Raw genomic sequence first — 110,763 nt, 5'->3', positions numbered from 1 at the left:
TCTCAATATACTGTTTATAAGAGCCCAGAAGCAATCTACTTTTTGTAACATGTGTGGAACATTTTCCAGGCAGTTCAATATTTGGAGAAGGGTAACTGTATGGTAGTACACACCTGTAATCCCAGTACTCAGTAGACTGAGCCAAGAGGATTGCAAGCCTAAGACCAGCCTGGGCTACATAGTGAGTTAGAGGCCAGTCTGGGCTTCATAGTGAGATCCTTTCTCAAAATGTATGTGTATGTGTGTTGAAGGGAAAACAGGGCCTAGGTACATGAGTGTCATCTAGTTCATTGTGGGATGATGGATAGACCAGACAATTGGAGTTAAGAATCTGAACTGAACCACTAGTCCTGCCTATTTTCAGTTGGTGCTCTTAAGCATACATTTAACTTCTGGCAATACCAGGTTCCTCAGCATTAGGGCAAAGATAACATGATCTCTACCAGATGAGTTTAGTGGAGCCATCAGTTGACCTAACTGTGAAAGTACATGATTACGTGTTCTGTAACTCAGTGCTCTAGGTACATGGGATAGGAGATTGTTCTTATTGCAACATACAGCAGGGACTTTCAGTTTTTTTAGAATAAAAATTCTAAAGGTTTGTTATTCTTGTAATTAATGAAATGTTCAACGAGCAAGACCAGAGAAAGGAAACACTAAAATTTGATTCAGGAAAGGAATAATAATTCCCTGTTTGTTTGTATAGTGGAACTTTGGATTTAAAGTGTACTTTCTGTGAGTGAACTCCAAAGGGCTTCAGAATGTTTATTACTTATTTCAGTAATATTTTGATGTTGGTTAGGTTAAAGTCATCATCATCCATCCTCTGAAAGGGGAATAAATACATGGGAAACTTAACATAAATGGCCTGAGGTTACAGTCACTGACAAAGTCAAAACTAGAACTATGGGCTAGTGGTGTGGCTCAAGTAGTAGAGGCCTGCCTAGCAAGCACAAGGCCCTGAGTTCAAACCCCAGTACCACCAAAACAGCAAAACAACAACAACAAAAAAAGAGTATGAATTTTAGACTCTTAGACAGGAAGGGAAACATAAAAAAAAAGAAAAATTAAAAAAAAACTAGAACTAATGTTTCCAACTTTATCACGTGGTACTTGGACTAGAGAGTGCACTATGCCTCACAATAAGCATTTTTTGCGGGGGTGGGGGGGTTGGGGGGAGCGGTGGGCTGGAATCATGTAAGGTTTGTTTTTATCAAAGATACTTGCTGGAGGAAGGGAATATAGAAAACTTGTCATGAAATGACCCTTAGCAATTCATCACCAGCAACCTCTAAGACAAACATTGGCTTACATTTAATAAAGCTAAGAACCTGCAATCTCCCCTAAGGTATCAGAGCTACCATTCTGATCCATTCTGAGTTACCTTTTCTGGTTTTCATCTAAAGAACCAATGTCTTTCTCCTTTCTCTCCTCCCCAAAAATGTCAGTCAATTCCTGCATCTCCCAGGACTAAATCTAAAAGACCTACCTTGGCTTACAGAGTCTGCATCTTTTTACTCAAAAACACCTTCCAGCTTTCCTCTGCTTCCAACTGCCTTTATACTTCATTGAGTTTCTCACGATTCAGACACATTTAAGCCTCACCATTAATTCCGCCTAAAATAGCAATAAGAAGATGTTGAGGAAAGAAAGGGAAGGCTACATTTGTGGAATACTTATTGAGTATTCTACATGCATCTAATCCCATGAAGTTGGTAATCCCTGTTTTGTGGATGGATAAGGGTAGTCATATTAGTAGGTCTAAGTAACCCGTCCAAGGTCACACAGCTGGTAAGAGTTGGCAGAACTTGCCATGGAACCAAAGTCCAGCTCAAAATGCATGTTCTGGGCTCCTCCATATGCTGACTTTCATACCCACTGTCTTCATCTGGCATATTTGTCAGATTCTACTTATAGCTTCCTTTCTTTTCTTTTCTTTTCTTTTTTTTTTTTGGCAGTGCTGGAGTTTGAACTCAGGGTCTCACACTTGCTAGGCAGGCAGTCTACCACTTAAGCCACTCCATAAGCCCTACTTATCATTTTCTTCCCTCAGCTTTCATGGCCTCTTCCAGATGAAGTTAGGTGTTCTGTCTCCTAGCTATTCAGGAGACAGGGATCAGGTGGGGTTCAAAGACAGCCTAGACAAATAGTTTGCAAGACCTTATCTTGAAAATACTCTATACAAAACAGGGCTGGCATAGTGGCTCAAGTGACAGAGGGCTTGCCTAGCAAGTGTGAGGCTCTGGGTTCAAATGTCAGTATCATAAAAAAAAAGGTATTATTCATATAACATAATATCCACCTATTTAAAGTATAATTCAGTACATATATGTTAGTGTATACCCAATTTCAGAACATTTCTGTCACCCCAAAAGTAACTGCATTCCCAATTCTACTTTCTTTGCTGCTCCTGGTAACCACAAATCTGCCTTCTGCCTCTAGATTTGCCTATTCTGGGCATTTAAAATAAATAGAACCATATAATATGTTGTCTCTCTCTTTTACTTAATATCTTCAAGGATTATGCACAGTGTAATATGTTTCAGCATTTCATTCATTTTTACAGCTGAATCCATTTCATTGATATTCCACCTATTGTTAGTCCATTCATCATTTGATGGACATTGGGTTTTTCCTTTTTATTTAATATGATTAATGCTCCTATGAACAGTTGTTACAACTTTTTGTATGGGTATTTTTTAATTTTCTTGAGTATTGTTATGTTTGAATGTGTCCCTAAAAGTTCATGGTAGAAACTTTATCCTCAAATTCATATGTTTGTGGAATTTAGAGGCGGGGCCTTTGGAAGGTAATTAGAATTAGATGATGTTATGGGGATAAGACTCTCATGATGACCTTACCAAGTCAGAAGAGGAAGAGTGAGATCTAAGCTAGCATTCTTTCTCTCTCATCATGTGATGCCCTCCACCATGTTATGCTGCAGCAAGAAGACAGACCCTCACTAGATTCCACCACCATGCTCTTAGACTGCCCAATTTACAAAACCATGGACCAATAAATCTATAAATTACCTGGATTCAGCTATTTTGTTATAGCAACAGAAAATGGATTGAGACAGGTATATACCCACTAGTGGAATTGCTGGGTCATACAGCAACTCTGTATTTAATATATTGAGGAACAGTCAAACTGTGTTCTAAAGTAGCTACACTTTATACTCCCATCAATAATGTATGTGAGCTGGAAGCCAGTGGCTCATGCCTGTAATCCTAGTTACTCAGGAGACAGAGATCAGGAGGATCACGGTTTGAAGCCAGCTGGAAGAAATAGTTTACGAGACCTATCTTGAAAAAACCTATTGCAAAAAGGGCTGGTGGAGTGGCTCAAGGTGAAGACCCTGAGTTCAAGCCCCAGTACTGAAAAAAAAAAAAAAGTTTCCAAGAATGGGGCTGATGGAGTAGTTCAAGTGGTAGAGTGCCTGTGTAGCAAGTGCGCAGGCCCTGATTTCAAACCCCAGTAATGCAAAAAAAGAAAAAAAGAAAAAGTTTCTAAGGGGGCCTGGGTTTTCACATCCCTAGACTGGAATGGGTCTTGGAGCTCATCCACACCCTGTCATTTTCCAGTGAGGAAAAGCAGACCTTGAAAGGGTAACAGCAATCCTCATGTAAAATGAGGATCCTAGCTGTCTTTGAAATTACATTCTATTCCAAGTTAACAAAAGATTTTTTCATTTGGTTCTTGATAAGATTTTTTTTCAGTTAGCCCTGGTGAAAGTCCTTTCTAGATGAAAGGCAACTGCTTCTGTTTCATACCACCCTTATCTTCTGAGATAACTGTTATCAGAGATTTAAGGGAAAAAAAATCCCCTAACCTAGCTGTACATAATTACTCCTTTCTCTAAATTTCTACAGATCTTACTTGGTCTTCCACAAACTTACCAATTTGTTTGGTATTGCTCTATTGCTTTAAATTGTTACATAATCTTAACCGTTATTTGATTTGTCTGTTTTATGCGGGAACATCCCCAAGTACACTGCTCCAACTAGACTTATGAGAAGAAATTAAAGTTTAATATTTGAAATATAGAGTTTTGCATCCAGTTGACATGCAGCAGATATTTCTTAATATTATTTTGAATTTGAATAATTCATTTTTAGGCCATGAAGCTCAAATGAAATATAGATCAGTGATAGAGCTTTCGCCTAGCATCCTGAGGCCCTGTGTTCCATCCAGCACCACACATAAGTAAATACTTACTAGCTTGACACTTTATTCTCTTTCCCACCATCCCATAGAGAAATCTGGCAGTTTAGTCTGGAGTTATATCACCTTGACCATGACTGTTTCCTGATCTCAGAAGCTAAGCAGGATCGGACCTGGTTAGTTGCAGGATCTGGTTAGTTTAGGGATGGGGAGAGAGGCAGTTTAGATTACTCAGGTGAAGAGGATCTAAGGGAGAAGCACTTTCTTTGGAAATTTTCTACTGATTCACTCTTGTTTTTCTAGAAGAATGGAGAAAACAGTGGCCTAATATGAGTATATATTAAGTATTTTTAATATTACTATTCAAAAGTTTTAAAAAATTTATTAAAAGGATAAAAAAGATTGGCCAAATCAAACCCTCTCCACCCCCTCCCGACAAGAACCCAAAGATTAAACTAATTCTCAAGAGACCCCTGAGTTGTAGTTTTATACTCATTTTTTTCTTTTTTAGAGGAAGACGTTCTATGTTTCTCTTCTCATCTCAAGTTTGCTTTCTTGTGAGATGGAGGAAGGAGCTGGAACAGTGCCTTATTGAACATAATCAGAATCTTTGGAATTGTTTAATTGGGTTTTTTTTTTTTTTTTTGTGGTACTGGGGCTTGAACTCAAGGCCTACATCTCGAGCCACTCTACCAGCCCTTTTTTTGTGATAGTTTTTTTCCACAATCTTCCTGATCTCTGTCTCCTGAGTAGCTAGGATTACAGGTGTGAGCCACCAGGACGCGGCCTGAGTTAAAATATTAAGACTAAAAAAAAGGTAACTGAATGAGAAAGAATGGTATATTGTGACATGATACTTGGTACACTGACATACATCTGTGGAAATAGTAAGCCTATTGATTGTGACAAGGACAAATGGTTGTGGGCTAAAGTGATCCTCTAATCACAGCAAATTCTGCACATGATGTTAGCATGTGGTTCCATATCCAGAAAGCAAAAAAAAAAAAAAACACAAAACCAAAATAAGAATTTTGAAGTTATACAATTCTTTCTCATCTACCAGAAATCGGTCCCTATTTCAAATTCATACTATTTTAAAATATGGGTAAAGAATGAATAAACCTTAAAACAATTGTAAAACCACTATGTCATTTTGTTTATTTGGGCCTCATTTTTTTGTTTGTTTGTTTGGTTTGCGGGACTGGGGTTTGAACTCATAGCTTTACACTTACAAAGCAGGAACCCTACCATTTGAACCATACCTCTAGTTTATTTTGCTGTGGTTATTTTGGAGATGGGGTTTCACAAACTATTTGCCCTAGCTGGCCTCATATGGAGATCCTCTTGATCTCAACCTCCCATGTAGCTAAGATTATAGCTGTGGCCACTGGCACTGGTACCGTACTAGACCTCATTTGTAAAATGAGGGACTTAGCCTAGCTTTTTTTTTTAATGCCTCCAATTGTAATTGACTGGCCAGCATCATGAGCGTCATGTGAAAACTGGTTTGAAACATAGAATCTTAGCCCCAATTCTTGATCTTCTAAATCAAAATGCATTTTAACAAAATCCCCACCTAATCTATATGCATTGTTAAAGTCTGAGAAGACTGACCTTCTCAATGATACCAAGTAACTTCCAGCTAGTAATTCTACCATCTCACAATTTCTGGTTAAACAATTCCAAGTTAGGTGAAATGAGAGATAAAACTCTTCCCTAAGAATGGTGATTGCCTGGAGTAAAAAGACTGCTTTTCAAGCTGTGGTTTTAAATTAACAAGGGAAGCAGAAAATAAGGACTTCTCTGCTTATTTGGTACTGTCAGCTTCCTTCCTATCATGCCAAGGATAGTTTTAGTATTTAAGTGAACATTAACCATGGCCTGATTTAGTATTTGTTGGATATCTACAATTTTCTAAGTGTCCAAAAAACTTAAAAAGTAAAAATCCTGCTCTGTGAAGCGCCTAATGAAGATGGTAGCTTTGCTTTTAAATGCTCAGTGTTTGGAGCCCTGGGTGGGTTTAATTACAGGCTGCTTCATAATTTGTTATTACCTAAAGTAGGAAGCCATACTGATTCAGGAAAATATCTCATGCTTAAGTCCCAGGGTGATAAGCACTGGATGTATGTGAACTAACAGGAAATTTTAGCTTTGGATTGCCATTCCCATTGATATTGTGTGTGTGAAAGGCAGACAAAAGTCATTACAGACTATGAGCTCTACTTTTCCCACTGATTTATCTGTGGCTCAAACTAGGATATGACTTAGCTTCATGTAAAGTCACCAGAAATTCAGTATGAAAGTACTTGAGTCCATTAAGAAATAAGCAGAGGTGATAGAGAAATGAGCCAGTGTTCAATAACAGGGGGAGAAATTGGCAGTTTCGTGGGGGAGAGGAGTTTACACCAGAGGCTGAGGAAGAGAACTGGATTACTGAAGGAGGCCAAGGCTGGGTAAGTGAGCCACTGGATCAGGGAGACTTCATTTTGAGGTTAATTGTTGTTAATGATGGATGATGTACTTGGAGTGCTAGGGCTGGGGGGTAGTTTGTTGATCAAGTGTGGGCTTAGCATGTGTGAGGCCCTAAATGCAATCCCCAGCACTGCAAAAACAAAAACAAAAACTAAAGTTCAGACAATGGTGGCTCACACCTGTAATCCTAGCTACTCAGGAGGCAGAGATCAGGAGGATAGCAGTTCAGAGCCAGCCCAGGCAAATAGTTCACAAAATCCTATCTTGAAAATATCCATCACAAAAAAGGCTGGTGGAGTGGCTCAAGGTAAAGGACCTGAGTTCAAGCCCAAGTACCACAAAAAAAACAAAACAAAATAAAAAAAAAACAAGGAAAAAGAAGATATATCTTAGATGAAGTTTCTGTATTTTGATGGAGAAACATGGCATTTTAAAAGTGGGCTTTGTGCCTTTCATTCTAACCAGACACAAGACACAAATGTGTTCTTTGGGTTGTCAAAAAAGATGAGGTCCTATTGCAATTATTCTTAATTGCTTACTACCATATAGTAGGCTTTTTTTCTTTTTTGTAGTATGAGGGTTTGAACTCAGGGCTTTGAACTCACTAGTTCAGGTGCCCTTACCATTTGAGCCATGCTACCAGCCCACACTTTTTTTCTCTTGTATGCGCTGATATCACATGCAGACTATAACTTTCTCAAAAGAAAGGAGAGTACATAGTGCCTGGAACAAATTAGCTCTAAAAAGTAAATTATGTTAAGCTTCCTTAGACTTCTTTGAGTATTTGGTGGCTTACTAAAGCAGCACAATCTGAAGGAAGAAACCCATATTTCCTGAAGATATGACTAAAGTTATACCATGTCCCTTTTAAACCTTTTTAATTTTTGTTTTTTGTTTGTTTGTTTTTAATTAAAGATATGCCTTGATCAGGCACAGTGGCTCAAGTCTGTAATCCTAGCCACTCGGAAGGCAGAGATCAGGAGAATCATCTATTGTGGCCAGTTGGGGCAAAAAGTTTGCCAGACGTCCATCACCATCAATAAAGGCTTGGTAGAGATAGATGCACCTGTTGTCCCAGCTATGCAGGAAGTCTAAATAGGAGGCTCCCTGTCTAAGTTTGATCCTATCTCAAAAAATAAACAAAGCAAAAAGGGTTGGGGGCATGGTTCAAGCGGTAGAGTACTTGCCTAGCAAGCACGACTGGACTGTGGGGAAACTTCTGCCCCAAGACGTTGCCAAAAACACTACAGCAAAACTAGGAGTGTAGAAAACTCTGCTTAACAGCTGAATATACATTCTTCTCAAGTGCACATAGAACAATCTCCAACATAGACCACATACTAACCATAAAACACAGTTTAATAAAGCAAAAAGGATTGAGATAATAAAAAGTACATCCTCTGACCACAACAGAATGAAATTAGACATCAGCAACAGGAAGAAATCTGGGACACTCACAAATACGTGAATATTAAACAACACATGCCTAAAGAAGAAGAAATCATAACGAAAACTGGGAAGTACTGTCAAATGGATGAAAATGAAAACACAACATACCAAAATGTATGGAGTGCAAGTAAAGAAGTATTCAGAGCATTTCCTTTGATAGCTGCAAGCATTCATATTAAAAAACAAAGGGGCTGGAGGAGTGGATCAAGTGGTAGAGTGCCTGCCCAGCTAGCATGAGGCCCTGAGTTCAAATCCCAGTACCACAAAGAAAAAGCAAGAAAGATCTCAAATTGGTAACCTAAATTTCCACCTTAGTAAGCTGGAAAAGAACAGTAAACTATTCCCAAACATTATAAGAATAGGTAATATATTCCAATTAATTGTATAAGGACAGTTTTACCCTGATAACTAAAACCAAAGACATAGTAAGAAAACTATATACCAATAATCAGTAATTGTTGACTATCAGTGTAAAATTTCCAAACAAAATATTAGGAAATTGAATTGAGTAACATATAAAAAGGTTATACACCATACTCAAGTGAGATTTGTCCCAGGAATGCAAGGTTTGTTTACTTACAGAAATCAATTAATATGGAGCTGTGGTATGGCTCAAGTGACAGAGTACCTGACCAGCAAGCAGAAAGCCCTGAGTTCAAACTCAGTGCCTCAAAAAAAATTATATTAATAGAATAAGGGACAAAACTGGCTGATTATCTCAATAGACACAGGAAAAGCACTTAACAAATTCAATTTCCTTTTATGGAATACAACTAGTTAACAATCTAGAATCCAAGAATGGAATTTCCTCAATCTGATAAAGAAAACTCAAGGGCAAAAACCCGAGGGTAATCTTCACACTTTAATGATGAAAGAGTGAAAGCTATCCACCTAAGATGGGAAACAAGACAAGGATGTCTCTTCTATTTTGCTTAGTACTGGAGAGTCTATGATTAGAAAAAGAAATAAAAGGTATCTAGATTGGGAAGTAAGATATAATCTATATTGTTAAATGACATAATCTTATACATATGAAATACTAAAGAATCTAACAAATAAATAAGTTATACAAGCTTGCAAGGAGCCAGAGCTGGTAGCTCAAGTCTGTAATCCTAGCTACTCAGGAGGCAGAGATCAGGAGGATCGCAGTTCAAAGCCAGCCCAGGCAAATAGTTCACAAGACCCTGTCTCAAAAAAAGTCCTTCACAAAAAAGGGCTGGTGGAGTGGCTCAAGGTGTAGGCCCTGAGTTCAGGCCCCAATACTGAAAAAAAAAAAAAAAAAGAAAGAAAAGAAAAAAAAATCTTGCAGGATACAAAACCAATGAATAATCCAAAAATGAAATTATGTAAACAATTACACTTACAACAGCATTTAAAGAATAAGGTATTTAGAATTGTGCATGATGACTTTCTCCTGAGTCCCAGTTACTCTGGTGGTTCAAGGTCAGCCTCTGCAAAAAAGTTAGTGAGAGCCCATCTCAACCAATGAAAGTTGGGTGTGGTGGTGTGTGCCTTTCATCCCAGCTAGGTGGGAAATGCAAATAGGAGGATCTCAGTCTAGCCTGGGTATAAAACAGAGACCCTATTAAAAAATAAAAATTAAGGCAAAAAAGGGTCAGGGATGTGACTCAAGAGATAGAGTGCCTACCTAGCAAGTACAAGATCCTGAGTTGAAACTCCAGTACCACCCCCCTAAAAAAGAATAAAATATTTAGGAATTAATTTATCAAAAGATGCAAAATATGTATTCTGAAAACTACAGAGCATTGAAGCAAATCAAAGAAGACAAATGGAAAGTCATACCATGTTCATGAGTTGGAAGAGTCAGCATTCTTTACATGACATAAACTGCAATCTCTATCAAAATCCCAGTTGCTTTTTTTTTTCTCTTTTGTTTTTAAGAAATCGGAGTTGGGCACTGGTGGCTCACATCTGCAATCCTCCTGATCTCTGCCTCCTGAGATCAAGAGGATCAAGGTTTAAAGCCAGCCCCAGGCAAATAGTTCAAGGAGACCCTATCTTGAAAACACACACACACACACACACACACACACACACAAGGGCTGGCAGAGTGGCTCAAGTGGTAAGAGTGCCTGCCTAGCAAATGTGAGGCTCTGAGTTCAAACCCTAGTGCTGCCAAAAAAAGAAAAAATTGACAAGTTAATCCTAAAATTCATATGGAAATATAAGGGACCTGGAATAGCCAAAACAGTCTTGAAAAAGACCAAAGTTATAAGACTCACCTTTCCCTATTTTAAAATTACCACAAAACTACTGGGTGGGGCATGACTCAAGTGGTAGAGCAACAGCCTGGCAAGTACCAGACCCTGAATTCAAACCCCACACCACCAAAAAAAAAAGTTATCACAAAACCACAATGATGTAGACGGTGAGGTTCTTTTATCAGGATAGATATACTGATCAATAGAATAGAATTGAAAGTCCAGAATTAAGCCCTTATGCATTGGTCAATTGATTTTTGACAAGGTTTCAAGACAATTAGTAGGAGAAGGAATGGCCTTTTCAACAAATGGTTATGGGACAACTGGATATTGACAGGTGAAGAAATGAATTGGATTACTGTCTCATATTATACACAAAAATTTACCTAAAATGGGTTATAGGTCTAATATAAAAGTTTAAACTATAAAACTCTTTGAAGGAAACATAAACCTTTTGGACATGGGTGAGGCAAAGTCCTCTTCAATGCCAAAAACATAAGCAACAATAACAACCCATGTAGGTAAATATGACTTCATCAATATTAAAATTTTTGTGTTGCAAATGATACCACCAATAAAATGTAGCCAGGCACTGGTGGCTCACATCTATAATCCTAGCTATTTGGGAGGCTGAGTTGGGGGAATTATGGTTTGAGACAAGCCCACAAAAATAGTTTAAGATACCCTCCCCATCTCCAAAATAACCAGAGCAAAATGGACTGGAGGTATGACTCAAGCGGTAGAGCACCTGCTTTGGAAGTGCAAAGCCGAGTTCAAACACCAGTCTCACCAAAAAAAAAAAGAAAGAAAAGAAAATGGATAGAATGAGAGAATTCTACAAATAACAGATCAACTATAAGGGGAATGTTTCTAGAATATAGAGGGAATTCTTACAACTCAATGAAAAGTGACAAATAAATCCAATTTTGAAGTGGCTAAAGGATCTGAATGAACATCTTTCCAAGAAGATACACTAATAGTCAATAAAAACATGAAAAGAGGCCAGGCACATTGGCTCATGCCTATAATCCCAGGTAATAGAAAGGAACATGGAGTTGATGGCAGCCCAGGCAAAAAGTTAGTGAGACCCCATCTCAACAAATAAACTGGGCATGTTTGTTCACACCTGTCACCCCAACTATACAGGAGGTTGTAGGTAAGAGGATCACCTTCTGAGACCAACTGTGGGGCTTTACCTGAAAAATATCTAAAAGCAAAAAAGGGCTGGGGTATAACTCAAGTGATAGAGTGCCATCTATCTACTATTCTCAATGCCCTGAGTTCAAACCACAGTTCTGCAAAATATAAAACACAAAACAAGAACAGAAAATGAAAAGATTCTCAACATCTAGGGAAATGCTTATCAAAACTACAATGAGATGCCACTTCATAACCACTAGGAACCACTAGGTTATAAAATAAAGGAGGAGGAAAGAAGAAGTGTGGGCGTGGATGTAAGAAATTGGAACCCTCAGTCTGAGCTTGCGGGGTTGTAAAATAGTGCAGCCAGTTTGGAACAGGTTTAGCATTCCCTCAAGATGTTAAATACAGTTACTATATGACCTGGCAACTCTACACTTAGGTAGATGCCCAAGGTAATTAAAAAAATATGTCCTATTTCCTGTATGTGGAGCTGGAAATGTTCCTTCCTTTTCTTCCCATTTCTCTCCACTTTCATCCTGTTATATTAGATTCCTTTCCTAATAAACTTTACTATTACGTTTACTGCAAAAAAACTTGACAGCATCAAGTTTCACAGCATCATTAATATAATGAATCCATATAGTTGAATATTATTTAACCATATAAAGAAGAAAGTACTGGTGTATGCTATAACATGGATGAACCTTAAAAATATTAAACTAATTGAAAGAAGCCAGAGATAAAGAGCTACGTACTGTATGATTCTGTTTGTATGAAATGTACAGAATAGGAAAGTCCATAGCATCACAAGAGATATTTATTCATGGTTTGGAGAGGCTGAGGAGAATGGAAAGTAATTGTTAATGGTTATGTAGTTTCTTCAGAGGCAATGAAAATACTTTGGATTTAGATAGTGGTGATGGTTGCACAATTTTGTGAATATACTAAGAACTATTGAGTTAAACCCTTTAAAAGGGTGTCTTGTATGGTATGATAAGTATAGCTCAATGTGACTATTGGGTTGGAAGTGTGAGACAAGCAATAGAGCATCTGCTTAGCAAATGAAGTCCTGAGTTCACACTCCAGTACGGCCAAAAAAGAAAAACAGTTAAAAATTTAATGTCCTGCTTTCCCTGGTTATCACAACTGAGAGCTCTCACCTCTCTCTCTCTGACACACGGTCTCATTATGTTCCCAGGTTGGTCTTGAACTTGTGGGTTCAAGCAATTCTCCCACCTCAGCCTCCCCAGTATCTCGGATTATAGGCATGTATCACACTGCTCTTAAAAGCGCTCATCTTTAAGGAAAAAAAAGCATATTTATATGGGGTAGTATTGATGCAAGTTATAAATATTTACAGATTCTTGTAGGTCACAAAATAAGCAGTAAATTTCCTCTGGTAACAGTCACCTTTAAAGCATGCTAGAAAGCCAATGATGAAGGGTTTTCCAAAAGTGCTAAGGAACAAGAATTTAAAACAAAGTCTTTCATGCCTTACATTTCATTTCTTTATAAATTTTCACTCTGTATATGAAGTAAGTTTATTTTCTTTCAGCATTACATAATCTCAAATTTGTCACAAGCATATCAAATTTTCCAATAATCCATTTAAAAATTGACTGCCTCACTTTAGATGGAAGTTATATACCATAGCTAATTAATCCATATGTAACATGCTCATGTAGGTCCCCATTGTCAAAAAATCCGGTACCAACTTATTCCATGGGAGTTTTCATTAAGAGCATACACTCCAAGTTTGTGGCAGTTGGAGAAGGTCATACAAGCTCAATGTCACACATAACTGATGAGTCAGGCCCCCAAATCTTAGTTATTATTATGAAGGAAGTTATTTCTTTTATTATTCCAATTCTTGTAGTACGTGTTGGTACCAGGATATACGGTGCCTGGATTCATGCTATCTGTAAGTTTAGTGTAAGTCATGAGATAGAGCAAAGATCCGAGGAAAGTCAGAGAGTAGTTTACCAGGACAGGTTCTTTGTGATCCTTGGTTAGCCAGGGTGAGTAGAACAAATGCTGATGGATGACTGACTGATTGGCTGGTTAAGTATTCATTGCGCACCTGTTGTATGCCATGACAGTACACAGAGGCCTACATATGGCAGCGGTGAAGGAAGAAAAGTCTGTCTTCTATCGTATTTTCTAATCGAGTTTCTTCCTTTATTACATTCACGAATACATTTGTTGTGTATATTATTAAGTTCTTTCCATAAAAGAGACTATGCTGAGCAGGTAATCAAATCTCGTTCCCACAAAAAGGAACTGTATAATTTAGATGATTTACGCAATTGGCATGGAGAATTCGTCAGAGAACAAAGTCTAGATCGTGACGAAGCCCAGTGATTTACAGTGCCCTCAGATACCCATGCTGTGTTCAGGATTTCCACGCCCAAGGTTCCTACAGAACACGCTACAGTCAGACTATCAGCAGGAGCCGCTCAGCATACGTACGATCCCAGAATCCCACCGGGACTCCAAATCCCAGAAACCCGCTGGGCAAACCAATCCCGGATGCCAAGTAGGCAGATAGCGGACGCGACCAAGATGGGAAATTGGGGTGAGAGGCCGTAGAAATTGTCTCCTGCCATTTTTACCGAATGTAAAGGGCTTTTTACAGAATACAGTTGGAAGTTTCCTACCACTATTCCCACGGAAAGCCCATCTCGGTGTGTTTTGTGTTACTACCAGCGGTTCTCATTCTCTCTCCTGCCTTTCTTTCCCCCCCTTGAGGATGGTTCAGTTCGGCATCCAGGCTCCTTGAGCTGGATCGATGGTTGTGCCCGCCCTGCGCCGGAATGTGGGCCTTGAGAGCGTACGAAGTGGGAGGGACCGCGGCGGGGAGGCGGGCAGGGCCCGGGCGGCGGTAGTGGCGGCGGCGGCCGCAGGCAGTGGGAGGAGCTGCGCGGTTCCGGCTGTCCCGGCAAGGCGACCCTTGGGTCGGCGCCGCGGGCGAGGCGGGCAGGTAGACGAGCTAGCGAGCGGCTGCGGCTCTCCGTCGGGCTCGGGCGGCGCTCTCCGCCGCGGCACCCTCGGCCTCCCTCGTCGAGGCGGGGGAGTGAGGAGATGCCGACCCAGAGGGACAGCAGCACCATGTCCCACACGGTTGCAGGCGGCGGCAGCGGGGACCATTCTCACCAGGTCCGAGTGAAAGCCTACTACCGAGGGTGAGTGTCTTCGGGAGGGGAGTGGGAGCGGAGGAGGAAGGGCGAAGGGCTGGAGGCGCTGCGGCCGGCTCGGGGTCAGGGGTGCTGGTGACCGGGTGATCGCCGGCGGAGCAAGGGGGCGCGGGCTTGAAGGTATCCCGGGCGTGGCGCCCGGCGCTGGGGATTCGGAGGTTGAGGGATACTGTGGAGTCCTTGAAGGACTCTTGGAGCAGAGTTAGGTGCACCTGGTGGGGAGGAGACACTCGTCTACTGAGAGGCTTGCAGATGTTTTACGTCACTCGCCTGGGTGTATTTGGGATTGAGTTGAGGATCCCAAGGGCTGCCTCAGTTAACTCCGCTTGCTATGGGTGTAGAAGACTGGCCTGCTTCAGTTAGCTGGATTTTGCCATGACCACCAGGCCCGAAGCCTCCGGTTTTTCTAAGTCAGGTTTACATCTTCGCTGTGGAAGCAAGAACTCATGACATGTATCTGGACTGTTGTCAGGCTGCCAGTGTAGTAGACTTAGGTGCTATACTCAAGAACAAAGTTGATGCGTTTTCAAGGATTGTTTTAGGTCCTTTGTATCGCCAGGATTAGATGTCAAATGTGTGCATAAACACTTTGTGAACCCTTTGTCAGTGTTTCAAAAGCCATTCAATAGGGTAAGAGATATTGCAAGGTCAGAAGAGGAAGAGACATAGCTTTAAATTCTGTGATCTTTACTCGTGTGATTACCTAAACTGTAACTCCTGTGCTTATCAGAAATAATCTACTCCTGAAATCATCCCCAGTCATATCCCATCACCAGTGACGCAGAGTACTCCCGTTCTTTGAAATCAGTTGTGGTTGAAATTTTTTTTTTGAGATAATTATAGGTGAGCCTAATGTGAGCATAAATGATTGAGGCTAAGGATTAGCAGAAAACCCGGTTGCTTTGGCTTGTCTTACTGCTTGTCTAGGCAGAAGTAAATTGTTTAAAAAAAAAATTCATGAACTACAAGGTTGAAACTGCAATGCATACTTTCACATTCCTGAGAGGATCAGTGAAGATAGCAAACTTTCAAATCACCTCTCTTGTTTGATTTCAAAGAAAACATAAACCCTACATGTTTTATTGATTAGATGTAAGGACTTACTCGTTTGTGATCCGGAAGCCGCTGGCCTCTGTTAACCTTGTCTGCATTCAGGAGTAATTTATAGGAGTTATATTGGGCAGTATTATGTAATTTTTTTACTTAAAACATAGGTAAAAGTGGTTTCGATTTTAAAACAATTCCAAGAAATGTATTTTTCTTTTTTAAAATTTGTAGTTGTCACAAGAGCTGTTTTGACCATTTTGGTTCATAGTCAGCCATGAACTTAGCAAGATGAAAAAGAAGAAAAAAAAAACAAAAACAAAAACCTTTGCTTTTTTTGTTTTTTAACCCTTACCAATAATTTTGATAGATGAGATATTTCACTTACGAGTATATTCTCTTTTTGGGGGGTGGACGGGGGTGGTACTGGAGTTGGCACTCAGGGCCTTGCGCTTGCTAGGTAGGCACTCTACCACTTGAGCCACAGCCCTCAGCCCCTTTCATGCTAGGTATATTTTGAATACTGTGTTGTGTTTATACCTGGCATGCCTGGACTCGAACCATAATCCACCCAATCTCTACTTCCCAAGTGAGTGTGTTCTGTTTTATAAAGTCAACAGCCCATGAGTGATTAGATGCAAAGAATGAAATCTAGTGAATTTTTTAAAAAGGTGTCTGATTGTTGACAGTTTGACGAACTAGATTTAAAAATGACTACATACAAATGGTAGGAAAGTATAAAAAGTGTCCCATTTCATTCTCCAAAATTCCACAGGTCACTACTGTTGTCAGTTCATTTCTGATTCTTCTGAAGGTTGCATGTATTAGTTTAAAAGTTGTCCATAGGCCGGACACTGGTGGTTTACATCTATAATCCTGGCTACTCAGGAGGCAGAGATTAGGCGGATCGCTGTTGGAAGCCAGTCAGGGCAAATAGTTTGTGAGATCCTATCTCGGAAAAAACCCATCATAAAAAAAGGACTGGTAGAGTGGCTCAAGGTATAGGCCCTGAGTTTGCATCCCAGTTTTGCAAAAAAAGAAAGAAAGAAAAAAAAAGGTTGAATTTACATTTCTTAATGTATCAACTTTAGTGATTTCTTCCTCTGAAACGTGAAAAATTCATTGCATACTACCTTTTGCCTCCTGTCCTCCTAACTTTTTTTTTTTTTTGGCAGTACTGTGGTTTGAACTCAGGGCCACACACTTACTAGGCAGGCACTCTACCACTTGAGCAACTCTGCTGTCCCTTTTTTGTGTTATATATTTTTAAGAGTGTTTCCAGAACTATTTGCCTGGGCTGGCTTCAAACTGTGATCCTCCTGATCTCAGTCTCCTAAATAGCTAGGATTATAGGCATGAGCCACCAGTACTGGGGCTTTTAAACTAGAGCTTTTAATTCTCTGTGTTATCTTTATGGCTTTCCATAATGTAAATTCTTGGCCTGTTACGTTTAAGTAGCCTCAACTGTCTGAAAGGTGAAGAAATTAGTGCTGGTTCATTTTTCTCATTTTTACTAGTTTGACAGGTGTAAATAGGCACATCATTGAAGATCATTGGAAATTTCTCCTTTGGAAAGAAATCAAAGTCCACTGTGCTTTAGGAACACACATATTTAATAGGTGTTTTCTTGACTTACTGCTCTCATTATAGGAAGAGAATAGGGACCTACATCTTTTTAGAGTTTGGGGACATTTCTCCAAGACATTGTAGTTAACATTGTCTTTTAAAACTTGGAAAATTTTGCTAAGGAAAGATACAAGTAACCCCCTGCCCTTTAGTGTTTTCATTTAATGAAAGCTTCCTATTAACACCTTCATTTAAAGCCTCATTTAAAGACAACATCAACACTCTAAACTGCACCAATTTCGGTCCTTGAAAATAGATCCGTTAAGATTATATGTTTATGGTGGGGTGCTGGGGGCTCACATCTGTAATCCTAGCTACTTGGAATCTAGGTACTGAGATTGGGAGGATCCAGGTTCGAGACCAGCCTGGCAAATAGTTCTCAAGATCCCATCTTCAAAATAACCAGACAAAATGGATTGGAGGTGTGGCTCAAATGGTAGAGTACTTGCTTTGCAAGGACAGAGTCCTGAGTTCAAGCTCCAGTCCAACCAAAAAACTATGTTTATTAACAATAGTCTAAACTGATAGTTGTGATATGTGATATTATAGTCAGCTGCTTATTCATACAGATGAAACTAAAATGAGTCACTGACAAGGATAGTTAATAAACAGGTTGGCTAACTAAAACACCTACCTGATTTTAAAATAGAAATCTTTCCTTTTGTGCTAAGAGATATGAGGACAGTTTGCATTTGACAATATCTTTCCCATCAGATCTTCTGAATGATTACTATCACATAAATTTCCCCTATTCCCTCCTAACACTGCTTCTTTCTAGTGAATGTTGAATCTGGAAATAGCTCAGTCTTTTCAGTGAATAAATTGTCCTCTCCTTTCAAATATGTATGTAGTATTCTCATTCTGCTAAATTTGATCTTAATGACAGTGTGATGTCTTCCTAGATAAAATAGACATTTAATTTGATTTTTTCCTAGTTTTCAAGCAGGAGATTAATAGCACTGAATATGATTTTACTGGAAACCAACCTAAGAGTGTCTGTCTCTTGGCCTGTGCCCTTCTTTCCCCAACATGGGAACTATTCAGAGAGTGGCCTTCTTCAATCATTACCTAGTGAAGGTGTTAGTTTGGGGGAAGGAAAACAGGTTTTGTTGGTTAGTAATAGATTGCCATTGTATGTGCTTATCCTTATATAAAGTTACTTGATATTATGGGATAGACTTTAACCAGGTCATGTCTGGACTTCTGTGTGTGTTATTGTGAACTGCTAGGCAAGCACACTATCACTTGCCCCTAGCTTTTTTGATTCCTTTTTTGTTTGTTTGTTTGTTTGTTTGAGATAGAGTCTAAGTTTGCCCTCACTGGCTTTGAACTTTCCAGCCTCCTGCCTCTCATGTAGCTGGGATTAAAGACATGTAACAACATGCCTAGCTAGACTACTCACTTTCTTTTTTTTTGGCATCACTAGGGTTGTTTGAACTCAGGGCCTCACACTTCCTAGGCAGGCACTCTTACCACTTAAGCCACTCTGCCAGTACTTTTTTTGTGATGGGTTTTTTCAAGTAGGGTCTCATGGACTATTTGCCCAGGGCTGGCTTTGAACCTGGATCCTCCTGATCTCTACCTCCCAAGTAGCTAGGATCACAAGTGCGAGCCATCGGCACCAGTGACCTCATTTCTTTACAGTGTATACAGTGTATGGGAAGTTTCACAAAAAGCTTGTAAAATGCTTTTAAGGCCATGGTTGTTGAGCAGTGATAACAATCTGTACACATCTAGAAATAAGATTTTTTTTGTGGGGGAGTGGGGGTCTGTGCTGGGGATCAAACACAAGACTTCACTCATGTAGCTGTTCTACCACTGAGCTACATCCCTAACCCAAGATTGTTAACTGTATATTTGGAATGTATAGATCAGTAAAGAAGTATGTATGTAGAAGTATTTTCCTCACTGTGAACAAGTCTTGGCAAGGCTTATTTTTAAAAGTATGCTGGACACTGGGCTCATGCCTGTAATCCTAGCTATGCAGGAGGCAGAGATCAGGAGGATCACGATTCGAAGCCAGCCCAGGCAAATTGTTATACAAGACCCTATCTCGAAAAACCCACCACAAAAATAGGGCTGGTGGAGTGGCTCAAGGTGAAGGCCCTGAGTTCAAGCTCCAGTACCTCAAAAAAAAAAAATTGAAAAATTATTTTAGCAGTGTGCTCTAGAAATGGTTTAAGGAAATAAAAATAGAGCGTTGAGTTAAGGGTTGGGGGAGTGGTAACTAATTAGTCCCAGAGCTTCTGAAATAGTACTCAAGAAAAGCAATGGATCCATAGTTTGGCCACAGAGAGAAAAATAGGGCATGGTAGCCTAGTGTCAAATGAAAGGAAAAAAAAAAAAAACCTCCTCAGAAATTTGAATTAGGTAATAAGATAAATTGCATGTCAGTGCTGGGGCCTGAAGTGGAAGAGTTGGAGAGACACTGGTGAGACCAGACTGACCATGTGCAAACTATAGGTTTGAAGAAGCTGAAACAGAAGCAGAGAAGAAAGAAAATTCTCCCTAGAGGTACTTAGTTGACCGTAGCTTTCTAATAGAACTTCCATGCCCTCCTTTTTTCTTTAATTGTAATTATTAATGCATGTTAATTGTATATTAATGCTTCCACTGTGCCACTTTAAGGTAACTTGACCCCCCCCCCCCAAAAAAAAAAACATCTTTTTTCTGTTTTTCTTGGCAACACTGAGGTTTGAATTCAGGGCCTCACACTCGATAGTCAAGTGCTCTTACCACTTGAGCCACCCTGCCTTCGCCTTTTCTGTGATTCCCACCCCCCCCCATAAAGTCCCATGAATAATTTGCCCAGGGCTGGCTTTGAACAGCGATCATCCTGATCTCTGCCTCCAGCTAGGATCACAGGTGTGAGTAACCGACGCCCAGCAAAAAAAAAAAAAAAAAAAAGTTTTTTGATGGTTGAAAGTTGAAATGATCCTGAAGTAAACAAAATTTTCAAATTCTAGTCTTGGTTAGAATTTCAAATATCAGAGATATTTAAACTGGGTTTAGTAAAAATCATTGAACACCTGCTATAATCTAGGCCCATGGTGCTCTCCTGGGCACAGAGGATGTGGAAGTAGTTCATATAAGGCTCTGCTTTTGAGGAACGAAGAGACTTGTGGAGGGAAAGATGTATGAGTTACAATAGAAAGGATTATATTTGATGTGTGTGGGTAAGGTACTTGCAGAGTGGGTATTGGGAAGGAGTTTTGGGTGAGGGAAGCCTCCCTAGAAGATGAAATGTCTGAGGTTTGGTTTTTTTTTTTTTTTGCTGTACTGGGGTTTGAACTCAGGACCTACACTTTGAGCCACTTCACCAACCCTTATTTTATGAAGGGTTTTTTTGAGACAGAGTCTCATGAACAATTTGCCTGGGCTGGCTTTGAACCGCAGTCTTTACCTCTTGAGTAGCAGCTAGAATTACAAGCGTGAGGCACTGGTGCTTGGCAAAATGTCTGCAACTTTTAAAGGATCAATAGAGGGAGTAGATCAGTGGTAAAGATACTCCTACCAAGTGTCAGTCCTCCGTTCGGTCTTCACACTTTACTCACCTCCACCCTCCCAAAAAAAGATAAATGGGAGTTTGTCTGGTGAATGATGATGTCATTCTAGGTATTGAACAGCTAGGTGATAAGGTTGGAGAGTTGAGGTCAGTTTGGTTGTTAGTCTTGTTTTCATTCCTTATTAGGATATAAAGAGGGCACCGAAGGCAAGTAAGACTAAAAATTCACAGGGGCTAGATCGTGAGGATCCTTGAATGTCATACAGCAGAGTTCAGACTTTTTCTCATTGCTGAGATTTTAAGTAAGAGAGATACATGCATTTTAGAAAGATCACTCTTAGAACCAGTAAGGGAGAAGGAACAGTGAAGAATAAGACTAATTTGGAGGCCATGAAGTAGTCCAAGAAGATGGAAAAGAGGGTAGATTCAGTGGAGATTTTAGGTGGTAGAATTGGCATGGATTAAAGATGTATTGCCTGTCTGGGAGAGGAATCTGAAAACATAAAAGTTTCTTGTTTGAGAGACACTAAGATGGAAGTCAGTAATGGGGAAAATACAGAAGAAAGAGATTTGTGGGGGAAGGTAATCCATTACCTGAAACAATTAATTTTGAATTTTGGGTACTTATGAGACATCCAGATGAAATGTCCAGAATTAACCAAGAATATTCATTTATTCTGTGCCTGCTCTGTGTTGTAAGCATTGTGCATGACTGCTAACACTGTAGGAATGTGGCCAAAGATGATGATAGAAATAAAAAATGCCATCTGTGGCCAACTACAGATAGCTCACAAAGGCAAGGCACTAAAGCTAATATTTTTTGAGGTTTTAGCAAGGATTTAGTTTAACAGGATAAAGTATGGGGGGAGGGGAGGGAGAGAAAGAAAGAAATGTTTCCTGTTCTCCATGCAGGAAATGAGAGAAAGACTCCTAAAGCCAAGTTGTTTTTTTGTTTTTTTTTAAATATAGAAATGCATACAGTTGTTTCTCTGTTTTTGGGGGCTCGGGTTTGAACTCAAGGCTTCATGTTTGCAAAGAAGGCACTCTACCACTTGAGCCACACCTCCAGTCCCAGAACTATTGAATATTTCCCCTGTAGCCTCACACTCCCTCTTTCTAGGGGCAGCTGTTAACAGTTTAGGATATTCTGTATCATATCAACAGATCTATGTTTTCACATTCACATGCATAGACACAGCCTTTTACTTTTCCAATAAATGGGTCCATATTTCTATACATGCTTCTGTAACTTGATTTTTTCCATTCATGATCATTGTTTTATGCTAGGATGGACAGATAAGTAGATCACTTTTTGTGGGTATGTATTATTCCACAGTATTGTTATACTATAATTTCCTTTTTTTTTTTTTTTGTGGTGCTGGGGATTGAACCTAGGGCCTTGCACATGCTAGGCAAGTGCTCTGCCAATAAGCTGTATCCCCAGTCTTTATTTTCAGATTGATGAACACTTGAAGTTATTGTCATTAAATCACAATTTCAAATAATATTGAAGGAACATCCTTGTATTTAATATATAGTCTTACAAACATGGTTCCAAGATATTCTCCTTTTAAAATTTGATATTTTCCACTCCATACTTATTAATTTACATTCTCAACCACAGTGTGTTCAGTGAAGTTTTTTTTAATGCTTCCATATATAAGTTTTTGACTATTGGATTGACAAAAAAATGGTACTTTTTTTTAATCAAATTGTATATATATTATTGTGCATTTAGATTTCCTTTGTTTTGTCTTCCTATATTTGCCCATTTTTCCTTTATTTTATTTCAGTTTCTTGAGTCAGGGTCTCACTATTTAGCCCAGGCTATCCTTTGCACTCACTGTGTAGCCCAAGTTGTCTTCAACTCCTAACACAGTACTGCCTCAGCCTCCTGAGTGCTGGGAATTTCAGGAGTGCTTTACCATGTTGGCCCCATTTTTCTAATGTATTATTTTTCTTATTAGTGTTACGACAGGACTTGACATTTTGTTTGTTAAAATTGTCAGTATTTCCCAATCTGTTGCTTGTCTGGAGTTTTTCCTTTTTCTGTAATCAAATCTGTCCTTTGTTTTTACTTGGTGGTTCTTGGTTTGCTGCCTTAGGTAAGATGTGTTTCTCATCTAAAACTATTCTACTGTTTTCTGTTATGCAGCTTTTTAAGAATTACCTTCTCAATAAATCTGGTATTTTGGGATTTAGTCATTTGTAGTATTCTGATACAACTTAAAAAACATATTTTAATACCATTTTTGAAGAGGTCCTCCTTTCACCACTGATTTGAAATAACAACTTTGTCATATGCTATATTTTTTCATAATATTCATATCTACTTTGTGTTCTGTTTCATTGATTTGGGGGGAGAAATCTGTTTTTGCACATACCATGATTTTTCTGATTATTATAATATAGCTAATTTTGATACGTTAAGGAAGGACTCATTTCATTAATTTTCTTTTCTTTTTTTTTTTGCAGTATTGGGGCTTGAACTTAGGGCCTTCACCTTGAGCCACTCCACCTGTCCTTTCTGTGATGGGTATTCTTGAGATAGGGTCTTGCCAACTATTTGCCCGGACTGGCTTTGAACTGCGATCCTCCTGATCTCTGCCTCTTGAGTAGCTAAGATTTATAGGTGTGAGCCACCAGCGCCCAGCTCATTTCATTAATTTTCTATTCCCATTTTTTTTGGCTATTCTTATGCATTTTCTTGCCCAGATGAATTTCAGAAGATTTTTGTAGGTTCCTCCCTTCCACACACATAAAATCTTACTGGCATTTTGATTTTGAATTGTGTTGCATTTATAGATTAATTTGAGGGATGATAGCTTTATAATATTGAGCCCTGCCTTATAAGTATGTAGTATATACCTGTTTGTTCATTTTGTTACGTTTTTCAAAAAGAGTTGATAGTTCCTATTCCATAGGCCTTGCATACTTCCTGTTATGTTTATTCATATCTTTAAAATTTTGTTGCTTTTGCAAATGGGATCTTTTATTCTCATAGGCTTATTATATACTTTGTTTTTAGTTGTTTGGGTGCCTTGATTGGTCTCAAACTCCTGGTCTCAAGTGAGCCTCCTGCATCAGCCTTCTGAGTAGCTGGAATTACAGGGCATATCTCCATGTCCAGTTTTATATTATCTGTTTTTGTTTGTTTAAATATTTTTGTATGTTTAAATTATCTCTAAGAAACAGTCTTTTATTTTTAAAAATTAAAAAAAAAATTATTAGCATCTAATAGTTGTTCAGGGGGATATATTGTGATAGTTACACATGTGCTTACATTTTCCCCCTCCAGTGTTCTCCCTCTTCCCCTTCCCTCCTTCTTAGAACAATTTCAAGAGGTTTCATTCTTCTATTTTCATATATGGATACAAAATACATCCACCTTCTGCACCTCATTCCCCCTTTCCTTGTGTTCATCCTCCCACTGGTACCCACCACTGGAAAAGACCTATTTTTCTAAGAAACAGTCTTGCTTCATCTTTTCTGTATCTTACTTATTTTTCTTATCTTAAACATTTGGTTTGTTTTCCAGGAAATTATCATTATATCTCCTTTTTACAGATGATAAGACTGAGATATACAAAGACAGTACAAAGCTGGGTCATAACTTATGAAGAAACTTCTTTTCCCTTTGTATTAATGGGCTTTATAACATTGCTTTTTTTCCTTTATTGTCCAATTCATGGTTATTCTTTAATCCCTCTTCTGTCTTGTTGATATTAAAAAATGGAGATTGCTTTGTGACTTTTTTAATAATTATTAATTTGAGAGGTGCTAATTTGAGATTGTGTGGCATTCTGTTCCCCTAAAACCAGTGGTTTTACCATCCATGAATAATCCTACGTAAATCAATTAATTACATTGATGATTATGAATGAATTTTTTCTAAATCGTCTAGGAGAAAAACTTACGTTTAAATAGCAGAAGAACTGAATGTGATTCCCCCTCCCCCTTGGGCTTATTTTTAATCGTGTGTGTGTGTGTGTGTGTGTGTGTGTGTGTGTGTGTGTGTGAGAGTGCTGCTGGGAATTGAACTCAGGGCCTCGAGCATGCCAGGTAGGTGCTCTACATCTTGAGCCACACCCACTGCTCTGTTGGGTTTATTTTTTATTTTATGTATTTGTATATTTTTGCAGTACTTGGGTTTGAACTCAAGGCCTTTACTTTGAGCCATACTAGCCCTATTTTTGTGATGGGTCCTTTTTTGAGATAAGGTCTCACAAATTGTTTGCCTGGGCTGGCTTCAAACCATGATTTTCCTGATCTCTGCCTCCTGAGTAGCTAGAATTACAGGAGTGAGCCACCGGCACCAGGATAATTTTTAAAACAATAAGGTGTAAGGAAAAACTTTAGATTTTATATTTAAGAATATAAAGGGGTTTGCCCAGCAGCAAAATTAAAAATGTTTTTTTCTTTTAATTTTTTAAAATTAAGTAAAACTGTATCTAAATTTGCCATGTGGGGAATCTTTGTAAAGCAGACTAATCTGTTGATTAGTGGTAAGATAATTTACGTAATTTGTTTTACGCCTTTGGAATGTAACATCTTCATTTTGTAGTTCATTTTTAGCATTGCTGCTAAAATAAGGATCTGGTGATTGTGGAGTGTTAGGAAGGTGGTGCTTTCCCAGTTACTTAGAGAAGTGTTTTTACAAAACTCCCTTAAATGTTTTAGTTCCTGGAACCTAAGGAATGGTAGTTGATAACATCTAACTCCTTTGAGTCTCTTAAGGATATATGTACTTATACTTTTAAAATATTAACACAAGTATTTTTTACATGTTTGAGCCAGGCATGGTGCACATACCTGTAATTCCAGAATTTGTGAGGTTGAGGCAGGAGAATCAAGAGTCGGAGGCCAGCCTCAGCTATATAGCATGACCCTGTCTCAAACAACAACAAATTTATATGCTGATAAATATTTCTTAGCTCTTGAAAATTAAGTTTCTTAAAATCCTTATTTGCACATATGCTTATATATGTGTTGGTTTTAATTTCATGGAAAGTTTAATAAGGAAGTCATATATATAGATAGATAAAATCTTCCTATCCTCCGTTTTTAAAAAAAGACACTTTTGCTTAAGATATTTATATAGGGAGTTTCATTATGACATTTCCATGTTTTTACTTTTTGGGAACTTTGAGGGTATTTTCCATAGTTGATGTACCATATTGTAGTCCCTTCAACAGTGTACCAGAATTCCTGTATCTCCCTCTCCTGACCAACTCTTATTTTCTGTTTTTTTGGTGGTACTGGAGATTGAACTCAGGATTTTGTTCTTCCTGGCAGGTGTTCACATTTTTTTTATGTCCTGACCATAATCCTCCTATTTCTTCCACGCAACTGGGATTAGGTGCATACCACCATGCCCAGCAAATTTGTTAAGATAGGGTCTCACTAACTTTGTGCCTAGACTGGCCTTGAACTGTGATCCTCCTGATCTCCATCTCCCAGAGTAGGTGAGATTACAGTCACAAGACTCCATGCCGTGCTCTGTGTATTACTTTTAGAAGGTAGAATTATTTTTGTCTCTAATGAGGTTTCACTTTTATTTAAAGTACTATATGAATATATAATTTTAAAAACTATTAGCAAGGCACCAGTGACACACACCTGAAATCCTAGCTGATTGGGAGGCTGAGATTGGGAGGATCACAGTTTGAGGTCACCATGTGCAAATAGTTCATGAGACCCCCCTTCTCCATAATAACCAGAGCAAAATGGACTGGAGGTGTGGCTCAAGCAGTAAAGCACCTGCTTTGCAAGTACAAAATCCTGAGTTCAAACCCCAGTCCCATCAAAAAATCCCCAAACAAACACATAGAGTGTGCTATATGCTAGGCTGCTCTAAGCATTAACATTGATTAGCTCAACCCATTAAATCCTTATGGCATCCTCTGAAATATTATTATAAAGCATAGATTCAAATATCCTGGTTTGAGATCCCAAGGTCTGAATCATTATTATGCTGGGGCTATTAATTCTTTCTGGGATGCTATTTTTTTTTTTTTGGAATGCTTTTTATTTCTCTATGATTTCCTTGATATGTACTAATTGAACAACCTCTCTGAGCCAGACACTACTTCAGGTATCAGTGATAATGGCATTGAGGAAAACAGATGCCTGTTCTCATGGATATTATATTTAGTCATAGTCTATAAATGTATAATTTATATGTGTTTGTACAGTATTTTCTCTGAAGAATAAAGAAATTAACTAGCTTCATGTATTAAGGTAGACTAATCTCTAAAACAAGGATTACATTTTTAACTAGTTAGTCTCTCTTTTGGGGGAGGGTGGTAATGAGAATTGAACCCAGGGTCTCACACTTGACAGGCAAACACTCTACCACTTGAGCCACACATTCCAGTCCAGTTAGCTTGTCTCTTAAAAGTCAAGTTGACTGTATCCATTATGTGTTGATGGGCAATATCATACAATAATAATTATGCTGCTATCATCTGAATATTTGTGTTCCCTCCAACATTTGTATGTTGAAACCAAAGCCACTAGGTGATGGTTTTGGAAGGTGAGACCTTTAAGAAGTGATTTGGCCTTCAGGAATGGGGTTAGTACCTTTCTAAAGAGAACCCTAGAGAGCTAGCTAGCCTCTTTTACAATATGAGGACACATAAAAGGCACCATTCTGTGAACTAGAAATTGGGCCCTGACCAGACACCAATCTGCCTGTGCCTTGATTTTGGACTTTTCAGTTTCTAGGACTATGAGAAATAAATCTCAGTTGTTTATGAGCTACCCTGTCTGTGGTATTTTGTTATATCATTGCAAATAAACTAAGACTTACACATTGCTTGGCTTCTGCTGTAGAAAGCCATAGCTTGGGAGATTACCAGTGGGAAGTTTATTTAGGTGTGCTCTTGGGATTGATGAATATGGAAGACAAAAGAGGGAAGAAAGATGTGTGAGTCTGTATTGCTTCAACAAAATACCACAGATTGAATAATTTATGAAGAACAAAAATTTGTTTCTCACAGTTCAGAGGCTGTGAAATCCAAGAGCAAGGTGTTGGCAGATTTGATGTCTTGTCAAGGGCCTGATTTTTCTTTCCAAGATGGTACTTTGTTGTTGCATCCTCCACTGAGAATGAAGTCTGCATTCTCACATGGTGGTGGAAGGCATGAAAGGGCATAAACAGGCCCATGCCTGTTCCCTCCAGCCCTTTTAAAAGGCACTAATCCATTCATAAGGAAAAACCCCTCATGACTTAATCACTTCTCCAGAGGCTCTATTTCTTAATACCACCACAGTGGGGCTTAAGTTTCACCATGAATTTGGAGGAGACTCATACTCAAGTCACAACACAGGGCTTATGCAGAAAAGTCAAGCTCCCCAAAGTCTTTTTTTTTTTTTCATTTTTCTTTTATTATTCATATGTGCATACAAGGCTTGGTTCATTTCTCCCCCCTGCCCCCACCCCCTCCCTTACCACCCACTCCACCCCCTCCCGCTCCCCCCCCTCAATACCCAGCAGAAACTATTTTGCCCTTATCTCTAATTTTGTTGTAGAGAGAGTATAAGCAATAATAGGAAGGAACAAGGGGTTTTGCTGGTTGAGATAAGGATAGCTATACAGGGCATTGACTCACATTGATTTCCTGTGCATGGGTGTTACCTTCTAGGTTAATTCTTTTTGATCTAACCTTTTCTCTATTTCCTGGTCCCCTTTTCCTATTGGCCTCAGTTGCTTTAAGGTATCTGCTTTAGTTTCTCTGCATTAAGGGCAACAAATGCTAGCTAGTTTTTTAGGTGTCTTACCTATCCTCACCCCTCCCTTGTGTGCTCTCGCTTTTATCATGTGCTCATAGTCCAATCCCCTTGTGTTTGCCCTTGATCTAATGTCCACATATGAGGGAGAACATACGATTTTTGGTCTTTTGGGCCAGGCTAACCTCACTCAGAATGATGTTCTCCAATTCCATCCATTTACCAGCGAATGATAACATTTCGTTCTTCTTCATGGCTGCATAAAATTCCATTGTGTATAGATACCACATTTTCTTAATCCATTCGTCAGTGCTGGGGCATCTTGGCTGTTTCCATAACTTGGCTATTGTGAATAGTGCCGCAATAAACATGGATGTGCAGGTGCCTCTGGAGTAACAGTCTTTTGGGTATATCCCCAAGAGTGGTATTGCTGGATCAAATGGTAGATCGATGTCCAGCTTTTTAAGTAGCCTCCAAATTTTTTTCCAGAGTGGTTGTACTAGTTTACAATCCCACCAACAGTGTAAGAGGGTTCCTTTTTCCCCGCATCCTCGCCAACACCTGTTGTTGGTGGTGTTGCTGATGATGGCTATTCTAACAGGGGTGAGGTGGAATCTTAGTGTGGTTTTAATTTGCATTTCCTTTATTGCTAGAGATGGTGAGCATTTTTTCATGTGTTTTCTGGCCATTTGAATTTCTTCTTTTGAGAAAGTTCTGTTTAGTTCACTTGCCCATTTCTTTATTGGTTCATTAGTTTTGGGAGAATTTAGTTTTTTAAGTTCCCTGTATATTCTGGTTATCAGTCCTTTGTCTGATGTATAATTGGCAAATATTTTCTCCCACTCTGTGGGTGTTCTCTTTAGTTTAGAGACCATTTCTTTTGATGAACAGAAGCTTTTTAGTTTTATGAGGTCCCATTTATCTATGCTATCTCTTAGTTGCTGTGCTGCTGAGGTTTCATTGAGAAAGTTCTTACCTATACCTACTAACTCCAGAGTATTTCCTATTCTTCTTGTATCAACTTAAGAGTTTGGGGTCTGATATTAAGATCCTTGATCCATTTTGAGTTAATCTTGGTATAGGGTGATATACATGGATCTAGTTTCAGTTTTTTGCAGACTGCTAACCAGTTTTCCCAGCAGTTTTTGTTGAAGAGGCTGCTATTTCTCCATCGTATATTTTTAGCTCCTTTGTCAAAGATAAGTTGCTCATAGTTGTGTGGCTTCATATCTGGATCCTCTATTCTGTTCCACTGGTCTTCATGTCTGTTTTTGTGCCAGTACCATGCTGTTTTTATTGTTATTGCTTTGTAATATAGTTTGAAGTCAGGTATTGTGATACCTCCTGCATTGTTCTTTTGACTGAGTATTGCCTTGGCTATTCGTGGCCTCTTGTGTTTCCATATAAATTTAACAGTAGATTTTTCAATCTCTTTAATGAATGTCATTGGAATTTTGATGGGAATTGCATTAAACATGTAGATTACTTTGGGGAGTATCGACATTTTTACTAAGGCTCCCCAAAGTCTTGACAGAAATCTCAGGGGGTCCTCCAGGAAGTTCTGAGGATGAGTTGATACTTAAGAGGTTTCTTGAGTTGAGGCTAGGACCATCATGTCCACACACAGTCCGTTGTTTTGGGTTGCTCCAGTAAGTGATGTTACTGCAGGCTAGGAGTTAAAGCTGTCATGGGGGCTCATGATAGGATTGTCTAAGGCAGCACTCTTAGCCACAGAGATAATACATCCTCTACCACCACCACCATGGAGGTTCTGGTGACTTAGGAGAGGGGCGATGTTCAGATTGCAGCATCCATCTCAAGTGTCCTTGGGAGATTTGCATTTGAATTCATGTTCACTTCCTACTGTGAAACTGGCGAGTATGCTTCTATGTTTTGCCTTTTAAATCTGTAAGATGGGATTTTAGTATGTCTAATTTGACAGTTATTGTAAAGGTTGAAGATAGGACTTATTTAACACCTGAAACATAGTAAGTATTCTATGAATGTTTATAGGAAAGAAATTATAAACAACAGTTCTTTGTCAAAAGTGCATTTGCTGGTAGATAGGTTTCTCATAGAAAGTAGTTCTTCTGTATTCAGTCAAGAGATATTTGAGTCTTTATTGTGTTAATAGTAATGTGAACATATTTTAAAAGTTCATGAATTTTTGTCTTCTAGTTGCTTATGATTGAGTTAAGGATGTGTTCTCAGTATATGATGAGTTGGACAGGTTTAGAGTTATAGACTGTTGTGTGGTTTGGAAAGTTAAGTAGAAGGCAATGTTGAAAAATACCCATTACAGTAGTTTCTCCCGTTCTGTGTAAACTGAGCCTTAAGCTGAGGGACTATCAGGATTAGACTTGTGTAATGAAGATCTTTTTGTGTGGGGTTGGGAGTGGTAGGAACAAATTGGAAAAAAAAAGTTAGAACTAGAATATCAAGACTCTTAAACAGTACACAGAGTTGAAATTACAGATTTAGGAGATATCTCTGTGAGGTTATAGTTAATGTATTGTATGTGAATTAGGTTTCAGAGAGAGAATATGAATGTGAGAGGTTATAGAGAATGTTTTGTGACTGAAGACAAAAGGAGACTTCAGTGTTCAGTAGATGGAGAGCCAAGAAAGAAAACTATTGTGAAGCCAAAGCAAGAGAGTTCTAAGCATAGGGGCAGAAAAATACCAGATACTTAAAAAATAATAGAAATCCAGAAAAGGTCATTTGATTTCTATGTCTGCTTGGTTCTCTGCTTACCTTCTAGAGCTCTTAAAGACTGCAGCTGTAACTTTTTTTTGAAGATGACTAAAGCTTTTAGTCATCTGCAAAATCATTTTTATTTCCTATTCTGCATTCTAACAGAACAAGTCTGTTCACAGTTCCTAACACATTGTCATTTCCTTGCTTTCTTTCATCAACAAATATGGAGTATTCATTCTGTTCTAGGCATAATGAATAACAGTATAATGTAATAACAGTATAATGAAGAAAAAGCCTCTGCTTTCACCTTTACCAAGCTTAGATTCTAGCTAGGATAGATGGTAGACTAAAAACATTTGTTCATCTGTCCAGTGTTCCGAGAAGTAGGTCAGGGACATAGCCAGAGCCAGTTCACACAGGGCCTTGTAGACCCTGCTCTGTATGATAGGAGAGGCATTTGAAGAGTTTACAACAGAGGAAAGACATGAACTGCATTAATTTTGTAAAACCCTCAGGACTGTCTAACACATAGGGATCACTATATAAGTGTTAAGAGTCATTCAGTCTATCTGACTTGACTTTGAAATGACCATTGTGGCTGCTCTGTGGAGATAAGATCTTAGGGAGCCTTCTCCTGGCTTTGTGGAGGTAATACCAGGCCTCTACTTTAAAGTATTTTATTTCAGTTTTTAAGAGTTATAGTTATTAAATGCTCAGTGAATTTATTCACTCATCTAGTGCTAATCTAAAGAAAATACATATTTATGTTTGTATATTCCTATGGCTTTTGGGGTTCCTACCTTAAAATGAATCACTTTAAAACCAGTTTGGTAAACTGTAATTCTTTGAGCGTTAGAAAAGCTGAAAGTGAAGGTGGGAGATATAGAAATCATGTTATGCAAAGAATGATTTGCAGATTTGTGGGTGGTTAATTGTGGAAATCAAGACTAAAGTAGTTGAGGTGACAGAGGCCCATCTCTTGGATGAAGGGTGGACTTGGAGAGGTCTGGGACTGGAGAGTGAAACAGGTATCAGTTAAATGTAAGGAAAATGGGCTGGGGTCATGTCTCAAGTGGTAAAGTGCCTGCCTAGCAAGTGTGAGGTCCTGAGTTCAAATCCCAGCATCTCAAAAAATACATATATATGTATATGTCAGAAGCTTATATAGAGAGCTCTTTATCTGTAGAGTCAAAAACCTCTAAAGGAATAAGCTTCTGATCAGTAACATAAAAGCAAAAGTAGGCCTATCATCTGTTCAGATAGCTAGGGTGGGCTTCCTCAACGAGGGGCGATTGAATTACAGCTTCTCATAAATCCAGTATTTTTATTTTTAGTTCATTCGATATTGGTATTTTAATCTTCAATACATGTTTATGCACACATAACTGAAGGCTACCAAGTTGTCAGGCATTCAGTAATCTGTAGAGTGTTATATTTGAATCATTTTCGAACTTAAAACTCCTTTTCTTTTTCAGGGATATCATGATAACACATTTTGAGCCTTCCATCTCCTTTGAGGGCCTTTGCAGTGAGGTTCGAGACATGTGTTCTTTTGACAATGAGCAGCTTTTCACCATGAAGTGGATAGATGAGGAAGGTAAGTGATAAAGAGAGGCTGCTTATGTAAACATTTGATTTAAGATACTATTCTATCATTTGTTTTAAAAATATAATAAGCTAGGGGCCACTGGCTGAAGCCTGTAATCCTAGCTACTCAAGAGGCAGAGATCAGGAGGATTGTGATTGAAAGCCAGCCCAGGCAAATAGTTGTATCTCAAAAACCCTTCATAAAAATAGGGCTGGTGGAGTGGCTCAAGGTGAAGGACCTGAGTTCAAGCCCCAGTACCACAAAAAAAAAAAAAAAAGTTAATTAAAATATATATGTATATTAAGAGTCCTGACAAATTTAAGGAGGAAAACTATATTAGATATTCAGTGCCATTCTTATTTTTTCTTTCATTGTATAAATTAAGAGTACCAAAGAGTAAATGTTTGTTTTGTGTCTTTTATCCTAAAATAATGTAAAATTAATGATTTTTTTCAGCAGTAAGGTAAATATTTCATCAGAGTATGACATTTTACATAAAATTTTTAATATAAGTGTCTTATATTTTAAGAAATTACTATTTTTGATTGAATATTATCTTAAAGAAAATATTATAGACTTAAAATGATTGTGACAACTGTTACTTCAGAGTGGTGTCAAAAACAAGTCAGTAAGGAGTGACTTGTATCCAGAAGGCATTTATGGAATATCTTTGTGCTGAGGCTAGACGTTTCCTATCCTTAAACTCAGAGTCTGATAGGAAGATAGATATGGGAATACAAAAGAAGCATATCCACGATTAGTGTTTGAACTAAACCTATTAACAAAGAATAAGTTTTTGAGATGGAGGGAGAGGAGAACTGTACAGTCTGAAGAAGAACAAAGTATAAATAGACACGAGGTATGAAGACAGAGGGGTGGGGAAGAGCAGAAATTCACCAAGGGTAGAGTGGTGAGGTATGAAAGTGTGATTGTGGAGCTTTTTAGAAATGGGGACTCTCAGTCCCAATCACAGCCTACTGAATCATAGCCAATATTTTAATAGGATCCACTGCTGAGTTGTAAGAATATTAGAGTTGGAAAAGCATAGGACTAGATCTGAAAGACATTATAAACTACATTGGACTTTATTTTATGTGTCGGAATGCCATGAGAGTGTAATTAAAAGTTACCCTAAATACATTACTTTGTGTGTGTGTGGGGGGATACTGGGTTTGAACTCAAGGGCTCATACTTCTTAGGCAACATTCTACCACTTGAGCCACAATTCCAGCCCAATACATTACTTTTGTATAATGGTTTTCTGTTAATTGTAATAAAATAGAATTTTATTTTGAACAGTATTACTATAATACTTAGGTCAATATTTGGGGCCATTTATTTTCTTTTTTGGGGTGGGGGGGGCGATACTGGGGTTTGAAATCAAGGCTTCAGTGCTTTCTAGGCAGGCGCTCTACAACTTGAGCCACTCTGCCCACCGTTTTTTGTTTCAGGTATTTTCAAGACATGGTCTTCCAAGATAATTTGCCTGGGCTGGCCTTAAACTGCAATCCTCCTGATTTCTACCTTCCAAGTAGCTAGGATTATGAGTGTGAGCCACCAGTGTCCAGCTGGGGCCATTTCTATGTTCTCTGTTACAAAGAACTCTGGAAAGACATGGTCCCAGTTCTAAACTATAGGTAAACTCAAATGCATTTTCATTTTTTAAAAAGTTTTTCTAAAGTAATCTGTGTTCCCTGTTTGTGGAAAGTAGTACATCTATTTATGAAGAGTTAACCAGTGGTAACAGCTCAGTGTATATGCTTTTAGATTTTTTTTCTGTGCATATACAAACACATATATTTCTATAAGTCATTTATTGTGTTAATTAACACAAAAGTAAATATAAGCTTATGCAGTATTTCACTTTTACAGTCACTACCTTTGTCAGCACTGCATGGTACTGCATATTGATTGCTTCTTGAGTGACAGCCTTATTGATGACATTTGGACTGTTCCCAGTTTTCCACTACTGTACGCAGTACAGTGAACACTTCTAAATGTAATCTGTGTCATGGTATGGGACTCTAGCAAATTTACAGACTATCTACATCATGAGAATTTGTCACAAAAAAGTTAGATCAAAGGAGAAGTGTGTGAGATAATGCATATGCTAATGAGCTTGGTTATGTATGCACGCATTAGATTATTGTGTGGTGCATCATAATATATACAACTTTAAAATGCATTTAAAGTTGCATTAATATTTAAAATGCATTAATAAAAAAGTTAACCAGTTTGATAGTACAGAAAATAAGATCCATTCACTCTTGCCCACCCACCTCAGATATTATGAGTTGTTAACACTTTTGCAAATCTAATAAATGAAATGCTAGCTTGATATTTTAAAGTTTGTACTATTTGAGAGGAAGACAGTATCTTCATCTATTCAATCACTCTTTTACCTACTCTACTTAAGGTTCATTTTAATATAGTTAATTATAAATGTCATAGATATCTCACAGTATGTCTTGAGACTATAATTTAGCACCTCTCATAGATATGCTTATCTTTCAATAAAATGCCTCTTCTTATGAATCAGTGTTATTCTCATTTTAATTCTATTCTGATCATTTCATACCATTTATTTACCTTAAAAGACCTTTTTTTAAAAAAAAATCAGTGGTGTTTAAACTGTAGCTCACATAGGAATTACTGAATAGCGGGGTTTTTTTAAGTAATTGGTTTAGAGATAATCCATTAAATATTTTTATAGTATCTTTGTACTTTGTATAGTACATACTCGGAGAGTTCTGTTCCCAGATTGTCGCATAGCTGTTTATCATTTATGGGTCTTAAGTAATATGTTATTTCTTCCAAGGAGAGTTCTTAGTCCCATTCTTTTTGTATCTTCTTTGTTTCCTGTTTTGTTCTTTTGGTGGTGGAGGCTTTGTTTCTTATCTCTCACTAGGGTTTGAGCTCAGGGTCTCATGCTTGCTAGTGAGGCTCTCTGCCACTTGAGCCATGCCCTGGCCCATGTTGTTTTGTTCTTAATTGTGTAGTTGAGGTCTCTGGAGTGGAGCGGAGCTCTTCCTTGTTCTGCTCCCCGAGTGCCTAGAGCAGCACTCAATTATAGGATACTTAATAGAATTGTATAAAAGGTCAGTAGCGAACCTTTCCACGATTTAGTGTTCCTTAAGTTATTTTAGACTTAAGCATTGGGAGTTGCTGTTTATCCTTTCTTTTTTCTTTTTAAGTTTTTGGTGCTACTGAGATTTGAACTCAGGACCTTGTACTTTCTAGGCAGGCACTCTACCACTTGAACCACATCCCTAGTCTTTTTTTTGCTTTAGTGTTTTTTTTTTGTTTTGTTTTGGATAGGGTCTCATGTTTTTCTCATGGTAGATCTTGGACCTTCTACATGTGTCTCTAGAGTAGCTGTGTACTCTACGGAGTACAGACAATGCACCACCATACCTGTTTATTTGTTGAGATAGGGTTTTGCTAACATTTTGCCCTGGCTGGGCTCTAACTGGGATCCTTCTGATCTCTGCCTCCTGAGTAGCTGGGATTACAGGCATTCTACCACCATGCTGGGTCTATTTTGGTTTTTCTTAAAGTAATTAGTTGTTTGTTTGTTTTTTTTTGTAGGGTAGGTGATTGAACCTCAGGGCCTTGCTCTTAGTAGACAAATGCTCTACCACTACCACTTGATTCACATCCCAGTCCTTAAACTAATATTTTAATTAACAGATTCATGTAGTAAATTAAATTAATTTTTTGGTGAAAGTCTTCTCTTATAGTGCAGGTCGTAGTTCTTTCTCATTGAGTAGCTATTAAGTGTTCTAATTTTCTAGGGAAAACTTTTAAGCTACAGCCTTTGTCTTATTTAAGTAAGAAGTTAGATTTTCCCTATGTGGTCCTTCTTATCTTGCTTAAATTTTGATACCAGTCTTTTCTTAATTTTAGGCACATAGAGCCAAAATAATAATTATTTTTAAGTTGGTTATACTTATTTTCCAGCTGCAGTTTTGTCACCTATATTTTAATCATGTAGGCATTGTGGCATGCTGATCTGAAGAAAAATTCTTTCAGATCAAAGACAGGACTATAATTTGATTTCTCTGACATCTGAGAAATGCCATTCAAGAATCTAAACATTTAATTGAGATATTTTAAGTGGAGCAAATAAAAATTGTAAGCTTACATCATCTCTTTCAACAGATTTATGATAATCATATTTTTCCTTGTAGTTGAAAACAGTTTTACTAATTTGTTTTGATGTGAAAAAACTGATTTGTTTAATGTAGCTGGACATTTTAAAGTGAATAGCAATTTTGTAACCATCATTCCCCTACCCTGTTCACTTCCCATTATACTCTTGTATAGCAGAGAATGACAAATATGACTTTTTTTTTAAACAAATGGAACTGTTTATATGTGTGTGTGTGTATACAAATTGTTATACTTTTTTGACTGGCAATATATAATTATGGGGTGTAATATGATGTTTTGATACACATGTGTATTGTGGAATGATGAGCCAATAAGGTTAATTAGTGTATCCTTCACTTCAAATAGTTATCATTTCTTTTTGGTGATGGCATTTAGCATCTATTCTTCTCTATCTTGAAATATACATTATTATTAACTATAATCACCATGCTATACAATAGATTACTAGCACTTGTTCCTCTTAACTGAAACTTTGTACCCTTTGACTGCTTCCCCTTTCTCTCTCTAGTGCCTTGTCCCTAGCCTCTGATAACCATCATTCTACTCTCTGTTTTTTCTCTCTCTCTCTCTCTTTTTCTCTCTCTCTCTCTTTTCTTGGCAGTACTGGGGTTTGAACTCAGAGCGTCATGCGCTACCACTTGAGTCATACCTTCAGCCCTACTCCCCAATTTCAAGAGCTTGACTTTTTTAGATCTCACATACAAGTGAAATCATGTGATATTTGTCTTTTTGGGCCTGGCTTATTTCACTTATTGTAGTGTCTGTTAGATTCATACATGTTGTTGCAAATGGCAGAATTCCCCACTTTTTAAAGGCTTAGTAGGATTCCATGGGGGGGGGGGGGTGTGTGTGTGTGTGTGTGTGTGTGTGTGTGTGTGTGTGTGTGTGTGTATTTATCCATCTGCTGATGAGAATTTGGTTTGTTTCCATATCTTCACTATTGTAGTTCACCATTTTTAAATTGTGAATGTTGTTTTTCCTTAAAGACGTACTTTTTATACTTAACCACCCATACTCTGTAAATTTCTAATTTATGAGCTTCTATTCTATTACTTCTTTTGAGAAACTGCTCTTCAGATATTTGGTTTCTTGTTAAAGTTTCTATTAAGAATAATACATACTTTTAAACAAAAAATGCTGATTTATTTGAAGAAAAAATATCTGCTGAAAATGAATTCATGTCTTTCTATGAATATGTAACTAGAGGTGATAACAATTTTTTTCTTTCTTACCATAGACTAACACAATATATGCTGTTAATTTTTTTAGTTTTAATTTTTTATAAGCTGTTATTTAACTTGCTTTTTTCACTTAACATCTTGTGGCTATCTTTCCAATATCTTTTCATCTCAGTGAATACAGATTTATCATATTCAAGGACTGAGATATATAGTTTTGTATAATGTGGTTGTAAGATAACTAATTTAGACAAGTCTCTTCTGATAGATCTTGGGCTCTTTGCAGTTTAACTGTTATAAATGTTGGTACAAAAGAACATCTTTGCGTAGATGTTTTTGGGTACTTTTACTGATTATCCCTGATCTGGATTGTGTCCTTGATGACAGCTGGTAACAAACTGACCTCCAAAAATGTTGTTCCCTTCATTATAATTTGTTTTGGATGGGACTGAGGTTTGAACTCAGGCTCGTGCTTGCTAGTCATGCTCATTACATTGCTACCAATAGCATGTGTAAAGGAAGTTGAAAATATAAATGATTTGCAGGGGTAGGGAACTATATTATTTTGATGTGTTTTATTTATGCTCTGATAGCTTCAGTAGGTAATATTCATGGAAATTTTAAATGGGTGTAAGCATTCTTTGACATAGAGTATAGAGTGTTTGAGCTCTGTAAGGTTAAACTTTTTGACCTGCACTACAAAATCTGATGTGTTCATGGGGGTGGAAATTGAGTGCCAAAATGTAACAAAACCATAGTTAGGGTGAAATGTGATTTTTTTTCCTTATCATCCCACACTATATACTAACAGTAGTAGTCATGTCAGAAGAAGTGGGAGATAAAATTTTGACTGATAATGTTCTGTGCTACTTCACTTATTTAGATTAACAGTAGGGTATGGGGGATAAAGGAGAATGATGGAGGAAGTGATTTCAACTATGATATAGTTTAAGAACTTTAATAAATGTCACAGTGTACCCCAGTATAACAGTAGTAATAAAAACAAAAACCTTAGAAACATACACACACACACAATAAGGTAACAGTAATATCCACACCTGAAAATTTAAAAAGTAAAAATTGTGTTATTGTCCTATCACTGTGACAAAATAACTGGGACAAACAACTTATGAAGCAGAAAGATTTATTTTGCCTCATGGCTTCAACCTATGGTCACTTGGCCCTGCTGCTCTGGACCTGTGGCTCTACACAGTCCATCATGATGCAAGCATGCTGTAGAAGAACTTTATTCACCTCATGGCATCTGGGAAACAGAGAGAGGAAAGAGGCCTCGTTCTAGCATCCTCTTCAAGGGCACATCCAACTCCCAATAGCTTCATAGACTGCTAGCCAAGCTGTTAGGTTTTAAATATGAAGCATGCCCTACAGACTCAAGTTTTGAATGCTTACTCCCCAGCTACTGAAACTGTTTTGGAGGTTCTGGAAACTGTAGGAGGTGGGACCTAGCTGGGGCGGGTACTTGGTGGTGTCTTGTACCTGGCCCCTTGTCTGTCTGTCTGTCTATCTCTGTTTCCTGTCTGCCAAGAAATGACAGTCTTTGCCATACGCTCCTGCCATCATTGAGTGAACCCTCTGAGGCTACGAACCAAAATAAATCCTTCTTTAAGTTGTTTCTGTCAGGTATTTTGGTCACAGCTATGAAAAGCTAACTGATAACACAAGTATTTAGCATATAAGGTTTGGGGAAACATTTAAGATGTAAATCATAAGAAAAAAATCAACAGTAACTTAAAAAACAAAAATCTGAGTACCTCTGAGCAGACCTAGTTTTGTAACTGACATAATTTTACTTTTACTTGAAGAACTTCTGTTAACATTTCTTATAGTAGAGGTCTGCTGGTGATGAGTTATTTCAGCTTTTCTGTATCTTTTTAAAAACCTAGATTTATTGACATAGTTAACCCAACAAACGATACATATTAAAAAATTAGTAATTTGTTGAATTTTACTACATCATAATAAGTAAAAAAGATAATATTACCATTTGCTCCAAATATTTCTTGTGCTGTGCAATTCCTTACTTCTGTTCCTCCAACCTCCAGAAACTTCTAGTTTGCATTTTGTTGCTATCGGGGAATTTGCATTTTCTAGAGTTTTGTAGGAATAAAATTATACAGTGTGTGCCCACTGCGGGGTGGAGTCTGGGTTCTTTCTCTTGGCAGTTATTTGATTTGTGTGTTGAGTCCATGTAGCTGTACTTCATTTCTTTCTATGGCTGAGTGGTAGTACAGCCTTTGGATGTATTGCAGTTTGTTTATTCATTAATCTGTTGATGGTCATTGGGATTATTTTCTGCTTTGGGCTATTGTAAATAAAAGTTCTGTGGACAATGATGTACAAGTCTTTGTATGGATATTTGTTTCTTTTTTGGAATTCTATAAGTTGAATGGTTTTATCATATGGTAAACTTGTATATTTGTCTTTTATAAAATGTGAAAGGAAAAATATGAAAAGGAAATGAGATGGCACACTGTACCTCAGGCACATTCTTAGGCAAATGGTTTTTAGTAAGGAGTTCAGGTTGAAGATCAGGATATAGCCCAGTGGTGAGTGCATGCTGTGAATACATGAGACTCTAGGGTCAATACCAAGCCAAAAAAAGAAGAGAAAAGAAGTTGAGTTTCTGGAAATTGGTACCTTTTAAAAACTCTGGGTCTGCTAGTTCCTGAAAAGTTTTCCTGCACTCTGGGGGTATAGAACCCCAGTTAGAAGATTGGCTAATGTAGTGATGGCCCCAAGCACAGAAGTTAGTTTTAACCTTGACGTCCAACATTGTTTCCTTGAGTTTTGTGAGCAAATGATTGACCTTGAGAAGGGGGTTGGGAAAACCCCTAATTTGTAGCCAAGTCAGACAGAAGTGTGCAAATTTGGTGTGAGAAGTATTGTGAATAGAGGAACAGTTTTCCTGAATGGGCACCAGGGTCTCAAACTCCAACTTCCCTGACACCCAGGGAGGCCTGCCCTTCTCTTGGGCCTCCATCTTCAGTTGCATTGTCCCCCGCCTCTCCCAGAAGCACCTGCTAATGTGGGCTAAGTTGATAATGTGCATTGGTTTCTCACTCACCTCTGCATCCCCAGGCAGCCACTGGTCTGCTTTCTGTCACTGTTCCATATATACAAATGACAAACTACAGTGTTTTTAAATACACATAAACAGTATTATTCATCATATTCTGAAATCATATTTGATAGGTAAATAATTCTGGGTTGGCAGTTGCTTTTCTTTCTGTGTCTTGTCTTGTTTGCATTGTTTCTGATGCAAAGTCTGCTGTCAACCTTTTTGTTCTTCTGTGTCTCTCCTCTTGCTGTCTTTAAGATTTTTCTCTTCTCTTAAGCAGCTTGATAATGATGAACTTTACTGCACTTTCTCCTTCCTTCCTCCCTTCCTCCCCCTCCCTTCCTCCCTCCCTCCCTCCTTCCCTCCTTTTTTTGTGGTGCTGGGATTTGAACACAGGGCCTATATTTTGAGCCATTTCACCAGCCCTTTTTTTGTGATGGGTATTTTTGATATAGGGTCTCAAGAACTATTTGCCCAGGTTGGCTTTGAACCTTAATCTTCCTGATCTCTGCCTTTTGAGTAGCTAGGATTACAGACGTGAGCCACCAGGACCTGGCTTTTCTGTAGCTTTGTTGAGCGTCTTGAATCTGTGGACTTATAGTTTTCATCAAATTGGGAAAATTTTTGGCCATTATCTCTTCCTAAAAAGTTTTTTTTTTTTTTTTAAAATCACTGTCCCTTTCCTTTAAGGACTCCAATGCTATGAATATTGGGCCTCTTGAAATTGTACTAAAACTCACTAGTGCTCTGTTTTTTGTTTTGGATCTTTACATCCTGGATAGTTTTATTGTCATGTCTTCAAGTATAGTAGCCTTTCCTCAGTATCTAATCTGCTATTAAATCCCACCTAGTGTATTTTTTATTTCAGACATTATAGCTTTTGTTTCAACTTGGGTCTTTTAAAGTATCTTCCATGTTTACTTACTTAATTTAGTACTAATATGTTCTCAAACATACTATGTGTAATTAAAGTATGGGTTTAGTTTTTTTGGCAATACCAGGGCTTTGAACTCAGGACTTCATGCCTCTAGTCATTTTTGCTGTGGTTATTTTTTATGGTTTCTTCATTTATTCATATGTGTATACATTGTTTGGGTCATTTCTCCTCTCTGTCCCCCACCTCCCTCCCTCTCCCGCTCTGGTTATTTTGGAGATAGGGTCTTGCTTTTTGCCTGCGTTGTCCTGGACTGCAGTCTTCCTATTTTGCTGGAATAGGAAGGCATGTTGCCTCCATGCCCAGTTTTTTTTCCATTGCAGTGGCATCTCACAAACTTTTTTTGACAGGGCTTGCCTAGGATCACAATCCTCAGGATCTCAATCTCCCGCATACACTGTGCCCAGCTATTGGTTGAGATCGTATATTGCTAAGTTTTTACTTGGCCTGGCCTCAAAATAGCCTGCTGATCTCAGGATCCTGCCAAGTAGCTAGGATTCCAGGCATGAGCCACTGGTGCCCGGCTAATATTGAGTATCTTAATTGTTTCACTTATTTTATTCAGCATTTTTTGCTTGTTTTCTTTGGGTGGAGGGTCAAGTCTAGTTACTGTTACTCCATCTCTCCTGAAGTGGAAGTTGAAGATTCGCACTTTCATAGGATGGTATTTACTTTTGTAACTATTCACTTTTGCCTGCCAGAAGGAAGCAATAAGCCAAAAAATTCCCCACAGTTGTGATTGAACCTACTATTGAAAGGATGACCATCTAGGCATAATGACATTCTTGGAAAAATTTTGCAAATCTATGTTTTAAGTAATGTAAACCTTTAAAATAGGAAATGCAGTGACTTTTACAAGTAGTATATAGTGTTCTGAACCCAGTATCCAGAGGCAGGATGATAGTAGGAGGGCCATGATTGGATCAGCCAGTGAGTCTGTGAACCTATGGCACACTCAAATATCTAAGAGAAAAATGTGACGGTCCTGCCTCAGGGTTTACCAGTTTTGCCTTTAGGTTTTGTTGATTCTTTCAAATTTGGGACTGAATTAAGTCATGTGCTAAAATAATTAAATATAATGAGACATATAAATTTCATGCCCTGCATCTTGTCTGGTTACTTGGATCTTGCATATTTATCAACCTTTCTGAAGTCTTAGTCTAATGCTCTAATTTGCTTATTTCTTTTTTATAGGTATATTAGAAAAAGAAAAACAACCTGCTGGTTAATATACAGATTACCTCAAAATTCACTGCACTGAGCAGTTCTTACTCTGGGGTATTTGTGTTTTAGGATATGGATTTAGACATTAGTAATAAATAGAGTGTGCTTTGAAAAAATCTCTTTCAGTAATCTTTTCATGATGATTTGGATGGAATAAATGTTTTACTTCTGAGTTACGCACCCACCTTTTTCAGGCATTAAGCAGTTGGTCAAAAAAGTTAATACTTGAAGCAAAAGTATTTAGTCCAAGAAAAACAAAATAGATTTGTGTATATATAGTGTCTGTGATTAGCTTACTTTCATGTTTTCTTGTGATCACTCAAAAGTGTCACTCTTGCCAGGTGCCAGTGGCTCACACCTGTAGTCCTAGTTACTTGGGAGGCTGAGGGAGGGAGAATTGCAATTTGAGGTTCAAAGCCAGCCAAGGCAAAAGTTCATGAGACCCCAGTCTCCAAAAAAATAACCAGAGCAAAATGAACTGGAGGTGTGGCTCAAGTAGTAGAGCACTTGTCTTATGAGTGCCTGCTTTCCAAGTGTAAAGCCCTGAGTTCAAACTCCAGTCCTACCAGAAAAAAAGAAAAAAAAAATATCAGTCTCTAGGTATGTATTTAAAGTGGTTCCTAGGCAGTAAGTGCCTAGGCAGCTGCTTGATCTAGCCTGTACTTCAACAGATAGCAAGCAAGTACTGGCCTGATAAGGAGATAACATGTAGCAAAAGTGAGATGGCTAGAGGTTTTTCTGGTTTGGCTTTGTTTTGGTGCTAGGGTTGGCACCCAGGGCTTCGCACATGCTAGGCATGAATTTCCTTATACAGTGTAATTTTCCACATGTGCAAGTATGTCTGAGGGTAAATACTGAAAAGAAAATAAACCATTTTAATTGTTTCATAGTGCATAGTTGTGCAGCCATTACCATCAGCCATCTTCAGAACATTTTCGTCTTCCCAAACTGCAACTCTGTACCCATCAAACACTAGCTCCCATTACCCCTTCCTTCCAATCCCTGATAACCACCATTCTGCTTTTTGCCTTTATGAATGTGACTACTCTGGGCACCTCATAAGTGAAATCATATGTTATTTGTCCTTTTGTGAGTAGTGTAATCTCCTCAGAGATCATTCATGTAGCATGTGTCAGAATTCCCTCTATTTTTAAGATTGAATAATATTCCCTCCTACATATAGCCCACATGTGTTTATCCCTTTGTCGATGGCACTTCGGTTGCTTCCACCTCTTGGCTGTTGAGAGTGGCATGCTGTGATCATGAGGGCACAGTAGTCTTCCTTTATCTTTGGTTTTCCTTTCCATGGCTTCAGTTAAACTGTGGTCAGTCACAGTCCAAAAATAATGGGAAATTCCTGAAGGAAACAATTCTTAAGTTTTAAATTGTGCACTGTTCTGAGTAGCATGATGAAATCTCTCTGCTCTCCTGGATGTGAATCATCCCTTTGTCTAGCATGTCACACTGTGTACACTACCCACCATTAGTTACTTAGTAGCTATCTCAGTGATCAGATCAACTATTGTGGTTTCTCAGTGCTTGTGTTCAGTAACTCTTGTTTTACTTACAGTAGATTTAAAGCTCAAGAGTAGTGATGCTGGTAATTCAGGTATGCCCAAGAATAGCTTTAAAGTTCTTCCTTTAGGTAAAAAATGTGGAAGTTCTTAACATAATAAGAAAAAAGTCATACTGAGGTTGCTAAGACTTATGGTAAGAATGAATATTCTATCCATAAAATTGTGTAAAAGGAAAAAGAAATTGAATCTGGTTTTGCTGTTGTACATTAAACTGCAGGAGTTATAGCCACAGAGTATAGTAAGTGCTTAGTTAAAATGGAAAGGGCATTAAGTTTATGTGTGTGTGTGTGTATAAGAAAAAACAAAGTATAGAGGATTTAGTACTGTCTGGGTTTCAGACATCCACTGGGGGTCTTGAAACATATCCCCCATGAATAAGGAGGACTACTGTACAGATACCTGTTCAAGTCTCTGCTTTTAGTTGTTTAGGTATATACCTAGAATGGGGTTGCTGGATTGTTTGGTAATTCTGTATTTAATTTTTTGACAAACTGCTGTTTTCCACAGTAGTTGTGCTATTTTACATTGTCACCACCAGTGCACAGGGTTCTAGTTTCTCCACATCTTCACTAATACTTCTATTTCTGAGTTTTTTGATAATAGCCATTGCAGTGAGTGGGAAGTGTTAACTTGTGGTTTTCATTTTTATTTTGTTAAGGATTTTATTTGTATAAGAACATGTGTATATCTTCTTTGGAGAAACATCCTTTGCTTATTTTTAAAATTTTTGGTTAGATTTGGGGGGAATAAGAGTTCTTTACACATCCTAGATACTAATCTTTTACTGGATACACATTTTGCAAATATTTTCTCCCATTCTGTGGGTTTTTTTCACTCTTGATAGCATCTTTTGATGCACAAAAAAAATTTAATTTTGATCCAACTTATTTTTGACATTATGTCCAACAAATCATTGCCACGTCCAATGTCTTGAAGCTTTCCCTGTGTGTTTTCTTGTAAAATCTTATAGTTTTAGTTACTACATCTAGGTTTTTGGTCCATTTTAATGAGTTTTTGTTAATAGTGTAAGATAAAGGTTCAGTTTCACTCTTTTACATTTGAATATGTCTGGACGTTGTAGAGAATTATTGTTAATTTTTATTTTTTTATTTTTTTTTTATGTACACTTGTTTTATTCATAATTTGTAATGTTCTGGAATACCAAAGTAACTCTAATGATGGTTAAATTTAACAAAAAAATCTTCAGCCTCACCTTAAAACATCCACTGATCTATCTCACTTAATGGCAATAGTCAATGTTTTGGAGCATAAAAACAAACATGCACACATCGCACAGTTTTCATAAAGGTCTATTTCATTATTGGTGGGTAGCGCATTTAACAGTTAAATACATTTAAATAATGTATGGGTGACTGCACGACCGCAGCATTGGTAACTAGATAACCAATTCAACTAGAAACCAGCTAACAAGTAACTGTCTAAATATTTAAAATACAGCTCTTGTTTAGATTATCCTTTGTTTTGATCACCTTCTTAGGGGAGAAAAAAAGCCTGCTGGTCACAATGGAAATATATTAAGGCCAAATCTTCTGATATCCATTTCCAGAGGTTTCTTTCGGCTGGATTAAGCCTCCAATTCCAGGGCAAGCCCAAGTTTGTGGCCTCCAGCATTAATGCTCTTCCCATCTACCAGAGCAGACAGTGTAAGCTTCACACCAGGCCTCAGAGTCTGAGTGTAGCCCACTCCAATTAAACTAGAGTTATTAACTTTTGCAGAAATGGAAGCAGTGGGATCCAACTGATATTTAGCTGCAATGCCAAAACGAGTACAGTTGGTACCTGATGTCCAAGCAAGATTTACTGAAGTATCAAGATCTTCACATACTTTCTGATAAATTGATCCTCCAAATTCTGTTCCATCATTGACATTAGTATGTAGCTGGAAGTCTCCAGTCCTGTAGCCCACTGCGAAGTTATTCCTTGTCAGCTTTGATTTGGCACTGTCAAAGGTCATCTGGTACCCAGCAAGCCAGCCCTCATAACCAAAGACAGCTGAACCATGGATTGCAGGCCCAGCAAAATCAAAGTCAACATCACAACCAAGGTTTATACACTCCCTCTTGTAAGAGGACTTGATTTTACCACTTTTCTTTCCTGTATTTGGTGAGAAGGTAGTATCAAATGTAAGTTTCAAACCTTGACAGATCTGGTCTTCAATTGCAATTTCTGTTCCCAGAGTATTATCAGTGTTCCATTTTTCTGTGAAAGTCAGACCATACTCACACCATTTGTATTTGGTCTCCAAGGTCCCGGTAACTTTACCAGTGTCTGTATTAGATGAACCAGATGTTGAGAATTCCACACCACTGCATGACTTTGTTTTCACATCCAATTTCACCAACCCAAAGCCAAATCCTTTGTTGAAAACATCTCTGGCAGCTTTGCCAAGGTCAGCATATGATGGAGGGATACACATTGGCCGCGCGCAGCTCTGTCCGTAGGTCGCCATGGCGAGGCCGCGGGAAGAGGTGATCTGGTGGTCTCCTGAGTGCGCCGCCGCCGCCGCCTCTTGGCTCGCTCAGGGTCGGGCTGCAGCTGCCGCGGCTGGAGGGCGAAGTGCTTATTGTTAATTTTTATAAAGTAATGTGTTGTGAGTTTATTAAGGGATTTTTATGTAGAATTACAAGGTTTTACTCCAAATCATACAGTAATGGAGAACACGTAGGTGGATATACAGGGGAACTAAGATTTTGTAGTGTGTTCAAAATTTTCTAAAATAGAAATTTAAAGAGCCAGATGTGGTAGAACATGTCTGTAACCCCAGCACTCAGGAGCACAGGCTTGAGACCAGGTGCCTGTGCTACATAGCAACACCCTGCCTCTTAAAAGAAAAGGAAAAAGAAGAGGTGATAAACCAGGACAGTGATACTTTAGAAACCTTGACACTGAGTTTCCATTAATGGTCAGTGAGCAACTTTTGTTAGCGGCTATAGAGAGGTCAATGAAAATAAAAACAAACAAAAAAAGAGACAGATTTTGGCAACTGTTTTCCTGACTTTTGCGATAGCAATTTTAGTGGAGTATTTGGTAGCAGAATTTTGGGATGGACGATAACATGGAAAAAGTTAAGGCAATTTATTTCATTGGAAAAGATTTTGAATTTATGATTTTAAAAATACCAAAGGGGCCAGAAATGTAAATTACAGGTGCATGTCTATAACTCCAGCTATGTGGGAGACCCATCAACCCTATCTGAAAAGTAACTAATGTAAACAGAAAAAAGGTTGGGGTATGACTCAGGTGGTATAGTACCTTCTTAGCAAGTGTGAGGCCCTGAGTTTCTATCCCCAGTACCACCAAAGAAAAAAAAGACACCAAAGGAATAAAGTGAAGAAATCAAAGATCTACCCCTTTTCCTTCACTTTCTTCTTCTACCTCTCCCCACCAGTTTCAATATGCAGTTTATTCTTAAGAAGTGTGGGTACAAGGTCAGGCTTGGTGGCCTAAGCCTGTAATCCTATCTATTCTGGAGGGGGAGATCAGGAGGATTGTGGACCCAGGCCAGCCAGACAAAAAGTTAGCAAGACGCCATCTCAACCAATAAAAAACTAGGCATAGTGATATGTTCCTGTCATACCAGCTACGTTGAAAGCATAAATGGAAAGATGGTGATCCAAGCCAGCCCAGGCATAAAGTGAGACCCTATCTCCAAAATAACCAACACAAAAAAGAGCTGGGAGGATGGCTCAAGTGGTAGAGCGCTTGTCTAGCAATTGCAAGGCCCTGAGTTCCCCTCCTAGTACCACCAAAAGAAAACGTAGCTACTGAATGAGTGGAGTCATAACCTGAGTAGGAAGGAGATTTTTTTAAGAGGTAGGCTCAAACATACCTTTCTCTAAGGGAAGCTGATGGTAGGAAAGAAATGGGGAATGAAACTGAGGAAGACCAATGAAACAATGCCATGCAAGGGTAAAGAAGATAGAGATTCTGCAGCCACGATTCCACAACCAAGTTGAAGAAAAGAATAAAGCACTCTGTTGTTTGAGACAGCTTGAAATTGAATGACTTCATTTTCCTCTTTCAAGTAGTAAGCTGGTTTCCTACAGAGTATGATTGAGGCTTGCACAGGGTCTGTAGCATCTATTATGTAGTGATGTTTAGTGTAACCATAGGAATCAGCAAAAGAACGGCAGAGCTGGGGACCCAGCTCAGGTCCCAACTTTGCTCAAAATGACTCGTTCATTGAGGAATGTCATTGTCCAGGGAGATATGCCACCTCTGTTGCCAGAGATGACTCAGTTCTTTGGCTGGCTGACTAAGGGAAATGTTTCCTCCTTCCTTTCTCTGTGTGTATGTTTACTAGAACTCAGCATTTTCACTTAAAAGCAGCTATAACTAGACTCTTCTTCAGTTTATAGTACTTTAGTGGAGGTTTCTCTCCAGTGACTCCTGTGAGCAGGCTCTCATCTGAAAGGAAAAAATTGACAAAACGATTATGTAGAGATTTCTAACCAACCACGGTGTGGCAATAGAACTGCTTTCACTTCCTCTTTTGAAGATACAGGTAACAGAAAGCTTGTTCTTGACCATATCCATTAGTCAGAGAGTAACGAGAGTTTAAAATGTGCTCAAGAGTAGATTTTGTTTGCTGTATTTTGAATATGTACATAATTTAAGAACATGCTGGAGGCATGACTCGAGTGGTAGAGTGCCTGCCTAGCAAGTACAGGACTCTGAGTTTAAATCTTAGTATTGCCAAAAAAAAAAAAAAAAAAAAAAAGGAACAAAATGGTTTTATATGTATAAAATTGAGTGTCTGAATCTTGTGTGATATTTTTGTATAAATACAAATGGAGGTTATGTTACCTTCCTAAAAGTAGAACTGTCTAAATAAATATCTAAAGATGTGTCCGTGTCAATTGTTCCCCCAAAATACTGTATGATGGAAGTTGCTTACTGACCATCACATTTAGAGGTTTTAAAAATTGAGCTTTACTTTCTTGTATTTTTTAGGAGACCCATGTACAGTATCATCTCAGTTGGAGTTAGAAGAAGCCTTTCGGCTTTATGAGCTAAACAAGGATTCTGAGCTCTTGATTCATGGTAAAGAGTAATCATTTCATACTGTTCTGGAGCTATAATATTTTTAAATAACCAATATTGTTGACTATTTTTAAAACAGAATCTCGATGTCATTTTCTCAGTCTCTGTGTCTGATCCTATGTAATTGTCTTTCAGTAGTTTTTCAAATGCTATAGAAGGCAAATCATTCTGCTTCTTACAGTCTTGGGAAATTTGTTATCTGTGTATGCCTTCTCAGATATTAAAATGTAATCTTATTGCTTCATAGCAAGTTTTTTTTTTTCTATCTTGGGGTTTGAACACAGGGCTTTGTGCTTGGTAGGCAGGCGCTCTACCACTTGAACTGCGCCCACACCCATCACAGCAAGTTTAAGATGGTTTGTTGAGATCCTAGTACAGCTTTAGAAGTCATCTATTTTTTTCATCTTTTTGTAGTATAAATTCATAACAAATGCTTTAAAAAGTGATTGAGCCAGGCATGGTGACATATATATGTATATATATGTATATATATATAATCCCAGCAGTCAGGAGGTAGAGGCAGGAAGATTAGGAGTTCCAGGCCAGCCTGGGCTACATAGCAAGACCCTGTCTCAAAAAATCAAGAGCTGGGGATATAAACAGCAGAGTGCCTGCTTAGCATGCACAAGACGTTGGTTTGAATCTTTAGCAACTTCCCCCCCCCACCAAAAAAAAAAGAAGATTGATCAATATTACTAAATAACCAGTTTTAAATTTTGTTTTTTATACCATATCTATCTGTTTTTATAAATTAAAAATATATTTATATTAAATAAAATATATTTATTTTATTATTTTATTTATATTTATATTTCAGCTTTTAAAAATATGTGAGAAACTATGTTTCCTATACTCTGCTTTTATTAAACTATGTTCTTTAGTACACCACAGTCTATAGTTAACTAGATGTTCATAAATGAACTGTTGCTTTTTATTCTACCTCAGTGTAAAAATGGTTTGATTTGCTGTGTTTATAAATTTATAGCAACATGGTCACTATAACAAGGATTTAAGGAAATAGTTAATCATTTCTTTAAGGACACAGAAAATAGTGATTAGTAACAAAGGTCTGGAATTAGTAATTTGAGCTTCTAATGCATTGTTATAGACATGTTTGTTTTCATAAAACCTCTGTTTACATAGCTTGGTAAATGGATCTTTCAAGCAGTATTGACATGCCAAGTATCTTTTCTCAAGTGAAGAGAAGGTCCATTTGAATTGTGTATAATTTGTATGTTTTAAATATGATATTAATTTTAGTTTATTTTCTTTCAGTATTCCCTTGCGTACCAGAACGTCCTGGAATGCCTTGCCCAGGGGAAGATAGTGAGTGTTTATATACTCTGTACCCTTGAAAAGAGTTAGGCTATGACACCTACCAGAAATACAGCTTTTAGTTCATTTGATTTCTTTTCCTTTGCTCCAGTCTGATTTAGAATATATTAGCAACTGCATAAACTGTTTTTGCTAGATGAATTTCAAATTGCTACAACTCACTTACAATTTTAAGTCATGTGACTTGATGTTTTTTAATTCTAGAAATTTTCAAATTTATGGAAACTACATTGAAAACAAGGATACCCATATATCCTTTACCCACATTTTCCAGTTCTTAACATTTTCCTGTATCTGTGTATATATAAGAGGTACATAGTTATATGACAACCTCCTCTTGTTTTATATTTATTTTTTATCGCACCATTTGAGAGAAAGTAATTGACATGTCACTTTAAAATTTTTTTTTATTTTATCGTTTTTACATTTACTCACATGTGTATACATTGTTTGGGCCACCTCACCACTTCTAGGAACATGGTACTTTTCTTCTAAATAATTCAGCATGCATCCTTAAAAATCATTATGGGGATTTCTTTTGATTGTTGAAGCTGGTGGTTATTATTTTTTGTTGTTGTTGTTTGTAGTTGGACTTGGGTTTGAATTCAGGGCTTTGCACTTGCAAAGTAGGTGCTCTACCCCTTGAGCGACACCTCCAGTCCTTTCATTTGTTTTTTATTCGTATGGTGCTGGGGCTTTGACCCCAGGCCTTGCTCATGCTAGGTAAGCGCTGTGCATAATGAGCAACACCTTCAGCCAGATGATGAGATGAACTGCAAGAGTCAAACTACTATTTGTCTTTATATAATTGAAATATACAAACTTATGTTTGACTGTAAGTTACTTTTTAATATATAGCTTAATTCATTAATTGTGGCCAATAGGTAACTCATTTTTATTTTTGAATTGTACACATATCCATGACTTTAGTAGTAGTGAATAGTTGCTTTGAATTAAATGGAGTTTCAAGGTCTAAAGTTATAATTCTGTAACTCTTTCATGCTCTTTGGTGAAAAGGGAATTAGGGTTAAATAGTTGTGATATAGCTTATACCTTATAGGGAAATGCAAGGAGTAGGCAGAACACTGAAGCAGTACTGAAAAACCATGTTTTGAGTCAGCTAGTGGTATTTTGTTGAACATCCAGTGACAGATGGTTAAAACCATGTAGGCTACCTTCACAGAATGTGAAAATAGGTATCTTCTCTGTCCAGAGCCATAATTTTAAAAGACTGGCCATAATTTTAAAAAGATATGCCATTGTAGCATATCTTGTTTCCAGAGTCCCATCTCCAACAAATCTACTATAGGTCTGTAACCTACTTCCTAGATGTAATTTATAAACTTTTCATTATACTTTATGCTCACATGCCCTTTTTAAGTTTACTTACAGAGATTTTGACATTCCCTCTTCTCTAGCAAAAACAAATACTATTAAACTAGAGCATTGAGGAAATTTGCTAATCATTAGCATGATCTTTTGGTCCTTTTAATTCTCAGGCAATATTAAAATGTTTAAACTTAAGGTATATCAAGGTAATTCAAAACATTTCTGAAAGAGGATATTCTTTTTTTTTTTTGAGATAACATTTTACTGTTAGCCCAGGCTGGCATCAGACTTGTAATCCTTCTGCCTCAGCCTCCCAAGTGCTGGGATTACAGGTATTTGCCATCTTGCCCAGCTCTAGGAAGTTCTTACAGTTATTAACAGAAACTTTCTGCTTTGGCTATTGTTAGCAATATATAATTAAAAGCAAAAGCATCTATATTTAAGGTTATGTATTATGCTATGTCAAGATTTCTAATTCAAAGCATTGCAACTGTTTTTTTCTATTTTAATTGGAAATAGTAAACTCAGTGCTACATTTGCTTTTTAAAATAAGAGTTTAGGCCAGGTGCCAGTGGCTCATGCCTGTAATCCTAGCTATTTAGGAGGCAGAGATTAGGAGGATCGTGGTTCGAAGCCAGACTGGGCAAATAGTTCATGAAATCCTATCTTGAAAAACCCCTCACAAAAATGGGACTAGTGGAGTGGCTCCAGGTGAAGGCCCTAAGTTCAAGCCCCAGTATCTCTCTCTCTCTCTCTCTCTCTCACACACACACACACACACACACACACACAAAGAGGGTTTAGAAACCTAATAGACAATAGATACAATAGTAATGGACAACCAAAATTTTAAAGTGGACTGGATTTGATATTTTGGAACCTCTTAACTATGTTTAAGAAAAGCATTAATATAAAAATTGGATAAAAGGTTGTTGGGGAAGAAGATACTCTTCTGGTTACAAAATACCACTTACATATTACAAAAAATAAAATGTACTTTTATAAGGAAGAAATCTTTGAATACCAGTAGTGGGAGTTGGCATTCTGATTTGTGTGCCACTTGACATAATGCTTTAGGAAATAAACTACATTGTTGGTTATTTTTGCCAAAAACCTTTAATGTGACTTTAACTATGAAGAAACAGATAAATTCAGAATGTGGAACATAATACAATTGCCTAGGACTTTGAAAAATAATATAAATAAACTTTATTAAATATATTATAAATATTATAAATAATGTTATAAATAATATAAGTTTATATAATAATATAAACTTATAAATAATATAAGTTTAATAAATTGTTCTTTTTTTACAAAATGAAGGACAGGAAGTTAAAACAAGTCCTGTCTAGGGGTACCAGTAGGAGGAGGAAGGCATATGGAAAGGGTGAAGGAGTGAGAATGTGGTGGAAGTATTTTGTGTTCATTTATGAAAATAGAACAATGAAACCTATTGAAATTGTCCTGGGGGGAGTGGGATAAAGGAGAAAGATGGAGGAGATGAATCTAATTAAGATATGTTGTAGGTCTGGCAGAATGGCTCAAGTAGTAGAGAGCCTGCCTAGCAAGCATGATGCCCTGAGTTCAAGCCCCAGTGCCACAAAAAAAAAAAAAAAACCCAAAAAGATGTTGTAAGCACTTACTTAAATGTTACAATGCAACTATAATATGCTAATCAAAAGAAAGGAAAAAAAAAAGTAAACATTATGAAAAACATCAGCAACAAATAAGGCAAGAGTGAATGTTTTACAGTACTCTAAAGAGACAGAAAACAACCCCAAAACAAAGCAAAACCAAAAACAAGAAATGCCATGACTGAATCTTGATTGGTAGAAAAGGCCATTTTAGATGGGCGCCTGGTGGCTAACGCCTGTACTCATAGTTACTCAGGAGGCAGAGATCCCAAGACCATATCTCAAAGCAAACACTCACAAAAAACAAGCTGGTGTAGTGGATAAGAACACTTGCCTAGCAAGAGAAAGGCACCCTGAATTCAAACTCTAGTGCCACCAAAAAAAAAAAGAAGAGGAAGAAAAAGAAAAGGACCGCTTTGAAAGACACTTTAGCAGCAATTAGGTAAATTTCTTCGTGAACTGTATAAAGGGTAATATTAAATTAATACTAATTCTCTAAGACTTAGTAATGGTATTGTGGTTATGTATAACAGGGGAGAATGCCCTTAGTCTGAAGCTTTGAGTACTTGGGTAAATACCCAAGGGCATTTAAGCTTCATGATGTCTGCATTTTACTTCCAAATGATTCTGGAAAAGTAAATGTATGTTTTTGTAGAGAGGAAAGCAAACATAGCAAAACATTAATAGTAATGCTAGTTGAAAGATGCATGTGTTTATTCATTCGACTTTTCTGTGGGCTTGGAATTTTTTCAGCAGAAGGTGTGGCTCAAGTTGTGGTAGAGCACTTAGCAAGTAAAAGACACTGAGTTCAAATGCTAGTACTGGCAACAAAAATTAAAAAGTTGGCGGAAAACTTTTCAAAGAGAAAAGCAATAATAGTTATTCAAATAAATATTCCCTGATCTTTATTTTTATCTAGTCCTTTGAAGAACCTATTTTACTTTTTCAATTTATAGTTTTTAATCAGTATTTTTTTCCCTCAGTAAATATCATAAAAAAAAAATAAGAATGGCTTTCACTTACACTTGCTCTTTTTTCCTTGTTTTTAACTTTTAAACTCTTCAGAATCCATCTACCGCAGAGGTGCACGCCGCTGGAGAAAGCTTTATTGTGCAAATGGCCACACTTTTCAAGCCAAACGTTTCAACAGGGTAAACTTAGTTTGTTGAATGCTGATAATTTGAGACATCTTTTTTTATTTTTCCTTTTTGCTATGGGAGAAAAGTGGTTTTGTATTAAATGTTACCATTCATTTTTAAAAGTAAGCCTTTATTTTTAATAGCATCTCCTTTAACCCCCCGCCCCCCTCCCCCACTACTGAGCTACACTCCCAGCCTCTTTCACTTTGAAAAATGCTCCAGATTGGATGGTTAGTTATAGGGTTGCCCCAGCTATGGTAGACTGGACATTTAAATTGAATATTTAAACATAATTCCAGGCAGGAAAAAAATTAGCATGGTTTATTTTGCAAATCATTTAATGTGAGTTTAAATGTTCACTGTTTAGAAAACAATAATAGCAAACACGTATCTCACTTTTACTATGTACCAGTTTTCCAAATGCTCTTCCTATATTGACTCACTTAATCATCTCAACCCTGTGAAATAGATAGACAATGTTTCCACTTTAGAGATGAGTGAAGTACAGGACAGTTAAGAAACTTGCCTGAGATGACTCAGCTAGTGAGTAGTAGAGCCGTGATTAGAAAGCAGGCTGTCTAGCTCCAGAAGCTCATTTTTTTTAACTTCTCTTGATAAGTATATGTTTATGGCCTTCATTCCCATTCTACAATTACTGGGTTTTTTGTTAATAAAATACTCTTGAATTACTCTTTCTAGCGTGCTCACTGTGCCATCTGCACAGACCGAATATGGGGACTTGGACGTCAGGGATATAAGTGCATCAACTGCAAACTCTTGGTTCATAAGAAGTGTCACAAACTCGTCACAATTGAATGTGGACGGCATTCTTTGCCACCGGTAAGACATAGATTTAAAAATAGATAGGTAGATAGATAGATAGATATAGATAACACTGTTAAAATAGGGAAGTGTTAAGGAATTGTGTGCCAAAAAATTGTTGAGTGTGGGTAGGAATATTTTATTCCACTTAACATACTGTGAGCTTTGGAACTTTTGAAATAAACATGATAGTATTAATTTATAAGATACGGTAAACTTATTTGACATGCTATAAATCCTCTGATCTAAATTATGAAGCCATAGGGAGAACCATTTAAGAAAGTTTTCTCTTCCTTAAACTAAACTCATGAGTTTATAGCTCTCATGTTTGCATCTGTCTGAAACAAAGCTCAGGTAGAGTCAGAAGCATCACGTTTGCTATTTAAAGTGCAAGATTACTGGAAAGAGAAGCATTTTAAATTTTCACATTTACTTTCTATTTTAAGTATGTAATTAAAACATCATAGAAAAAAGAGAACACAGATGAATAAAGAAAAAAGTTAAGTAAAATTCCTCATAAACCCTACCATCTATAGGTAATTGTCATTTGGTGTACATCCTTCCAGAAGTTGCCTATATATGTTCATATTTGTGGGCATTTTTAGGTTTTACATATAAAAAATGTAAACATACATGACAGTGAGTAGGACAATGTAATGAACCCCCAAGTACCAATCACCTCATTCCAATCGTTTCAACCCATGACCAATCTTGTTTTCATTATAACCTCACCCAGTTAACCCCCCTCCTGTGATATTACTTTGAAGCATGTTTCAGAATATACCTCTAAAAGATAAAGACTCTTTTAAGAAATTACTAAAAAACAAATTTCTTGCCAAATACCCATCCAAGCAGTGTTCAAAATTTCAGCTATTCCATAAATATTGTAATTTTGTCTTGTGTTTTCATTATAAATCAGGATTCAAATTGCATTGATTCACTTCCTCAGATATTAAAGTACTGTAAAATTATGTTCATTATTTCACCATGGTTATGCTCAAGATGTTATTCTTTTTATTTCCTTTATATCATAATTAGATATAAAAATGTGGTTAGATTCTGGTTTTTTGCTTTTTTTGTGGGTTGTGTTTGAGACCACTTTGTAAAGGTGTTTATGTACCAGGCACATGTGTTTGAGTGTGTCTCTTTTGTTTACATACATTTTAGTAAAAGTGAGGTCATTTATGTGCTTCCTTTTCTAACCCATTTTTCTCACTTGAATTATTTTGGTCACCTTTTTATATCTGTCTTATTATTTTAACATAATGGCTTGTTACATGTCTCTACTATAGTTTTATTTAACCTGTTCCCTGTCATTGAACATTCGAGTTGTTTTCTTATAGAGAAAATCATAACTTCCTGATAAACAAATCTTATTTCCTTAGGGATCCAGGAGTGGAATTATTAGATTAAAAAATGTACATTTTTAAAAAGATAAGGATGCATCTTTCTAAATTGTTTTCTCAAATGATCATACCATATTTTTCTCTCTCTCTTCAAAGGACCTTTGAACATTTGTGAAAACAGGTTATTACTGGTGGCTCTTTGGTATTAGACTCATTTATCTTGTTCATATCAGTTTAGGAATGGGTTCATAGTGAAAGGGGAAAATAATCTTGAGAAAAAATAGGAACCTAAAAATTACAAACGTAATTTATCCCAATTACTGTTGATATTCTTGAGTGTTCTTAGGTGATAGAATGACTTCTGTGTTTACATAGTTAGAGGGAAAGAGGATGGAGAGTTAGTGATTATACTGATACTTTAGGATGGGGGTTAAATGCATGCCTATCACTAATGCAGTCTTAAAATTAAAAGTGTGTATGGTATTGTTCTTTCTCAAGTTTACTTTTTCCTGATGGTATTCATCAACATTGGATTTAAGGCTAATGAATTAATAACAGTTTTGGTTTGACTAAGCATTTTTCTTGATATTGTTGGCAAGTGCCTGGTTAAGTCAGTTTCTGGAGGGTGTTTCTTTTCCTTTTTGACCCACTGACACTTTTTGAGAATGCTGAGAAAAAAATGGGAAACATACAAAGTATTACATATAATTTTAGGGGGTTTATAAATATCTCAAGGCCTATCTCTGTATCTATTTCAGCAAAGAACTCATATTCTAGAGACTTTGCCAAAGACTTAAAATGGAGCTTAAAGGGAGTTTGGGTAATACAGAAGAGAAATAAGTCTAGTATGTAGTAGCTTAATTTGATTTCTAATGGATGGTCTGAAGTTAGTTTTATGTGTCTTTTTTTCTGTAAAATATGACCATTACCCCATTCACAGGAATATTGTATGGCTTCATAAAATAAAATTAAATATAATACTATAACTCTCACCTTATATTCTTTCAGATTTAAATTTTAACATGCTATGTCTCATTGAAATACTGTTGTTTCTGGATTTATAGAGGTGTTAGGATTTTAGAAGAATCCACTAAGTTACTCTGTCTTTGGAAATCTTTTTAGGAACCAATGATGTCAATGGAGCAGTCATCTATGCATTCAGACAATGCACAGACAGGTAAGAATGAGGCTGGCATGCATCACTACTCATTAACAAAGTAACCTTTACAGACATCTTTGAGACTTTTACCCAAGCTCGAAAGCATATTCTTCCCTAATAAATGTAGGGAAGCATAGCTCGTGGTAAAAGAATTAGTCATAGTATTTAACATAGAGACATTGGCATTTTAAGATGACAACATGTAAACTATAACAAACGACTTTTTTTTTTTTTTTTAGTTCTGACAAATTTCTTTTGAGATGTTTCTAAATTTTAATTTAGTAAACCTAGTTTCTTTTCCACAATGAGAAAATTTAAAGCTGAATTTTTGGCCTGTGGAGGTTTTTTTTTATTAGTAGTAGTAGTATTTCAGTTTGAACTCGGGGCATCACACTTGCTAGCCAAGTGCTCTGTCATTTGAGCCACTCTGCCAGCCCTTTTGTGTTGGATGTTTTCTTTCTTTCTTTTTTTTTTTTGATGGCACTGGAGTTTGAACTCAAGGCCTCAAGTTTGCTAGGCAGATGTTCTTACTGCTTTTGCCACTTGGCCAGCCCTGTGTCTAGTATTTTCTAGATAGGGTCTCCTGTTTTCCTGGACTGACCTCAAACCAAAATATTCCTGATCTCTAACCCCCAAGTAGCTAGGGTTATAGGCATGAGCCACCAACACCCAGCAAGTGATCTGGTTTTATTCAAAGCCTTAGTATCAGAAGTAGAAATTATGTAAAAGATACAGAAAAGGAGTATAAGAAATTCTAGAAATATGGTGTGAGTTACAATATGATATAGGAACAAAGCCTTAAGTGTGTATCTGGGAAATTTGGAGAGTAAATTTCTTGATTCAGCTCTTGATTGTATCTGGATTCTGGAAGGATAAAATATAGTATCTTGGTGATAGAAGAAGCTATGGAATGAATGTAGGCCCTTTTTTGCCCCAAGTAGCTTTAAGGAATGGAAGCCTTATTCTTGGCAGTTCTTTGTCAGTGTAGTAATCAGAAACATTTTGAGTATGAAAACCTCAGTCAAACTAAAATATTTAAATGGAGTTTGTACAGTCAACCTTATAGAAAAATTGTTTGATTAATTTGTAAAGAAGAGAAATGTTAGAAAAAAATAGTACTTGACTACCGTGTTGGTGCTTGTTCTCTTTACTCTCACTAAAGATTAGGATTTGACTCAAATTTATGTATAATTTGTTATTAGCAGGACAAGTATTCAGTTTTAAATAACAAAAAGTTACTCAAAAGTAAAAACTAAAAACAAAAATCAAAAGAAAAATTAGTATGTCAAACTCATTAATAGATGCTGGTTTTCTCCCCCCCACCCTTTTTTTTCCTCCAAATGTTTGGGATTGAATCCTTTAGTCATTCCATATAACCCTTCCAGTCATGAGAGTTTGGACCAAGTTGGTGAAGAAAAGGAGGTAAGATAATCTGTCTTCCATTTTTTAGTAAGACAGTGAGTGACCATTTAGAAAGGTGACACATTGGCCTGCTTAGATTTTAAATCCTAATGGTGAAGGACAGCAGTGATTTTGAATGATTCAATTTAGTAATTTAGTCATTAATATAAATTAGGAAATAATTTCCTTTTAAGGTAGCATAATAAATTATAATATAAAACTTGTAGTGAAATGATTGTTGGCACTCACTTCTACTCCCAATTTGGTTTCTTGAAGACAACTCTCTTCAGCCATTTCTAGTTATGTCAGTAATGTTTAGAGCTCTGTTTTTCCATTTTTTAACTTTATATACTTCTGGCCATGAAAGATTTAATTCACATACCCTCCCCCTTTTCCTTTCTCTTTCCAGTGTTTGATTGGTGTATTATGTTTTGCTCTTTTCTCAATTATCATTTGAAAAATCCAGCTTTCTATTACAGACAATTTCAAATGTAGAAATGTAGACAGAGTAGTATAACAAAGTCCCCGGATGTAGTATCCAATTAATTGTCAACACATAACCAATCTTGTTGTCTATCCACTTACTTTACTTTTATTGTGTTTGGAAGTAAATGTGTTGGTCACCTATCTCATAACTTAGTTTCTTATTTTATTTTAGTCAATGTCTTTTGGGTTTTGTTTTATTTATTTATTTACTTATTTATTTTTATTTTATTTTATTTTATTTGACACAGGGTCTTACTATGTAGCCCAGGCTGGCCTGGAACTTGCTATGTAGCTCAGGGTGGCCTCAAACTCTGAATCCTCCTGCCTCAGCCTCCTGAGTGCTAGGATTATAGGCATGTGTCACCAGGCCCAGCTTAGTTAATATCTTGACTTGCTTTATCAACCCCTACTCTTTTCTTCTAATTTTTCTTTTAGCTGCATACTTATTTTTACATCACCAAGGTTAACATTTATAATCCAGCCTGCAGTTGTTACATAATCATCCCCATTTTGTTCATAGGTTGAATGAGTCAGACAAAGGAGGAAATGCCTAGTATTTAGGAATGAATCCTCTGTTTTTCTGGCACCATCAGTTGCTAATATTTTATTTAGTTGTAATGCTCCTGTGTAGCTTTTTGTTCTAACAGAAATTCTCACTGCCATAACTAGTGCTACTAGTACTACTACTATTTTGGTGTGGTTGTTTACCAAAAACTCATCTGCCTTTAAGATCTCTAATATCTTTTAAATTGTAGAAATACATGTAGAAGAGTGCACAGATCATGAGTAGCTAGATTAATTTTCATAAAGTGAACACTATGTAATGATAACTGGGAACAAGAAATAGGATCTGCCATGCTTGCTTCAGCACCACATATAATAAAATTGGAATGATATGAAGAGAATTAGCATGGCTGCTGTGTAAGGATGACATGCAAATTTATGAAGCGTTCCGTATTTTTCCCATTAAAAATTGTTTTAAAGAGGGGAGGGTAAGTGCAAAGAGTAATGGAGGGAGTTAATTTGATCAAAGTACATTATGTGCATGTATGGAAATATCACAATAAATCCCCTTTATACAATTAACATACACTTATTTTAAAGAAAAAGGAAAAATGGTTAGCAAAAAAAGGAAAGAAACAGAACCTACCAACATCCTAGAGGACTGTGTTGCGCCTTCTCCTAGACTTCTCCTGAAAGTAAGAATTGTCTTAACACCGCAGATTAGATTTTTCTCTTCAAATGAATGGACTTATATAACCTGTATTTTTTGGATCTGGCTTCTTGCATATAGCATAGAATCTTCACATGGTGTGATTCAGCTTTATTTCTTACAGCAGTGTTTCATTTATTTTCACTGTCATTTCAGTTTATCTATCCTAGTGATTTTCCTCTTATTTGGGGATTTTTATGATATGCTGCTCTTGAAGATTCATACACATACAAGTATTTCTTTTCTTTTTTTTTTGGTGGTACTGAGGTTTGAACTCAGGGCCTCATGCTTGCTAGGCAGGCGCTCTACCACTTGAGCCATTCCACCAGCGGTTCTTTCTGTTGGGTGTTTTCATGATCGGGTCTCTGGAACTATTTGCTGGGACTAGCTTTGAACTGTGATCCTCTAGAGTAGCTAGGATTACAGGTGTGAGCCACCACTGCCTGACTTTGCTTTTCTTGATATTCTTCACTTCAGAGAATTCATTTGTTCTTCTCATGTGGACATCCGTTGAGTATGTGCTGGTGATGTTTTGCAGTTATCTAATAAAAGACTATGCTCAGTCATCTCAATAAATTGACAGAAGTTTACATTTCTTTCTAGTCATGAATGAATTATGAGGCTTACATTGCTATCCTATACCATCTGGTACAAAGTGTGGAAAAGAATGTCTTCCTTTAGCTGAATTGCCTGTGCTTGTTTCCTGCCTGTAACTTCCCTAATGAATGTGTCAGAACCCTCTGAATTGCATATTACAAGTTTCTAATTACAAGAAATACAAGTTTCTAATATACTCTTTCATCTTGATGTCTCGTTGCAACTGCTGTATTCAATATGGACACTGTTATCCACAACAGTATCCTTTCCACATACTTTATTTCTCTATCAGCAGTACCTCCATCTTTTCTGTCATGAAAGTGTCATTTTTTTATTCATTTGTTTCCACTGCTCCCATCCCTAGAAGTTACTGTCCTTTTTAAGACGTCATTTAACATTTCTCAATTTTCCATTCCCTGTCAATTCCTATTACCACCCTTCTTACCTCAGCTCAAGAGCTCATCCTGCTTCCTGCAGATTATATGGTTTAGGATGATATAAGAAAAGAATTGGAACTTAAAATATTTGTGTGTAAAGAAAATACATTATATGTGTACCAAGGTTAGAAATAGATGCTATGCAGAAACTTCCAGATGTAACTTTTTGATACAAATTCTCTCAACAGGCAATGAACACCAGGGAAAGTGGCAAAGCTTCATCCAGTTTAGGGCTTCAGGATTTTGATTTGCTCCGGGTAATAGGGAGAGGAAGTTATGCCAAAGTACTGTTGGTTCGATTAAAAAAAACAGATCGTATTTATGCAATGAAAGTTGTGAAAAAAGAGCTTGTTAATGATGATGAGGTAAGCACAGTGATATTTTTCTACTTGTACACTGTTAAACTCTTAGCATGTATAAGATCTTGGGTTCAGTCCACACACCACAGAACAAAACTGTCAGAAATGTTGAACTGCTTAAGTACTATTTCAGAGGAAACCTCAATATTTGTGCTTTACTTTTTCATTCTCCTTTGCTAAAAATATGCTTCAATCATGTATGATATTTAAAGTAATCTTATTATTATGTTTAAAAGAAAAAAAATCAAACCATATTCTTAGCAGGGAAAATACTTGAGCTTTGTAAAAATTTTCCACATCATTTCATGATACTAGATTTGCTAATAGTGTTTTTCTTTTTGTATTATATAAAGTTTTGTGATTATTGGTGGTTTTAATATTTAGCCTAATTAGTTAAAAACACCTTTCGTGATAATTGAATTATTAAGAACAGAATTATTCATTTTAGTAATTTCCTTTCAGTTTGACATAGATTTCTTTCATATTTTAAAATAGGATATTGATTGGGTACAGACAGAGAAGCATGTTTTTGAGCAGGCGTCCAATCATCCTTTTCTTGTTGGGCTGCATTCTTGCTTTCAAACAGAAAGCAGGTAAGATTAAAAAGTAATGGAATGACTACTGAGTTTCATACATTTTGATATATTATACAATAAGAACCTGTCTTCTATAATTCATGAAGTGGAAGTAACAAAGAAGGACCAAACAATATTGTGCTTACAGCTTCCTACTCTTCATTCTACAATCAATGATAACAATTTGATATTGGATCAGTAATAGGAAATGACTTGCTACAGGTGGAAAAAAAAATAACAAAAAACCCAGGTCATGATAATGGAAACCCCACCTTTTGAATATCTCCAGGATTCTAACTTTATGAATTAATATTTCCTAGAAGAGGGAAAATCCTAACTTCTTTACCGTGACAGTCAAAAATGACTTACCATGTAGCTATGGAATGGGAGTGAGTGGCTCTGGATTGCAGGTGGTACTACTTTGGAAGAGTAGATTATGAAGTGTTATCATGCTGGTTTACCTTGTGTCTTTTATATTCTTGATGCCTTTTGTTTCCACTGGATTCTTGGCATCTTTTAAAGGCTGAACCAAAGAATACCCTCTGCATTGCAACTGGGTTTCTATATGTTTAAAATACAATGCTACACCACCTCATTTTGAATTTTCATTTCACGGATCTTCTCCTGTGTTTTAGATTGTTCTTTGTTATAGAGTATGTCAATGGGGGAGATCTCATGTTTCATATGCAGCGACAGAGAAAACTTCCTGAAGAACATGCCAGGTATATTTTTTGTTCATTGTGTTGGATTTTTTTCTGGCCTACATGACTTTTTATGTGCAATAGTTGAAAATAGTACATAAATAATTTATTTTGATGATAATTAGTTACTTATAAGTCATGTAGAGCTGAGCTAAAAGTTAATTTACATGATAAATTGCAAATGTTATAATGTACTGTTATAATTTACTGTTTTGTTTATTGTGTATTTAGGCTTTATCAAATTGTTACCATTCATAGCAGTGCCACAGATGATACTTTGAATTATGTACATAGCCTATATTTGTTCCTTGTTTGTTCAGCTGAACTGAGGAAAACTACCTACCTCTGGTTTTTACTATATTAAAGTCTCAGTGCTGGTTTTATACCATCCTTGCTTTTCTAGGAACTGAAGCACAGAGTAAGAGTTCAACTTCCTACTCTAGAATTAAGTAGTTAGAAGGTGTGTGTAATGAACCTCAAGCACCATTATGACATCATGCTGCCAAAGCTTGAGTGTTTCTCTTCTGTTATTCAGACCAGAAGTTTTGACTGTCACCAGTGAATTGGTGGCAGGTTTTAAAAGTTAATTCTTTAATATTAAATTTTATAGTAGTAGAATAGTGTTTTTTAATTCCTCTTCTAGAATCTTGGTGTGGATTTTATGGTTTGAATAGTCAAATCTTAATATTCTCTTTTTTTAAAATTTTTATTTTATTCATATGTGTATATAATGTTTGGGTCATTTCTACCCCCTTTCTGCACCCCCTCCCTCACCCCCCACCCCCTCCCTCTCCTCCCCATCCCCTCACTACCAGGCAGAAACTATTTTGTCCTTATCTCTAATTTTGTTGAAGAGAGAGTATAAGCAATAGTAGGAAGTACCAAGGGTTTTTGCTAGTTGAGATAAGGATAGCTATACAGGGAGTTGACTTGCATTGATTTCCTGTGCATGTGTGTTACCTTCTAAGTTAATTCTTCTTGAACTAACCTTAATATTCTCTTTTAGACTTATCACTGGTTCTTAGTTTTTTAGGGGTCACTGGTCTCTTAGAGAAATGAGGAAAGCTATAGGACTTCTCTTCTAGAAATTATACATGTAAACTGGTCATAGTGGTTCACATGTGTAATTCCTCTTGTGAGGTGGAGGCAGGATGATCATGAGTTCAGGGCCAACCTGGGCTATATAATGATACTGTTTAAAAAAAAAAAAAAGAAAAGTGTACATGTACATACAGTTTTTTCCTATAGTTGTAGACATACGGACTGCCAGAAGTACATGCAAGGCCCCAGATGAGAACCCCTCTTTGAGATTTTCAAATTAATAATTTCATGAGAAATACAAGTTTATATTAGACTAGAACTTTTATAATTGTATTTTGGGCTCAGATCTTTTTAAGGTGGTAGTCTAGTTTTTTATAGTAGTTTTAAAAATTATTAGGAGAAAACTGAAATAATTTTTACGTTTCCATCTGCAGATGAGAATAAAATTTACATACCTTCCTTTAAAAAATTATCAGTTTAGGACTGGTGGAGTGGCTCAAGCGGTAAGAGCACCTGCATAGCAACAGTGAAGCCCTGAGTTCAAACTCCAGTACCTCCAAAAACAAAACAAAACAAAAAATTACCAGTTTAAAAATTGTGGATCCAGTGACTTGTTTTTTATTTTATTTTAGGTTTTACTCTGCAGAAATTAGTCTAGCCTTAAATTATCTTCATGAGCGAGGGATAATTTATCGAGATTTGAAACTGGACAATGTGTTACTGGATTCTGAAGGGCACATTAAACTCACTGACTATGGCATGTGTAAGGTGAGGAAATACTTCTAGTCTTCCTCAACTCATAAAATTGTCTTGGTAAAATAACTTCATATTTAAAGATGGGGAAATAATTGCTGCTTTGTTTAGGGTAAGTTTTGGAATTCTAGGAGGATTCTATATTTATAGAATCTCATATTTCTGTGTTATATGTGCTACAATAGGAGTTAATTTGCTTTTATTGTCTTTAACTTTTTGTCTTAAAAGCTGTGACACTATTTGAGAAAATTTGGAAATAAAAGAGATCTGTAATTCCATTACTTTAGCACAGCATTTGCATATCACCTTCAAGCCTTTGCCATTTAATACCAATTCACACATTTAGGATTTTCCTTGGAAGTCTAATCTTTTTTATATTTAAATTTTCAAGTAAGAATTTTAGTTACTCTCAGAACGTCTTCTTTTTTAAAATAAACTATTAACTTTTAAAAAATATTATTAGTATATGATAGTTACACAAGGGGTTTCATTGTGGTATTTCCATATATGCATATATTGTTCTCGGGTTTGGTTGTTCCCCTGTTACTCTGCCTTTTCTCCCACTCCACTTCTTAAAATGGCTTCAGTAGGTTTCAGTGATCCATACTAATATGTGTATTGAAAGTGCCACACCCATATTCACCCTCCTCTATCTTCTGGACTTACCCTTCTCCATACACACATGAGCTGTTTTATGTTCCTGCCCTTTGTTGTGTGTAGAACACATCTTTATTCTTGGTGTTTGATTCTTTTGGTAACAGTGTTTCATTTAAAGGTCTGATCTTTTTCCCTAAAATGTATAGAGAACTATTCTAACTACTAAAGTAGCTGAAATTATCTTCACAAGTGTGTAAATGTGTGAATTGCATTATCCACTCATCTGAAGGAAGTACCACCAGACCTAGAGATTTCTAAATGCTACATTATATAAGTCAGCCTAATGGTATTAAAGATTCACCCTTATCTGCTGCATACATTATAAAATAAAATCTTTATTTAAAAGCAAATTATGGATAAAAGTCAAAGCCATTTTTCTTATACTACTAAATTTTTCTATTATGTAAATTTTCAGTAATAAATAATTACAAAGTTTAGTGAATAGAACTGCTGTGTGTCCTTCACTTATATTTTTGTTATCTTTTTGATCTCCGTATCATTTTTAGCTAGGGATTTTCTCCTCCTCTGATTTAAGAAAAGGTAACAGTAATTATCATTATTAATTATAATTCTCAAAAAATAAAACTAAACAAAAATATGAAGAATATTGACTTTGTTACAAAATCTACAAATTAAGGCCGTGCATGGTGGCTTATATCTGTAATTCTAGCTACTCTGGAGGGTAGGGATCAGGAGAGTCGAGGTTTGAGGCCTCCATCTCAATCCATAAGCAAGATGTGGCAGGGCACACTTATCCTAGCCACACAGGAGGCCATAGGAGGATCATAGTCAGCCCCGGGCAAAAACATGAGACCCTGAAAAATAACTAAAGCAAAAAAGAGGGCCAGGGATGTAACTTAGAGCACTTGCTCTGAGTTACTCCAGTAACCCTTCACCACCACCCCCCCCCCCAAAAAAAATTGAGACCTTTTTTGGCCTATTAGATACTGGTTTTAAAATTAGAAACTGAATTTACAAGAGGTTAAGGAAATGGCATTATCAGTCACTGATGGGTATATGACTTATTACAATCTTTGGGTCTAGAGGCATAACTCAGTGGTAGAAAGTGTGTTTAGCATGCATAAGGCCCTACGTTCAATCCCCCACCCCTCCCAAAACAATACATTACAACGTTTTGTAAAGCAGCTTGATAGGGATGTATGAGGAATCTTAAAGATGGCCATATTCTGTGATTCAGTAATTCTACCTCTTGGTCTACAAGGAGTTATGACCAAAATTTTTACTGTAGTTTATGATAAGTATTATGAAGTTAGTTATTAAGAGGAAATTTACAAAATATTCATAACAATATGTATATAACATTAAGTCTTAAAGTATTGAATTATTTTACTCTATTATATAGAATCACATACTGATTCTTTTTGCTATTCTATATTTTTAAAGTTATTATAATGGCCTTACATTAACAATGAAAATTAAATTATTACCAAAATGAAGGCAGGATGTTTTTCTTCCTCCCTTTCTGCCTCCCTCCTTTCTTACTGCTTTACTTCCTTTGTCTTTTGTATTCAGTATTTTTATTGAAAAATATTGGGACTGGGAAATAGCTCAAGTAGTAGAGCATCTGCCCTTCTCCCCCCCAAAAAGAAAGAAAAATAATATTTGTTATACATTTTCATTCTTTTAATTTTTTTGGCAGTGCTAGGATTTGAACTCAGGGCTTCTGCTTGAGCCGTGCCTCCAAGCCCTTTTTGCTCTGGTTTGCCCGGCCTGGCCTGGACCATGAGCCTCCTGATCTCAGCTGCTTATAATTTGGGGATGACAGTGTACCTTTTTGCCCTTGAACCTTTTTGAACCTCAAAACTGGCTTTAGATTTTATCCATAATTTGCTTTTACATTAAGATTTTATAATGTATGCTGCAGATAAGGGTGAATTTTCAATACCATTAGATTGCCCTGTATGACGTAAGCATTTAGAAATCTGGGTCTGGTGATAACTTCCCTCAGGTGAATGGAATCTCAGGCTACCTTTTTGAACCTTGAACCTCTATCCTTCCATTCTCAGCCTCCCAAGTAGCTAGGATTGCAAGCGTGAGCCCCCGGTGCCTGGCTCATTCTCATTCTTTGCAAGGATCCTCAATCATGTTAGCCAGAATCTTTGATAAATCTTAGAGATCTTTATGTTCAGTAATCTTTAAATTGACTTTTCTGCCTCTCTCCCTTCTGTAAGAGTTGCTTAGTTTTGTTAGCAGGAAAAGTCACAAGGAGAGGGATTTCTATTCAAAGACTTTACTGACAGTACTTTGTCTTTTTTCTGACACATTTCTATCTTTGTGGTGTTCAAGCTTATGGGAAATGAACACTGTGAAAATTTGAATGCTCATATCTTGTGATTTAGAGTCAATATTTAAATTTACTTAAAATCTAACCTCATGCAAATATGGAATGAATTTCTTTTGCTTGTAACAATTCCTAGGAAAATTTTAAAACAGTTGGGAATTTTTTTAATAGTTTCAATTAGTTTAATTTCTTCAGTTTCTCATTATAGGCTTTAGAGTACCAAGGATAGAGTGAAAACTTAAATTAATATCTTCAGATTTAATGTTTGAAATGTTTTTATGAACACTGATTTTATTGAGTGAAGAACTAGCCATTTTATGAATATTTTTCACCAGGGGAATTTTAGTAATGTCTATGTTATGCTGTAGATAATTTTAACTAATGATCCTACATTCAGATATTCAGGCAATAAGTGAGTGATTTAGCTAGCTCCTGCAAGCTAATACATTATATCTTGCCTCTGACTGTTGCCCTGAAAATGCATGTTATTTATCATCATTACAATCTATTGTCAATAATACAAAACAACGTCAATCTTCTTCATAATTGTTTTCATGTTAAAATAACCTATTCCTATTAGAAGTCATTTCTTAATACTTGGAATGAAAGCATATTGCTAAATGTTTCTTCTACATATTTATAACAATGTTATATACAATAGGAAAAATTTAAGAACAATATGTTCAACATACCCAGAATGTCTCTGGAAGACCACATAAGAAGCTCAAATAGCTTTGAGGGAGCTAGAACTGGATTAAAGGCAATAAGCTGGGTGTGGGAGTGCATACCTATAATCCCAGTACTCAGGAGGCTGAGGCAGGAGAATCACAAGTTTGAGGCCCTGTCTAAAAAAAAAAAAAACGGGGGGCAAGGGGGCTGGAGGTGTGGCTCAAGTAATAGAGCACCTGCCTAGCAAGCTCAAGACCCCGAGTTCAAACCTCAGTATTCCCCCCTCACTGAATGTGCTTTTTTTTCATGAAATATGATTCATTTTATTCAAATAATTTAAATTTTTGTATTAAATTTTAACAGCCATAAATTATCTTAAATGCAGTTTTACCTTAATTGAACTTTTTAGCAACATCTAATGGGAACAAGTTTTCTTCGTGCTACTTGGTAGCAACACATGATGTTAATAATGAAGGCAGTTATCCTAGTGATACATTGTTTAAGCTCAATGAATCGCCTATAGATGATGAATTTATGTCATAGATAAAAAGAGGTGAACTGAAAACAATTTTATACCTTACTTTTTCTTTCTTTCTTTTTTTTTTTATCTTTATAAAAGGAAGGTTTACGACCTGGAGATACAACCAGTACTTTCTGTGGGACTCCTAATTACATTGCTCCTGAAATTTTAAGAGGAGAAGATTATGGTAATAAATATGTGGTATTTTAGCTATTGCTGGAGGGGTGGTTTAATGTGCCAATTGCATAAGTACATGGTAGTATTTTACTACGGTACACCATAGCATTTTAATATTGATCTTATTAATATAAACATTTTTGGTCCTTTTAAAACCTACATGAAGACCCCAAACTCTGAAATCAGAAACAGTAGGACATTGGAGGTCTTTAGGGTACATACTTGAATTGCATTTTTTTAGAGACAAACACTAAAGAGTGGTAAGCACTATTCTCAGTAGTTTATATTAGCTAAGTTAACCCGCTCACCAACCTTCCAGGTAAACACTGTTGATTCCCATCTTACAGATGAGGAAAGTGATGTACAGAAAGTTTAAATAATATGCCAAGGTCATAACAGTTAAAAAGCAATAGAGTAGGAATTCAAACCATCAGCTGTGTAACTCCAGAGTCATGAGCTCTAGATGTTTGTTCAAAATTCCTGGATATTTCCTACAGGAATCTAAAAGATGGTGGGAAACTTGGCTACTTGTCAGGCACCAGGAAATACATTTATTTTATCTTAAGAAAGCATTTGACTCCTTGGGTTCTGGTCCTCTGATTTCAGCAGATATAAAGAAGAATGTGGTACTTCTGAATACTGCTGTCAAGGTGAATTCAGTAGTCTTTAATAAGGTAAAAAAAGGACCAAGTTTCAGATCAAAGGAGTTTATTCTCAGATATAATTTAATTATAACCTCAAAGCACAATAGTAGGTATTGACATGAGTCTGAAATTACAGCTGTATTTGGAGAAAAAGTTAGATTTCATTTTCCATAATCTTGTATTCTAGCATTATCTTTTAGGTGCCTATGCTTGTTGATAAGTGAAATATTTCTGTAATTCTCAGTGCCTACAATAAATAGTAGTTGTGATCCATTTAGAGTTTACTTTTTTATTGTTTATTTTCTCATTATGTGATAAAATGAATTCCAGTTACTGACTTCCAGGTATGTAAAGTGGATGATTTATTCCTTTAAAATTTCTTCCTGAAGGTTTCAGTGTTGACTGGTGGGCTCTTGGAGTGCTAATGTTTGAGATGATGGCAGGAAGGTCTCCATTTGATATTGTTGGGAGCTCTGATAACCCTGATCAAAACACAGAAGATTATCTCTTCCAAGGTAATTTGCAGTATTTTTAGAGATTTTCTATGAGTAATCTGTTCTAGAACACAAATTAGTTAGAGTGACTCAAATTATTACTTTGAGTATGAAAAAGGAGAATAAGCTGAGGATGTGACTTAAGTGGTAGAATGCTTGCACACAAGCATTCAAACCCCAGTTCCACCCAGCAAATTGTGAATATTAATCAGTTCTAAAATTATGAACAGAAAAAGAATAATTTGAGCAATATACTCTTATTGTATAAGGGCTTTTTCTATACATTCTTCCTATTTCTGTAGTCAACAGTTCCATTTGCTGTTTCCTTCTCATACTGAAAAACGTAATGAAGAGGCTTCTTTACATTGTATGTTATATATGCAAGCATTTACAAATACTCATTCTTTTAAGCCTCATAACAGCATTGGAGGAGGGAATTGTAAGCTAGAGAGTACAGTCTTTACACATGAACCCTGAGGCTGAGTGCCTAAGTTTAAGAATAGTGTGGGTCTGGGTGTGGAGGCTCATGCCTGTAATCCTAGCTACTCAGGAGACAAAGATCAGGAGGATTGGGGTTTGAAGCCAGCCCCGGGCAAGTAGTTCTCAAGACCCTATCTCGAAAATACCCAAAACACAAAAGGATTGGCAGAATGGCTCAGTCAATGAGTGCCTGCTTAGCAAGCCTGAGGTCCTGAGTTCAAACTCCAGTGCTGCCAAAAGTAAAAAAAACAGTGTGAGGAAGGATGGATCAGAAGTGGTGGGGGTGCATAATGGGGAATACTTAGAATGGAACAGAACAGAAACAAGCAGACAAGGCCAGGGACCTCTACCACATAATCCAAAGAAGCGTGACGACTGCCATAAAATTCTGTATTTAATAATTAAAGGCATCTCAGTATGGCTAGGCATTTCATATAATAGGAAATGCTACTGAGTCTGTGAAAGACATTCTTCCTCACCAGTGATTAGGAGAATATATGTTCAAATGCTATTGAACTACCTCTTCATATCCATACTTCTGGCAAAAGTTTTAGTTTAATAATAACCAGTGGTGGTAAAAGTATAAAGCAGCTGAAACTCTCATAGACTTCTAATGAGAATGAAAATTGATACAGTAGCTGAGTGCAGTGGCTCATGCGTATAATCCCAGCTATTCAAGAGGCCAAGATCAGGAAGATTATAATTTGAGGCCAGTGGGCAGAAAGTTAAGACTCCATCTCTACTAATAAGCCAGGTGTAGTGGTGTGTGCCTGTCATCCTAGCTGTATGCTGGGAGGCATAAATAGGGAGATTGAAGTCCAGCCTGACTCAGGCAAAACCACAAGACTCTGTCCAAAAAACAGATAAAGCGAGAAAAAGGTTGGAGGCATGACTCAAGTGGCAGAGTGCTTACCTAGCAAGCATGAGGCCCTGAGTTCAAACCTAGTAACAACAAAAAAAAAAAAAAAAAAAAGAGAGAGAGGGAAAATTGATGCAATAGTTTCAGAGAATAATTTCATTACTCAATAAAATAAAATTGTGTATTATATGTGGAAGCATTTTGTAAATGTTAATTCTTTTAAGCCTCTATTTCATGTAAAATAGAAATTTTATGTTATTCCTGTTTCACAGGTGAGGAAATAATGTAGTCAAAGAATAAAGTATGCATGTAAATAATAAATACAGTGTTCAGATAAGAGGCTATCTCTAAGGAGGAGAGAAAGATAGGATTGGGAAAATACACGAGGCACTTAGTCGTGTATGTAGTATTTTTTCTACTGGACTGCCTTAAAATATTTCATAATAAAAATGTAAAGATTAAAGCCATGTTAAAATTAAACATAATGCCATAATTTTTTTATCTTTTTAGTTATTTTGGAAAAACAAATTCGCATACCACGTTCTCTGTCTGTAAAAGCTGCAAGTGTCCTGAAGAGTTTTCTAAATAAGGTATAAATTGTGTATAAAACTCTTTTGTTGTTTGTGTCTACTTATATAAGTCAAGCTGGTAAGTAGAGGCTCAGGCAACATAAAATTCCAAAACATCTAACATTTTCAGTTAGGTCTGGAATGTCTCTTAAATAAAGAACAATGGACAGCATTAGCTCCTGAGGTGAATTATCCTTTCCATTTTGCCAATATAATTTACTCCCAGCTATGTACTGCATTACTGCTTTTAATGTAAAAAAAAAAAAAATGTGTGTATATACATATATAGTGTTGGGGGTTAGCTACAGTTGTACTTTCAGCTCTGTTTTTCTATTTTCTCTGCATCATTATCCATAGAACCTGTTCTTTACAATGTATTTTTTGAGCACTTGGACAGTAGTGTTCTCTACATACTATTATTGCAAAAACCCTGTAATTAGATAAAATTCAGAAAAAATGAAATATCTTAAAAATCTGAACATCATTGTTGCTTGTTGCAGTTAGTAAGCTAGAAGAGTTTTAGGATTTAAGACTGATTTGGGGAGTCATAAATTCTACTTTAAATGAATGCAGTATAGAAAGTAGGTTGGTACACATTTATTTTCTAATGTAAGTTGATAATGATGAGTCTTAATGAAATCAGAAATTGAAGCTTATTTTAGATGACTACTTTATGTGAGGAAAGAGTTAAACTTGAAACCTCATCTTCCACATAGTGACACATGAAGGTAAGAGGTGTTAAACATGAAATGAAATGATGCCTTTTATCAGAAAGAAAATGGGAACATGTCCTAATTCACAGTAATAAGCCAAAACCTTATAAGTTACAAGCTCCTTCTCAGTCCAGTGACTCAGATAACAGTTGTGTCATTATCATAGACAAATGATGCTTTTTTGCTGTAATTGAGCATAGTGCTTTAAAATTGGTAAACTTATGGTAAAGTTTTAAGGTTTCCACATTTTAACCAACACTGGCAGTGCCAGAGAAATGATTGGGTGCTGCTCAAATGATGCTGCTCTTCTCTTTCTCCTCCCATTTCTCTTTAGCAGGAAGTGGCAATGAGTCTCTGTTTTAGTAGCGTAAGTGGAAAAAGAGCCATGAGGAAATCGTATCTGTCACAAGCTTCAGTTAACGCACTTGGGTATAGTGTTCGACGGACCATCTTAGCTTCGGAAATAAAGCCATCATGTAATAGGCACAAAAACAGAGGTCACAAAGGTGAGCTATTTTAAAACATGGCATTCATCAAGTTCTTGAAACTTTTATTTCTACCACAGGACCCAAAGGAACGATTGGGTTGTCATCCTCAAACAGGATTTGCTGATATTCAGGGACATCCATTCTTCCGAAACGTCGATTGGGATATGGTATGTAAATTTTTATTGTTTTCTGTATTAGGTTCCATTATTACCTTGAGCCAAATTTTATTGTCTTTGAAAGAATGTTGAAAAAGTAGTACATCATAGCTTAAATAATTTAAAACTGCTATCTAAAGTACTTTAAAAAAAAAAAACTCTGAAAACAAAACAATTAGAGTATTAATGTAGTAGAGTAGGTCATAATATTGTTGAGGCTTATACCGATAATCATTGTATTTATAAATGACATCTGTCATTCTTAAAATCTTATAGCCTAGGAAAACATCTGAAAGCAGAGGAGAAATGTAGAGGTGGAATTTTTCTAAGAATGCAGGCTTGAGCTGTCATCCAATATGTCTTTTTAGATGGAGCAAAAGCAGGTGGTACCTCCCTTTAAACCAAATATTTCTGGAGAATTTGGCTTGGACAACTTTGATTCTCAGTTTACTAATGAACCTGTCCAACTCACTCCAGATGATGAGTAAGTAATTCTACACATTGCAATAGTTTTAAAGTTCTTTGAACCCCTCCCCCCATTTTTAGTGGCTATTTAGTGTTTCATTTTCAGACTGTATTAAATTATATAAGCATTCTAATACTGGATATTCGACTCCATTATACTGTTAAAAATTATAGCTGTAACTGCTGTTCTTTTCTGCTTTGCTTTCCATGCATTGTCCTAATTCTCACAATAACCTTGTAAACTAGGTATTGTCATCTTCATTTTACAGATGAGGAAACCGAGGCTCAGAGAGGTTTAAGCAAAGTTACACAGCTGTCAGGTGACAGTCAGGATTCAAACCCAGATCCTACTGACTAAGGCCTATTCTCTTTCTACTGTGCTGCACTGTTCCCCTTTCAATGATGAACATCTTTGAGTTTCTAAGTTTTACCTTTAAAAATGACATCACATCCAGTCCAGCCAGCAGTGACCTGAAATATTTTTGTGTTTATGTCGCATCCTTTAAAAGTGTAGTTTAGCATAATTTGGGAATATTTTACCATTTATCTATCAGTGTAGATCCATTCTCTCTAATTTTAAGGAGGCCCTTACTGTTTGGCAGTCACTTAATTTATATCTCAATTCTTAGCACAAACAGCTGTTCCAAATGGTCTCTAATTTTTAGAAGCCTTCAGTCCTACCCCTGTTGCCATTGCTCTTAATGGATTAACCTTGCCTTAACTTGACTGCAAGGATTGAGACCTCTCTGGTGTGAGCTTGCTCCTTTTCCAGCAGTCACCAGGCCACCAAGAATTGCTCTATAACTCTTGGCAACCTTTTTCTTGTTCCCTACTCTGGAGGCTCTCTCTCTTTGCAGGAGGTGCCCCTCCCAGTTTTCTAGACCTGTTTTCTTTGTTTCCTCTGGGATTTCATTTTGTCATTTAGTTCATTGCTCTACCTTCCTTGATTTATTTTTTTCTAGCTTCTTTCCCTTTCCCTATAAAAATGCTGGGTTTTTTTTTTTTTGTCTTTTTGATATTTTTCCCCTGAATCTTTACCCCCTCTTTGCACTAACACATTTTTTCCCTCATTTTCTTTTAATCTTTTGACATTTTAAAAAATAGTTAGTGGATACTCTTGGTAAAAGAAGAATGAGTCAATAGTTTTTCTGTCAAATTCCATTAAAATAGGCCAACATTGATTGTCTTGCGAACATTTTTAACCCCTTTAAATTTTAACCTGCTCCTACAACTTTTGAAAGTCAAGTTGACTTAATTTCTAAGTTATAAGGCAATTTTTTTTTTGTGTGTCATTCCTTGTTTCCCCTGATAGCTATAAAGCATTTGGCATTCATGCCCTTCCCTTAGGTAGCATTGCCCATCCTAATTTTCCTTCATCTCCATTACCTGTCATCTTTTTTTCCCCTTTCCTCTTGAGACCAGGATGCCCGGTGGTTCTGTTCATGGCAACCTTCTCTTTGCTGTATGCAATTTGTACCTTGGAGATTAACCAGCCCTGTAGTGTGGATACTAGCTATTTAAAAATGACTTCTAGCTAAATTGGCAAGTTGTTATTGAGCAAAAGGCACTATGCTAAGTACTAGACAAAGACATCAGGATAGTCCAATCTCATAGAAAGCTTACTGTCTACTAGAAGAAAGATCTGTACCAAATTGTTATTCCTGACAGCATTGTGTATTTGAAAGAACACTGGATTTAATCAAAAGATAGGAGTTTGAATCCCGATGCCACCTCTTACCAACTGGGTAACCTTGGATATGAATTGTTAACTTCTCTGAGCCTATTTCTTTTCATACTGTCTGCCTTACAAGATTCCTGTGACGAATAAATGGTGGTTTCAGAAGCATCTAACTCTGCTGTGATCACTCTCCTGAACAGCATTTCCATATGTTTAATATCTTCTTTAGTGCATCAGATAAATACTTCAGTATATGATCATCTAAAATCAACGTAATAGCCCTTTATGGTCTCTTTTTCTATTGATACCACTCAGTTCTGTGTTATTTCCTGTGTGTATTCATTATACCACCAAGTAGTCCTTTCATTTAGATTCAAAATGTCAGTAATTGACTCCTCTTTTTTCCTTAATAGATTATCTAATACCTACAGTTGCCAAGTCTTTGTGTATGTTTCCTTTATTCATCATTTGTACTTGAGCCTTTTTCTTTTCATTTCATTGCTATAACTGTAGTTCTGGTCTTGTTCAAATCATGCCAAGAGTGTTAACAGCCTCCTAATTGACTCCAACACTTTACTATGCAGCCTATTCTGTATACCTCACAAAAAGTCACTCCAATTCTTTAACACCTTTAATCAGAATCCTTCATTAACTCCTGCATTGCCTGTCAGATAACTGGTATTCTCTTGGCTAGCATTCAAGCCCACCCCCTTCAGCCTGACTTCCCAGCCATATCTCTTGCTATAACACAAATGGTGTTCTGATCAGTCTCAATTACTAACCGTTCCTTTCAGTGTCACTATCTGCCTCTTCTTGCTCATGCCTCTCTATTCCTCCATTTTTCCCTACTGAAATCTTCTTTCCCATCTTTCAGAGCCACCTCAAATGTAACTAGATCTTTGATGGATTGAGGTGAAATTCCTCAGAATGTATATTACTGGCTTCTTTGATCTAGTCATCCTCCCAGCATCATCTACCACTTAACACCCTTCTATTCCTGTGTTCTAACTCTGAGAAATTACCTGCCTTTCTCCATACCTACCCCAGTCTTTCATAATTTCATTAAGTGTTTTTAGAATGAATGCTGCCTGCCTTGATTTCTCCAAGTGGAAAACACCCATCTTTACCACTGTGGTTAGAACAGGACTTAGCTTATTGTGTATGAAATTTAGCAGATACTTGCTTTCTCTTATGGCTTTCCAGTGTATGTTACTCCTGCCTCCTTCAAGGAAAGGGTGTACCCTCTGTAACTGTGCTCTGCAGTGCAGCATGTACATTTATTGTTAAAATGTTTAATAGTACTACTCTTACTGTATATTAAACTAGAAGCCTGGTGTAACAATGCCATTGTCTTCCCTCTCTGTGACCCATTGTCTCCCTGTGGTGTTCTCTCCTTATTCCAGGTCTCTCAGTGTACTTGTTCGTATTGCCTTTTCCTTTTGGCTAACTTCTTCTGGCCTTCTCTTCACCATCTTCCATTTGGCTGTTGAGGTGACTACTAAATTGAATGCTAATTTAGATGCTCACCTTAATTAAGAATGTTGTTCAGATCAAAAATTAAAGTTGCTGGCATCATCGTAATTTGTGTCTTTTAAATTCCCAGTCCATTACAGCCTTTTGGCTCTAAGATTGCCTTTTTTTTTTTTTCCCCCCTCAATATTCTTCTTGATTCTTCTAGAATATGTTTTGGGATTAAGCTAAGATCTTGTATTTTTTTTCTCCACAATTTATAACAATAGCCCTATTTTTTTGTTGTTATTTATCTTGTTTTACCATTTCAATTAAAGGTCAAAGGGATCTTGATTATGGTGAAAATTAATTTATTTTTCTTTCAACAGTGACATTGTGAGGAAGATTGATCAGTCTGAATTTGAAGGTTTTGAATATATCAATCCTCTTTTGATGTCTGCAGAAGAATGTGTCTGATCGTCATTTTTCAACTATGCATTCTGCTTATGTTGCCATTTAATGCATGGGTGAACTTATCGTCCTAGATACAGTTAACTCTTATATGTGCCACTACAAAAAACCCAAACACTGAATATCCTCTATTATAAGCTATAGGAATCAATTATTACATGTAAGTGTAACTGTGAAAAAAGAAATTAAAACTAGCTTCCAGACAATCATGTCAAAATTTAGTTATACTGATTGCTGAGTAATGAAGTTATCTTTTTTGTTTAAAGGAAGTACCACTGCTTTTAAAAGAAAATCTCTGTTGCATTAGGGCACATAGTGGGATGGCATCATAATCCTCCCATAATTTTTCTTACTTTGTGTTAAGTCATGTGAGGGTTTAATTTTGGAATAAAAAGGTTAATTCAAGCTGTTGTATACATTTTTTATATTACATGTTGGTTTTGGAGTTCCTATGTTTAAAAATCCTATAAATTTTCCATTGCCTTAGATAATTGCATTATTGATTTATAAAGCAACAGTTATTAAATTTGTAACAAAAGGTACTGCTTGCTTAGAATTGGGGGATACAGATTCTTCTTCTTCTTTTTGGTACTTGGTATTGAGCTCAGGGCTTGTGCTTTTCTAGATAGGTACACTGTCACTTGAGCCATGCCTCCAGTCCCAAATTCTTCGCAAGTTAAAAAATAGACATGTTTTTATTAAGAATCAGATTCCAAAACATTAGCTATTTTTAAAAGCTGGCATGAGTCATTTGCTTTTTTTTTTAAATAGGGAGGTAGATTCTGAGTTTATCTTTTTAGTGAAAAGTTTAGCTGACGTGTTAATGTACGTACTTCAGAAGACCCAGGATGCAGTTGGGTGAAGAATTGCTCAGCGTGTAGAAAGGAAAAAAACCCCAGAAATCTGAAAAAAATACATAAAAGTGCAATGGTAATATTTATTTCTTATTGGAGAGTGAATCCTACAGTTGCTTTTTGTGATTTGATTGAAATTAGGGGGCACTCCCTTGTTACCAACTTATTACTCAGTGGAGGCAGAATGTATAATAGTTTTCCTTATTATTTAGTATATAGGAAAAAAGTTACCTTCTAAGTATAATATCTTAACTATTCTGGTTTCCTCCCCAAAACCACATTAGCTATACTTTTGAGCCCTAGTTATAGAGTCTTCAATGAAATAATAATAATAATAATAATAAAGTAAACATGAGTAAATGTTTAGAACACATGTACTCACACACCTCACAACCTCACAGTTCCTGCTCCTTTACTGAGTTTTTATTTAATGGTAACAAATATAACACATAGTAAAATATATTTCAGGGAAAGATTACCTGAAGAGTTCTTCAGGTTATTTTTAATACTAGTGTTTAGTGATTTTTATTACTTAAAAAGGTACCAAATATAGCATCATTCTGTTTATTTTTATGCAAAGGACTTAAAATGATTATCTAAATAAATTACAGTTGTCCAATCTAAGTAAAATTTAATTTTAGGGAAGCCATCTAGTTTTAAACTTACAATGATTTAAAATATCTACATAGGCATTTAGTAAGTTCCTTTTTTTTTTTTGATGCTACATTTCATTAGAAATGTAATTTCCAAAGTTTGTGATTGTGTATTCTCATTTCTTCAAATAACTAAGTCTGAAAGCAATGAAAAACTCCAGACATAAAAGCCAAATAAATGCAGTAAAACACACATCTGAAAGCAAATGTTTATATACATTCACATTTATTGAGAGGCATATATGTTTCTTTTAATACCTGAAACTTGTTTTAAACAAAAAGCAGTATTTACTTTACGTCATAAACTTATAGAAAATTCTGACATCTTGTGTGAGAAATATGTTCATGATCTTGCTTTTAAGTGGTGCTGTTTCCTGTTGGACATTTTAGAATGTGGACTAATTACCTAGGAAGTTTATTTAAAATGCACATTACTGGGTCCACCTTATAATTCTGTTGAGCTTTTGGACCACATTTTGAAAAACATTTTCTTCAGGTGATTCTTTTCTTTTGTCCTGTGGTTAAATATTAGACTGTTTGTGATAAAAACATTTTAAGATTTAAGCAATAAATTATAATCTTACACACGTTTTTAACAAATTTTAAATGAATGAGTTAGATCTCTTCCCTGTCCCCACCCCCACCAAAACCTATTACTTTTCTACCAGTAACCTACAAGTGACGAGCATTTTCTGTAATGGGGGTTTAGCCATTATTAATGGTAGTCTTGTTTTTAATCTTTTTTTAAACATAAGATTTATTGTGTATATTTTATACAAAATTGGATTACAAATATGTTTTTGTGTTCTATTTTTTTTTTTTTTTGCAGTCTTTTAAGTGCCATGCCAGTTCTTTTTTACTATATAAAAGTTCTCTCAAAATACTTAGCAGGGGGATAAGTTGGTGGACCATCGGAATGATTGGTATTTTGTCTCTAAGAAATAATTTATTTTGCATAAGCATGTGGTCAGATCATTTTATGCATGTGCAGCCAGGATTGAATATTACGTATTATGCTTGTTCAGTGCTGGTACATTTATTTTGTAAATTTTTTTGTTTTGATTTTTTGTCATGTAGATACTGCCTTCATCACTACAGTGTAATCTGTATTTGTGTACTTTTTTATACGTTAAAAATCTTTAAATAAAATGTTTAATACCCATCAAGAGTGGACCTTTTTTTAAAATCATATACCTTCTTATATGTATGCAGTAAAATACACATCTGAAAGCAAATGTTTATATACATTCACATTTATTGAGAGGCATATATGTTTCATGAGTTCTGGGTTGCAAAAGAGGATTTAGTTTTTTCCCCTGTCTATAAATCTTTGTCCACAAGTTAAACAAAAATACACACAAGTGCTAAGGAGTGAACCATTTTTAATATGTACCATGTCAAAAATTTGTGTCAGGACAAAAATATATCAAAATTTGTTCAGGAAAAAAATGGAAATTTTTTTTAGTTTGGAATTTTTGCTACACTTAAAACAGCACTTTGATAGTTCTGAAGCTATAACATAGACATTTACATGTTGGTTAAAAGATTCTTTAGCATATTTTTAACTTGCTTTCTGTTTCTTCTATTGGAAAACAATTAGTAAATCGGCTGAACGTGAAACATTTTAATTGGCTGTAAAACTGAAGCAGATTCAAACACATTATTCCCACATTGTGTTCTGCTGCGACCTATTGTATTCTAAAAGGCTAGAACTTCTTTCTCAATAGCCAGTGTCCGTATATGAACAAGTAAGTGTAGCCCTGGTGTCCCACCGTACTGTCCTCTTTACAACTTTCCTTCACAAGGAAAATGGCATCTTAAAGAGCCTTTACTTTTTTTTTTTTTTTGACAGTGCTAGCGTTTGAACTCAGGGTCTCATGCTTGCTAGGCAGGTACTCTACCACTTGAGCCACTCTGTGAGCCCTTTTTTCTGTTGGGTATTTTTGAGATAGTCTCAAACTACTTGTTCAGGCTGGTTTTAAACCACAATCCTGATCTCTGCCTCCCTAGTTGGTAGACTTACAGATGTGAACCACTGCTGCCTGGCTTTTTTTTCTTATCAAAGAGCAAAGGACAGTATATTCAAACCACTCCTGTCTTTTTTTCTTTTCTTAATCCTAATTTTAAACAGGCAGTATTAATGAAGTGTTGTCCACGCTAACTCCCTGTATCATATCATAAATTTAGATTTCTCTTAAAGCTTTAGAGGAATTTTGCATTAGTGCATTTAGTCACTAGGACAACCAGTTTCTCCCTGAAAGGTAAAACCAGTCACTAGTCCTTGAAATTGAACAGCTTGGTTTCTGGACAACACCCAGCAGTGAGTCATTTGGGTATCTGATGATCTTTTTTCCTGGGTTCATTCTCTGCTCTAGGGCTTGACCTAGATAGCCAAGTAGTTTGTATCCACAGTTTGTTGTTACAAAATATACTGTGATTTACTAAGTGGTAGGCTAAATACAGCTAATAATAAAATAAACTCTGCCCTTGATACTCAAGATAGAGAACAAACTGAGAAAGGTGTTCATCTCCATAATAACTAGTCCACTGATAAAAGCCAAGTAAATGCAGTAAAATACATATACAGTCATGATAGATTATCAGCTTCACTAATGAAACATTTTATTGTGCTTTCTTTTCTAATTGGTCTGTTAAGCATTTTTTAGATTTATAGTATATGCCACAAAGCTTTCTGAGTTCATATATACACAATTTAAAAAATCTTCGGTCACTCATGCTCACCTGCTCTTCTTCCCTTCCTTTCCTTCCTCTCCTCCCTCTCCCAATCCTGTGAGGAGCCCATCCTGGTAGCTCAAGCCTGTAATCCTAGCTATTGGGAGGTGGAGATCAGGAGGACTTCAGTTCACAGCTAGCCTGGGCAAAAAGTTAGACCCATCTCAACTGAAAAAACTGGATGCAGTGCCATGTGCCTCTCACCCAACCTGATTGGGAGGCATAGATAGGAGGATTGGTTCAGATCTGCCTGGGCAAAAATGTTGTGACCCTATTTGAAAAATAACTACAGTAAAAAGGACTGTGGCTCAGTTGGTAGAGCCCTTCCCTACCAAGGGCGAGGCCCTGAGTTCAAACCCCAATACTGCCAAAAAAAAGAACACCAGGTTGTTTTTGCTTTTGTGTTGAGAGAGAATAGGAATTGGAATTTGCATAGGAATAGGAGTGCAAACTGTCAGATGCTTCTTAGATTTTTTTGTGATTTATATCTGAAATTTATAATTGAAATAATCCAGTTTAGAATGGGAGAGTGGTTTGGGGATGTGAAATAAGGCAGGGCAGTTCATCCTGTGGCAACTTGTGCCTTACTGGCATTCATGTGTTTTTGCCCCAGTTGCTATTTTTAATATTGGAGAAACTGAAATTGCAAGTAGTGTGACCTTTTATAGGATATCTGAAGGTCAAAACCTATGTCAGGTGGATTCACTAGACTTGAGAGTTTGTTAGCTTAAGTTTTCATCCATAGTTTAGCTGGTCAGAAGCAAATCTAAGTGTAAGAAAGAGCCTGTGAAAAAGTTCTAGCAAAATTCTTTTTTTTACCTGGTAACATTATTTATTCTAGAGCCAAATTAAAAGCAAACAAAAAGCACTGGAGAATATGTATATGAAAACATTACTGGAAGGGACAGTATTCTATTTAAATAACTAAAAAGTACCTGGTAACACTATCCTGACTGCCTTTGAGCGGTGCTTTCTACATAATCCACTTTTAAAAATAATGAGTATGTGTTTCCTTTAGATTTAAAAACTATTTAAAAATATTTCACAGAACACAATTCAGTGACCATTTTCAAGTGTTGGTCATATGTTTCGTGCTGTGCCAGGAAACTCAAAGACTGGCCAAACCATATCCCTATGTCTTGCAAAGGATTATACCAATGATTTGTTTTAAAAGATCAGAAGTTAAGAAAAACATTATCAGATTCAAATAGAAAAATGAGGCAAATACATGATCAGATAGTTCATTAAAGAAAAAAAATGTTAACATTCACTGGGGAACATACTCATCTTCAATAAACCAATAATTACCAGTTAAAGCAAGTGGGGCACATTTTCATGTTGAAAATCCCACTAGAGCCTGGGTGAGGCCAATTCCCCAGAGGCTTTAGGGGCAACGAAAACAGGAAAGAACCTCACTGAGTTCCACAAACATTTATTAAATGCCCACGGATTCTTTTCTAGCAATTTTTTTTTCTTTCAGGCAGTACTAGGGTTTAAACACAGGGACTCACCCTTGCTACCACTTGAGTCACTCCACCAGCCCTGTTTTGTGCTGGGTATTTTCAAGATAGAGTGTCTCGAGCTATCTACCCAGGCTGGCTTCAAACCACGATCCTCCTCATATCTGCCTCCTGAGTAGCTAGGATTACAGGCATGAGCTATCAGCACCTGGCCTTTTCTAGCAAAATTCTTGAGACAATTTGATAGTTTGTTTTTTCCATTAAAGGGAACTGCAGGCTGGTTTCTAGAAGTAGAGCCACATACCGGATTTAAAACTTAACATGATATAAGTTGTTTTCAATGTGGGCAGGTTGGTGAATTTTTGTATTACTCATAATCTATTTAGGAATAAAATTAGTCGAAGGCAAATTACTAAAAAGTCTTTCACATTTAATGGCCTTTTACAGAATTTATTTTTTCAGTGCTGGGGATCGAACCCAGGGCCTCAAGCATGCTGAGGTGGGCCTCTACCACTGAGCTACATCCCCAGCACAGAATTTTTTTTTTTTTTTTTTGTGGTATTGGGGTTTGAATTCAGGGCCTCACATTTCCTAGGCAGGTGCTCTACCACTTAAGCCATTCCACCAACCCTTTTTTGTGAGTGTTAGATATTTTCAAGATAGGGTCTCAGCCAGGCGCTGGTGGCTGTAATCCTAGCTACTCAGGAGGCAGAGATCAGGAGGATCATGGTTGAAAGCTAGCCCAGGCAAATAGTTCATGAGACCCTATCTCGAAAAAACACTTCACAAAAACAAGGGGCTAATGGGGTGGTTCAAGGTGTAGCCCCTGAGTTCAAGCCCCAGAATTGCAAAAAAATAAAATAAATAGGGTCTTGAAAACTACTTGCCCAAGCTGGCCTCAAACTGTGGTCCTCCTGATCTCTGCCTTTGGAGTAGCTAGGATTACAGGTGTAAGCCACTGGCACCTGGCCCAGACAAATTTTTAAGTAAAATTTTTTTTTTAGGCACTAAATTTTATTTAAGAAAGTCATATTTTTAGCTCATTTTCTTTTTTTTTCCTCTTTGAGCACCACTGGGGTTTGAACTTAGGGCCTCATGCTTTCTAGGCCAGCACTCTACCACTTGAGCCACTCTGCCAGTCCAAGACAGATATTTTTAAGGTTAAAGGTCATAAGAAGATGTGCATTTGTGAACAGTTTGATTCAAGTTTACTCTTGATTTTTTATTTTGTTTGCAGTGTTGGGGATAGAACCTAGAGCCTCACACATGGTAGACTCTCTACCATTGAGCTACATCCCAGCACTGAAATTATTCATTAATTTTTTTAAGTTTTTATTATTATATTGTACTGGGGATACATTGTGACATTTACAAAAGTCCTTACCCTATATTGTAGTTGAATTCACCCTCTCCATTCAGGAACTTAATTACTTAATTTTCTACTAGAAAATTCTGAGTCAGTGAGCCAGGCTTGGTTTTTTCTAAATTATTATTATTATATTTTTTATGTTTAAGTTTTCATGTATGTATTTATAGGGGCTTTTTAATGTGTTTAGCACTCTCCCAATTCTGCAGGATTTGGGAAAGTGCTATCAAAGAACATTTTTCCCTCCCTCCCCCCAGGTACTGGGGTTCGAACTCAGGGCCTCACACTTGCTAGGCAGGTGCTCTGCCACATAAGCCATACCATAGCCTTCAGAGAACCCTGTGGACATAATGAATAAATATGTTCTAGAAAAATTGGTTTAAAAGAAAAGAAGTCTATGGGTATGCCATCTCTGTATTTAGGAGATATTTCTTAGAAAAAAAAAATTAAAATGTTTTCTCCCCTGCAGGGTTGTGTGGGCGCTGACAGCTGTAGTTAGGCCTGGTTCTCAGAATGGGATTCTGTGCTTTACCACCACCAGGGGCCAGTCTCCTGATGCAATGAAGGTCAGAGTCGCCAGCACCTCACCCTCGGGAGGAGTCAGTGCATTCACTGTGGCCACTACCAAGAAGTGAGAGGAGTTTATCAGTGCGGATTTTGATGTGTATTTTGGTCTCACGGAAGTATTAAGCATCAGAGCACCATTGGAGTTGCTCTTCAGGAGGGAGTCCCTATGTGTTCCTTGGGAGTCTGGTGTTAATAGAAGTTGCTTTGCCCTCTTTAACATTCTGAGTATTTCAACATTCCTTTAATCCAATGCAAATGAGAGCCTCCTATGTGCCAGGTGCTGGGGAGTACACCAAGTAAGGGTCTAACGTGTCATGTTTCATCTATGAAGAATAGTTTTAGTTGAAAATAAAACCAGGGCTAATTTTGGTTCTTTAAATACACAGGAATTCAATTAAAGCAATCCAAGAAATTGTCCATATTCCTTAGTTTTGATCTCTCTATATCAAATATTGTATGGCATTAAATTGTGTCATTCATGAATGTTTGCAGATTCTGTCTGTTAAAAACTTGATTTCAGAAGAATTTTTATTATTCTTGTTATTCTTTTATTCACATGTACATACATTATTTGGGTCATTTCTCCCCCCTCCCCCCACCTCAGAAGAGTTTTAACTGTTGCCATTTCATAAACACTGAGCACTTATGGTAGAGGTAAATAGTTGAAATCATCTGTTTGCCAAAGAAAGACATTTTCCCTTCTAATCCTCTTGAAAAAAATTCATTTCCACTATTCCTCAATTCCAGACAGTTAGTTACTTCACTGCCCAAAATAACTGATTGTACAATGTGCTGTAAGTTGCATTAAACAGCCTCACACCTTCCCCTTCTCACGTTTTTCATCAACAACTTTTTTAGATTTGTTGTGTTGTCGACATCACCTTATCATCTGTGCATTGTAACTTTGTAGTAAGAGTAACTGGAAAATATGAAATCTGTCCACTTACAAAGTACTCTTGAAAGTATAAGAATTTTAAAAATACTTTAAAATAGAGGGGAAAGCTTGTACCTTTCAACCATAACAAGGCCTGGCAATTTTAACTTCTATTTGATTACCAGAGATGCCAAATGGAATTTCCTGAAGGAAAGTGCTCTTCAGGTTAAGTCCAGTCAAATAGGCTATCATAGCTGACCCGAGCCAGACATGTGCTAAACATTCTGACAGAATTTCCCACCCTGGAGCTACTGAATTGCCATCTTTGCTAGGGAGCATCTGGAGTAACATTATAGGTTAGTCCCAAGTTAAATTTTGAGCATCGCTAACTGCAGTGATATGTACTATTATCCCCATTCATGTGGAGAAGAGAAGGGGGTGGGGGGAGAAGGAGGTAAGAAAGTTAGGTAACTTAATCAAGGTCCAAATGGCTCCGGTGTGCCCTTTTCCTCTCAAGATAACATATAAGATATGCTCTAAACTTCTGTCTCCTTATGAGAAGTACACACACACAACTGGTGCACTGTTGTTTTAACTCTGTCTTGCTTACTCCTTGATGGCCATCCCTATGGGTCTGTTTAAGGCCTTAATCCTTTCTCTATAGCAATCTGCACTGGTCAGTCCTCACAGCCTGTCCTATAATGGCATTTAATCTTTGAATGCTTTGAGCCTCCTGTGTCATTTTCCCATGGAATAGTTCTTCTTGGACAGCCCAGGACCCCTTTCTCTCAAGCACTCAGAACTGGGTAGTAGGTAGCTCACCAGAAACTGTTTCCATATCCCATATATGGAGTGAACTCACCCAAAAAAATAGTCCTGGTGTTGTCGTCCTCACCTGACCTGGAGAAGTCCACGAGGCTACTTCCTGGGAAATCCGATTGCTTCTGAAGCATACATACTTCTAATTCACAAGGTGCTTGCTGGGGATAGTTCTTCTGCATATATTGGAGAGGTCATATCCACTTGCGGGTTATCTGTCATGCCCATCCAAGATATGCCCCCAGTAGCCTCCCTGGGGCTTCTGCTCTGCTCTGCCCCTTCCCAAACTCAACTCCCCTCCCCTCACACTAACATTCTCTTATGCCCACTGGGCCTCTCCTTCCCAGGTGAATGAACACCTTGTTCTCAGCTTATTTGTGGCACTTCCCCTACCCTTTGACTGCCCCCTAAAGACACTGCTTTTCTTGACATCCTCTGAAGGGGCGACAAGAAGTTTTCTTGATGTTTGCCAGGGTTTGGCATTCTGGTTCCAGTAGCATACTGCTCCCTCCTCCACCCGTGTGTAAAATCCCTGTTTCTTGGGCATTTGTGCTATAGTGGCTTTGTCTCTGTCATAAGCTACATTCCTGCCTATACCGTCTCCTCTGTGGGAGATTTGGCATCTGATGTCACTGCTGTTCCCTGAGGCCTACCATCCCTGACAGTTTCAATGTCAAGGTAGGCTAGGCATCCAACATCCAATCAAAGGCCAAATCCCATACTTGCTAATCAGTCATTTTTGTTACTACACTCATATCTACCCAAGGACCTTAACACTGTCCCCATGCCTGTCATTCTTTCCGCAGATCTTCTGAGAGGGCACCTTATATCCTTCAGGTATGTGCGTCACCTCTCCACCTCTCTAGTGGGTCACTATTCTCTATTACTTGGACCTTCATGACATCTCTTCTTTCTAGCATCTCTCAAAATATGTAATTATGTATTTGCTAGTTTATTTTATGTCTGTCACTTTGTCCAAAAGGACAAAAGCCATGCCAGCTTCTTTATTCTTGCAAGCTCAGTACCTAGAATAATGCTTGGCATATAGTCCCTTCAGAAATAACTATAAATGAATAAGTGAGTGCCAAACATTAGTGCTGTATTTGGAAAGGGAGCTCCTGCTATCTCATGGTCCCACCATGAGTAAAGATTGGCAGGAAACTTTCATTGTTGCAGCTGGGTTGGGGCTGAGGGACCAGCAGTTTTAATAGACCACCCAGATGGTTCTGATGCTTTGATAACATTGGCAAAAACTGCACTAGGGAAAGGCACACCTCCACACTAAATGCTGGCCTAGGTCAGAGAAACCGTTTGCTGCAACTGGTAAAGTGAATCATTCTGGGGTTTTGTGGGATTCCCCAGCACTGATAGAAATGGAAGCTTTAGCAAAGGCCCTGGTAACTCAGGTAATAGATGGAAATCAAGGGAAAGGGGACTCCTGAAATATTGAAGGGGAATTTTAGTTCATTATTAGCTTTCCGCTTTGTTTTTGTGGTAAGAATTCAAAAGAGGAGCATTTCTGGGTATAGATTGTCTCTGATGCATTAAGCAGGACAATACTGTTGAAAATCCTCAATGGCAGTACATTTCATGCTTTGAAGATGGATTTGGTTCTCAGAAATACTCCAAAGTCACTTGGACTCAAGTTTAATGCAGGTGGCAGATCTGGGAAACATTGTTCTGGAAATCTGAACCTTAATCCCCCTTTCCTCTAGGAGCTCCTGGCTGGATAGCTTCCTTAGACGACTTCTAGAGGCAAACAGGACATTCTGCACTTTGTCTTTGGCACTGATGACTTCAGTTCTTAAGGGAAAAGAGATGGAGCCAGAAGATATTTTTTTTTCTTCTCCAACATAGTGATTCTCAAAATCTGTGCCCTTTGTCTCTGTATTAAGGAGGTACTTCAGGTGATTTCTGGGGGGCTGGAGTCTGGAAAGATCTAATTCTGAAGGGCTTCCAAGCCAATATTCATAGAACCCAGAAAAGTATTCAGTTGGGTCTGTACTGTAGGCTCCTTGATATAGAATGTCAGGACTCGGTGGAGGGGATGAAACCCTGGTTTAGAATCCTTTTTCTTAGAAGCTTATTGAACTGCTGGGTCTCATCCCCAGGCCTCTGGGTGTTCTCAGGTGTGTGCTTTCTAAGATAGCACACAAGCACCCAGAATCTCCCCACTCTCTCTCCCCACCCTGCTTCCCTGCTCATTGTCCACCTTCGCTCTTCTTTCCCTTCCCCCAACTCTGCCTGCAAGGTGGGTAGAGGAAATAAACATTTTGGGGTTAGAGTTGGGGAGAGGAAAGAAATGGAGTTGACTTGCTTTTATTTTGTTTGTAGATTTTCTTTTAACTTGGTCACTCCAAAAGTTCTTTCAAAAAGAAAAAAGTCATCTTTCATTGTGTGAATTAATATCCTATGCTAGCTCTCTCCAGGTCTCATTTACAATTTATATTCTTCCTGCTAGATGATTCTTGGATGTTTGGGACTTTGAGACTTAAAATATCTTCTGTCTCCTTTTAAATCTGGGGTAGCATTATAATGTTCTCTTCTATTAATTTTTTACTTGACAGAACCTGTATCTGATTTTCTCTTCCAAATTTTCTGTTTTCTTCACCCCTGACAGCAGGCAGGAATGCTGTAAATGATGAGGGTCTGTACTTTTGGTGTTATAGATGAGAGGTGTAGGAGTGAAGACCTCGCTGTCATTTCTAACACCATCTACATGGGAAATGATATTCTGTGTTCCAAACAAAGGATAAACAAGCAAACTAGTGGATCTAGTGTTACCATGGAAACAGTCTTTGTGCCTCCACAAGTGGTCACATACCTCAGACACATAAAGGTGATACTTTGGGGCATTTTTCTTCTCTTGGAGCCTTGAAAAGTTTCTTGCCACTTTGAGTATTCACTTAGGATAAGCTACACTGCTCTAACATCAAGACCTGTAAGGTGATGGGAATTTTTTTTCTCTCCTAACAGTCTATGACAGATGCTCTGACTCCAGAGCTGGAAGGATGGGTAGTGCTGTGTTTTTTATTGGTCCAAGCTGATGGTGGTTTTGCCACCTTTCAACTCACAGTTTCCAGGACATGGAGAAGCTGGGAGGCATATCCATGGGAGGTTTTACAGTCCAGGCCTGGCAGTAACTTACCTCACTTTGGGTCACATTGCTTTGGTGATGACTCAGTCAGCCTTTCCTAAGCAAGAGAGGCTGAGGAAAATCAGCTAGCTATGTGCCCAGGTAAAAGAGGCAAATAGAATTTGGGGTCCTTCTAGATGCTTCTTGTCAGGGCAAAGATTCTTTCAAGCTAAGTAGAATTAGAAGAGAAACCTTGCACTGACCATTGGAGGGGCATTGACAAGTTTCAGACTAAGAGAGTGGAGCCTCTAAGAAAAATATTTACCTTCTCCTTCCTGTGAGGAGTATCTCTGGTGAAAACCAGCTGTGGCCCAGCCATTCAGAAAACATACAGGCATAAAATATACCCCAAAAGAATCCTTTCCTTGTCACTATCAATAGTCTTGTAAAAGGGTAATTTTAGGTAGATGAGCTGCCACCCCTTTCCCATCTAAGTGGAAGCCCCATTCATTTTCAATGAATATCTTATGTGCTAAGTACTGTGGCACAAAGATACTTCTTTGTTCACTCCGCCGTAGCTAACTTACGCTAGACACTTGCTAAATACTGTTAGCTTCTTCCTGGTCCATTTATGATTTTAAAGAAAACTCTTTTTGCCCTGAAGATTTGGGTGTCTTAAAACAATGACTACTCAATTCTTAAAAAAAAAAAAAAAAAAAAAAACTACAAATAAAGCAATGATAGAATAGACAATAGACAAGACTGATTATGTAGTACTATTGAGGAAGTTAGTGATATTGTTATGTAATAAGAAATACATATTTGGTCTTTTTCTTTAGTTCCTGGCACACAACTCCTAAAATTCTTGAAATTGCTGGAGTGATAAGAACATCTTTTGTATGCTGTGTTAGTCAGCTCTGTGTCACTGTAACAAAATAACCTTAGATAGTCAACTTAACTTCAAAGGAGGAAAGATTTATTTTGACACATATCTTCAGAGATTTCAGTCACTGATTAGCTGGTTCCATTGCTTTGGGGCCTGTGGTGAGGCAGAATATTATGGCAATAAATGTATGGAAGAAGAGCCCTATCCACCACATGGTGGCTGAGAAGCAAAAAGAAAGGAAGAGGCCAGGGCCCCAATAGCCTCTTTAAGGACATGACCCACAGACCTAATTTCCTTCCATTAGGGCACTACTTCTTAAAGGTTCCACCACCTACCAATAGTGCCATACGCTGGTGACCAATCCTAAAATACACAGCCTTTGAGGGGCACTTAAGATACAAATCAGGGCTGGGGAATAGCTCAAATGGTAAAGCTTTTGCCTAGCAAATGTGAGACCCTGGGTTCAATCTCCAGTACCACCAAAAAAAATCCAAACCATGCCATATGCTAATGACATGACTAGTGGTGGAGGTCTGTGGATAGCTTCAGGATCCAGCTGGTTGACAGAAAGACCAAGCCATGTGCTATGGTTTGAATGCATGCCCCAAAAGGCATTTGTTAATCTCCAATGCAACCGTGTTGGGAGGCTATTAGGCCATAAGGACATAGTGAAGGGACTTATGCCATTATTGTTGACATGGGTTCATTTTTCACTGTAGTAAGTTCCTTATAATAGGACAAATTCAGCCCTCTTATTGTTATCTCCTTCTGACCTCTTTTTTACACTTTCACCATAGAATGATGCAGCAAGAAGACCCCACCAGATGCCAGCTCCTAGATCTTGGACATCTCAATTTCCAGAACTGTGAGGAATAAATTTCTTTTCATAATAAATGACTCAGTCTGTGGCCTTCTGTTACAGCAACAAACAGACTAAGGTGGCAGGATTAGAGGGTTGGAACTTCCAACCCCACCCCTCATCCTCAGGGGACACGGGCTGAAAGTTGAGTTGATCACTAATGGCAAATGATGTAATCAATCATTCCTATGTAATGAAGCCTCCATAAAAACCTGAAGGACAGGGTTCAGAGAGCTTCTGGAGAGCTGAATTTGTGGCTATGCCTGGACAGTGGCACACCCAGGAGGGCATGGAAGTTTCATACTCCTCCTTACATGACTTCCCACACCCCTTATCCCACAAGACATATCGTATCATCTCTTTCATCTGCCTATTCATCTTTGCAATATCCCTTTTGGCAAAGATAAATGGGGGATCAGAAATGTTTCTTGAGTTTTGAGTAGAAATATGTAAGCCATCTGCAAGCTGGAAGTAGTGGGAACTCTCAATTTATAGCCAGTCAGTCAGACTTACAGGTCACAACTTGGAGTTTGCAACTGATAGCTGAAATGGGAACAGTCTTGTGGGACTGAGCTGTAAACCTGTGGAATCTGACATGGAATAGTGTCAGAATTGAGTTAAATTATCATCAACCTGTTGTTGATGGAGAATTGATTGAATGTTGGTGAGGAGAAATCCTCACACATTTTGGTCACTGGAGGTGAATGTTCTGTGTTGAGTTTTATATTAACTGTGTTGTACTAACTGGTTTTTCCTCTTTCAAAGATGGTATCACATACTTAAGAGAAAGGCAATTTAAAGACTATATTTAGAAGAAAAAGAGAATGTTAGGTATTTACTGCAACTATCCTGAGGCTTCCTTTCTGATTTCACTTTTTTTCCCCTTCAGTGCTGGGAATTGAACCCAGGGCCTAGGTTTCATGCTAGGCAAGTGCTATGCCCCCACCCCTGTCAGAGTTCTTATAATATGGTTCTGCCATGTTTTTAACACCATTATAACTGCATTTGGAAATGAGAATCTGTCTTGTTAAAAGTATAGAAGGTTTTTCATATATGTGATATATGAAAAATATCACATATGCAGCCCAAAAGTTGACCTGACCAAGAAATTCTTTTGTTGTTATTGTTGCTATTCTTTCGGGCAGGGTCTTACTATAGAGCCCAGGCTGCTCTAGAACTCAATCAATAACTGTGAAACCAGGCTGGCCTTGAGTCATGACCCTCCTGCTGTTATTACAGGTGTCTGTCACCACACCCAACAAGAAATTCTTTAGAGACTTATATATGTCTTTTGCCTAACTGGATCTGGAGAAGGAATTATTGGATAGCAGATGATAGTCAAAATTTGAAAAGAAAAATCTGCTAAGAAAGAGACAAATTCTACTTTACAGAACCCGGCTCATTTGAAATGAGGAAAAAGTGATAGATGGTTTAAAAGGAAATGTTTGACTAAAGCCTGCCTGTTGTACCCATAGCTACTTGCCCACAAGAACGTGGCTCCCTGGTGACAGCTGCACTAATTATAGAAAAATGAGTGGAAGATGAATTGTATAAATTTACATTGACTGAGAATCCTGTTGGAGTACTTAGGAATTTTGACTATCAAAATAACTGAGGATTTTCTTACATTGAAAACAAATTAAAAGATGAAGAATAAATTGCTATAGTCTTAGAATGAAATCTGAATCAGCCAAATAACAATTTATTAACATTACTATAAATTATTTGCAGATAACAGTCATTTTGTAGATTTGAGAGGAAATATAAATGGCTTTTAGGCTGCAATATCTATCTATCTATATATTGCAAATAGATATATTACAGAGAGAGAGAAAAAGAAAGAGAGAGAGAGAGAGAATAAGAGAGAGAGGTAGGGTTGGAGGCATGGCTCAACTGGTAGAGTACTGCCTAGCAAATGTGAGGCCCCAAGTTCAAACCCTCACTGTAAGGTAAAATAAAAACTTGCAACTCTCTCTGCTTAGTTTCGAGCACTTTTCTTATTTTTAAGTATCAACCTCACTTAAAAATTGAAGACTAGAAAACAGAAAATGGGCAAGAATGAAAGCCACGCAATCTTTTACAAGAAAACATTTTTTGCATGAGTGTGTAAAGATAGGTTATTGAAATCAGATACCTTAATAAATATGCTTAATGTGATTATTTACACATCTAAAAATTTGGTAAACCCAGGCTGAGTGAATATGTTAGCAAAGGCAAAGGAAACTGCTATTTAAATTTTTCTTAGTAAAACCTTGCTTAACATTTAATTTAACAGGCTGCAATTTTAAATGAATCTTTTTTCCTTTTCAGACACATTAGAAATACAGTCATCCACTCACTGAACAAAAACCAAAGCAAAACAAAAAACCCAAGCAGGTATTATTTGCTATGTATCAGGCTGGTTATGGATCTGCCACACAAGCAACACAATACACAGGGAACGTTCTTTTCTCACTCCTCATGGAGTAAATGGAGAATGCACTGTTACATCAGGGTCAGAAAACCATGTTAATGCAAAATGTCCTGTGCTTATTGCCACTCTCATTTCCCAAATAGGTATATTTTAATATCTCGGGAGAATCCCTAAACCTTTTCCCAAATGTAAATCCCTCTCACAACTTGCATTGTATCAGTACAAAGGACAGCTTGAGGATACGCAAATGTTCACATTTAGCACTGACACAGCACTTTGATCTGTAATGTGCCTTACAAGTGCTAACTAATTAAGAGGAACAACATCCCTGCAAGGTATTGAGCAGGATGTAAAAATGAAAATCTACAAGCAAGACAGCCAGAATGCATAAATGATGAAGTGTTAAATCAACATAACATGAAAAACAGCAGGATTTGCTCCCCTATATCCTTGCAATGGGGTCTTCTGGGAAAGGCAAGAAATCAAATTGTGTGCGTGTGGCGCAAAGGTGATATCTACATGGAAGGTGGGGGAGAAGACAGTGAGGATTCTAGATATCATGTTTGCAAAGGGGAAATGTTCTATTAATTTAGAGAAGGGGGTTTAAGAATATAGGCTTTTTAGAAGTGCCCTAGAGAATACAAAATCAATACAGTGTTTAATCAATATACTACAGATTGATTTCATATAAAGAAGCCCCAAATAGGAAAGTGCCAGGCTGGAGAATCGGACAGTGCACAGTTGGAGTGTATAAGAGGACAACAGGGTGGCCTGTGTAATCTGATGGTTTATTCCTTCAGGTCAGAGGACAGTGACTGCTCTATAGTCCGACTGCACAGATTTTGCTGGCTTTTTCTAGGAAAGTGTTCTCAACGGGTAACAGCATTACACAATATAGTGAGTGAGCAGAGTTCAGTAGTTCTTAGAAGATGAAATGCAGTGTCGCTCACAAGAATCTGCACTTCAGAGCTTTGGATGAAGAATTAGATTCTGACTAGTTCAGCATGTGGCATGAGCCTGTGCATCCTCTTTGATGTGGTGTAGTAATCTCCACCTTAGAAAGTTAGATGAAATGGATGTGAAAGAGCTTATGTACAAGGTAGAAACTCAGTGAATTGTCCTTCTCCCTCTGCTGCCTCAGGTGCTGCAGAGATGTTGAGTTCCCACTCAACCCCAGGAGGGCTGCCAATGTCAGAACCTGTACGGCCATCAGGACTTGTCTCAGATGTCCTTGAATGTCCCGGAGTTGTGCTGCCCATCATGGTAGCCATGAGTCACAGTGCTATTGAGCACTTCCATGTGCCAGTCCAAACTGAGATGTGTTGTCATTGTAAATGTTAGGTTTTGTGCATGCTAGATTTTGAAGTGTTAGTTAAAAAAATATCTTATCAATATTTTTATATTAATTACCTGTTCAAGTGAGAATATTTTGCACATACTGGGTTAAATAAAATGTATTGCTTAAATTAATTTCATCTCTTTTTTGTGGCTATAGAAGACTTAAAGTTACATATGAAGCACTTCTTTGTGACCAACATGCTTCTATTGAATGGCATCGCCCTCAATCATAACCCAAATAACCTAGTTCATACACTTCATTAGTTAAAAAAAAGTTTGAGAATTCACTCTCATGTATGTAATTTTTTTAAACAATAAATATACTCCATACAAGTAGAAAGCAAGCAAGAATGAGGGGAAAAATGAATAGAATCCCTCATCTCTTCCTTCCACCCCACAGTGACCATCATATGTATCCCTGTGTTGTTTGCCCTTGCCTCTTTGGAGATTGCTTTTTCTTTTCTTTTTTTTTTGCCCAGGGTGGCATTGAACAGTGATTCTTCTACCTAGGGCCTCTTGTGATCACACCTGGCATATCGATTGAGATGAGGGGGTCTCAATAACTTTTTTGTTATAGCTGGCTTTGAATAGTCATCTTCCCAATAGGAGATTGCTTTTTCAAGTGACCTTTTTTTTTTTCTTTCAGTACTGGAGATTGAACCCAGAGCCTCCCAAATGCTGGGTAAGCACTCTATCACTTAAGCCATGCCCCAGCATGGTATTTTTGTTTTATTTGTATTTTTGTTTTTGAGAACAGGTCTCCCTAACTTTGCCCTAGCTACCCTTGAACTTGAAATCCTTCTGCCTCTACCTTCTGAGTAGCTGGGAATACAGGTGTATGCTAGCTGGAAGTGTCTTTTGATGAGGCAAAGGGCCTACCTGATCACACTTCTTTGTGGGGAAAAGGAACTCAGTGATTATAATTGGAAAGAAACAAAATTACAATAAAAATTGTAACAATACATAGATTAGTCAAGTGCAACCAAAGTAAAATATTACAAATGTAACAAGAAGAAAAGGTTGGCAGTAGGCTACCCCTCTTCCACCCACAGCATTTTGTTGTACTTGTGTGGGCAAGTGCAGAACAGGCCACCAAAGAGACAATGGATTCTAGTCGGGTGGCCATTTCTATGTAGAACACTACATAAAATTGAGAACTTGTTAATTGTTTGAATGAAAGATGATGGGACAAGGACTAAGGCAGGCACTGGTGCTCCTTTTCTTACCATTCCTCTTTAGCAAAGAGAGGTAGGCTATGGATTTCTAAAATTTCATTAAGAGGAGGTTTATTCTAAGTTTCTCAGAGGTGGAAAGAGGGGAGGGTGCTGAGAAAGAAATAACCTAGAGCCTGAGAATGAAACTCAGAATGAAACTGAGAATGAAAGGCAAGCCTGAGAATGCTTGCCTATGTTTTTAGGTTCTGTGAGCAGGGTTGGAATCTATTCTATTTAAGAACACAAGAGATGAAAAGATCGACCTTCCTTCTTTCCTTCCTTTCCTTTCCTTTCCTTTTTTTCTTAGAAGAACCTACTCTATTTCGAAGCATTTAAATTCAATGAAGGAAGTAGAAGAAGAAGAGGTGGAAGAGGAGAGCAAGGGGAGGAGAGAGAGAGACAGAGACAGAGACAGAGACAGAGAGACTGGAGACCAAAGACAGCATAGCTCAAGGCTATATCTTTTAGACAAATTCATGATCCCTGCCTCAGACCTAAACCTGTACTTGAACTAAACTGATTTTGTTCTTGGAAGTACAACTTTTGAGCATATTCTTCTCTTTTTTAGTCAGTAAAAAAACTCTAGTGCCTAGTCAGGGTGGAATAAAAAAATATTACACTTATCAAACTGTCAGAAAAAGAATGGGTAGGAAATGCTTTATCAGGAACAAGGCAGTCCCTTGGGGAGCCTGACTATGTAGGTTTAGTGATAAGAATCTGTACACTAAGGGTGTCAGCCAACACAGGAAATCTGTCCTGGTGGAAAGCAGAAGTGCCCCAGTCAGGACTGATGGCCTGTGGCCACATCGATTGCTCCAAAGGGCGTCACTTACACACGGGCAAAGGGCAGCAAATCTTGATTTCTCTATCACGGGAAGTTTTCTTGGGCACTGAAAGGGAGAGAAGGGCAAAGATTAAAGACCAAAGAAAGAGGCTGGAACCCTACTTCTTTCATGCCTGTGATGGTTGATTTTTATCCAATTAAAAATAATTCTGAGATTCTTCCTAAAATACTAGAGAAATATCAGAATGTGGAAAGGGAACCATTGCAAAAAAGTGGAGGGGGATTTTTTTTTTTTTTTTTTTGCTATATTTCAATGTCTTGCTGATCAGATAGGATTATTATTTATTTGTTGAATTAGCAGAAAGACACCGCATCCATGTTTGCATTGTCAAGAGCAAATACTTATTGAGAGTACTGTGTAAAAGGCCTGTGGGGGACAGAGACATGGAGAAAATACAATTTCTTTCCTGCCAGATCTTATACTGTAGAAAACCTAAGAATCACATAACACAGTGTAAACTACATGGTAAGACATAATGTAGTAAATGTGATTGTTGAGACAATCAGGCTAAGGCTCACAGAAGATGTGGGAATTGACTCTAGCCTTGAGAGGTGGCCTACATTGCAGTAGGTTTTGGGAGGAAAGTCTTCTTTCTACATACAGTAATTCTTTCATTGTGTCCAAGATTTTCCAGGGCCTGCTCATCTGCATTCACTCCAAAGAAGTTTTTTATTATTTTTTTTCCCCTTGCAGTGCTGGGGATCAAACCTAGGGCTTTGCACAGGCCAGGAATATGCTCTATGAATGAGCCACGTCCCCAGGCCTAGGCAGGTGATTTTGATGCCCAGACTCTCTTCTTCCGGTAGGTAGGCAAAGAGGTGACCCCCAAGAACTATCAATCTCTGGTGTGACCTGACCAGTTTAGTCTGACATAGAAAGACTTTCTGGTCCAGTGAGAGTCTCCTTGACAATTTAAGTGTAGGCACAAGGAAAAAACTCAAGTCAAAGGATGCCACAATGTAATTCAAAGTTATGAGGAAAAGGAGGTGGCACCGGCTACCAGGAGCCTGAGGACTTTTTGGTTCCAGTTATAGGTCTCTTTATAATATTACCCCCTGAAGTGACTTTACCCAACTTTTGTGATTAAATCGTATGGACAATATAAATGGAAATAACAACAGAGTGGTGGTTTTTCTTTTTCCTGAGACCCTCTTGATACAAAACTTGACTTGAAAGTCTTGTGAGACCCCTCCCCCTTAAAGTCATCTTACTACTTATAAGTGGACATTGCCCTTACATTTGTATGCAAGTGGCACAAACCAATAACATATTAACCAGAACTGCCAGTTTCTCTTTCTCTTATTCTGAACTTTTCCTACCTTCCTTCTCTCCTTCTCCTCTTCTTTTCCTGTCTCATGAATGAAAGGAGAGCAATGAGAAATTTAAAGGGGGAAATAAAATCAAAACAGGGTAGAGACAACACACAACTGCAGTTCGGAGGTAGCCTACAAATGGGATTCTGGGAGTCTAGGGAGCTGGGGAAAATCATGCTTAATAACAACCGTTTTAGTATTTGTAAGACAGAAGCAAAGTAGTCAAAGCCCAAAAGAAATCTATCCCATGGGTCCTCATAAGGGGGCCACTGAGTCATCCTCAACCAACAAATTATAGATGGCTCTTTCTTAGAAAATCCCTTTTCCTGATGGAGACTAGAATGCTAAAAGTCATCACCAAGAAAAGAACTCTCCACATTTGAGTATGAACATTTCTGATGGTCTGATTTGACCCAAGGAAAAAAATTCAAGGGGAGAATCATGTTTAAAAGAGTGGATGGCCTGACAGTTCTCCAAGCAATCTTTGATGAAAAGCATTCCTCACAAATGTGCTTTGATAATCAGAATAAGAAAGCAGAGAATTTATACCCTAAAGGGCAGAAATTTGATTCATCTGATCAACAGCAGTTTCATATTCCTTACACTTTGGTATTTGGACAAGCAGTGGAGCAGAGGTTATGGTTGGTATTGTTTTCTGGAAGCAAGGAGCTAAACCTGAACAGGTGACACCAGAAGATCGCCAATAAAAGTAGTGAACTCAACTGAACATCCGGTAGGTGTGGCATGCTAGCAAGGTCACAGAGGTCTATGGAAGACTGGACTCTTGTTTCTTATTTATTTTGGCCTACTATGAGCTCCACAGTGTATATTTCACGGGTGGATGGCCCTAGAAATGTCCTTCAGTGTGGATGATTGTTTATAATTAAATATTTTTTAACATCTATTAGCAATTTGTTCTCCACTTTCTTAAAATTATGGTAATGAAGTATTTATTTTTTTTAAATCTATTTTTAAGCATGTAAGATATTTAAATATTGAATACTGAATGCCTGGCCCTTGTCCTTCCAGGAGAATGTGACTACTACTCAAAGAAAATATTATGTAGAGTTTTATTTGACAAGCTGATTTATTTAAAAATCAACAAAGTGGCTGATAGAACTTCAGGTATTAATTTCACATTCATATTAACCTTTAATGAGCCCATGTGGTTTTAAAAAAATATATATTACTTGTGTAAAGAAACCTATTCATTAGAAATTCAGTCTCTGATTTTGGAAACAGAGTCAATATTCATTTCCCACAGAGGCCAATTCTAGTGAGCTTTAAAATCCAAGATATTTAATTATGTGAATATAAGACTTTATTATCAACACATATTTCCCATGTCGTCAATGGAAAGAGTTTGTTGACCACCCACTGTAAGTAATTTAACTGGTAAATGATTGAGATATTAATGCATAAAACAACAGTGTTATTAATAATTTTCTCAATAACTTTATGCTTATATTAGACATTTTGCAAATAATCATTTTACTACCTGAGGTTTTAATATATAACTTATTTTTTGAGGAAAATGCATACATCAATTCCAGTTGGCTAACTCTGTCGTTTTCTGTTGTAAAAAGAGAAAGTCAAATTGGCCTAATGAATCCTTATCGATGCTTTGGGCCAGGCTTTCTGGGTCAGGCTAAGTCTAGGTTGTTGGCCAGTGTGTAATTCAGTGATCACCTTTTGTTCAAGGACTACCCTGAGGCCACAGCAAGGGACTGTAGCAGCGGTTTCTGTTAGAAGAGGATGGCTGAGTTGCATGAGTCATGACTGATGTGTTTCATATTAGAAAGTTTCTAATTTTTCTCTACACTAATATCAATGTACATCCTTGTTATATGTCCTTTCAGATCTGCCCATCAACTTTGTTAGGATGAAGTCTGAAAGGGCAGCTATTTAGTCAAAGGCCATGAAAAAAATGTATTTTGAGAGCTATCCTGCCACTGCCACATTTTTGCCACTATATTTTTCTTGATCTGTTCATATTTCACCTCTGGAATACCATGAATATAATATTTCCTCTTTTTCATGTGTGGGAACATAGAAGAAATAAAAGTTTCACTTTTTCCCCCTCTGTGTTCAGGATCAAACCCAGGCCCCCATGCCCCCAGGCAAGTGGTCTACCAGAGCAACCCTCCTGCCTGAAGTTTTCCTTTTGTGATCAACTCTCCAACATGATTGAAACTTACAACCTTGTTCTGTTCCTTATTTTTCTGTGAAGCTGTTTATGAAAAAAATTTCATGTTTTTTTGGGACATATTCATACTCCTAGAATGTTTTTTCCTCAAAGGAAAGGTTAGGGCAGCATGACAGTGTGAGGGAGATTATAATCATGGTGGGAAAGAGAGAGCAATACACCCATGTGCCCTTTTTGCAATGAAGTTTACAAACTGCTATGGGAGTGAGGAGCCTGTCCTTCTGTCCTGCTGAACCCAGGGCCAGTCTGAGTGGTCCTGCTGCCACAGCCTGTCCTTGGTCATGCTTCAGGTAGGAGAACTTCTCTATCTTTTCTTTATACTTCACTTGGATCTTTTCAAACTTGAGAGAACAGAAAAGCACCTGGGAGCTTGTTTGAAGTGCAGGTTCCTTCATCCTGCCCTGAAGATTCTAATTTGGAAGTTCTGGGGCCCAGGAATTCATATTTTAAATGCACTCCTCTGATGGTTCTAGTACAGGTTCTTGGCAAATCCCACTATGAGAAACATTACTTTGGGGACTTGATGGGTACTTTTTGGGTGGGATGAAAAGTTGTCTGTTTAAAAACATTGGTTATACCTATGTTTATTGCGGCACTATTCACAATAGCCAAGTTATGGAAACAGCCAAGATGCCCCACTACTGACAAATGGATTAAGAAAATGTGGTATTTATACACAATGGAATTTTATGCAGCCATGAAGAAGAACGAAATGTTATCATTCGCTGGTAAATGGATGGAATTGGAGAACATCATTCTGAGTGAGGTTAGCCTGGCCCAAAAGACCAAAAATCATATGTTCTCCCTCATATGCAGACATTAGATCAAGGGCAAACACAACAAGGGGATTGGACTTTGATCACATGATAAAGCGAGAGCACACAAGGGAGGGGTGAGGATAGGTAAGACACCTAAAAAACTAGCTAGCATTTGTTGCTCTCAATGCAGAGAAACTAAAGCAGATACTTTAAAGCAACTGAGGCCAATAGGAGAAGGGGAACAGGTACTAGAGAAAAGGTTAGTTCAAGAAGAATTAACTTAGAAGGTAACACACATGCACAGGAAATCAATGCGAGTCAACTCCCTGTATAGCTATCCTTATCTCAACTAGCAAAAACCCTTGGTCCTTCTTATTATTGCTTATACTCTCTCTTCAACAAAATTAGAGATAAGGGCAAAATAGTTTCTGCTGGGCAGCGAGGGGGTAGGGGGGGAAGAGGGAGGGGGCAGGGTGTGTGGTAAGGGAGGAGGTGGGTGAAGTGGGGAGAAATGACCCAAACATTGTATGCACATATGAATAAAATAAAAATTTAAAAAAAATTAAGTAAGTTAAAAGAAAAATCTTAAGAAATGGAAAAAAAAAAGCATTGGTTGTTAGGGTATGGCAGTGCACACCTGCAGTCCCAGCTACAGGAGGCTTAGGTAGGAGAATACTATATCTCAAAAATAAATAAATAAATAAATAAATAACACAGCTTATGCCACTCTTTGTGTCAGTAAGTCAGTATTGGATGTCACCAAACAACTTCTCTTATAAACAGCAGCATTGTTGTTTCTCCAATACTTCCCAGACAATAATGTGCTGGCTTTTCTATTTTCCTACTATTTTTTTTTTGAGATGGGGTCTCTCTTGCTATGTTGTGTAGGCTGGCCCTGATCTAAACTCCTGGGCTGAAGCGATCCTTCTGTGTTGGTCTCCCAAGTCGCTGGAATTATAGGCATGAACCACTGCACCAGGCTTACTGTCATCCTTTTAAATGATCTCATCTGTCCCATAGTCTTCCGTTCCTAACCCCCCTTGTTCTCATGTTCTTATTGGACCATGCCAGAATCCTTTGAGAATCTTTAGTTTCCCTTTTTCCTTCTTTAGGAAATTCTGTTTTGAAGGTATGTACCTGGGACAGGTCATTTGATTGTCTGCCAGGGACCTGACCAGGCCGATGTTATCTGGGTTAATTAGAACCTGGCTCTTTGCCTTGAAGGTTCAGACACCTGATTTTGTCAACAAACGTTGGATCTGATCTGTGAGCAGTTTCACATTAACCAAACTCGTAGCACGGGAGGCATGCAAGCAGCATCCCATGTATTTGTTTACTGTCAGAAAAGGAACTAGAACATTTGCATCAGCCCAGAAACCTCCACATGCAAGTGGTTTGGGAAGCCCCAGAATAATCAGAAGGTTGTATCATGGGTAAGAAATCAGAATAAGGGAGGTTAAACACATAATTTGCTTTAGAATACCTTTGGGCTGACGCATTAATTTCCAAAATTGAGATAACCTAGCTAACTTTGCTGACCAAGTAGACTTTCTGAGGGGTATTTTTCTTTTGTAGATGTATTAATGCAATTAAATTTTATTCTGAACAGAAAGCCATTCTCTCTCTCTCTCTTTTTGATCTCAGGGCCTTCACCTTGAGCCTCTCCATCAGCCTTATTTTTGTGATGTGTTTTTTTTGAGATAGGGTCTCATGAACTTTTGCCTGGGCTGGCTTTGAACTGCAATCCTCCTGATCTCTGTCTCCTGAGTATCTAGGATTATAGGCGTGAGCCATCAGCACCTGGCTTCTTTTTCTTTCTTTAAAATGACGTTGCCTCTTTCTCTGTCCATCTCCTTTCCTTTTTTTTTTGTTCCTTTTTCTCTTTTTGTTTGTCTTACAGGAAATTCTCAGAAAGCCAGCTGCATTCGTCTATTTTCTCTCACTAATAACACCACATCACAGACTGGGTAAATTATAAAGAAAAGAGGTGTACTTTGGGTCACAGTGCTGGTTGAGGGTGAAGGGCCACATCTGGTTGATGACCTTCTTGCTAGCAGAGTCCCTAGGCCTGAGGGATCACATGGCAAGAGACAAGGAAGCACACATTTGTGTCCTCCGGTCTCTCTTCTTGTAAAGCCACTAGTGTTCAAACATGGGCCTCTTCTCCTATGGCTTATCTAATCATAAACACCTCCCAAGCGTCACAGTCTGATTCTGTTTCCATTCCAATGTGAGGTTGAGGGGGCAAACCATATCCAAACACAGCACCATCTTAACATCCCTTTTCTGTTACTGCATGGAGAGTTAGGGACATAGTGTGGGATTACGGGTCAGTTAGCTCACAGTTGTCCCTTACTGTTCCTGCAGTACTCCCAGTTTTCTTTGACTCTCATCTTAACAATGTAAACCAACCACTGTCCCCACCCTCCCCCCCAAATGCCACCTGGGAGTCAAACCCAGGGTCTCTGAGCTTGATAAGCAAGTGCTCTACCACTCAGCCCTACTGCCTGCTTCTTACCACAGAAGAAACCTTATTTTCAATGATTAGAAACCTGTGTTATCCAACATGACAGCCACTAGCTACATGTGGATACTTAAATTTAAATTAATTAAAATGAATTGAAGTAAACAATTCAGTTTCTTCGTTGCAGTAGCCACAATTTAAGCATTCAACACTCACATGTAGCTAGTAGCTACATCAGACAGTACAGATAAAGAACATACTCATCACTGCAAAAGGTTCTATTAGATAGCATTGGTTTAGAGAACTCCTACATTTAAAAGCAGCAAGATCCTTTCCTTTAACATCTTATATTCTATGTCAAAGGCAAAAAGGTGGGGTGTTTTGTCTGATTTTTTTTGGGGGGGTAAAGATTTGGCCTTTATAATTAAATGCAGTGATACATAAGTGGGCAAACCTTTGCTGGTACTACTCCATCCTTCTACTTCTTTCTCAGAACCTGTCCCCTTCAATTACTTGGGATTCTATGGGCTACAGAAAATCACTCTAATTCAAGCCGAGAACGAGATTCAGTTTAAGATTGTAGGAGCATCCAAGGACAGGAATTCAGTTCAGTCTCTGGAATGAACTTGAACCTAAGACTTCAGTCTTATCAATACTCTATCTGCTCCTCTCCTGCATCTGCTTCATTTTGTTTTCTCTCTGCAGATTGACTTACGCTGCTTTTCCATTCCACAACACTGCAAGCCTGACTGCCAAGGCTCCCTAGATTATATTTCCTCCATTCAAATACCAGCCAGGCTGAGACTAGATTCTTTCAGTGTTCGTTGCAAACACCTCTGGACAGGAACTCATTGGTGAGCTTGCTGCATATGTGTATTCTTGGTCCAACTGGCTGTGACTGAGGACCGAGGTCAACCTTAGCTACATGAAGCCCTACTGTTTGTGGCCATGTGGCTCAAGTAGGTGGGCAGGAACCAGAAAAAAAATGGGGGTTGATAGCTAACCCCATGGGAAGCCACTATAATTCCCACTCTACCATTTGGTGATCCAGTAGTCTTTGTTTTGGTCATTCCCCTGAGATCTCCTTCCCTGACCTATGCCATGCATATAGTCTAGCTCTAAACCCTCTTTTAATCTAAGTTTCTTTATTTTACATTCCATTAAAATAGGACTCTGGTAGATGACTAATTAAATTTGATATAGACAACAAATTACAGCAAAAATTTCAGATAAATTCTGAATTGTATTTTCTCACTGAATAGTGGAAATAAAATTGCCTACTTTGAAATATTGTTGTGAGGTTTAGAGACAATAGCTATAAATATATTATTTATTATGCTATTCACATCTAAGAAACACATTTTCAGTTTAATCTAGATATCAGCCTAGTACACAGTTTGCCTAATGTTGAGCAAAGCACTGAGTTTGATCCCGAGCACTGAAAACAAAGTTGAACTTGGAGATCAACAGAAATAAAATGTTTTCTGAGAATTTTAAACAGTGAGGGTGACAGACTCTTTTAGTGATCCTCAAATCATATTTCTTTTTTATAAACATCCAAGTTGATCTTGCCTAGAACTCAGATTCAAAAATCAAGCATGAACCTTTCACACATTCTGAGGGTAAGAATATACTGAGCTTTGTGATCTTGGGCACAATTTGTCAGTTTCTTCATATGTAAAACAGGATAATAATAGCCACTGGCTCATGGGATGGTTATGAAGATTAAGAGTTACTGTATGTAAGGTGCTTAGAATAGACCCTAGCAAAATTTAACACTATAAAAATGTTAACATTGATTATTATTTTTTAAACTTCAGGTTGTAATGAATTAGTCATGGGTTGAAATACAAAGAAACAGAATGGAATAAAATAGAATATCAGCACATTGCACATAGTAAGGGTAAGCATTATTGTGGACTGTGATAAATGAACCCAACCTGTGAGTTTCAGTATTTGTTCTTTTTGGTTAATTTGAATCAGTTCTTATTGCTTATTTGAATGCACACCAAGAAGAGTGAGGAAATGAAGACAGAAACTCCACTGATGTTGTTCAAGTGCATTTGGTTCTAACTCCTGATCTGCTGGGCAATGTGCTTTGGCAGGTGATCTAAACTCTGCCTCACCTTCCCTTTTGTTAAAGAAGCAAATTTCTAGGACATATTTTACAGCAATATTTTACAGCTACTTAGAATCCAGCACTACAAATTACACAGTATCTCTCAACTTGCAGGTCACAAATCACAGCTTGGCAACATCATAGGGCTAATTATGATTCCTCTGGATTTTTTGTGTGTTTGTTTTCATACAAAGAGTCAAAGAGAAAAAAAATTTGATTTGCATAAAGCAAACTTTGTCAAACTTCCTAAACACTTACGAAATTCTTAGAACTGGCAATGAAATATGCTTAATGTGACTGTAACACTAATTTTAGATTTTTTGCAATTTTAAAATTGAAAATTTGAATATTTCTAACATGACCTTTCTCGATTTTTTACCCTTTTTGGCTATTCCTTTTTATTTTCTTCTTTATTTTTCAACTTTGTAAAGTCTAAGTTAAAACCTGGAAAAAAAGTGTGATGTGACAGTACTCAGGGAGAGAAGGTCAAGTTTTTAAGCATCTGGTTTTCATTTTTTTTTTGAGGCATAAAAATGGGGATTAGGACCTTGTTGATCCAGTATTGAGTTGGCAGATAAAAGGAAAAAGCAGTCCAGCAGAGAAACCCTAGTCAAAAAAGGGAAGGAACTTCTCACTGGCAAGGACTGTAGCACTAAATAAATACAGGAGAAAGAAGCATCTGGGGAACAGAATAGGAAGGGAAAAAGATTAAAGTGCTGGGTTGTTTCTGAGTACCATCATCATCATCATCTTCAGAACAAAGAGAAATAAGTGAAAAGTTACAGAGAAAAAAAATGAGATGGGAAGGGAAATGGTTGAGGTTCTTTTGTGACCCTGAAGGACCTCCCAGCTGCTAAAAATGGATTTCAAACATATTTTGTTGTTGTTGAAGATGAAGGAAGAAGGAAGAGGAGGCAGAAGGACCACCAGATAACAGCTGGCTTCTTTTCTTTGGAAAAGAGAAGATGTAAACAAAAACACAAGCCAATATTTGCATACCCAACTAGCATTTGACTTTTCTTCCCCCTCCATTAGAAAAATAGTCTATGTTACATTTTTCACTTTTCCCTATTCTTTCTTAGTTGCATATTCCTTGTAATTAATAGGTCATTATCAATAGATTAGTAAATGGAGACAAAAGGAAACATTTGCCCCAAACGATTTACCAGGTCATAGGGCAGAAGTGACGTTCAAATTTGTGGCCTCTGAATTCTTGGCCTGTTATTACCAAACAGCCAAAACTAGTTGAGAAGAAATTCTAGACTATCTCATACCAGTTAATTTGGGTCTTTTGTATACATATTACTTAGTAGAGGATGATGAGACAATGGGGGAACCCTGCTCCCTGATCATCTGGACTTCTCCCATGCACACAGCACACTCTCACAGTGTGCTCTTGTTCAGTTCCTACTGGCAGCCAAGGGGAGCAAAAATCCATCCAATAGCTAGTACTAATCAATACTTAGGTCTACTTTTCAACATTGATGACCATCCGTATGTGGAACTACAAATTCATTACCTCATAGTGCTTTTTTCTAAGGCCTGAATTTTCTGTCTGTTCAGTTCTGTTCTGGAATAAAGAACCATTATCATTTGCTTTCAGTGTTTTAAATTTTATCTTGTACAATAAATTTTACTGATAATTTCTGAAAATCTTAGGTAGGCCTGTAAAACTGTGGCTCAGAAAGTCTTCCCAATCAGATTTATGTAAATGTATTCTGCTCTGTTTCCCTTGCATTCAAACCTGTACCTTTGAGGCCAAGACCTTGGCAATTCAAGGACAAAGTGAACTTTAATTTGGTACATTTTGTACTTTGACAAATAATGGGGGAGAAATGCCCTCAAAGCTTGATTGGTTCCAGCCACATTTGCCTGTCACGATTTTTCAAACCATTATAATCAAATCACAGGCACAAAAGACCCTTCCTTCAAAAACAGATTCCTGCAGAAAGCAAATGAAAAGGACAGGGGAGAAGGATCACGTATTTGATTTCTCTCAAATCTATTTACTGTCCAATTTGTTTTGGTTCTTAGGTCTTTGGATATGCTAGCAGGTAATTACATTAATGGCTGATAAGGTGACTACTAAACATTTGTCATTAATTGCAGTTTCAGAATCACTTAAAAAAATCAGTTATCTTGGTTTCTAAAAATTGTTTCTTCTCGCTAGACACAGGAGACAGGTGCAGAGAGTTGACCAGGTGCCAAGTCTCAGGACTGTCCAGTCTTCCACCTCAGCTCTGCAGCCAGGCCTTCTGAATATTCTAGCGGTTGGAAAATCTATTCCCCTAGACTCGCAGATGCTATTCTCCCCCGACTGGCTCTGCGCAGAACATCATTATCTTTGCCGAGCTTCTGTCTCTATGGCAATAACAGATGGGAAGTGCTGTGGAATTATTCATGTTCAGAAAAGGAGGCAGCCAAGAAGGAAGGGGAGGTGGAGGGAGAGGAGAGGGGGCACGACCTGGGATGGCGGTGACGGGGGCGATGTGGGCATAGGGAAAAGAACTCGGGCGGGGGCGGGCGAGCATGAGGATGTGGCTTCTGGGCCTTTGGTAAACCTGCGGCGGGGAAAGTTGGGGTGGGGCGGACACGACGACACCTACTAGCACAGAAGTACTCCCAGTCAGCCCACTCCAGGTGTGGACCCCAATTCCAGCAACCCCAATGCAGTAAACAAGGAGAATAAGTTGTACGAAAATAAAGGAATAAAAAGGCTTGGGGCGGGGGCCCGTGCAGTGAGGCTCCCTGCACTATTTCAG

The 110,763-nt window shown here is 37.4% G+C and overlaps 2 protein-coding genes, 2 non-coding genes and 1 pseudogene across 4 annotated transcripts; 2 read left to right on the top strand and 3 right to left on the bottom strand.

Annotated features, from left to right (window-relative positions):
* The first annotated feature begins 14,313 nt into the window (after positions 1-14,313).
* Positions 14,314-81,340, top strand: Prkci (protein kinase C iota). The gene is made up of 18 exons (XM_074073802.1): positions 14,314-14,632; positions 32,723-32,844; positions 49,975-50,064; positions 51,340-51,390; positions 55,431-55,516; positions 56,204-56,344; positions 58,795-58,849; positions 60,195-60,253; positions 63,154-63,330; positions 63,820-63,917; positions 64,535-64,621; positions 66,274-66,409; positions 70,642-70,729; positions 71,753-71,878; positions 73,707-73,786; positions 75,044-75,133; positions 75,490-75,605; positions 79,103-81,340. The coding sequence occupies exons 1-18, from the start codon at positions 14,532-14,534 to the stop codon at positions 79,188-79,190; spliced, it is 1,791 nt and encodes a 596-aa protein (XP_073929903.1). The 5' UTR covers positions 14,314-14,531; the 3' UTR covers positions 79,191-81,340.
* On the bottom strand, positions 46,295-47,575 carry LOC109700211 (non-selective voltage-gated ion channel VDAC2). Its single transcript, XM_020185278.2, has one exon. It carries the CDS (start codon positions 47,468-47,470, stop codon positions 46,586-46,588), a length of 885 nt encoding a protein of 294 aa, XP_020040867.1. The 5' UTR covers positions 47,471-47,575; the 3' UTR covers positions 46,295-46,585.
* LOC141423623 (U6 spliceosomal RNA) lies at positions 61,578-61,680 on the top strand. The gene has a single exon (XR_012448465.1). It is a non-coding gene; the product is annotated as a U6 spliceosomal RNA (small nuclear RNA).
* Trnaa-agc (transfer RNA alanine (anticodon AGC)) lies at positions 62,186-62,258 on the bottom strand. The gene has a single exon. It is a non-coding gene; the product is annotated as a tRNA-Ala (tRNA).
* Positions 81,341-81,878: 538 nt separating the features above from the next.
* LOC141423773 (small nucleolar RNA SNORA40) lies at positions 81,879-82,057 on the bottom strand (annotated as a pseudogene).
* Positions 82,058-110,763: the final 28,706 nt, after the last annotated feature.

This window comes from Castor canadensis, chromosome 5 (assembly GCF_047511655.1).
Source record: "Castor canadensis chromosome 5, mCasCan1.hap1v2, whole genome shotgun sequence".
NCBI classification, from domain to species: Eukaryota; Metazoa; Chordata; class Mammalia; order Rodentia; family Castoridae; genus Castor; species Castor canadensis.
The sequence above is the reverse complement of the archived record's forward strand: the minus strand, read 5'-3'. Positions and strand labels throughout refer to the sequence as shown.

What these genes read in the sequence shown, in the direction of transcription:
- LOC109700211 (XM_020185278.2), bottom strand. Translation starts at nt 47,470, where the DNA reads ATGGCGACCTACGGACAGAGCTGCGCGCGGCCAATGTGTATCCCTCCA.
- Prkci (XM_074073802.1), top strand. Translation starts at nt 14,532, where the DNA reads ATGCCGACCCAGAGGGACAGCAGCACCATGTCCCACACGGTTGCAGGC. An exon ending in TTCTGAGCTCTTGATTCATG is followed by an intron (nt 50,065 to 51,339) that starts GTAAAGAGTAAT and finishes ATTTTCTTTCAG; the next exon opens with TATTCCCTTGCGTACCAGAA. An exon ending in CTTCCTGAAGAACATGCCAG is followed by an intron (nt 64,622 to 66,273) that starts GTATATTTTTTG and finishes ATTTTATTTTAG; the next exon opens with GTTTTACTCTGCAGAAATTA.